Source organism: Anas acuta, chromosome 1, assembly GCF_963932015.1.
Source record: "Anas acuta chromosome 1, bAnaAcu1.1, whole genome shotgun sequence".
Lineage (NCBI taxonomy): Eukaryota > Metazoa > Chordata > Aves > Anseriformes > Anatidae > Anas > Anas acuta.
In genome coordinates, this window is record NC_088979.1 from 106539381 (window position 1) to 106683559 (window position 144179).

Consider the following 144179-nt stretch of genomic DNA (forward strand, 5'->3'; position numbering starts at 1 on the left):
AAAATTAAAGCCAACTCACTTGTCAACAGTGGGCACCTGTCATTTTTTCATGTAGCAGATAATACATGGATTCCAGCCCAGTCTGTTATAGATATTCCACGATATTCCACTTGTACATTGTCCCATAGATCTGTAAGAAGTTATCTTTTTTTTTTTTTTTTTTTTTTTTTTTTTTTTTTTACTAAAGTTATCTTCTTACTGAGAGAGACTGTACAATCTAACAAATTCAAATGATGTGAAATCTGGGTCTAAAGTCTAGCAAATCTCTCCTCTTTGATTCATGCATATATCAAGAAAAAAACAGTGCTAATCCATATGCCTCTTACCTGTGACAGAGTTTTAAGTTGATCTGTACACCAGCTAATTCTTTATATGTTATATGTTTCCCTCAGAGGCTCTTAACTCAGATGGCTGCTGTGTGCTCAGATGTCCTCATTAAGGGTTACAGAGGCACTGTGAAACCTATGCAACAACCTCCATCCAGTAATTTGAAAACAGCCATTCAATCTATTAAAAAAATAAAAAATAAAAAATCAAACTTTACCAATCATTTACTGAGGCCAAAGGGTTTTATTACAAGATTTAAGAGTTCAAAGAAAAAAAGATTTGCCTAGCCTGCAGGTTAGGGGACTGGACTGGCCTTGGAGAGACTGAAGATCCAGTCTCTATGCATAATTCAGAGAAATCTATATCAAGCCCGCTATTTTAGCTCAGTCAAGCAAGACTCAAATCTTTACTTCCCACATCCCAGAACACTGTCCTAATTATCTGTGAACATACAGAAAACAGGGTTTTGATCCAAAGTGTCATATATCAACTCCACATCTACATTTAAATTTTTTTTTTTTAAACAATAACATTACCTCAAAACAAGATTGTCATTAAATGGAATTGACCTCTGTTAAACTCATATTCTGATGGATTATTGATTTTTTGAGGTTAAAGAGCATCTGAATGTCTACAGTAGAGAGGGAATGAAGCCATAATATAAGAAATAAAACTTACTTTGTATTCCTTTTTCATCTGGCTAATCGATGAAAGCCAAATTTCACGCTAATCAGCCCAAGCAGTTAGCAGGCTATATGGAAATTTAAAATGTCTGCTGATTGAATAAGGATTTAAAAAACAAACAAACGAAAAACAATATTTGTGGTGATTACCAAAACAATATTTGTGGTGATTACTCTAGACACAAATATTGCACTAAAACATGTGCTTCATACAAATTTCAGTGATGATGACAGTAGAGATCACTGAGTTTTTGGCAACAAGAATCATTTCCCAGTGTATTCTTTGTAGAACACATTGGATACCTGCAGATGATTTTTTTCTGCTCAGGCTCTCTAGTTTTAGTCACTAGATATTATAAATGCAACAAAAATACAGAAAATACCAAGGGGGTGTGGGGGGGTGGGGGTGGGGGAGGAGGGGAAATCTAAAAATGCTAAGGTAAACAAACAAAAAATGCAAAAGATACAAAACCAACAAAAACCCAGGTGGCAACAGAATTAATCAGAGGCTATCTGAAAAATTCTATGTCTGCTTGAGAAACAATGTGCAGAAACCTCATTCCAGATAAATTTTCCGTATAGAGGAACTTAATAAAATATTCAATGATGAATTCATGTGCAGACACAAATATTTTCCTTATGTCACTAAGAAACATGCACGTGCATATATTCCTCCCCAATTAAAATAGTATTAAGAAATTACAGCCTAGATATTTTGCATATTTTTTGTAGTTACTAAAATTGGAAGTGGGCACATTTCTCAGTAGTTTTGCAGCATTTTGCTTTACAGCACTTGTTGTTATTGTCTGCTCAGTTCAGGGAAGTCCTATTATCAAGTAAACACTTCTATGAACAATGAAATAGTAGCATCACTATCTGTATCATGAGTAAATACTGTAGGGTAGGATACTTCTGCGATTACAGTATAAGGGTATGGGAATGGAGCTTAAAATTTTTTTGTAGCTACTCCCAAGTTATGCAGATAATTAGACAATACTGAGTAAATTTTGCATTCTTATCCACATGCATGCTGCAGAGTCTTTTCCTTGCTGCTATTCCTTGATGTTTTAGGTAAGTTACTTAGTAACTCTATTTCTTCAGTTAGACAGTCTCTCCTAACTTACGAATACTGATTTATGGGTACTATTGAGGTTGTTCTAAAGTTCAAGAAGAAAGCGAACAATGAACATCTGTAATGCTAACAAGTATGTTACAAGCAGATAGAGTAATATTTGTGTATGGTTTACATTATAACCTTTCCCTTTATTACAGAAAACAACCACTGAAAAAAGAATCCTGGCAAGACATGCTTTAGAGGCACAGATCAGCAAACCAATTATCAATCCATCAATTGATCAGAGCTAGTCTTGGGAGCAGTTTGCTCTTGGAAATGAGGTCTATGCAGATGGTATACATGTTCATGACTTGCAGAGCATCTGCACAGAATGGATAATTAGACATAAGTAGAAGACAAGAACAGAGCAACTAACTCAAAGAAAACTATAGCAGGTAAATGTATAAAGAATTAAATGATTTACTGTCCATGTGCTGAGGTTGTAATATTTAATTTCAAATATACTTATTTTTAATATTTGATATTAGATGAGACTTTTGACCTAGCAGAGTGATTCAAAATGTATTGAAATGATGATACAAGTTTAAGTAACACTTAGCAAAATATAGCAATTGCAATACACAGTTCAATCACAATTCCATCGTCATCCCCATTACTGGTCTCCACAATATGCTCACCATCGTGACATTGGTTGTCTCCAGTCAACTGGAAAGAATATATGGGTCGAAAACAGATCAGACCTGTTGCTCTCTTTGATATTACTTCATAAGTTGTTTAGTTTTTATACTCTGTGTTGGGCTGAGCCACATATACAATCTCAGTGAGTGGTCTGGCTAACTCAGGGAGAAACATTTATACCACCATTTGATCCACTGAACTGCGATACAGACAGTTGATCCACTCAACTGACATAGCTATTTATCTAAATCAAAGTCCACCATCTGGTCCCCTTTGTATTGATACAAAGTCAGCTTTCTTTGCAATAGCTGTGGTCAGCCAAGGCTAGCTTTATTCCCTGAGTTTTGTGGGCACATTGCCCTTGCCCATCTCCTCTGAGCTTTTTCCAGTTGTAGGGTTTTATTGGTCAGTCACAGATGTATAGTTTGCATTCATTTTACCTACAGTTTGAGAAAGTAGGAACACTTGCATCCATTGGTCAGTCTCAGGACTCAAACCAATTTTAAATCAGAACAGTAAATGAAGTGATGTACATTAGCACTAATTTAAACCAATTGGGTTTCACTCTGAGTAAAAGGCGACTCTTATATTTACTAAAGAACAATGGCTCAATTGTTCAAGTCTTTTTCATGGGGAAAGAGCATACAAAATTCAAAACTCAGATAATACAAGAAGAAAATTCAAGTTAAGGTATGAAAATAGCTAGCTGAGATGCTGACCCACCTTTTCTCTATGGTAGTTGCATGATAGAAACAATTAAACAAGGCCTAGTTGTTTGAAGGTTTATCAGCCTGCAGAGGAATATTTTATATTAAAACTTTCTCCTTAATTTTCCATATTGCTAGTCTTTTTCTACATGTTATAAATGTTGGATTTTTCTTTACAAGTGGCTTTACATCTCAGTTTAGTAGTAATGATTGTCTGTGGCATAACTGCAACGTCCTTGGTATTTAAATTCTAAAAATAACCCAATTTAACCAAATTCAGTCTGGCTATTTAATTATCTGAGTAAAAGTTGAAACCATCTACAAGCACTAAATAAGACTCTCCCGGAAGGTGGTATTTCCAGACAGATGGTATCATTCTCAAGCAAGGGCAAGATGCCACCCTCCCAGACTGTAAGCGAGATCACCTCATTCTTTGGTTTGGCAGCCTCACCCGATGCTGAGCGCACACATTGGATGCTCCCAGTTCTGGCAGGGAACAACCAACTCTGCTGTTCCCTGGGGCAGGGAAGACCTGCCCTGCAGCAGAGTGAGCCCAGCAATGGATCTGCACCTCACCACCATGCCAGGACTGCCCACATGGATGGTGCATACCTCTCCAGGGTGGTCACCAGCCTGTCAGGTTAAAGTAGCTTCTACCATCCAGCCACATTCTCAAAGTAGTGACTTCCTAAGGATCTCCATGCAATATGTAAGTGGTGCAGAAGACTCAGTGACTGACATCTCCTCATCCTGCTAAACCAGGGCAGATCATGTACCCCAAGGGGTACCAACAAGTTAAGCTAGGACCAACACCATTTTGATCTTATTTGTAATACACTTACTAGATGATGAGACATGCCTTTTTTTTTTTCTTCTTTTTTTTTTTTTTTAATCTTTTTGAGGTGATGAAAATAAAGTAATACGGAGATTTGGACAAAAAAAAAAAAAAGGAAAAAAAAAGAAAAAAAAAGAAAAAAAAAGTCTTCAAGTCCCTAGGACATGAAGATCCAGTAATGTCTGGACTCCTGCCCACTTGTTCCAGTAGCCATCAGGACCATGACAGAAGTGCTTTTTCCAGCCCTAATGAGAAGAAACCATGCAGCCAAGCACACTGTAGGAAAGGGTAGGCTGTGCAATCTATTGCTATAGGTCCCAGGCACACCATTACCTGCTCTCTGCATACAGACTCACTGCCACCATTGCAGCTGGTGCATATAAATTGGGCACATAAGTATAAGCATGGCAGAATAGAAGTGATTATTCCAGTTATCCCTGAGCTTGCAAAGGCCCAGATTTAAAAATAACAAAGGTATTGTTTTGACCCTTCCCATAGCCTATAAAAATCTTCTACAATTGCCAGTAACTTATCTTAATTAGCAAATAATGATTTTCATTGTAGTCTATTCACAAGACTTTAATTTCATCTACATAGGAAGTGCAGTGTTTGTTAATCCTTCTGGAAAATCATACAGGACAAAGGAGGGACTGACACACATGCTAGATTTCTTTAAAGATTCTAGTTTTAAATTAATTTCTACACAGACTAATTAACAGATTTACTTACAAATTGCCATAAAATTCATCACACATTCTGTGTAAGTTTTTGCATGTACATTATGATATTTCTCTTTCACAAGTGGCTGAACACTGTTCTTTGCAAAAATGCACGTAATTTATAAGCAATTGGTCCCTCCTTGATTTAAAACTCTAAAAACACTCTAAAAAAGCCCATTCACTAGCTAATTTCTTCCTATATTCACATTTTCTTCTGTAATATGACATTGAAAGTGTTTTCTGATATATATACAACATTAAAAACAAGCCAATTAAGTCTGCAACCATTCTCTAATCATGACTGTAATTTATTTTCTGCTAAATTTACCCCTTCTGGTATAGCAATTTGAAAAGATGCTTAACTCTCTTGGACATGACTGCCATTTTTATGACTTCCTAACGCCCATTTTCTAACAAAGATTATTACATGTGCTTGAGTACTTTTGAGCACTTCATTAGGCATCTAAAGGGTCGTTGGGGCCTTCACATTGTTAAAGTTAAGCACATTCATAGGTCTTTTCCAGATCAGGGCCTGAATGTGATTTATTTATTATTTTTTTTACATACCAAACATAGATCATACACAGAGCTAAAGTAGAGACAAAATTAGGCAGAATAATTTATTCAGGACTCAATTTCAGTAATTCAGTTTTAACACAGAATACACTAGATTGTGTGTTGTTATACCAGTTTGGCAGACTAGATGATACATGTATAGTAGGCATCTTGTTTTTAATAAAGGCTTCAAATTGTATTATATTTAGAACTCTAAGAAAGCTTCTCATACTGTGAATCACAATAGATTATCAGATAAGGATTCTGTACAAATTTATACTTTTTGGGGATTTGAATGCAAGTGTTTTTTTGTTTGTTTGTTTGTTTGTTTTTTAATGTTCAATAGCCTATTTTGAAAGCATATCATCTTATTGTCTTTAAAGGAGCAGTAAATAATTCATCTTCAGTGCTAGTATTCAGAAGCAAGACTGACCACTGACAATGTTCAAATAACATTCATTATTTACACATAAGTTCTGCCTCAGATGTAATTATAAATGACATACTTAATTTTTGCTATGCCTTAGCTGATTATACAAAACACTCCATGTCCATGTATAATACATATTTAATGTAATTTCAACATAAGCCTCCTACCCACAGATTGAAAAAGAAATAAACTTCACTAGCCTTTATTAAGAACATCCAAATCACCAATATTTACTTATTAATGAAAGGAAAAGTCATTGGCAAAAGGAAGGCACTGTAGGCCATAATGTAAACAAACATTACAATGAAAATATGCTGACATATCAATAAAAACATTATAAATAATGTCTTTCCTTCTGAGGGAAAGGACCAAATCAAAGAGTTCATAACATTCACCAGACATATGCAATCTGAAAAACCCCAGGTCAAGATGATTAAAAAACCATAATAATAATAATAATAATAAATAAATAAAAGTGTAACAGGGTCAGAACGGGGTCAGGTGAGAAATCTTCTCATGATGGTTGCATTTCAGAATACTTCAGAGTTTGAGGACGCCTTGTGTTTATCAGTGTAAATTACTAATAAACTAATGAAACGGCATGAAGCTGTGACAGGGAAGGTTCAGGCCAGGTGTGAGGAAAAGGGTCTTCACTGACAGGGTGGTCAGGCACTGGAAGAGGTTGCCCAGGGAAGTGGTCATGGTGTTGAGCCTGATGGAGATCAAGTAGCATTAGGACAACACTCTCAGACATACGATTTGATTTTGGGGTTGTTCTCTGTGGAGTCAGGAGTTGGACTTGATGATCCTTGTGGGTCTCTTCCAAATCAGAATATTCTATGACTCTAGCTCAGATCATCTATTCCTGAAATCACATTAACTTCTAGGAAAACAAAACACTTTATAAATGCACTGACTTTTAATAGTAATTTAGAAAGCTATACTGAGTTAGAAAAAGAGAAAAAAAGGCTGTGTGGTACTGTAATTTATGGATTCTGTTATTCTGTATACACAGCCATCAATGGAATAAATTATGCTTGCTCAAGCAATTTCAATACTGATGTTTATGAAGTCCAAGACTTAACAAATTAGTATAGCTTTGATAGGTAATTTCATTTAATTTCCATGCTCTGTTAAAAATATGGTTTTGATGCACCTTTTATTCTAGTTCATCTAAGCAAACATGTCTTGAACTGTTAATTTCCCTTCAAGCAGAAAGCATGTTCATTCAGAATGTATTTAAAAGAAAATTCAAGAGACAGGAATTACCTTTTCTTCATACTAGAAGAAGCCCTTCTTCCTACTTCATCGGCCATTATGTTAAATTCAATGCTTGATGTTAACTGATAAAAGCACCGTGGATTCTAAGGCTGCCCAGGCTGCCCTGGGATTACATTAATTTAAGCACACCAGTGGGATCATTTTCTTACTTATGGATTTCAGGCATGTTTCAGACTGTCTGCTCCTATTTGTTTGTGTGTCTTTTCTACACCATGCTCTTGCCTCTCACAGTGGATTAAAGACTAGGGAACAAAGCCTGGAGACCCTCCAACAAAGAACTGTAAAAGTGGGTGAAATACTATCCACTAGATAAATTCTACAAAAAGAAAAGAGGTATCTGAAAAGTTAGTAATAGATTTATATTTATTTTGCCAAAAGCACTGTTTGGTTCACAATGCGTTTTCTTAGGTAGTTTTTTTGATTATTACAGTCTCAGCAGCTCTAACAACTGCTTATGCTGTAGCAGGTTTTTTTTTTTTTTTTGTTTGTTTGTTTGTTTTTTTAAATGTATTAATAGCAGACAGACCATTTCTAGACACCTCATACTGAAGAAGAAAATGCATGTTCTTTCTATCCCTTTTCTCCTCCCTCTTCCCCTCATATCTCTCACACAACTCAGACTGAAAGAAAAATGTTTGTTAGACAGGAATAACCCACTAATTTCCTTTGCTATCCTACTGCAGACTACCATCACTGAGAACCTACACTGGCAAAGCTCACAACTACAGTTTAGTGAAAGAAAATATGAATGCACTTAATAGAGAACAGTATTACCTCAAGCACCCTTTTTTTAAAAACAAACAAACAAACAAACAAACGTAGTCCTCCTTGTTATCTCCTACTAACTTAGCAATCATGTAGAGGATATTAATAACAAAATTGTTCCAAAATCTAAGGTACCTAAACCAGTTACACTCATCCCTTTCCCTCTGGACTCTCCTTTACATTTTGGTCAAGCCATATTTAGACTTCTATAAAAATTCAAGTTCTCCTTCCTCTTCCAGTGCAGGATGTGAAATTCTTCACACTCCCATAAATTATATATGTGTTTTTTTAATCCCATTAAGGCTTCTCAAAGATCAGTAATGTATGTATATGAGATCAATGTATGAACCATTTCCCAGTAACATTATCAAATTTATTTATTTTGCAGCATTAGCAAAGTAGTCCTATACCAAATCACGCCTTTTCCAGGAAATGAGCTGTACATATCGCTAATGCATATGGTTCTTAATTAAGCATTCAAGAGAAAATATACACGTTACAAAGATGTTTCTTTGACAGCATGACTGTCACTAGACCTAAATGAGTAACCCCCCTGCAAAAAAAATAAAAAAAGTAAACCCACTACTTTGTCCTTCAATTTCTTCATGCATTTGCCTCAACAGAGCAACATCATGTTCATGTTTGGTTTTGCAAAACCAAAACATGAACATTTCATTTTTACTAGTGTTTCATTAGGTTTAATTGGTAATTTGAACATAGCAGAAGCAGTTGCAGTTCGACCAGGAGGTTGTATGTATGAATATTCCGTATATGTTTGTTTAATCAGAGAACATAAATGGTATGATATATTATGAAATAACCAATCAATTTTAGGTGGATATTTCTTAAGTAGGAAGGAATAGGAAGAAATAGGAAGAAAATATCAAGCAATGAGGTTTCATAAATTTTAACCAAAACATAAGAAATCCTCCTATGATAAAAAAAAAACAAAAACAAACAACCTTCAGTGATTCACTATACTATTACTATATCAAAGCATAAAAGTCCACCTGTTAAATTACCAGTTCATGGATTAAAAGATTTCCCATTGAAATGATTAAAGTACCTAAAACTCACCTAACAATGAGATATTTCTAAATTGTCCCCCTAGTTTCTCCCTCAAACAGCAGTACTATCTAGAAGTACTATAAAGTATTTTAACTTATTGAAGTTTCCTCTTCATCAGCCAGGATATAAATTACTGTGCACAAGACTTACTGCTGGAAACCAGCAAAGGCAGTGATTTCAGACAAGAACAGACAGCCGTCCCACAGCAAAGTATTTTCTCATTACAGTTGTATGCATACAAGTTAACTACTTTAATTAGTTAAGTACATGGAAATAATTGTGTGCAATTAAATACAATGGCTAATTACAGCTTGATAACTAATAACTATGACTGCATAAATGTGAAGTTTGGTATAAATACTTAGCATGAGAAAAACAAAGTTCAGTCACTCATCTCACATATGGATTGAGCCTATATCCACATATTTAAATTTTCAGAAGAATCTGACTATTAATCTTGGTTATTTTAAATACTTCTAGGTGAATAGCATCAAATGGCATACAGAGAGAGGTTTTACTGTTGAAAATAGCACTTCACAGGTAGTGAGCTGCATCTGACCAAGAATCTACCAAACCAGAAAAATGTTCCCTTTGCTCCTTTTCTGTGTTGTAGAAAACATCTAAAGTTGACCTACTTTGTCCCCACATACAACTAATTAGCATAACACCGGTTCATTTAAAAGTAAGGTGTAAGCTTGATCCTATCACACTGAAACAAATTCTAGTTTAGCCCTTTGTTGCCAACTACTTTCTTGACCATTTTCAATTTGACTGTACAGATTATTCAGTCCTAGAAAATAATTCTTAATTATCACCATTATAAAAACAGATTTGAAAAGGAATGGTGATTACATACCATCTGGAAATGTGCTCAAGCTGTCAAAAGAATCTGTGGATAGCTCCTGTATACAGTATTCACATTTCAGCAGGAAATCAGACTTGGTCAAGGGGGAAGAATTCATTCAGATTCATGAGTTTTTAAAAATGTGTTTGGCGTATCAAATAAAGTTCAAATATAAAGTAGAACGATTTCACTTTAAGGGTCATCTACAGGATGCATGCTAATTTGATGTACCACTGTACATTAATGCTCTAAGGAAAGAAATGAATCAGCGCTAAAATAGCTTTCATAAAAGGCCAGAACAGTGACAAGCAATTGCAAATGTGAAAGAATAAGGGAGGGAGAAAGTACTAAAAAAGGGAGGGAAAAAGAACTAAAACAAGAACCAAAATGTAAAACAAGCCACCTTCTCCCTTTCTCCCAATGCACAGGACATCTCTGGCTGCTCTGCACAATGGGAGGTGCAGGAGCCCCCTGACAACATCTGGACCTCACCAGCACTTTTTGAGGTACTGCTAGCATGGGTATCCTGGCAACTGGGTCTTGAGAGACACCTGGTGGGGACAAAACTGGGACTAAGCATCTTTCTTCCCATGTTTAACAACCTGGCACAGCCTCTATTAGCTTGGATAAAAATGCAATTAAGCACATTTGCTTGCTGACTAATGTACAGCAAGGAATGAGGAAATGAGGTTCATTTGTGCTGCTGGTATTCAGGGTATGCAAAGTGTAAATAATGGGCAATCACATAACCGCTGTCCTGGAAAACAAAATAAAAATAAAAGTTCTGCTCAAGTGTGTAATAAGAAGAGCATGTTGTGTAAAGAAGTGTTTTGGTGGCAAAAGATGCAAGTATGATAGAAGATGTTATTTCTAAAGATAAGCAACTCTAGAGAAGCAGCCACCTAATTCATTGCTTGTTCTGCCTTAAAAAAAAAAAAAATAGTTTAACTCAAATAAGAAAAAATAATGAAGCAAATAATAGATGGAAGGACATAAAATATTCCCAGTGTCCTCAAACAAAAAGGTCATTACTGTTAATATGTTGCTACAACCTTAGAACGTTAAGCCATTTTCAAGAAACCTAGGCAAAGTTTTGTTAGTTTCTTCAGCTCATTCATAAAGTTGGATGAAAGTTGAAATAGCAGAAATATTCTGAATCTCCTTAAAATTTCCATGCTGAACTCTCCTATTTCCAGCCATGTGAACAAAGTATAGTAAAGTTTTATGTTTAAAAGTAAAAATTTATTTATTTTTTCGTTAAAGTTTTGAATCTTTCCTTCCCCTTTCTCTCTCTCCTCACAACCCCCCCTTTTTTAAAAAAAAAAACAAAAAACTTTCTTTGTCACACTTCCCACCATTTTCCTATTTCTTCTATCTGCCTTTCATTGGGAAATTATCTCTAAATATTTCTTTCTTGGCAACACTTTTTCTTCTTGAACAAGATTTCCCAAGGCCTATCCAATTAAACAGATATCCAGAAAACCCACAGACTCATCAAGCTTTAAAAGTAAACCCCTCTGCAAGTAACAAAAACTGAGACTCAGAGTATTTAAGCCATGGCTCAGAAAGCACACACACAAACCCCACTTCATACTGTCTCAGGAGGCCCCAACAGGAAATTGGAACAGATGCTTAAAATATATATATTTATTCTGCTTCGTTTTTGTAAGGCAACGTGGAGGAGAGCGCACTGTTTTAAATTCAGAGCACAGCCATAGCATGCCAATGAGTATGTAGCCTGAGTGGTAGAGCACCCTTGGGGTCCACACTGTGCTGCCTGGTCCAGCCTTAGCTCAGTTGATACAACACAGCCATCAGATCACTGCATGGAAAAGCACTGTGCACCAGCTGGGAGGCGGCAGAAGATGCATGCTCCTTTCATGATGCCTCCCTAATAGCTTGAACCCTCCTTCCAATCCAGCTAATCTTATGCAATTTGAGAAAAGGATTTAAATAATGTAAAATATTTTTTTTCTTCTTCTTAAAAAAAATAAATCATTTTCACATTAAAATATAATTTTCACTTTGCAATATAAAATGAAAATAAATTTAAGTTCCTTGAGAATTTTGAATCACCTTCAGAGATAGCTTTCAAGTCTGTTTCAAATAATTTTCACTGTTTGTGTTAAACATGTTGCTATAGTCAAAAACGTACATTAGGAATTAAAATATATTGCAAGATATGAACTTTCAGCATCCATTACGATACACGATTTCAATAGACTTTGGATCCACTCTTGAAAGACTAACATGTATTTTGTTTCTTTGTTTTCTATTAACTGTAAGACATATTACATTTAGAGAAAATAGATACATATTATCATAAGACTTATAGATTCATAGAAGAGCTTGGGTTTAAAGGGCCCTTAAAGATAATGTTTTTCCAACGTTTTTGCTGTGGGAAGGGATCAGGTTGCCCAGGGCCCCATCCAACCTGGTGAGTTATGTCCAATACTACTACAAAAAAGGTGGGTGGAGAATGATCTAATGAGATTAATCACAGAAAGAAATTGTGTCTTCAGACATGGCACACATTAAGGCCTTTCCGTGGAATATCATTGCTGTAACAAACTCCTTCCCCCTACCTCCAGAAATGTTTTAGTCTATTCTTATGGTCATATTATATTTTCTCAAGTGCAGATATTTCAAGATATATGCCACCTCATAATAGATTTTATCACTTATCAAAGAAATTTCAAAGAGAATGAGACCAGAAGATTTGAGAAAGAAAGCATGTTTCTTAATTAACAAACTAACACTTGTACAGATTCATCCAAGTATATATACTAAGCCTGGATGAGCAGCTATCAGTTCAGGTCCGGTAGATATCACCTACTCCTCATTACACTTCCTCCTTCAGCACTTTGTCTCTTTTTCCTCCGATACCTCCTCAGACAGAGGGCTTGTCTCCGGCGGTGCGAATTTCTTAACATACTGGGCTAAGGGAGGAATAAAACAGGTGCATCCTGGGATAAGAGACACAACCCCTCCATGAGACTATGCAACTTTCTCTAACTTTAACATCAAACAAACGAACAAAAACCAACACCCACCATCATCACCCCCCAATAAAATATTATGGGTTTCATTCTTTTCTCTGACACGAACCTGACCAGAATACACACGTATAATCTGAAAAATAATAACAACTGAAATAAATAGACTCATTCCAATTCCTACTCTCCAAATTTTGACCAGATAGAAAACACTGTAAAAGAGTCACTTAAGCCTAAATGCTTAAAGGTATTTCAGTAGGTGATTTTCACTTATTTAAATGATAGTATTTATGCATGTGAGAAAAATATGGATTTAACATGAATTTATTATTATTATTATTTTAATGCAATATGCCCACCAGAATTTTAACATTGCTCAAGTTGAAAAGGAAACAACTTAACTCAGAAAGAAAAGGCCATTAAGTGGGTTCAAAGGCAGTTATTACATCCTTTCTGGTAGACCATATTTGTAGACATTTCTCCTGATGTCTGTTAGATCCTTCTTTGCTAGTCCAGAAACAACAATACAGTATTATCAATGTAAATAAATCAATATGAAAAGTCAGAGCTGAAGTCCACCAAAGATGAAGATACCTTTCAGATTACAGTGACAACAGTACCGGCTTTACCAATGACTGTTTAAATACCTTTTCAATAACCTATATACTGATTAAAAAAAATTGTGAAGTAAGAAAGTAGTCGAGCATACACATAGTAAATGTCAATTTATAATGTCTAGAAAACTTTATTTCAGGTAAATACAGTAAATAGGATGTTTTTGATGGTCTACTCTGAACAAATACATGCTGTAAAATAGTGCAAACCTACTAGTATTACAAGCATTGCTTTTCATTCACAGGTGAAACAAGTGTGCTTTGTTCATGGTAAATGCTTTCTGAATCAAATTATTTCTAATGAATTTTATTATTATTTTTTTAACTAATTGTCATGAGATAGAGAAAAATACACACTTAGATTAAGTCATGAAAAATTGTCCCAAGAACAACTACAACCTTAACATGATCTCCAGGTCTATATCTAAATATTTCTACAGCATTTCTGGAATCAGAAAGAGGGTGTTGGGAAATTATCATTCAGTGAAAGAAGAAAGAAGACAGTAGACAACATGTAGCTGTGGAGTGACCAAAACGTAATATGGATGTTGTCGTGAATTTTGTTTGTTCTCATTATTTTGTTTGATCACCATTATTTATTAAGGAGTTAGTAAATGATTTCTCAAAGGCATCTTGTAATAGGTACTTTAAAACTGGCACAAGGATTTTCCTTGCTTCAGTAACACACTCTTTGCAGATGCTGTTAAAGTCCTTTCAAGTATTTTCAAAGTCACAAATACACAACACAATTCTTTAGAGCTCTGCAGTAATGCAATGACAGTGTTTGTATTTAGTAGGCACATAACTAGACATAAACAGGATTTAGTCTCACAATTTCTTTTATCAAAAGCATCTTTTCTTCTGGGGCCACAGGAAGCCTGCCTGTCTTGTCTGTTCTCACTGGTATTGCTGTTTAAATGGAAACTATGCAATTCTGGAATACGATGCAATACAAAACACAAAAGGGAAAAAAAGATAGGGAGAGACTACACATTCAGGGTGGAAAGAAGTGACCCTAAAGTCTACTGTGGCACATGAAATGAAAAGAGAAGACAAAAGCTGTAAAGTAAGGAGCTAAAAGTCTCTTTGGAGACAGCCTTCCCCTGACACCCAGCAAACACCTGAGACCATTTAGCAAATAGGTACTGGCACTTGTTATCCACAATGATAAAACAACGCGTACTCCACTGTCTCAGGTCATGTACATGTACTGTGTACATGTACAGTGTACATGTACTGTGCATTTAGAAAAACTAGTATTTCTGACTACCTGAGTGGTTAATAGGTACTCATATGCTACAACTCCTATGCTTCAAGTTTGTTACAGAAAGCAAGGTTCAAGGCAAGTGTTCAAAAATTAGGAAATACCAATATTTGGGTAGGTCATGCTGTTAAAATTCAAAGCTTTTATAAATACATATCATAACAGAGATTTATAGCATAGATTTTAATTACCTAATTACATGCTAATTTTAGCAGATTTTCCATTTCATTCAAAGTTCAAGATGGATGGTGCTCAAAGAATGCTATATGGCACAACAGAGCTTCTTTTCTCTCCAGCATGTCTCATCCATTACAAAAAATAAAAAGGCATGAAATGACACTTTAAAAATAATGGTAGGCACCTCAATTTACAAAGAAAAATAACAGTTGTCTTATTTGGGCCATGAAGACAAAACTAACTTCACCTAAAAAATCCTATTGTTAAACGAATTTCATTAAATATTGTGAATCATTCAGATTATGGTGATAAATGCCACAGAACTCCCATGAGGAAAATTAATAATTCTGCATAAAGTGCAAAGTTTTGATGATGTGTAAAAAGCACAACATATAGCCACCAAGTGAACATAATGAAGAATCATTTAACAGTTCCCCATTTAGCAAATGCTTTCTCCCCTGTGCAGTGATGAATGCTAAGGTTTCATAGAAACATTTACAGTAAATGATTATGTAATTAATGACCATATCAATGCATATACAAAAGGGAGACTACAAGAAAATTGAAGGGCTACTTTAATTGTGACCTTTCGCTAACTTTTGCATTTGACTTTGAAACTTAAAGGTTCTTGTTCTAGGACTTTACATGTAAATGCTTTATGAATTATTTGAATTATAATTATTATATTAATTATTTGGCCTAGCACTAAGAACAAGCTCAGACAGCACATGCATATTTTGGATTAATATACATATTTATAGAATACTTGTATTGCACTGTGTTACACAGCAGAAAGAAAATTGCTTAGAACTCAACACAAGCAAAGAGGAAAAATTACACATTAAGGGTTGTACTTACAATCATACACTTTTCAGTCAGTAAATGACCTTTAAGTGTTTTTTCCTTAAGAGAGAAATTTAAGCTGGCATAATTGTGTCTTGAATAAAAACATTTAATAGCTGTATTTCCTTCTTGTTTTATATGTCTCCACTGGGCCCAGAACTAGAGTTTGTGTAAAGATCATACACCAGCCTTTCTACTGTAAGTTATGGACTGTAAATGGGTTTCAGTTTGACAATAAAACCCACTAGTGAAAACAAACTAAGGACATGGGGATGTACCACATAAGAGTGCAGACTGTGAAAAAAAAAATAAATACACAAAGTCAAATGCCTGGGAGAGTACCTACTACTTCTGCATTCCATAAGGTACAAATGAAACTGTTATCCTAAAAGACGCGTATGTTTGGTTTTGACTTTTTGTTCCCCCCTCCTTTAAAACTCCTTGTCCCTCTGTTGATCAGGTCAGTAGATGATTCTGGAACTATTGTGATAGATATAAGACCTTTCACAGTGTTCCTACAAGTTTTATTTTGGGGTCCAGTGGGCAACTATATATAAGAAGTACAGTTATCAAAAAGCTTGCACAGACAACACGTTAGGCTATGTTAAAACAACCCATGTGCAAAAACAATTCCACAAAATCACAACACTGAGGTCACTTTAAATGACATTTCTATGACAATGACAGGTACCATTGGAGTGAAGCTGGAAACAGGCAGCCAAAGGGAATTTTGAGCAGCAAACTACATGTACACACCATGAGACTTCGGTGTGGTCACAGGTGGGGGAGGTGGGTCTTATTCACTGTATAAGCCAGAAATTAGGGTTAGGTTTGAGTAAAAGAGAGCCTTGAGGTATGGTTGCAGTTGGACTAGAAGTAGGAATCCAAAGGAAAATTGGAGTAGCAAAGAGGTCTATTCCAAGTGGATTTTTTTTTTTTCCTGAATCTTCCAGAAGGGAGAATTTTTCATGAATATTTTGTGTAACCAGTGCCTGACTTATGTAGTTCTTCTAAGGTGTGGATGATACAATAGAAGGAAGGGATGTCATCCAAAGGGACCCGGACAAGCTGGAGAAGTGGATCCACATGAAGCTAATGAGGTTCAACAACCTAAATGCAGGGTGCTGCACCTGGGCCGGGGCATTCCCAGACTGAGAGAACTCGCTGAGAGCAGCCCTGTAAAGAAGGTCTTGGGTGTTCTGGTGGACAAAAAGCTCAACATGAGCTGGCAGTTTGTGCTTGCAGCCCCAAGTCCAACTGCATCCTGGGCTGCATCAACAGAGATGTGGCCAGCAGGTCAAGGGAGGTGACTGTCCCCCTCTACTCTGCCCTTGTGAGGCCCCACCTGGAGCGCTGCATCCATGTCTGGGGCCCCCGGCACAAGAAGGACGTGGGGTTGTTAGAGCAGGTCCAGAGGAGGGCCACAAAGATGATCAAGGGGCTGGAATGCTTCCCCTATGAAGAAAGGCTGAGAGTTGGGGCTGTTCAGCCTACAGAAGAGAAGGCTCTGGGGTGACCTCCTTGCAACCTTTCAGTACTTGAAGGGGGCTTATAAAAAAAGATGGAGAGCAACTCTTTGCTCAATCAGATATGGACAGGACAAGGGGGAGTGATTTTAAATGAAAAGAGGAGAGATGTAGGTTAGAGGTTAGGAGGAAATTTTTCACTGAGAGGGTGGTGAGGCACTGAAACAGGTTGCTTGGAGAGGTTGTGGATGCCCCATCCCTGGAGGCGTTCAAGACCATGTTAGATGAGGCCCATGGCAACCTGATCTAGTGGGTAGCGTCCACTATGGCAGGGGTGTTGGAACAAGAAAATATTTGAGGACCTTCCAACCCAGGCCCTTCTATGATTCTATCATAATTATAGCAAGCCAAGAACTGAAATGCTGTAATTCAGTTTTATGTTCCAATGTTCCTTAGAGTCTCAGTTTTGCTATCCCTGCTTAGCCATGAAACGGATTGTGATGCAAAGGAGATTTTATCTATCTTGCACCAGCTATTCTCCCCTACACCCCCCCAGTGAAACAATACCTAGTTTTTCTTCATGAATTAGCACCTACAATACTGACCTGTCACTATGTAGACATTTGATTAATGCTTAACAGCTTAAGCCGTTCTGGTTTGTCAGAATTTTTTGGGTCTAAATTTAGCATTAAGATTCCTTGCCAATTTCAAACATCTCCGCAGAGTGTTAAACTTTACATGCTGTTTCACACCTGTGCTGAATATCAGGTACACTGACTTATGTGTTTTTTTTTTTTTGTTTTGTTTTGTTTTTTTCCTTCACTAATGTCACTTTCATAAAAACATTTTAGACTAACAGGCTTCATTTATTTTTTTTAATAATTTTTTTGAATCTGCACTAAAAACTTTCTTAACAAAGAAAGGGTGAATTACATGCAATCATAGAACTTCACAAGATAAAACAAAAATTATGTGAAAGAAATTCCTAGGGACAGTATCTCTATTGGTATAACAACTTTTCCATAAACTAATATTTGTATCACATATGAGAAAAATTTTAGCATTTTGATATTGTTGTCATGAAGCACTTAAAAATAGCTTAAATGGATACATTAATATGGAGAAGTAAAAAATACTGCACACTGTACAGCCACTCTTCAGTTAATAAGAGCTTTTTTTTTTCAGTTTTTACTTATGATGCACAATCCCTTTAGAAATTGTTCCAAATAAGATTTCACATCTTTGCAGCATGTAATATTAATTTCTATGTTTATACATGTATTAAAAATCCATTAAAGCATTCAATTTAAGAGAAAGATTCTAGCATTAATGAGTCACTAGAGCTTAAAAATGTCTTAAACCATGAAAGATTTATTGTCAGGATTTATTGAGAGATTTACTGTCCTTTACAGTCAAGGGCTGTAGTACACTTGAACAGTGAAAACAATGAAATATGAACCAAAATATTGAACAGAAAATACTCCAGCAGAAGAAGGACAAATTCCACCTATGGATTTGTAAATACTTAAAAAATTACTCAAACTTGGTTATTAATATAATAATAATGAGATCCATAAAATACTTTTTATTGAGAAATGTTCTTAATAAAATCTCTTTCTTGACAATATTCTCCTTGGTTTGTAGTAAAACAGAGTGGATAAGAAAAAAGAGGAACATTAATGCTTACACTTATATATAAGTTGTTAAGAAAACTGCTTTAGTGTAAATTTACTTTGCATACTATTATTCCTGTTTGCCCACCCCTCTTCCCTGTGGCAAAGGGATATTAGAATTAACAGGATATAAATTCAAAGATGTCTAGCTTGTACTTCATCAATACTTGTCACATTCTGTTTCATTTCTGTATTTAATTTTAAAAATGTTTGAAATCATGTAATTTCTCCAGATTCTCTGAGTGCATTTCTGTTTTCCAGACTATAAAACAATTATTAAATCATGTCTTGACTCAAGTTTCTCCACTTTATTTTCTACAGAGTAAAACATAATTATGGTATTAAAAATAAATAAATAAAGTCTTTGTCTCCATTTGTACCACTTTAAATGTCTGTGCTTAGAATAACTAAGCCAGGAGAAATGATAAATTAAAGATGGAAAAACTACCAGTTTCCATACAGCAACTAGGGTTTTGAGAAACCCAAACATTTAACAACTATTCAAAATAAGTTTGAATTAATATATACATCTATTAATTAAAAAATAAATTCTTATCCAGACTGAACTATTGTCAATTCTTATTTATTGCATCTGTACCTAGAGTTATTTCTCAGGAGAGAAATTTAGTGCTGGACTCTGAACACAACCAAAATGAAAGAAAAAAATGACCTAACTTTCCATGGCAAGTCAAAGAGATGAAAGGAAAATATTGAACTGCACTGGTAAATCTTAGCTTCATATGAAATGGGACCTTGACAGCCTGGAAAAATGGACTGACAGGAACCTCATGAAGTTCAACAAGGGGAAGTACAAAGTTCTGCACCACAATATGATGGAGGCTGCCCAGCTGTAAAGCAGCTTTGCAGAAAAGGACCTGGGGTTTCTGGTAGATCCCCAGGTTGAACACGAGCCAGCAAAGCGTCCTAGCTGTAAAGAAGGCTAATGGTATCCTGTGCTGCATTAGGCACATTGCCTACAGGTCAAGGGATGTGACCCCCTCTGCTCAGTACTGCAGAAGACATACCTAGAGTGCTGGGTCCAATTCTAGGCTCTCCTGTACAAGAGAGACATAGACATATCTATAGTGACATATCATAGCCCATAGTGAAGCGCTACAAAGATGATGAAGGGACAGGAGCATCTCTGCTATGAGGAGAGACTGAGAGAGCTGGTACTAGTTTAGCCTAGAGAAGAGAAGGCCCAGGGGAGACCTTATCTATGTCAATAAATAACAGAAGGGAAGGTGCAAAGAGGATGAAGCCAGGCTCTTTTCAGTGGTGCCCAATGACACGCCAAGAAAAGCAATGGGGACAGTCTAGAACACAACTTGTGCCTTGTGAACATCAGAAAACACTCTTACCTGGACTGTAAGGGTGACTGAGAACTGGCATAGGTTGCCAACAGAGACTGCAGAGAAGGAGTTTCCATTCTTGGAAATATGAAAAGCCCATCTGAACATAGTCCTGAGCAGCCTGTCACCTATTACATGGTCTTGCTTCAACATGGAGATTGGACCAGATGACTTCTCCAGAGGTCCCTTCCAACCTTAGCCATTTTGTGAAATGGATCACATGCACATGGGGGTGAATATCTAAATGAATATCATATTATATAAATATCATCATATTCAATAGGAGAGAAAAAAAAGGATTTATATTCTTTTATGGTTTTACAGAATACAACATCAAGTGGGGAAACTTGCTTTCAAATCTTTTTTCTGTTAAATATGACAGAAAACAACATACCTAGGCTCATTTTGAAGTGAATATGCTCAACTCAGAATGGCACACACACAAGTGCCTCACCTTCCTTTCTGAAATGTCTTTGCTTAGATGTCTCACAACAGTTTTAAAGAAGAAACCCTTGCTTGAAAACAAAGACAAATACATTGCAATTAGGTGAGAGGAGAAGGAAAAGTCATGAGTGTAGACAAAATAAGATGTTTTATATTTGGAGTCATTAAGCATCGACAAAATTGAAATTCCCAAAACAGGAAAGACAACAGACAGAAATAAATATGTGCTGTTGTACTGAAACATGCTTGGTCTTAAAGTAGCCTTGGCAGCTCCCCTACCCCCGCCCCAAGGGGAATTAGCTAAAGTAGTACAACCAGCATGTACTAGCGCAACATGGTGTGCAACAAGCAGGTTCAATTACTTCTCTTTGGGTGTTTAAGTAAAATAATTTTATACCTTACCTACTTGGTGGCTAGCATTTGTGTTCAACTCAGAGCTCAAAAATGACATTTATAAAATATCCTAATTTTTTACCTGACCCTACTAAATTGTCCTACAGTTTATTATTACTGATGAAATAATTGCTGTGAATATCTGCTTTGCCTCTTTTGTGCTGCACAGTGGTTGCTGTACAGCAGCTGAAACTGCAGCGCCCCTATTATCAAAGTGCCAAAACTTTAAAAAAACAAAAACTTTTTAAGTAACATCAATTTGATGATCTGCAGCAAGCATCTATGCAGGTCTTAAGACATTCATACTGTGAAAAATATTCACACAACAAAAGGTAGATGGACAAGAAGATAAGTAATTGGTTACATGCTTGGGACTGCCCACAGGGTTTTGTTTTGTTTAAAAGAAAAGCCTCTTTTTATAGTCTCTTGAATATCATTGCTGGCAGTTATGGTTTTAAATTGCAGTCTGCTCTTTCAATCCCCCTCTTGGAGAAAGGGCATACAGATACCAAGATCTTAAAATTTCTTTAATAGGTAACCGATGTGTAACTAACTCTGAAGCAGTTCTTTTCTCCCCAGAAATAAGGGCAGTGGAATTGGCATGATACATTATGATAAAGGTTTTTTTTAATGAACATTTTGTGGCATTGTCTAATCAGATTGTATAATTATTTTATTATTATTTATTTATTTATTTTGCTAGCTGCCTAACAAAGTACTTGAGATCAGCCTGTCTCAGGCTGAGCTAATCAGATCACACTGTCTCAGTCTGTGGGTCCACATATCTCAGTAATTCACCTTCAAAGAGTGACTGGTGGCAAGTGATTATAGAACTTACTAAAACAAAGGGCGTATTTAGAGGTATCCTTTCACTGATGTGAGAACAGATTCACACCAGTTTCTAGTAGTAATTAAAAGAAAACGTTGAAAAGAAACAAATAATTAAGTCCAATACAAGGTTGCACATAAAGGTATTTGTGGAGTTTCTTTGCTTATGTGGTTGCACTGACCGACTATTCTTTCCATCACTCACAAGAGAGGATTTGAGAATATTTTTGGCAAAAAAAAAACAAGGCAAGAAGAACCTCAAACCGTACAATTTCCCTTAAAGGGAAAAATCGAGTCTTTTTTTTTTTTTTTTTTTCCAGGTATTTTAGTAGCAAGTTCTCATCAGTAACAAGTAGTGGATTCAATGCTCTTAGAGCAGATCTAAGTTGGGCCCACTCAAAGCTGAAAGAACAAATGCCGGATAAGGAAAAGAGGCAGAAAAAAAAAAAAAAAAGGAGGAAAAAAAAAAAAAAGAACACAAAGAATAGTTGTTTCCGCCTGTATCTCTGGTGTCTATGCATAGAACTCTCCCCTCTCATCCAACCCTGCCTCAAGGCATAAGCACTGTTTGGACAGCTCAAAACCAACACAAATATTTGTGTGATGAATTACTAAAATACTTTGCTTCCCTTCCTCACCTTCTACATCCCTTCTTCAGCCTTCATTCCCACCCAGAAAAGCAATTAATCAAACAAACACACAAAATCCTAGCCATCTGAAACACTTCTGTATTATCACTGCTTGATATCACTGTCTTGTGGACCTTAATTGCCACAAAAAGTTTTCTTCAGCAATTGGGCATGTTAAACAGTTCCACAGCTGGTTTCTCAAGATACTCCACCATTCGACCAAAGAAAGTATTCACAGAATATGAAGCTAGGCTATAATTTTTCACTCCTGTAATCCTGCTTCTTGATCTCCAGCTTCACTACATGTATACAAATTGGGATGTGGTTACAGAATTATACTGAGACTTATGAAATACAGTTCTCTGGCAACACTCTAAGGTGACATTTCAGTGACATTGTGGCAAAGTATTACCAAAGTGGTTCTCTTTGCACATTAAAGAATTTAAAGAATTTCTAACAAACTAGTTTAATTCTAACAAATTAGTTTAAGCTCAACACTTTCTTTTCTTTTCCTTTTTTTTTTTTTTTTCCTTTTAATTCTGGAGAGAATAGGTCCACTAGTTAGTATAAAATTTTGTTCAACAGAAAGTGAGATCATCATAATAAAGTTCTTAAAGACTCAGAACCTCACTATCATTTATAACCACTGTCACTATCATTTATAACCACTATTCCCACTAAAAGCAAGCTTTCACGTACATGCAGCACCTTTTGAAGTTTATACTGGGCTTAAGGCTGTGTTATGATGGAACACAGCAAGTCTGTGTCCTCAGAAAATACATACTGTTTCACTGCATCCATCCTAATCACATTGTTTCTCCCGTCCAGATGTCTCAGCCCTCAGCCATGTGCTGCCCTATTCATGTAGCAATAAACTGAGAGGATGAAATTCTAGTCTTTCCTGAATCAATACCATAGCTGACATTCATTTAAGTTGTTAAATCAATGCTCCTATTTCATGAGATTTTCAAAGCAGAGTTATTTTAAGTATCATTAAAACTGAGGAACTATTGCAGAAAAAAATAATACACAAATTATGAGTTAACAACCTCATATGCAGCAATTGTTTGTCCCTTCTTCTTTTTTTTTTTTTTTGTTTGTTTGTTTTCAAATGAAATAGAGTCATGACAGTAATTCAAATATTTCATTTTTATATATAAACACACTACCTCTTTACAGATGCTTCATACCCATTGTTTTGAATTGACATGCTCAGCTACCTTCTAAACTAACAAGAAAAAATGAGAAATAGAGAAATGTACTCTAAATTGTGCAGATTTTCTTTAAAAGGGATTTTTATTTATTATTATTATTATTTTATTTTTAATTGTTTTCCCAGTCTAGTAGTAACAGTACTTATAGGAAAAGGCAATTAAAAACTACAGTTCTCTATTCAGAAAAGACTCATTTATTCAAGGTAGATAAAATCTTTATACAGGCTATTACATGTATCTATCTCATTGTGATTTGAGCTAGCTCAGCTTAAAACACACTGAGGTCTATGAGAAAGAGAAATCTCTTTTAGCTCCCTCCACATACTCCACATAGACAAGGTTCAGAAAACATGCTCTTACATATCAAAGCTCAAAGGAAATTTCTCCAAACTTCCCATTCCCCCTCAAGTCCCTTCCATTTTATTCTTCTCTTGGCCATGTAACTCAGTCACAGATACCATCAATGCTTCACAATACTAGGATGGCAAAAAAGAGGTAAAGAATGGAAATCTGCAATGATTTAGAATTTATACCAAAAGAATACATTAGTCAAAAGGTCTCTCATGTCATTTTATTTGTGTGATTCATTCCTTTTCCAGAAGGAAACACAAATGAAAAACACCACCAACAAAACCTCTTAGATATCAATTACTTTATTTTCATCAATCATTCAAGAAAGTTGTATGAAACTCTTACCTAATTTAAAATGTGACTTTTAAAATATACGTAGACATTATGAGTTAACAGCTTTGAATACTCTTTTGGGAGCCCTTTGGGAATTTTTGCTTCATAGAACAGGAAGCTGGTGCCACCTTCAAGGGGAAGCTGCTTTAGCTTGTAAACATAAGCAAATTCCTGTTTGCAGAAGCTAATAATAAAGTCTGTCCCTAGTACTTTTACTTTCCTGTGATATTCACTGTACAATACTATCTGTGTATAAGAATGCAGCAGAACATACAGGCAATGTTAAACATTTCCTTGCTAATGTATAACTCATCAGAAATACTAAGAAAGACTAAACAAAAATATTGGAATTAAATAGGCTTAATGAAAAGGATGTAATTCCTTCACTCAATCTTACATTTTTAGTCTTATACCATATTGGGTAATTGAGTAACGTTACTGTACATTTATTGCAAAACTACAAATACAAAAGTTCTAGTACTACAGACTGACCAGCATGGGCATCAATAATGCACAACCTTTCCAGGGTCCATGGGGCTTTGGGTAAGCTGTATGCTTTAAGTTAACCACTTGCAGAAGAAGATCGTATATGTACACTAAGCACCCATAATTAGAGTCTGAGGTTAAGGATGACTTACATTCTAATATTCCCTTCCTAACGAGTCTGTAATATATACAATAGCTGACTTGCCCTGTAGCTAACTCAGAGGTAAAAGCAAGACAGAATATTTTAACATGGCAACAGTACTAGTTACTTTTTTTTTTTACCTGTTATAAATATTTTGAAAAACCAAAATATTAGAACAATGTTAAAGAGCCATAGAGAAATAAATAAAATACTTGGCCCTTTCTTACAAGAAATTAAGAACTTGATCAAAACCTGGAAGCCAGCACTATCCTTAAAGCTTTTCGACCCACCTCTTCCATGTCCTGCTGACTGATAGCATTCCCAGCAGTAGATTAGCATAACATGGAGTGAAACAATATTGCTACAGAAGGAAGATGCCATCTAATGAATGCCCAGTGGCACATCCCTTAGCATCATGTTTGTTTTGCTTTAGGTACACCAGCCTAGATCAGATTAAGACTGTTTAGGTCATGAAGTGCAATATGCCCCAAGCTGTGCAGCTTTAGGAATGATAAATTCCCTACAGTAATGATCCATGCACTCTCCTTCTCTGAAACCCCTCTCATACCATACTCTATCATTCATGGCATGTGAATGGAACTGCAAGTAGTTCCACTTTTAGGTATGTTCCTACCAAAATCAAATAGGCAGAAGTGGCTATTTCCACGTGAAAAAGATAATTCTTAAATACTTATCAAACTTTAACAGATTCTGCCTCCTTATTTAGTATTATGGTATGGACATTTACGTAGCTGGCAGACTTATTTTGGAATCAATATTTTTTCCTGACTTTATGGAGAAAGATTTGCAAGTATATCTCAGTTACTGCACAACCAATTTGTAGAAGAGAGCAGTTTCATTGACAGCAGAAAAAATCTCTGATGAACACTGAATTTTTGTTTAATATCAATCTTTTAAACTTCTAAGCTTTTTTTCAAACCCAGAAACTTTGAATTACTATTACATGTAGCATTTATGTTTGTAGCAATAGCTACAAACAGCTAGTGGAACAACAATACCTATGCTCAATATTAGGCACATCTGGATGATGAAAAAAATTGCATTATACACATATAACAGCACATGACTTGCATCTTCAATAGTGCTGACTGAATGCATCACTGATGAAAAGTGAATTAGCTTCCATGAAGTCTGCATCAAATTTCTGTCACTAATAAGGTTTTTTTTTTGTTTTGTTTTTGGTTTTTTTTTTGAGGGGCATGGAAGGACAGACATGGAAAACAATCACTCTCATGAATTTATTTGTCTGTGCAGTGACAGACTTGGAGTAAAAGAGGGCAGACTACCTGCTCAGCACCTGAGCCACCCTGGGGAAGTACTGCACACAACAGGTCAGAATGCAGATCAACCACTTTGTCATCAACCAACAGAGAACAATAACCTCCTTTGAACAACCAACCTCCTTAAAACAGCTTTCCTGATTTTTAAAACCTCTCTCAAATTCACCTTCCATTCTGGTATTTTTGAACTATGTCCACTTACTAAGAGCATGGAGTACACAAGGAGGAAAAATGGAAGAGTGTTTATACACATATAAAATATAAATAATTTTTATTTTAAAATTATTAAGTCACTTCCAGCTGCAAACAAAGAGCACGACTAACTGACATTTTGAAGACTTAATCTGTCTGATGACTTCTCTGGAGAGATGACAGTTTATAATAGCTGAAGATCTGCACCTTAACCTTTTAGGTTTTTATTTAAAAGGCTTAGTTGGGGGCTTTGAAAGCTTAAAACACAATCTTTTAAAATAAAAATGGTAAGGTCAGAAGCAGCTGTTTTTTCCACAATATTAAACTACGAGATCAGCACTACTTCACTAAAACTCTGGAGAAACAGAATGGGAAGTGCATTTCAGCATTTCCTTGACAAGCAAAGCTCTTCCATTTTCACTGGTGCATAAACATAGCACCTCTAGTGAATTAAGAGGCAGAACATCTCTGTAACACTATATTTGTAACTATTTTATGGTATTATATGATATTATAATACTAACTCATGCTATTGCTTATAACTAGTGGTTGAATGGACAAAACCATTACACAATTATTTTTATTGTGATCATTATGTTTCCTCAACATAAGGAAGTTCTACTAACGACCATAGAATTACTTGGGTTGGAAAGGACCTCAAAGATTTTTAGTTCCAACACCCCTGCCACAGTGGACGCTACCCACTAGATCAGGTTGCCATGGGCCTCATCTAACATGGTCTTGAACGCCTCCAGGGATGGGGTATCCACAACCTCTCCGAGCAACCTGTTTCAGTGCCTCACCACCCTCTCAGTGAAAAATTTCCTCCTAACCTCTAACCTACATCTCTCCTCTTTTCATTTAAAATCACTCCCCCTTGTCCTGTCCATATCTGATTGAGCAAAGAGTTGCTCTCCATCTTTTTTTATAAGCCCCCTTCAAGTACTGAAAGGTTGCAAGGAGGTCACCCCAGAGCCTTCTCTTCTGTAGGCTGAACAGCCCCAACTCTCAGCCTTTCTTCGTAGGGGAAGTATTCCAGCCCCTTGATCATCTTTGTGGCCCTCCTCTGGACCTGCTCTAACAACCCCACGTCCTTCTTGTGCCGGGGGCCCCAGACATGGATGCAGCGCTCCAGGTGGGGCCTCACAAGGGCAGAGTAGAGGGGGACAGTCACCTCCCTTGACCTGCTGGCCACATCTCTGTTGATGCAGCCCAGGATGCAGTTGGACTTGGGGCTGCAAGCACAAACTGCCAGCTCATGTTGAACGTAGTTTAGCAAATGATCCAAGATTACATTGCTATCCACCATTTGGAAGATCATCGAAATCTACTTTAAATGTCATTTTGAGACAAATCAGACTGTTTGTAAGTTCTTAGTATTTTGTTCCTTTTAGCCTCTCTCATTTTGTATTCCTTCTGTACAAGACTATATAGTGATTGATTTCTTTTACCTTATTGTGGATCCGCTCTTCCTTCCCGCTGGGTGGGATCTCTCACTAGAGAAAGGGCTTGTTTTGTTTTGTTTGAACTCACTGAAGTTTCTCCCACTCTCATCTTCTATGTATCATAACAAATCGTCATTTTTGTAGAAAATAAGAAATTGAGCCCCCAGATTTAAATCTAGTAGGACAATTTTCACAAGGCAATTGTTTCTATTGCTATAAAAAGTCAATATAGTTTTGGGCTTGAGAGAGAATTCTTCCTCCAAAGGAAGTGTTACTTTTGCTTGAATCAAGCTGGAAAAATATTTTTTCAGAGGAAGACCGTGCATTTACTTGTAGACACTGGTGAAAGTGGTCAAGTTCACTAGCAGAATATTTCTCCTGCATAACCTAGGAGGCTCAAAATTGCTATAGTTCAGCAATAATCATAATATGGGACTTCAGTTCTGCAGGAACAGCTGAACATTGAGTACTGCCTGTTTGAAAGCAGCACAGCAAAACAGCACTTCCTCTTATCCCCCCATAAAGTGAAATTTGAAGAAAAAAAGAGAATACTATATGATAAAAAAGTGTTCTTCACATAAACTTTTCATTTTGACATACATGCATATTTAATTTAATACAGAAACCTGACTGTGATGCTTGATTTTTAAAATGTCATCGAAGCTGACATGAGGCTTATTTTGTCCTCTCTTTCACAGAGAGATGCTTGATATAAAGATTCGCACTGAACAAATGTGGGCCATGCCCCAAAGTGCTCTGCACTGGCTACACTGGGAGATAGACTGCTGCCCTGTCCAAGGTAAGTGCCCCATGTATGCAAGCTGAGCAAAAAATAGCAGACACTCGGTATCCCTACAGCAGAAAGAGTAAAGAAACAGTAACAAAAAATGCAATTCCCTTTTCCCTCAAGTTTCAGTGGAGCATCCAAGATGAACATTAGTGTAAACAGTGGGCTAGCAGACTATGTGATTTCAATCCCCTTGGTGTTACTGATAGGACATGTAATGCACACAGTATTTGTGCTGCTCAGCTGTTGGAGTACGACAACAGTGATGAGCCGAAGGGCTACACAGCCATCAGTACATAAGGGATATGTCACTGTTATTTATAGATAGATGCCCAAATACTACTTACATGTATCACTGGAATGACAGAATGGTGTAACATATTGATTTACACAACCTGCCTTAGAACTGAGAAGTTTGAATGTTGTTGTTTTCCTGGGCATTTTATTTTATTTTTTGTTAAGTATAATTTTATTTCCTGTTCTTTCTGCTAGGGCCCAGCATCATTCTTCTAAGAATTTAGAAATTTTAACACTGATCTTACTTCCATACAAATTAAATTCAGTGCCAATATATTCCTAAATTGTTACAGTAATCCATTTATAAAGGACAATTTTCATGAAATCTTTCTGTACATTTGCAGTCTGTTACCATCTTTCCTTTCCACCCTACCTACCTAGATGCTAAAGGAAAATCTTTAAGGAAATTAAAATCAGTGTAAAGACTGATTATTGCTTTTAAAGTTGTGAAGAAGAAATGACTAAAAATGACTAAAAAAAATGACTAAAAAAAATGACTAAATCAGTTTTATCATGAGGGAAAAAAAAACAAACAAACAAAAGAAACAATCCAAGTAACCCATACTCAGAGAACTTAACAGTGGAGCAAAAGGAGCAACCTTTTTCTGGACAGTAAACCAGGAATTATGGTGCTTGTAGCTTGCAGGAATTAAAACAACAACAACAAAGAAAAAAGGATAATAACAGATGTCTTGACAATAATTTAGACAGTGACAACTAAAAACTGCAAAGTAGAATTATATCATGGTTCAAAGACACAACAAGAGACCCTGTTATAAATGTCACTGCCACAGACCCCAGTCTGTTGTTTTTCTAGTTCTTGTATGCCTAAAAAATACTGTATGTAAATAGCAGAAATTTCTCTTTAAGTTTTCCCTATGTTCAGACCAATGTCAGCAAATTCTAAACATGTTTAATCTTCAAAATTCCTATTTTCAGACAGAATTTGTTCTCAATTAAATAATAACAAAAAGGAGCGCAGAAGAGAGAACGCTCAGCCAGAAGCTTTTTTTTTTTTTTTCTTTTTAAATCAATTTTGAATTCCTCTAGATATAAAGTTTACCTTATGGCAAGCTTAGCATGGAACAATGAAAAAAAAAAGTCTTTTTAACATATTTTGCCAGTTGCAGTAAGAAACAGAAAACATCAGAAGACCTTGGAAGTCAGCAATGATCCAGTTTCTTATCCTTTAAAATCATTATTTTTATTTTTTTTTAATCGCTTAAAATCAGATCAATTATCATATTATTTTTTAATCACTAACTTAAGGGAAACAAGTTCAAACACCAGAAAGTTTTGAAAATACTGTTCTTAATTGAAGAAAACTTGGGTTATAAAAGTCAATGTCAGAATTTCCAGTGTAAAGAGATTTCAATAGTAACAAAATAATGTTACACTAAAAATGAACAAAAACTGTCAGGGGGTTGGACACCTAACAGGTTATTATTATTTTTTAATTATTACTATTATTATTATTATTAAAACCTAAAAGTAGAAGTCATTCCTCAAGAATCCTTATCAAAGAGAAGGTTTCAGCCACAAGTGAAATTAATTATGCAAAACTCCTGGTAGAGCAAGGCTCTATTTAAAGTAATTACGATCCCAATTAGAAATCAAAAAGAATTAATATCAGAACTTCATTTTCATCAGGTAAATTTTATAAAGCTGTCCAGGTCTCATTACAAGCTTTAGTTTACAACGCAACATTTCAGCCCATTTATACAATATTTTTATATCAGAGAACAACAATTACCACAACCATCCACACCTGCAGAATCTAAAGGTTCTTGTTCCCACTTTTGTGTTCATTATTTGTGATTACTTCACTGCTCTTATACTCTCTATATAAAATGTGTTGGAGATGTTCCAAGGCATATGAGGTTCTGAGATCACTCCAGTCTCTGAAAGTTTCACCAGCCTGCAGTAAGGTGATTATGATGATCCCTCTGAACCCTACTGAAGGAACTACCACAAGCCTACCTAGCCTTTCTGCAGCCCTGCAAATGCTGAAGTCTGTAACAGGGATAGTACTTTCTGTGTAGCCAACCCTTCTTCCAATTCGACATCTCCAAATTATTTCTACTCTGGCATTTTGCTATCTGTAACCACCTGTTTCATCAGTATAGTAGCCAGCAGAATTTAATGCCTTGACAATAATATTGCTTTCATGTGCAGTTCACTAGCCAAATTCAAGCAGCAGACCTATTTACCTTAAAGAACTGTCAGATACTGCCTAAGTTCACCTTATGCTTTGACTTTTCTCTGCCTATGAAAAAGATTAAGATTGAGAGAGAGAGAGAGAGAATGAACTCAGGTATGGGATGTTCCTTTAGTTGATAAGATTAGCTGTTGGTAGTACCACACCACCTGCTTTCTATTATCTCTTTCCAGTACTTATGATAGAAAGAATAGTGAGATAAAAGGCCTCTGCCATTTACTGCCATTTAAGTTCTGCTCAAAGTTGTGAAAGAATATTTGTTGCTCTGCATTTGATAATTTTGATTCCTCAGTATTCTTTTTTCTTTTAGTTAATTTTCATTTTTAAATTATTTTCCAGAAATAAGTATTAGACATTCTTTGTAAAACCCCATGTTAATTTGTCTCAGAGTTCAGTCCAAATCAAAGTGTTTCTATAATGCTGCAGTCAGAATAAACAATTGTTTAATAATCACAGAATGGTTGAGGTTGGAAGGGACCTCCAGAGATCATGTAGTCTAACCCTCCTGCTCAAGCAAAGTCACCTAGAGATGTTACATGGGGTCACATCCAGTTTTGAATATCTCTAAAGAAGGAGACTCCACAAGCTCTCTGGGCAGTCTGTTCCATAATGTCCATCTCCATGTATCTAACAGCATGCTAATACAAATATGAGAAGAAGATTCACTAAGTATGGCAGCAGTTAAAGGTTAGCTAGCACTTCCCACCTAGATTCAAGCTATAATAAAAGCAAAAAAAAAAAAAAAAAAAAAAAAAAGTAATTATTTGAAGTGAAAGCCTAACATTGGTGCATATGTCAAGGCTTCCTTTTTACTGGAGAAGTTCCATGAAAGTAAGGCTCACCTGTCAGAGAACAAAGCTAGTTTTAGCAATGCAAATAATAATGAAAAAAGACATTCTACTTATTCCGGAGATTAATTATGTAAAACTATTGCTTTCCATACCCTTCAAAACTTTCACTTTGGCATAGCAATTGATTTGGAAGAGAAGCTCTACTCTTTCCCAAGCACAACAAAAATAACTTGATTGTGATTTGCACATATTGAGAAGAGTTTTTTCATGATTCTATATGCATTAACTCAAGTTCCATGTTGCCAAGCAGTAAGCATAACAGTAAGATCTTCAGAAAGTGCCGAAATTTTGTAGACATGCTGAGAAGAGGTGTGTTAGAACCTCAGTATCTTCAGCTCTTCAGCAGATACCTTGACATAGTATCTTCTCCAATGAAAGAAAGCTTCTTTTTCCCCTCATGTTGTTTGGATGCAGAAAGAATTAATTCTGGAAGTGCTTTTTTTTTTTTTTTTAAAAAAAAAAAAAAAAAAAAAAAAGGAGAAATGAGATAGAAAACCCTAACTATTTATTTATTTATTTTTAAAGAAACTCATACTTAAAATAGCGTTCACTAATTGATACAATAATTTGGAATTGTTTTTAATTAATATGCACTCTTACTGTTCTCAAATCTGTTGCCTCTACCCTTCAGATTCTTCTTAGTCTAGTACAATATGTTTAAATCATTTTCAGGAACAAGTATATCAGGAAACAGGATGCAAAAATAAAAACAACTGAGTGGCAGCAGACTGTAAAAATCTTTAACATTTATAATAATATATACCTCTTTTAAAAGTGTGAGGTTTTTTGTTTGTTTTGAGAAACAGAGCATCTTTTTCAGATGTGAAAAACAGTATATTTATTGTGCAAAAAGTGTCTTAAATAGACAAAGAAATAAATAAGTTATACTTTCATATGCACAGCACTGCTTCAATACTGTATGGAATGATTCTTTTGACAGTATCTTTCATATAGAATGGGACATGTTGCATTACCCTTTACCCCATTTGTTCTTCATAGTTAATAGGCTACCAACTAACAGTAAATTTTATTGCTACATATGGTGCCAAAGACTAACAGAAGTATTTTATTCAGAATAATGCCTTAAATCAAAGAGCTTAAAAAAAAAACAACAACAAAAAAAAAAAACAGCCTTAGAATTATATTATAGAGAAGAGAATTATGGTAAAGACCTGTCTGTAAAATAAAACTCCAGGTCATATTCTAGGTTTCTAATAACTGTATAGAATATTAAGTGACTATATTCATTTTTGTTGCCATCACTCTGGTTTCAAGATCCTATATTCATAAAGACATACCTATATGAACTGTATAAAACAAATAGACTATGCGGTTAATATAATTTTCTACTGTTTGAAATTAAAGTTCCTTTATTGCTGTTGCAATCTCCCTCTTCTGAAACAGCTTTAAGGAAATGGCATGTAATAATCCTAACCACCACCTTTCCAGTTATATGAAATACAAGAAAAAGGTTAAAGTTTGATATCGGCTCACCTAAATATTAGATTTTCCCTGTTACATACTCTAGTTTTTTAGAACAAAATCAGACCATTAGCTTTCTTTGCCTTCTAACCCATCAGGATGGGTTCAGGAGTGGGAAGCCAAAAACTGTGCTACTGCTAGCATTACTTTCTCCTTGTGGCTACAAAAGAACTGTTTTGTTGTGTGAAAGGAAATGAGTGACAATCAGTTGAAAGACAATCAAAACCCCTAAAAAGCCCATGGTTCAAAATGAACAGCCATTAGTATATACTACAGTGGACAGTCACTTTTTAAGTCTTAGCTGTCCTTTAAGAATGTGTATTCTGCTCAGGTTTAAACACTGTATTTTTATATTTTTTTTTCCTGCCTTAGTACTTCAAGTTTCCCTTTTATTATTTACCTTTTTTTTTTTTAAATATATATATATATATATCAGCTTCTCAATTGCTGCAGAGCCCTATTTATTCTGCTAGTAAGATAAAAGAGTAGTATCAGGCTTAGCTCCTTCCAGACCATTTTATTTTGACTGAATTCAGACAGGCAACCTTTTCAATAACTTTGAGGATTAACAGAGAGGAGTATAGGTGATACCCTCCAATTGCTCTAAACATTGATCTATGTCTCCATTATAAACTGACTACCTTGTTTTAAACAGATTTAACAGAAATACTCTTAATGTTTATTGTCATGGTACTTAAACTATTGTTCAGGTTTATTTATTTATTTATTAAGTAACCTAGTAATTGTTTCAGACCACATTCTAGGCATGAAAAGTAACAAGAGACATTCTTTTGGGTCAAAGTAATGTTATAATAGTCCAAAAATCCTTTCTTGACAAAATCAGAGCAGTTTGCCTTCTCTTATGGAAGAAATAGACAATTATTAGAAGATCGGAGTGATTTGGGTCCCTTAACTTTCCAGACATATTACTATTAACTGTTGTATTGTTATTCAAATGGCATTACCATTTTCTACCACGTGCCAGAAATCAAGATGTTCATGAGACATGGACAGAGAAGAAGGAGTGCCCTAATCAAATGCCTCCTTCTTTTGTCTTGGAAAATAAATTAATAAATAAAATAATTAAAAAAAAAAAAAAGAAAACAGATTGTAGATGGGTTTTATCTGAGGGATTTTCTTTTTCCCCAGTTCATCAATTCAGTCAAGAAAATCAATTATTTACACAGCCCTACAAACAGACCACCAAATAGTTCCACCAACAAAATACAAAATGTCAATATTAGAAGGTTTAAATTAAAATAAAACCTTAAACCAAAATACCCTTACTCTTTAGGAATAGTATAGGTGAGTACACTTGCACTCTACAGCTTGTTTTAGTACTCACATGGTTGTAGTGAATTGTAAGAGTTTAAAAATGTGAGATTGCATTTAAAAGTCTAAGATTTAACATGGAAATACACATTAAAAATAATCTTTTAGGATTGGAAATAGGTCTTGGCTATTCTTGTTTGTCATTTGACAACTTAGGTTATTATTCCCATGAGAGTCTTGCAAACTGGATTTGATATGTATGGTAGAACTACATCTAGCCATATTAAGTAATGTTATATATGGAGTGGTAATTTGTGTCGAGAAAATGGTTGATGGAGTTGGGAGTGTGGCCATGGGGGTTGGAAAGCCCCGTGGTTGAGATAACATTAGACTCTTAACGATGAGGCCATCAGGAATATAAAAGAGTTTCGAGGGAACAAAGAAGGGTGATTCAGGAGACTCCATGCAGTCTCCCGTTGCTTGTTCTCCAGCCATTACAGCATGGAAGTTTCTGGGTGTTTACTGTTGCTGTTATTTGCAAAGTTGTTTGACCAATGAAAAGTTGTTTTGAAAAGAACTGTTGTGGGGAGAAGGGTATAAGAGGGGAGCCTGCCATCAAGATAAGAAAAGGCAACGCGATGTAATGAAGTTATGTCATCAATGGGGAGGCAGAAAGAAGGAATGAAGAGGAGCAGGCTAGCGGAACAGAGACCAGGACGGGAGCAGGCACATTGAAGGTAGGTTCGGCCACAATCAGCAAACCGCTCAGAGAAGCTCGTACAGAAGGTCGCTGGAAATAGGCACAACGAAGCTGCGAAGAAGCTCAAGCTGAGAGAAGCGGAGCCATGTACACAGCTGCCACTCGCTGGTAAGCAGTTGCGCATTATGGGGAATCACACGTCCTTAGGAACAAAGACTGTCCTGGTAACCTTACAGCTTTTTCTCCTTTTAACAATCAGACAGTTTATGATCCTGAAACATGGGACCAAATTGAGGTCAGGGTATGGGACTCTCCAACGAAAAAGGACAAGGTTGTGGTGGGACTGCTGGGCACCTAGTGAGCAGTCTCTGAGGCCTTAAAGAGCCACGTGGGACCACAGTCAGAAATGTGTGGTTTGCCAGACAGTGAGGGAGCTGCAGGCTCCTTTACAGATCCCACTGCTATGCCATGGGCCCACCTCTACTGCTACAGCCATTGAAGGCCTTTGCTGTTACGCCCACTGCTGACCTGGATGTGCCTTTTGACCCAGTCACAATTGGCCTTGAAAAGGAGATGGATATGCTTTTCTTCAATCCAAGAAGAACGGGATACCTAAGCCCTGAAGACCGAGTTGTTTGATGACTTAAAGTGAGACATATTGTTCAAAAGGAATGGAAGATGGAGACTTGTTAGTAATCAAGAAGAGGAATGGAAAATGGAGACTGTTAAGTCATGGAACTTAGGGGATTGTTTGTTACCTTTCCTGATCGTACATACGTATAGGTGTACTCGGGTTTAGTATGTAAAGCAATGTTCTGTATATTTAGAATGTTTGATATTCGTGTGTGTGTGTTGGTGGAGTGTAGACTCCCCGCACACCCAGCGCTGTTTACTTGTCTTTTATACCTTTTATAAGTATTTCTTTTATAAATATTACTAAATTCAGATTGAGATGAGACTTCATTTATAACAGTAAGAAAATAAAAATCATGAACAACATACAATAAATGAATTCACCTTGAAGCTAATTTGTACACTCAAAACACACTGTATAGGTACATAGCAAGATAACTGGAATATTGTGGAAAAGATGCTTTGCTTTAAATTTTATTTTTCTATGTATTTTCAGTACATAATCTAAGATAAGTATTTGGGAACATTTGCTAGAGATCATCAAGATGCTGCTTTGAGTTATTTTAGGTCTGGAAGGGTGCAGTAGTAGATATTGAGGGCTAAGAAGTTTTCTTATTTTAAATTAATGGATGTCTAGCTGTACTGATAAGACTTTTTATTTTTTAATTACTAGTAGATTTATGGATTGAAAGAGCTGGTTCTAACACTTATCACATACAAGTTTTAGGGGAACTTATTTCAAACTATCTATTGTTTGGTCCCATTGTCAGAGCACTCATCAGTAGTTAGAGCTCCATTAGGCGCCTGCCTGAAACTCATCTACTATGCTGTAATCTGGAATGAATCACATCAGAAGTGAAAACCAGGAAATGATTTGCTTTAAAAGCACATGGTTCATCTGTACAAACAGACCAGGGAGAGAGGTGACTAAGATATGGTATGACTTCCATACAAGAAATGATACCCTAGACCTAGGGGTGCTTCTACTGAAAATTCACAGTTGCAGGTTCAAAGAAAAAAAGACAGTAAGCGAGGCACTTCTTGACAGAGTGCACTTAGGCTCACAGGATCACGCAAGGCTAAAAAAATATAACAATAACCATTGAAACAATACTGATGTGGGTTGGTAAAAGGGATTTGTGCGGGTAACATGAAATATACTACATGAATAGGATTAACAGATGATTTAGAAAACAGACGTGAGAAGTAAGGAACTACAGAAATACTATAAGTGGATGAGTCTTCCGTGTTTTCCCCAAACGAGCTACTTTGATTTGATTTGAATGTGAAGAAGGAAATATCTGTTTCATTTCTTGCCCTGACAAACTTGTCTTTTTCTTGTTTCTTTAGTGTAACTGCACAGATGACTAGTCTCAGTCTACATGTACTCAACAAGAAACTAGTATGGAAATAAAACTTTTATAGCTGAGAAGGTCTAGAGATATAAGCAAGACTTTTAATGAGACCAAATGATATCAAAAAAAAAAAAAAAAAAAGATGTGAGCTTCCAATGTAGAACTTCATGGTTTTCTTTCTTTTTTTTTTAATATATATAAATATATATTTTTATATATTTAATATATATAAATATATATATATATATATTTATATTTATATATGTATATAAAAATCTCATTACCTGAAGAAAGCGTTAGGTGCTGACAAGTACAGTGTCATTAAAGTCAAACGTATTGTTATTATAAGAACTCAAGTTCCCCCCACTCCCCAAGATATATGTTCATCCAACAATGGCATTTCTGAAACATTTTCCTCTACAGCTATATTTGTGTCAATGTAGGTAATTTAAAATTAAACTTATCAAGTATTATGTAAGTAAGAAAATCAGTTATGTTGGTTATGGCTAAAACTAGGGCTGTCCTATTTTTATGTCAATTATGAAGACTAGATTTAGAATTCTGTACATATTTAATAATTAAACCCAAGGACTGGAAATAATAGAAAAGGTGGCAATGAGTACAGACAAACTCATGGCAAACACAGAAGACAGTTCACCACTCTGACTTACCAAATTCAGTTTTGCAAGACATTAGTGTTGCAAGTCACCACAAGTGCTAGTCAAATTTGAAAGTAACATTTTAAAATAAATTTAACTTGGTCTGCATATTTTTCTCCCATATTACACTTAGCATGAAAATATTAAGCATTTTTTGTTACTTTCTAGTTAAACCACTAAGCAAAATCACTATCAAAATTAATTTTCTGTGTGATATTCTATTAAAAAAAAGGGAAGTAGTAAATTTTTATTTTTTTATTCCAACAAGCTTGGCTTAGAGCAGAGACTTCAATCACATGATTATTCAACATTAAAAAAAAAATAAATCAACATAACAGCCACATCTTTTAAAATCCAGGCAAAATGAAAATCCTGCAGCCCTGTTCATACGCCCAGTCTTAAAAATTCACTGATCCTATTCATCCAACTAGGGTTTTGACCCTGAGTGGGTTAAGTAGCAGAATATCATTAAGGGAAGATAGCAAAACAGGTACCTAGAAGCAGCTTAAAGGCATCTGTAACAGGAAAGACTTATCTTGTGAATACCACAAAGATAAAACTCACCAAGATTAAAGAAGGAAGATGCAAGGTTCAGTCATAGCAGAAACAGGCTTGCATTGTAATGCAAGCTGGAAATATGGCAGCTAATTATATTCTTCACGCTATAGTGTTACCTGCTTTTGTTTGGTACATTTACTATTAAAACAAGTAGTGATTCATTCACTAAAATACACATCTGGAAGATCTCTAATGCATTTATAAAAATAATTGAAGAAATATAATTGAACTTCTTCTCTCATCCATGATTAATAGAGATAATATAACTTATACATGGGGTTCATTCTCTGTAGCCCACTAAATTTTCTTAGCATCACTTGGCTATTTGTTCCGTAATTCTTGCAGTAGGTAGTTTAATCTGAGTTTGCATTTAACCACCAACAGCTGTCAGATTAGTTATAATTTCATTATCTATTTCTGCATGAGATAAACAAGGCTTTGAAGCATTTTCTTTTTTTTTTTTTTTTTTTTTTTTTGGCACAATTTTTTGGACAAAATAATGTCAGAGAGTAAAGTGCGCCTCATATTTTATGTGACACTTCATGGGCCCTATTCTTCATTTGGGTAATATATTCCCTTAACTTTTAATATCAGTATACATTAACTGAAAACATGGGACATGTTCTACTTAAGTGTTTACATAGACCCTCCCTAGCTGATGTGTTTGTTTCTACAATTAAGTAAAGGTGAAAAATTCCACTCATGTAATTTCTGCATAAATTGCAGGTGCAAAAAGTCCTGTTTAAGGCCAGGTGTTAAATACAAACTCTAAATTACCGTTACTAAAAAAGCCAAGCAGAAAGTTTAATCATGTGTTCGTGAACACCATCAAAATTCAGATCAAAATTTCCCCTTGAACTCTTGATTTTACTTTAAGGTAATTGCAATAAGGTTAGAAGTGACTAATTCAAACACATCTTATTTTATATATAAAATCTATGTATTCTTCGTGTTCCTCAATGAACACATAACAGCAAGCATATCTTGTTTTCTTTTTTACCCCTTATTTGTAAAGCTTAAGAATACTTGTATCTGTACAGAGAAAAATAAGTAAAGCTGGCTTTTTTTTTTTTTCAAGTTAATTTAGCAGTAGAAGTCTGCTAGAGATTTGCACATATATATATATTTGTTTGTTTGTTTGTTTAATTTATTTTAGACGAAAACTCCTCCAAAACTTCAAAGATCTCAGGAAAGGAGGAAAGGAACACAGTCCTGATCATGAAGGAATGTACTTAGGAAGAAAGAAGTTATGTCCAAAGCTAGAAATATATAAAGTTCATTTTATGCACCTACCTTTCTGAAGTACTTCTAAAAATCCTACCCTGAGTATTTATTGAAAAATAAAGTATTAAATAAAAGTTTTGTTTTAAATAAATACTATGACATACAGATCTTTGCTTTATACTCCCCTTTCTATATCTTTAGTAATATATACAATGCAAGGATTCATGGTCACTATCAGAAAGCTTTCATTTATGGTACATTTTCTAGCTCTATAAAGATTAACTACAAGGCTGTCAGCTACAGGAAACCATTTTAATAACACCATGAAAAGTAATGCACACAGTGCACTGAGGAGCTGTACCTTTAACAGAACTGAAAACCTTGCTGTGACAGCATTTAAAATCCATCTTGGCATAGAGGAAAAAAAAAAGTATGATTTTTTAATGGGATAACCTTGTATCTATATTGTGTGTATGTGTATATACTGCCTTATAAGAAGAGCAACAATAATCTGTACTTAATTTTGATAAACTGTTCCCAACTGGCCACCAAGGCAAAGTCCTCATCCAAGCAACAGACACACCCCCAAACTCAAAACCCAGCCAAAAAGAAAGATTACTGAACTGATCACAAAGGAAACTGGGATGCACATAACATAGGCATATCATACTTCATACAACAGATAAAACTGCAGGAAGGAAGCTTTAATGAACTGATACCACAGAAACTGAATCCAGAGATTGTGAATGAGCACTAGCAATTATACACTAGAGCTTTCCTCCGATTTCTCTCAAAGTAAAAGGTAAAAAGGTAACCAAAGCGTTAGTCTTAGGGATGCAACGTGCTTATTAAGATGACCACACATGCTTTAAGCTCTCAATGCTGATTTCATCAGAGGAGCCTGATATTCTGCTGTATTTCAGTCTTCCAAAATCACTGCATTTAGCTGTTTTCACCCTCCTACAGGATACCCCATCTAATCTACATCAAAGTTTCTCATTTCAGTCATTTAGTAATCTCGTTCAGCATGGTGGCTTACTTCCATTTCTTTTCACAAAATTTTACAGCCCCCTTCTTCTTGTCATCATATTAAACTAATTCTTTCCATCCATTACATGCTGACTGCTTGACTTCTGCTTCTATTGTTCAAATTTTGTATCTTTGGTCTTTTTATGACCGTTCATCCAATACTTTATTACTTTATTTTAACCTTCCCAACATATGGATTTAATTCAACCACTCCATTTCTAACATCTCTCTCCTGCCAATAAATCTCAGTTTGCTCAATTTCAGACTGAATTTAACTGTTTTGGTATGTTCTTCTTTCTCCCCTTAAATTAAAGCTGCAAAAACAGGAATAGAGTGGGGCAAACAGATCAATCAGGGTGGATAAAAACAGATAGAAGTTAAAACTACTTCTCATTTTCTTCACTAAGCTCAAACAAAAATCTTGTTAGGATATTGAAAACTTTTTTCTTCCTTTTTTTTTTTTTTTTGGCTTCATCTTACCCTTTGGGTTGACACAAAGCCCCTGACAAGTGATATCCAAGGAGGACAGCACTCCCAAGAGAACAGAAGTAGAGGAAAGACTGTTTATCAGAGGAGGCTCAGCTGACTGCTCTATATTTGCAGACAGCAAACACTTTATATCTCTTACAGAGTATGCAATTTTCCTCAACATATTGAATTATATGGTGGCTTTTTGTGTCCCATCTTCTTGGCCTTGCACGCTTTTTCTATGAGTATGGAGAACTATGGAGTTCTGAGAAAGTCTATAATGGTTCACAGATCCTGTTCTCCTTTAATTTTGAGCTCCACTGCTACTTGCTTGGCACTAGAATTATGATAGGAGTTAGCCATCAGGTTGCATTCATTGACACACCCACTACAAATAAAATTTCCTCTTCTTATACTTCAGTTTTCTATAGAAGGTCTTCATGATTAATCAGGTACCTGCCACATGTGTCCCCCTCCACTGAGCACTGAGGTCAGCCTTCATACTTAGTGCTTTACAGCATCTACTGTGTTCAGTTGCTGTTCCCACCAGGCAGAACAGCTTTTGACAAAACAGTCAGACTGGGATGCTTCTTAGAGGTAAGTGATTTTACAAACAAAACTTACCTCTGTTAAGACATGTGGAAGAAGGAATAAAGTCTGATTCCATAGCTGCTATTCTTTCCCTTAAGTAAATATTTGGTTAGAGATTGATGGTGGAAACAGCCAAACATCTTCAGTTTCTGAAGAACCCACCCAAATAGGCCACTACCACCGTCATCATAAGAAAATTCTTATGCAGTATGTCTGCCAACCTCAAGCATAGCAGAGCTCTCTGCAGCTGTACACTGCACTCCTGCAAATATGAAGAAAATGCCGACTTTAAGATTTATTTATTTTACTTGAGAGCACAGCTTAAGGAGATGTAAATAGCAGCTCTAAGCCACATCCTTATTAATTATTATTTGTCACAGAGGACGAGCGCATATGTCTGTGTGCATGCATGCTTGCATGTGTGCGCTCCATTTCCTTCATTTGCTAGCCTTGAGAAGCCTTCTTAGGTTGACACTTTCTTAGACAAAGTTATTCCGTAATGTTTCCAAGTCCTGGTCAGCTCATCTCAGAAGAACTTCTGACTATCTGAAACCTAGACAGAGATCAAGATTTTGCTCTCAACATTCCTACCAAATTTGCCAAGCAATGAAACTCACAGTAGTTATTTAAGGAATTATTCAGAATTCCAGTTGTGTAATTCAGTAGTATAACTTCATAAAAATTAAAAGAAACATTGAACTGCCCTGTAGGATAAGAAATAGAAGGTCTTATTTAAAGTGTTTTAGAATTCAATTCAACAGCATACTACTTTAAACAAATGTTCTCTCCCTTATCCAAAAGGAAAGCAATGGAATAAAATAAAGGTAAAAATGTTGACAGTTCCCCATAAATCCCTTAAAGCACAGTTCAAGAGTCTTAGCATCCCCCCCGCCAAAAAAAAAAAGAAAAATGAAACTCAACCGCAAGCAACCCTAATTTAAAATAGCTTCATAATTTCTTTAATCATTAGTTTCTTCAATTTAATGATTCAATTAATTTTTCAACTTTAATCATCAGTTTCTTTAATCATTAGAAGGAGCACATAAGTAAACATAAAGAATAAATAAAAGATTAATGTATAAAAAAAAAGTGTCAGATTTGTATGACTACCTAGATATAGTTAGCTTCAAGAATTCTTCTTGAGAAGGTTTGGAAATTGAATAAAAGTAAGTATCTTTTATTTCACTGAGTTCAGTGTATCTTCTTTTCCCGCTTTCCTTTAAACTGCTCCTTCCTTCATGGGGGGAGAGGCTCTTTGTTCTGTGGAGGTTTGAAGGAGTTCTTATTTGTGGAGCTATGAAAGATTGGGGTGTGTACTGAGAATGAAAGAGATGAGGAAACTTATCTGGGGAGCTTGTTAGGGCATACTTCATAGCAGAATTTACCTAATACTTTTAAAAGCTCTTCAAACTTCAATGGAAATCTATTTACACAGCATGGTGCAACACAAGAATTGGTCTAGGAAAACCCTCAAGCCCAGCAAGATTATCTGAGTACTGAGATAGGTGAATATGGTGCTAGGTGAATAAGCAACAGTTAAAAATATTTTTTTTAATAAAAATCTATGGATATTTGCAGTCTAGTTTGCAATTAAGGTGCTTGTACAACTTTGTGTTTGCTTGTTTAAAGACACAGGAATGTTCCAGATGTGAAAGAATACATATACAAATACTTCAGTGTTTAAGATGGTTATTTGCTCCTGGACCTTTGAATTCTGTTTGATAATAAGTAGTTAAAATCACACAGAAGTGATTTTTAAAAAAAATATTAGTTCAAATTATGTGCACTGACAGAAATAGTATTAGAGGTCAGTTTGTATCTACATCCTTCTACCAAACCTGATAATGCCTTGAAGTTGCTCTGAATTATCACAAAAGACCCACCCAGAACAGGGAAGAGTTGCCCAGCTTTGACTGTGATGTTCTTTTATTACAGTGTCCTTACTACCTAAACAAATGCTTCACAAAATAATGATTGTAACACTAAAATCAACTTACCCAATTTTAGTGGTGGTGCTCTAGACATCGTTATATAAATTCTACCCTAAATGTATTTGATATTGTGAAAGGTAGCTTTTAAGCCCAGCAAAAAAGAATTTTGAGATGTCATTCAAAATTGCGTGGGGGGTAAGGGGGAAGAATGAGTTCTTAAACACAGTAACTGAACAGTCCTTCCACTAGGATAAGATGCAAGCATATCAACAAGCTTCACTGTTGTTTTCTTTCACTCCCTTTCAAAAGTAACTGAACAGAGCATTGAGAGAATTACACCCCCAGCTTTAAAAAATAAAGTGGCTATAACCCCTTTTGTCAGTTTTAACCATCATTTTCAAACTATGCTTTGTCTGAACTAAGAAAAATCATTCTCTGCAGACTCTACATGGTCAGTATTAATTATAGAAATTTGGGGTTGTTTAAAATACACTAGTCATAAACCATTGCCCAAGGGTTACATTTGTTATTGAGATGTACTGTAGTTTTGCAATTCAGAGATGATAATTAATATTCCCATTTACATAAAAGCTAAGCAACTCTATTAATTGCATCATAAGTGTGCCTTGGATAGCTCACACAGGTACACCGTGGTACTAATACCAGACGGCAACAAGTGAAAGTGCAGTTTAGTTTTCATTCTCTCTTGCTAAGAAGGCCTCTCAAAAAATAAGTTTTCTTAAAAAACAGAACCCCCAAACCTGAAGTCTCCCCCCTCTGCATTTTGTGTTTCTGGTACTTCTATTCTGCTTTCATGTGTAATAGTCTTCCAGAAGACATGCCTCACCTGCTGTTCACCAGTAACAGAGGAATGCTGACACACACAAGTATGATCAGATATATTACTGAGGTTACTCATGCTCAAGTGTACACAAACTGTTTGTCCTAAAGCAGTTAAAAAAAAAATAAAAAAGAATGCACCAAAATCCATCTGCCTAAGAAAGCCTTTTAGTCTGAAGCATATCCAACTAGTTGTAATACGATTATTCCACTCTGCGTTTATCTCTAGACCAGACCTGTCACTGCCACAGCCAACACCAGGCTGCAGACATCTGATCAAGTACTCTCCACACTTGTAGCAGATGAGCATTTCCTGCTCTGCTCTTGAGAAACTATGATTTTACTTCTGGCTACATTAGACAGTACCTCAGTTTTAGGCTGATGAAAAACACTCACAGGACAGAATCACTTTCTATATATATGAGAAGGTTAAAAAAAAATTTAAATCAAATTTAAATTTTACATGTCATTAAATGGAAATAATATAAAGAATGTGTCTCCTAATCAGTGCAACAGAAAAAAAAAAAAAAAAAATCCTGTTTGCAGGGGAAAGTTGTCCTTATCCCAGATATCATCTTTGTGACATTTTATCTGAGACAGGATGCAACAGACTCAAGAAACACTTACCTCTGAATTTTGTGAAAGTTGTTAATAGCACGGGTTCCAAATTTTTTTTTTTTTGTTTTTGTTTTTAAGTAAAGCAAAAAAAATACTGCAGTTACAAGAACTGGGTTACTTCTAAGGTGTTATCATTTCTTGTTGAAGCCTGCAAGCTGTGTTGTCTTAAATACAGTTAAAGAGCCTTTACAAATATGAGAATATCTATATAGCACAACATATTGTGGTGTAGAGGGCTACACCACTTGATTTCTCAGTTGCACCTCAGTGCAGCACCTTGTTGGGAGCAGTTGTCCTATTATATTTGCATAGCCCAGGTTTTCCTACGCTGCTATGTTATCTACTTGCATCTACAAGCACACAGCTCTGGAGATCAACAATATTCAGCTAGATGTATTACTACACTGCACCACAGGAGGTGAGGTTGCTGTGGGGAAGCACCTAAGACAGAACAGGAAAGCTCAGCGAAAGTCAGCTTCCAAATAACAGTCCATCATAGGAGTGCAGTAGTTTAACATCAAAATAACCCAGAAATGTTTACTTTGCATTTCCACAGAGATGAACTTAACTGACAAGCCAACTAGCAGAACTCATGTCTTGTAAATAGCTTCTTTTGAGCAAACACACTATTCTTCCATTGATAAATATTTTTGTTAGGCATTGGAATGGACTGCCCAGGGAAGTAGTTGAGTCACCATCCCTGGAGGTCTTTAAAAGACATTTAGATGTAGAGCTTAGTGATATGGTTTAGTGGAGGACTTGTTAGTGTTAGGTCAGAGGTTGGACTCCATGATCTTGGAGGTCTCTTCCAACCTAAATGATTCTGTGATTAATACCACAATAACCACTTTCAGACACCAGTGACAAAAGAAAACACTTCAGAGTTATCCACTCGAGCTACCTCTTATTTTGACTGCAATAATGAAGTGCTCAAAAGCAATTTTTGGTGGTTATGGATTATATTCAACAAAAAGATTTATAAATTAAGTTCTAAGTACAGCGTATGTACATTTCCTCATCTTAACTAGATTAAGTGTTACTTCCATATGTTCCCTAGCAGCTAGTGACAGTGTTGCTCATGCAGTATCTGAGACCTCAAATCTGTGAGTTACTTTTTATCAAATAGGCCTGTGACACAAAGTCATCTTATTTCATTACAAGTCTACACAAGTTTAGTGAGTGGCACAACTGTGGATGAAAATGAACACATTTCAAAACAGATTACAATAAAACAAAAGATCTAGAGAATAATCAGAATTAGATGCTGACAAGAGGAAACCACCGGATCATTACCAGAATTCTCTTCATTATTGCATAGTTCATTTTCCTTTAAATTGCTATGTGATTAAAATTGCTTGTCAATACATTTAATTGTAGAGAATTCCCTCATGCAAACAGGTTGAGAAAAACGTGGTGCCGGCTATATACATTGACCTCCTTACTACAAAGTTCTCCCCCAGAAAATCCAACTCTTTGCAGAAAGCCAATGCAATCAAAAACTGACATCTGTGCTTCTCACCCACAGCCCTAGCATAATTAGAAGAATTTAGTTGAAAATTATTTATTATAGCTGAGCAATGCATAATAAAATCTGTTCTCCACCCAGTTCATTTTATATGGATAATGGACATGGAAGAACTGAGACTACATCATTGAACTGTTCTTACTCTTCATACATTCCAAGAACAAAGTGGAAATATTCCCCATCCCCACCCCATGACTGGGAGCAAGGATGAAAGACAAGAGGAAATCCCTGTAAAACTTAAGCCATCAATTACAACACCTTGTAGAACATGATTATCAGGACTCTTGTTAATGTTCTAGAGGCATATACTGAAAGTAGTGCAAACTACCTGTACTTCTGTTTTGATCAGTTTCCAACTCCAAAGCTTTATTTGTGCTTTACTTCTGGAATTCAGCCTCAGAGTTTCTTTTTAAAAAAAAAAAAAAAAGATATATATATATATATATATAAATGCATCTCCCTTTTAGGTTTTAGGTTTCTGTCCCAACTGGGAGACCCAACAGATGTAGAATTTTGCTTTTTAGTACATTCTCTAATGACTCATTTTTAAAGTGAGTGAAACACTATCTCTAATTATAGCTGCAATATGTTCCTCAGTGAATTTCACATCCTGTCTAAGCATCACATTATGTTCTTCCAATAATTATAGCCTTTCTTCCATCCTTTTTGCCTTTATTTCAAGACAGTCAAAACTTAAATTCAGTCTTTAACTTCATTACATAAAGCTTCTCCCCCATAATAGATGTTCCTTGGATGTTTAGAAGTAGTTGCTCTTTAAGACCACCTTGCAAACATTTCAGCACACCAATTCTTTCCCTTGTGGCTACACACTGCACTCCAGTCTGAGCTTTCAGAACGAAAGTTTAAACTTGATACTAAAAGCTGTGATCATGATGAATCTAGTTTATATACACAATAGTGGAAAGGTACATTTAAAAAATTACAAATAGGTAGAAAAATCTTTTATAATCCTTTGGTGTGAATATCTTCATTTGGTGTAAATATCTTCATTGGGGATTTAGTCAAGACAGAGATTGCTGCCAGCAATTAAAGATGTTCTAATAAATAAGTTGTTATTAATAGCAGATAACTACTCACACAGTGCATTCATTCACAAACATACACTCACACATGCCTGTTACTCTGATGGAGCAAAAGTTGGGATGCCAACCTCAGCTATTTATTCAGAAGTGGCATAACATACGAATTCATCAATGCCAGGTTAGAACGTCTCTCAAGTGGAGTAGAGGGGCAGGCACTAATCTCTTCTCTCTGGTGATGATGACATGACCCTGGGGAACGGCGTGGAACTGGGACAGGGGAGAGTCAGGATGGGTGTTAGGAAAAGGCTCTTCACCAAGAGGGTGGTTGGGCACTGGGACAGGCTCCCCAGGGCAGTACTCATGGCACTTAGCCTGACAGAGTTCTTGGTCACAGCAACAAGCCTGCTGGAGTTCATTAAACATTTGGACACCACTCTCAGACATAGGGGCTGATTTTTGGACAGTCCTCTGTGGAGCTAGGAGTTGGACTCTATAATCCTTATGGGTCCCTTGTAACTCTGAATATTCTTTGATTCATTTCCACAGACATGTAGCTACACTTGTTCGCTTTGTCTGCATACTCTCCATGTCCTAAGTTTATCAATTCCTGTGGATCCAATAGACCCACTGGTCCCCAGTGCTGGAGACCTTCATATGTTATCTCAGCACACATTTTTTTTCCTCTTTGGCCTGTTGTTTTATGGCAGATGTTTGTCTGCCCACATAGATAGGTACCAGTAAGAGACAACCCCACCAACTGGCACAGAGGGGAGTTTCACCCTATTTTCCTTAAGAGGATCTCAAAGCTATTAGGATTTCTACATCCTATTTTGATATATTATTTCACTGTGCTAGGAGTTCATATAAGGACTTATTTAAAATGATGATGTACTGAAACTATGCAAGTATGTAAGTGGGCATATCTTGTAGATGATACACTCATTCTCTCCAAAGCATTATGTCCTTTCCACCATATTTTAAAGAAACAATTTATCTTTAATATTTCCCAGTTCCTTATTTCCTTTTTATTCTTATAGTAGATGTGTTGGGTGGATACAGAAAACCTGCACTGTTACAATGCTGGAATTGTTCTCACTTCCTAACCTAACAGTCAAGAGGAGCACCTTCCTTGATTGCTTGCTTAAGCATTCACTAAATCAGAAAAATAAGTTGCAGAAGAACAAAATTTTTGATCTTCTTCAGAGAAGAGCAGAAATGCATCTCCCTTGCAGCATGGTCAGGTTTGTTCCAAGATGTCTATAACAATCACAGTTTTGACAAGCTGCACTTGTTGGTCACTGGCACAGCACTTGTCTGTCTGCCACACTCTTCCTGCCAACACTACCAAAGGATATCTGTAGCTCTGCAAGCAAGCTGTTGTGCAAGCATGGCCTGCCAAAACAGAGCAACAGAGCAAAAGAACCAGTAGCAGGCAGTCCTGGACTGACACTTGCCCTAGTGTCAGGTCTCTCAGCACATGTTCTCCTACCTCCCAGTTTCTGGAGATAAGCAACCACATCACTAGGTGGAGTGAGAACTCACTGCTCTCTGGAGGCATCTCATTGCTGTGGGTGTACTCAAAGAAAGAGGGATCAGGGATACCAATACTTAAGATCAATAGAAATAATTCTAATTCAGTTGTCTGCACCCCCAAATACCAGTTTACCTATTAATCTCAAAGATCCTAAGTTCCTTCCAGTCATAAGCTTTGTTTTTCATTCTAGTTCAGAAGTTTTCAGGGTGTACACAGATATGTTGTTGCACTTCTGAATTCATTTACACACATTTTAATGCAGCTGCTTCAGGGCAAGAGCAATACTGTAGTTACTAGATTTCAGACCAGGCTCAAACTAATTCAGCCAAAAAGAAGTGCATCCTATTCCTTAAGCATATGTGCATACGTGTGTGTATACATTACATATAAAAATAAAGACAAGCTGGTCTCAGATACATCTGCTTGTCCCTGTCTTGGATGACTGAGCTGCTGATCTTCCAGTTCCTTGGTAGCTATTTATCCAGGCTGTTACAACTGACTTCGTTTTTATGATAGTATGTCATATGCCAGTTTCTGGAAGGATGTCATGCTGATTTAGTGCAACATCATGCATTCTCTTGCTAGACATCCTTTAATAAGAGCTAGTTAAAAGGTGTCCAATAAATGTGATAATTAATTCTCAAGTTGTAAAGTCACAATGAAAAATAAGAGTGGAATCAATTAAGTGAGCTAACAGTTTAAATGGACTTATCCAGTTTATCAGGAGAAACTTTACAGTGCTCATAAAGATGGCATAAAAGTGTGACAGCCAGACTGAAAGTGCCAGAAGGAAAATATTTCCATCTACAAAAGCAGCTTGCAGCTACCAGGTCTTGTGACAGCTGCCATCCCCCATTAGCAGCAGTGAGGACCATGAAAAGGAGAAGAGAGATTTTGGAAAGAGGAGCTAGTATGGTAAAATAAAGCTTCAATTGCAGAACTGAGGACACTTGGAACATACACCAGAATTCATCACAGATCCCCCAACTGCAGTCATCATATAGGCCCTGTAGAGAACCTGTCCTGGCACAACAACACTTATTTTAAGTCTCAGGGCTCTATCTCCAGTGCAGTGATGCTCTATGCCAAGGGGATGCAATTCAGATTAGCTCAGAGAGCTCTTCCCATGAATATGTTCTTTTTTTTTTTTTTTTTTTTTTCCTATTTTAAATTAAGGATAAAGGCTAGCTTTCTGAATGACAAGGATTCAGGGTTTGTATCTCAGTCCTACACTTCAGCAGTTTATTTTGGCTTGGAATTTGTATTAGGGAAATACTCAGTTCTGAAGTAAATACTTAATATTAAAAGTAAGTTCTGAAATGCCTCTCCAAAAGAGACCAGAAGTATTCTAATACATTTATTACAGGTAGAATTTAAAGAAAGTTGTTTCCAGTTACAGGCATGATTTAAATGTTCGCACACATTTGTGTATAGCCTGTTCAGCTTTTGTACACTTCCCTAAGGACATATTTATATATAGTATAAATAATATATAACTTTTTTTTATATATAAAATAGTTATCACCATATTGATAAAAATTCTTTAGCACCACTTTGATGACATGTGTAAGAACAGTAGTCAACCTGTTAGTACCTCAGCACTTCTATTCCCAACCAACATAAAATACTAAAAAACAAACAAACAAACAAACAAGCCACAAGACTTTGCTGCCAGCCTGGCTGGTGTTTAATACTGCTACTGCATCAGATTTGGAGAGATCTATAGTGAATGTGTTTAGTATTATTGAAGGAGACTGGATGGCTTGGTTAATGGTAGTAGATACTATGCCTATGATGTCATACCAGATGTTAGTAAAAATGAACAGGAAGTGACATACACCAGCATCAGTGAGAAATGTTTTTGACTAATGCACGTAACAAGCCGTAACACTTTTAAGTTCCAGCTTAGTAGAGTCAACAAGATTTTAAGAAATATTTGCCATACTTTCAAACCTTTGCGGTCCATAATGTTAGAAGGGCAAGCAGAAAACCTGCATCAGATAGAGGGCTATCCTTTATTAGCAGATCTTTTCACTCCAAAGTAGACAGCAGTGTTTATAGTGCCATTCCCTGCAGAGCCCTCAAGTAGCATAGTGTACATGACTAAAGCATTAGTGTTTTATGCATGTATATATATATATATATATTTTTTTTTACACAGAATATGTGTATATCAAACAAGGAGACCTATGGTTCTTTATTCTGCTCCTAAGCATGTACATAATGAGAACTACAGTACTGACAATTTAAAACAGGGCTTTAAAAAAAATAATCATATAGCCATTCATTCAATCAGTTAGGTTTCTTCATTGCTCTGATTTTGTTTCATTTTCTTAAGAACAGCAAGGTTCGTTCACATTCAGGCACAGTAATAACATGTTGTTCACTAGAATAGTGATTTGCATCAGATAAATACCTTGAGTAAGAAACGTAGAAGCCAAATTGCAATGATCTTTGAATGACTAAATTATTATTCATCTCCACAGGATGAAGAGAACAGTGACATGGAGGAAACAACTTCCAATAAGTCAGGAGAGAAAGAAGTAGCATTACAAAAATGAAGAGGTATGATTGCAATACCTTACAAAGACTCTAAAGGAATAACAGACACAAGTTTTAAAAGTGCTTAAACACAACTCCTTTTCAGTACAGTAATAACAACATCAGAATTAGAGTAATAATACCATTGAATTGATTCCATCTGGATTACATATTCCTAAACTGGCCATTCCTTGCTTTGACTTCAGCCCCAACCCACCATTTTTTGAAGAGACATCTGTGGCAATCCAACCAGGCAGAATTACATGGAGAAGAAAAAAGATTTAGGGCAGGCCACACTAGGTAAAAAGAAGTACATCTTATATCTTGTCATTTATATGATGCACCAGTGTTAGGCAGTAGATAGGATACTATTGTCAGAAGTATTCCCTACCAAATCATAAACCCCAAATTCCTACTATGTCATACCTCCTCTATTATTCTTTATATCTGCTTGACTAGTTCTGACATGCTTGAAATATTAAGTGCTTTTATTATCCATGGATTTTTGTGGAATTAAAGGAACTGTTAAAGCTCAGAATTTTTTAAGATTTAGTGGCCATAAAGATTCCAGCTGGAAAAAAAAAAAAAAAAAAAAAAAAGCCTTGGATGCTACTGGATACTTGAAGATAACAATAACTAAAGATATAAGAAGAGCCAAAGGTTTGAAATACAGCTATGAGGTACTAAGAAGGATAAGCAAGAAGAAACAAGCCAGACAAAAAATATAAGCAAGTTTTTTATTAGTAATGATCTATAAGATTCTTTCCTAAGACTCGTAAGGAAGCCTACAACTACATTTGACTTCTCATTTCCCTTGCAGGGGTCTTGTTGCCATTACAAGTGTGTGTATGCACATGCACACACACATGCATGAAGACGTGTGCATGTGCAGGCACACATGCCTGTGTGAACTACCAGAGGATGCATTAGAAGACACTATAGGTACTGTAGAGGTAAATACAATGCAAATTACAAAATAAGAAAATGAACAGAACATTATTTTCTATTTCCTTTTGCAAACGTTGACAAGGAACATCTTAATCTGAAACAATCTAATTATAAAGGGCAAGATGACTATGCTAGACCACACATCCAAGAAAAAGATAACTTTGCCTTCTGAATACCCTCACTGGCACATCAATGTTACTTAAAAAAAAAAAAAAAAAAAAAGGCATCTTTTCATGTACACACCCTAGTAGAAGTTGAGGGTATTCAGTGCATAGGAGATTAAAAACCAAAACAAGACATTAAAAAGAACACAAACTTTTTCAAAGGCTAATTGATTTGATTTTGTCCCATCAGAAAGACTTTTTAATGTTCAAAACAAAACAAAAAAAAAAAGCAACAGCAGGATCTCAGAAGGGAAATTGCAGTACTTAAGTCTCTTCATACCAGTCAATTTGACAGAATTGCAGAAGACACACTAATGTTATTGAGTGATGATTGTGCCATTAAACAAAGACTAAAAAACATTGAGAATGAATCAGAGGGAGCTCAGAGTGAGATGGCAATATTAAAAGAGGAAAACGAGACACTTAAAACAAGAACAGAAGATAAACAGGGCAGAAAATGGAATAACTTATCAAAATGATTATTCAATAATGGCAATTATACTTTCAGTGAGATGAGACCATGCCACTAAATTAGGATCATAGCAACAGTTAATAAATTCCAAACTGTGTGCTGCCCAAGTAGCTATTTGGTACATTTCTCTGCAATAGCAATTAGAGTTACTGCAGCTTACAGCATAATTAAAAAAAGACAGAGGTCCCAAGCTTGTACATGATCAGGTACAAGCTTGGTACATCAACCTTAAGTTTCAGCAGGTAGAACCCACACAGTCTAGGTGCCATAAGGCTAGATCTTCAGCTGACTTCAGAGAAATACAGTGCCATGTAAGTTAGTGTCACACTAGGGGACTGCTGGCCAAGTGGGAAGAGAGATCAGACCTAAAAAGAGCCATGGGCTGTGTCCCCAGTCAGCTACCAACATGTTGGAAAAACAGCTATGCCAGTGTGTGCAGAAGTGAAGAGTACTACCTCTACAGCCCACCTGTAAACCTGACCCTGTTGTCAACTACTGGTTTGAGACAGACTTCTTAAAACATTGAGACACTTCAAACTAGACTGCTTTAACATGTGCCATTTCCTTCTTTTAAGGAAGAGAGTCCCCAGAGTAATGGCTTTTGCCATTCTATTTACTAAGAGGTATGGAGTTTATTTCACTTGATTCAGTTTATTCCCACTCCTGCTAATCAGAAAACCATGCTTAGATTGTGTCTGATCAGATACTGTTCATAAGTTTCAACAGAAAAAGAAAAAAGAGGGTCAAGATACAATATACCCAGAATCATGAGATCTCTAAAACATCAGGAACTAAATGAAATCTGAATGATCTTAGTAGAGGTCAGTGTGTCAGCTTTCAAATCTGAAAGCCAGAAACAATGGCTAGTTTAATAAAACACTTATGATAAAATATGCTTATTGTAACAGATTTAAACAGAAATTCTGACAAAGTTTTTCACATGGAAAAGTGTTAATTTTTTAAAAAATCAAAAATGACAACCCTTCATATGAAAACGTTGATTTGTAGGAGAGAGACAATCCTAAACTAAACTACAACAAAGAGGAAATTTCACTGAAACTGGAGATGCATATACTGTTTGTGAAAACAAACTGTCTCATGGCTTTTATAACTGCCTTCATAACTAGATTCCACCCACCAGAAATTACATCCTGCACACCTTCCAACCAACCAGGCAAATTCTCAGAGTACTTCTAGTAGTTACTGCTCTCTCTCCTACTGCAGATTGTTATTAGCTAGTCAGTCCTGGTCTTGTTCCCTTTTCCTGCCCAACCCCACTTAAAAGTGAAAGACCACTGTGGTTGATTTATGTTGATCAAGAACTAGAAAATACACTTTTTACAGAAGACTGGACATGCATTTTCATATAGCATTTCCGGCAGAAAGCTATAGAAATAACATATACAATAATAAAATATATAATATTTTTTTTTTTTTTTCCAGGAAGTTTTTTATGGTAAAGAGTTGAACTTCAGATGGATGTTGAACAGCAAGACCTCCATAGTTACATGTGAATTACAGGCACCTCCTCCTGGTTCTGCCTCTATGACTGCAAATACAAGTTAACTTCTATGCTGCTTGATGACTGAGTTATGCTGCTTGATGACTGAGTTTTCTAAGCAGACCAATATTATTTTTAGCTACTTATATCAGTAGATGAGTTAGGGAAACAGGACACACTGCAGCTCATGAGCTGCATCCAAGTGCAAATGCACTATTGTAAAGTAGCATCAATGCCTCTTTTAATGCATTAGCTCTGTAAAACAGACTACATGCAAACAAACAACCTCACATGCTTGTATGTATTTTATCAGAAACACTGTATGGCACTATTCAGTAATGATCAAAATATGTTTGCTATCGAAGCATGAAAGTAAACAGAAAATTACAAGTACAATCTGTAATGCATGTGCTGATTAATGTCTTATTTATGATAAGACATCATGTCTTACGTCCCTCATGTCTCTACTTTCATACCTTAAACATAACCAAGAAAATATACATGTTAATATGCTTAATAATAGTAACTTATATGAGGTCAGTTCTCTAAATAGCATTTTACTATCTGTCTCCTACATCATGTGCTTTGAAAAGTCAGTGGTAACTCCTAAATTTAACAAACTGTTAAAGGTCAAAGAAAAATGCTTTAACAACATTGTGGAAAAATTCATCTGCACCTTCAACAAACTCCTCAAGTTTATTTTTTTTTTTAAATATTATTTATTATTATTTTTTTAAATCGCAATACTGTCAATGACAGAAATGGTGATCTTAGAGGTTTATTTTTTCTCTAAAATGTCTTTAACTTATTTTATCTAATCTAAAATTAGATAAAATCTTAAATTAATCACTTTTAGCCAGATTTGGGCATGGAGGGGATGATTAGAACAGTCATAGGTCTTCATTCTTCCTACAGATTTCTCGTCTAGATGTTTTGAATTGTCTCTGTACCAAAAATGAGAAACTACACTTACTGACACTCACTGGCAATTTCCTCTCTTTTAGAAAAGACAGGCTTTGCAGAAAATGGAGGTGCAACAAGTACTTTCTTGTTTGTAACTCTTGTTGCAGGAATCTTTACAGAAAGGGTAGTGCTATAGTAGCTACTTTAATTAGAATAAATATTTGTGAAACTGGAAATTGATTCTGAAGACCTTGATTCTGTTCCTAGGTAGCAAGTTCAAACATGGGTTAGGGTGACATCACTTTGTTTAGCACTTCACTGTGTCTCTAAAAAAAGAGTGCGCATGGAAGGGTACTTTCAGATGTCACACAGTACCCAGAAAATCCACACACATGCATGAACCTTGATTACCTGAAGTTTTAACTTCACCTACAGAGTTCTCATAACCAACTGCTAACAACATGCAACATTTTCTTGTGCCATGAAATCTTAGTTACCTGATGGCTTGCCAAGCAAACCACTGCAGCCTGCACCTTTAGTTTCAGCAGTCTGCAGCCTTGGGACAGTGCATCATCTGTCTTTAAAGAAAAGTAAACTACTAGATTAGGCTGAGTGATACCAACCAGCTTCTGTAAGTTTAGTTCTACATATTGTTCAAGATAAGTTAATTTGCTTCTCTGGCACTTCTCTATATCCTACATGTAACATGAATCCTCACTGCATATTCATATGCTACAACTGGACACTTCTGATATATAGAAGTTTAAGGCTTTTAGACTATAGATTTGTGAAGAATATAGTATTCTAGTTCACTAACAATTTTTTAATACATGGTATCTCATGCCGTAGTGGCCGGTAAGACATACCTCACTTTATTTTGTGATAGCACTGTTTAACGCAGGAAGGAAAATAACAACACAGGAGCTGGAGAGGAAATTGAAGTGTTTTTGTAAATTTGTTTGCCATTTATTAAACTCTGCAATGAACCCCTGAGAAATAGAAGTTGTGTTCCCATTTACCAGATGAAGGGGCTAGAGCGTAATGGTTGCTCCTAATACCACAACACAACTACACAGATGTCCTATAGAACTCAGCCACTGCTTTTAGTGAGCAAATGTTAACCTGGCTCAGAGAAGTCCATGTGGTATTTTGATGTTTTGAATTCTTGCAACAATAGCAGTGCCAGCTAAATCAAATACAGAACATTATATTTTTATACAAGCCCTTATTCTATTTAAATCTGTTTCTCCTCTTGTTAAAGTGACTAAACAAGGAGTGTCAGTGTATCTTCTCCATAGATGGATAACTTTCAGAGTAGGTACTCTCTCCAAATAGCATAAATATTTTTACGACTGCACTTCAGTAGACTGAAATACAGCAAGTTCAATATTATCCTCATCAAGCTCCACAAAATAAAAACAAAAAACACCCCAAACCAAAAACTGTATTTCATATCTCTACTGTGGGATATATATTACAAAACTCAATTTGCTGAAATAACTGTTCTTTCTCACATGTGGCATCACATTTGGCATCTACATCTGAAAACAGTAATCACCCGGGACTTCTATTTTTTTTTTTCGTGTAAATACTTGACCTCAGGTAATCTACAACATTGTGCAATTTTCAGTCAAAACCTGTGTAGTATCAATCATGATCTCACCCTGTTCCTTTTATTGTTAACCCACCATCTCTTTTTCCTACCTCATGATAATTTTCTAAGTGGTTGCTGCTGTGACAGTTTTTCTAGAACACTAGTTACTTTCCATATAGGAAATCCCTAGGGCAATGTCACCTTACACTACAATTAACCTGTCTGATAGCAGATTCTGAACTTCAAACCTCTCTCCAAATCCTTGCTCCTAGCTTTAACAGTTTATTTCCTTTACATACCATGTTGCACAAGTAACTTGGCTGCTTTTTAGAAAGGTTGTTACTTGTAAAGCTAGCAGGAAAAAACATCAGAAAGAAAAACACAACACCAAAACAAGTAAAAAAAAACAAACAACAAAACAAACACAAACATTGCCCTAAGGTTGACTGCAAATACTGCTATCCTCTTTACCTCTCTGAAGAAGAAGATATGAGAATTACAGTAAGTATACTAGTTCTTAGAACAGAGATACTCGGGTACATATTTTCCAGTTTTATTCTCTTGTTTAGCATCAATCTAGAAATTGTACCCTCATTTAACTTAACGTTACACTAAATAAGAACACTTCAACTATGTTAGTAATGTTATCCCAGATTAGAAAATCCTTTAACTTGTACGTGGTTTAAGATGGATGAACAACAAGCTATCAACACATTTGGTATTTGTGCGCACAATGACATTTCCTACAGGTCCTCCGCTAGACAATCAAAAGGTTTAATACAAACAGATCCTTATGGTGATGTACTTTTTAAATTAACAGAAACCTACAAACAAATGGAATTAAATTTTGCTTAGGAGGAATGAACATTAGGCTTACAGGTTAACACAAAATTAAAAGAAATAAATGACAAGCTTGTGCACCTTATAATTCTTTCAGGTGTTAAAATACATAAAGAGGCTATTAGAATTAGACATCTGTAGGATGCATAAACACCACACATGGAACTATCTTAAAGGGCTCGCAGTGCTGCATAGCTCTGCCTTCTTCATTACATTCAAAGGTGAATTTCCTCAACTTGACCTCAAATGACTTTAAGGGTGAGAAAATTAGTAAACATTTTACTTATTTTCATCTCTGTAATTTCCTCTTTTCTCTCTTCTTTAAAGCTGCTTCCTAGCTATTCAGAATTCCCCTCCCCGATAATAAGAAACGTCACAATTGTTAAATGTGCTACCATTTCATTTCCTCCTGGATTTGACCACGGTCTTTCCTATTTCATAAACTAATTTTATGAGCTCCCTCTCTATGACTACGTTTGCTGACTCTAGTGAATGAGATGTTCCTAGAAAACAGATCCAGTATCTCCAAAATTTTTTCTTCAGACCATGAAGCTTAACCTGCTCAACATTTTTTTCTGAATATGTAAATAGTAGTGAACAGATGTCTTTAATAGAAAAAACAGTTCAGGCAGTTAGATGTCAATCGTTTCATTTAGACTTTACATACTGTTTAAAAGTAATAATTGCACACTCCTAATGAAAATAATACTTTGAGATGGAAGTTAACCTCCTGATCAAGAACTTGAGATGCTGTCTCACCTAATGGTAACTTCATTGCAAGTAGTGATATACATTACATACCATATTCTGGGGACAGCAAGGATGATTGCATAGTTTTGGCAGTAAATATGTGCTGAAGTGAGGGAGCTCATTACAGATTCCTGTAAACTAGTACAATATCTGGTTTTGTAGATAAACTGATGCACAGTGAGGCAAGGGTTCCAAGGTGCAGAAGCACATTGAAACAACAAAGCATATTGTTAACTTGCCATATGGTACCTGCATAGATCTCCATGTATCTCAGTGCTAACTAAATGGAAAAGGACAAAAATCAATAGCAAGAGAAATTGCATTTTCAGGTTTCAAAGTGCTGCTGGTAATGCAGAAGAAGGAAATGTTGAAAGTAAAGCAACCACCAGTGTCCTTTCCACACAGAACTTACTTTTGTTTACCATTTGCATTGGTGATTTATATTGATGTGGCTATGGCTCAAAGTAATGGACTGATCTGGAATACTGATGAAAACTACCAACTAATAACAAGAACTAGATATATTATGATAATCTCCCTGTCTGCAAAAAACCTAATAGATAATTATGAATAATTTAGGGGGAGAAGTATTTTAACAAGTAGTAATGACCGCATAACTCAGTGCTGGAGAAGAGGCAGTGATTTTTTTAATTAGTGTTTTTCTTCACGTTCCTACTAGATTCAGAAAACAACAGGGAACCTCCTGTGAAGCTACTTAACATCCAAGTTCTGATATATTGCATTAGTAATCATGACTTTGTTATTTGAAATGAATGGAAACATCATTGACACCTTATACTGTATTACAGATTTCTGTTTTTCTTCCTACAGTTTGCTCAGTACTTTACTGTCAGTATCAGATAAGCAGTTACAATTTTTTTTTTGGAGGTGTGTGTGTGTGTGTGGGGGGGGGGGGGTTGAAAGACTATTTAGAAAGCATTTAATGGAAGAGTTTAAAATCATCCAAAAATTTAACATAGAAATGAAGCAATGTGTCAAACTAAGGAAGATATATGTTTCTTTTCTTGTGGGCCTACAAGGTGAGCTTTGTTTTTACTACTAGCTTATTTGATTTTCCATCACTATTATATAGAGCAAAACACACTTCTAAAAAATATATCTAAAACAAGAAAACAAAAATAATACTCCAACATCCACAAGCAGTTAGGTGTATTTTACATGCAGAAGCTATTTCAGGCCAGTAAGATAACCTACACAAAGTCATAGCAGAAAGCAAAGCATCCTAGCATGAACACACAAGGATTTGTAACAGGACATGACCATTCATACAACACACTGCCATTGTCCTAATATCTTCTAGCCACATTATGTAATAACTTCATGTATTCAAGATGTATTAAATACAAAATGCTGTTCAACACCAACTCTTCAGCAGATTCATTCCAAACTTGTCTTTATATATAGTTGTGTTTCAAGTATTATGAAACAAACAACAAAACCATCACTTGAACAAAGTTCAAATAAGATAATCTTATTCAAAAACAAACAAAACCCCTACTATGTCTCCATTTCTTCACAGAGCCCCCAGCTTTACAAAGCAATCAAATCATCCGTGTGATATAATGAAAGCAGTCCTTACTGTTTTGAGACTTAATGCTGGCTCTACTATAAAGTTTATGTTAAAGTATTTCTATGCTGCAGTATTACTTTTCCCAACCAGATTCCACTCCCCCCTCCCCCCACGAGTAATAGTAGTATCCTCTGAGATTTTTATTCCACCGTCTACAAAACATTTCAGTTGAAAGTGAGAAAGATCAATCCTACATTTTCCTCAGTAGGTTTGAGAGCATACCTACACCAACTGTGAAGGAAATCATCTCAAACACATCTTGTTTGCAATCATATGTATGTATTATATAAAACTAGCCTAGTACAGTACAGAAATAAAGATATGTTGGAAGTCCTTTGTTCACTCTGTGGGGAGTTTCAAATATGCCTTCTTGTTTCTGTGATTTACAAATGAAATACAACCAAGAAGTCTCTAGTGGTGGATATTATTTGTCACTCAAAGTGACAAATAGGTTTGTGCTGTCATCACCCAGTGTAGTGAAAAATAAGTTCCTGAAAAAACCTTCGAGACAACTGAAGTGCTAGAGAATACCACTGATACTTTTGTGGTCAAGAACAATCCTTATGTTCACCTCTGCCAGAGGCAGCTAATATTTCACAATAATACTAATAGTATTTCATAGTTGAGTTCTTACCTGAAAAGTACAGTTTGAGGATTTTAAGATAGTTCTGAATTATCCTCTACTTTCTTTTCTCAGATGGTTCTTTGACATCTTGCTTTGTTGAAGACAGATTGATCAAATACACATGTCCATTGTAAAAACCTTTTTAGGACACCTCCCTCTCCTTTGGTTACACTACAGAAAAAAAAAAAAAAAAAAGCTCTGCAAACAGAAGCAAAAGCAAATTCACATTTCATTTAGAATAACAATTTGTCTGCAGAGCATCGCAATACTTTCAATTAAAAGATTTTCCAGAAAAATGGAGATGTGGATCTTCTTCAGAAAAAGTTAAAAAAAAAAAAAAGCATTAACGTATAAACCCTACAGGGGAAAAAAGTATTTTTTTTTCCCCAATATGAACTACCAGCACCATCTCCATGGAAAAATTTCAGACATCACAACTCCATGGAAAAACATATCTTACATTGTTCTTCCACAAACACAGGAGTATTTAATTGTTTCTACTTCAGAGAAAAACTAAACATCTTTTGCTTCCAAAGTATAAATCTACTTCAAGAGAAAAAAAATACACTAGTAGACTAACTATTTTATACCCAATTGTAATGCAACACAAAGTTCCCTGTAAGTATCTTTATTCTTTTAATAAGCAGTTAAAGACAATGTTTGCTTATCTGATAGTGTTATTAGTGTTATTTTCTAATAGATGAGAAGTTATTAAAATACAAGGTTGCTTAATTATTCAAGTGAATGAAATGATGTATATTTGGTTTGCTTCAAAAGACAAAGTTGCACAGTGATACAGCTTACTTTGAACAACCACAACAGGTTACCCTCCAGGTCTATCCAAAGAGCATACTCACAACTAGTGACAGGACTAGAGGGAATGGCCTCGAGTTGTGCTAGGGGAGGCTCAGGTTGGAAATTAGAACGCATTTCTTCACAGAAAGAGTAGTCAGCCATTGGAACAGGTTGTCCAAGGAAGTGGTGGAGTCACCATCCCTGAGGGTGTTCAAAGAAAGGTTGGACTTGGTGCTTAGGGACATGGTTTAAGGGGTGACATTGGTAGTAGGGGAATGGTTGGACCAGATGATCTTGGAGTTCTTTTCCAACCTTTATGACTCTAAGTTGAACACACTCATAAGCCTGCCTACAGCTAAGAAGTTGCACCAGCTAAACTAATGGAATAATCTACTTTTACTTGCAAGTTAAAGTTTTGGTATTTTGCATTAATTTTAGTCTGAATTACAACAGTTTGTCTCAGCACTTTGGTGTTAGCTAGGAAAGCTTGCTTCTAGGCCATATTTAAGCGTTCCCTCTGCCTGCTCAATTCTGCAATGAAACTGCAACATCCTACAGAACAGTAAGATACACAGGTTCAAGAAGAAGGGGATAACTCAAACAAGACTACTCTGTTTATATTAAAAGGGAAGACTAATAGCATTCAGAAGTCTAAAAAAGAGTTTTGTTGGCATTGTTTTTCTGTTCAATTGTTAATCACATTAGACTTCCTGGTTTACCACTTTAGCAGCTCATTTTCTCTTGGAAACTATTTTACCTCTTTCTGAAGCCTATGTATGCCAGGCAGGATGTGGTACTGACAATAAGCTCTACCTCAAAGAAATCCTGAAATAGAGATATGTTCTCTATCACTTCACCCAAACCCAGGGCAGTACCTCAATTCCCATCTTCTCCAGTACAGCAGACACCAAGAATTAAGAACATTTGTGTTACAGACAGGTAATGCTGAAACAAGAGAAGACTGTTCACTTTCCAACCCCCGTACATGACAGTATGCAGCCGGGTCTGCTAATCATGAAAAGCAAGACAGAGTCCCAGTCAAGAGGAATTACCATGCAGTTATGAGACAACCACTGTTATTTAGTGTCACTAGGCTCAATATAGAAGCAATTATTTTTCTCACCTTAATCCCTTTCTTAGTTATTAGTTTTCCCTTAAACACTAAAAACTTTCATTAGACATGGGATTTGCCACCACAAGGTGAGAGCAAAGTCAAGTGTTAAGAGGTTATCACTAATATCTCCAGGACTTTAACAAACTAATTTGTTAATCTATTCATCAACACTGCTCAGTCCATTTATCTTTCTTTGTCAACAGTGGGTTCTTTCACCCCGTTTTTTTTTAATTTATTTTTTTTTATTTCTGATGTTGACACTCTCAGAAATAAAAACAGCATTGGGTAATAAAATATAAATTAAAATACCAAAATACAATAACTACTTACTTTTCACCTCCTGTTTTTGAGACTTAGAACAGACACGTTCAAGAGATGGGAAGTTCCACACAATTTTTTTTTTTTTTTTTGACATACTTGGTCATTCTGGCTAACTATATTTAGTTTGTGTAGTATAGTCATTTGGATCAAAAAACATTCTGTTGCCCATATTTTAATATATTACTTCAAAAATAATGTAGTATACATTACACTGATTTTAATTACATCTTTAAGATGTCAGAGAGATTTCTATTTTATGTTGCCTTCTTTACCTGAGTAGTACTAAGGTAAAATATTATCATGTTTCGTTTATTAAGAAAAAAATGTTACTGAAACATAGAACCTTGACGCACTTTCAAATCAACTGAGACAAAACTTATTAGAAAAATGATTTCTACAAAGCAACTTGGAAAGTCTTTCTAGTTCCTGCTTTTCTCCTCCAGACCCTCCCCCCCCCAAAAAAAGCTTATATGTTTATGATAGTACAGCATGTTAACTGAATAGTGGCTTAAAATATATACATGTATACACACACACAGGCTACCTGCACATGCTTGAGCAAGTTGTTTATATGATCATCTCAGTTCACCTACCTCAGAAGGAAACCCCTGCAATGACCATAACAAAGAACTTTGTTCTTTAAAGCCTCCTTCGTGTCATGCCACCAGGACATTTTTTTCCCCTCCAAGAATAACATAAAGCAGATTAACCAAAAGTACTAAACAAACTCTACTTTAATAGTGCCTTTTTTCCACATCATATTTAGTGGTGCTTTTTTGTCTGAGCTAGTTAAAGTGCCTTGAGGCACTTAAAAAGCTCATAAACACTGAATTCATGCTTAACATGAATTCCTAATCCAAATCCTAAACAATGCCTGAGTAAGTACTGAAGTTTTGGTCACGATCACAAACTTATTAGCCAGTCCCATTCTCCTTTCTGCTTGCATGAGCCCTGTGCAGTCTCCCTTTGTGTGATCACCTAGAATACCCATTGGAAAAGTCAAGTCAGAGACTACAGGAGAGATCATAGAATAGCTTGGGTTGGAAGGGACCTCAAAGATCATCTAGTTCCAATCCCCTGCAGGGATGCTGCCCACTCTATCAGGTTGCCTCATCTAACATGGTCTTGAACACCTTCACGGATGGGGCATCCATGACCTCTGTGGTCAACCTGTTTCAGTGCCTCACCACCCTCTGAGCAAAAAATTTATTTTTAACCTCTAATCTATATCTCCCCTCTTTTAATTTAAAACCATTTCTCCTTTTCCGGTCCATATATGATTGAGCAAAGAGTTGCTCTCCTTTTTTTTTATTTTTTAAAAGCCCCCTTCAAGTACTGGAAAAGTTGCATATACATGCAACAATAACATGTACAGCAGAAAGATATATGACCAGAGAATATGAAAGATAGAGGTTGGACAGAAAGTGGACAGCAGAACCTATACTTGAGTGCGTAAGTACATTTTGAATGAAGTTTAAAGCTGTATTTTCAATCCATATCATCCCCTACAAAACAGTATTAGAAAGGATGTGTTTTGAATTTTTTTTTACCCAATTGGACTATGATGTGGAGTTCAATATTTACCCCTTTTCCAAGTCAGCTAAAGCAAACTATGATTTTAACTCATAACAGATTAAGACAATGTTAGCATTCTAGACTAAAATCTCTACTCCTTGAATAAAACGTTATTAATCTTGGTACAAAAAAAAAAAAAAAAAGACATAAACCCCTTTCTAGTTTAGTTCTAATTTAGAATAACTGTGCATAGAAGTACAAAAGGATATTCTTAATACACAATACACATAATGTGTCTCAGCAGAATAACTTTGCAATATTTGAAGTAGAAAAAAGTAGTTATTTAATACTTTTAAATACGTAAAAGTATATAGTACCTTTAAAGCAGTTATATAATAATTTTTCTTACCTCATACAAATGCAAAAGGAGTCCAGGCAACAAATTAACATTTTAAATTCATAAAAGCAAAAGCTGTTTAAGGTGCTTTTAGTGTACATATGTTCTAAATAGAAGTGGAAAAATCCTTAAAACTTCACAACTATGCAAAAACTAGATAGCTATTTTAAATAGTATGCCTAGGAAGTTCAAAGGATATATATATTTTTTTAATTTAAATTAATAAAAAAATACTGTAATATAAATCATCTACAAGCTGCTCAAAAAGAAAGTACACTGCTGTACTATGTAAAAGGTATTACTACAGGGTGTTTTTTGTTTGTTTTTTTTGACTTAAAGGTTGAGTTGCCCTTTCTTTCTTAGGAAGAGATGAGAGATCTTCCATTCTCCCCTAACAATAGATTTCATCACATTGATCTGCCTCATAATTATTTCTACTTGACCAAGTTATAGGTGTGCTAATGAACATACAATCAGTTCAACAGATACTCTTGCTTATCACAGAATTGTCTAGGTTGGAAGAGACCTCTAGATCATCGAGTCCAACCTCTGACCTAACACTAACAAGTCCTCCACTATACCATATCACTAAGCTCTACATCTAAATGTCTTTTAAAGACCTCCAGGGATGGTGACTCCACCACTTCCCTGGGCAGCCTGTTCCAATGCCTCACAACCTCTCAGTAAAGAGGTTCTTCCTAACATCCAACATAAAACACCCCTGGCACAACTTTAGCCCGTTCCCTCTAGTCCTGTCACCAGGCACATGGGAGAATAGACCAACCCCCACCTCGCTACAGCCTCCTTTAATATACTTACAAAGAGCAATAAGGTCACCCCTGAGCCTCCTTTTCTCCAGGCTGAACACACCCAGCTTCCTCAGCCGCTCCTCGTAGGACTTGTTCTCCAGGCCCCTCACCAGCTTCGCTGCCCTTCTCTGGACTCTTTTGAGCACCTCAATGTCCTTCTTGTAGCGAGGGGCTCAAAACTGAACACAGTACTTGAGGTGCGGCCTTACCAGAGCCGAGTACAGCGGGACAATCACTTCCCTAGACCTGCTGGCCACACTGCTTCTTATACAAGCCAGGATGCTGTTGGCCTTCTTGGCCACCTGAGCACACTGCTGGCTCATATTCAGCTGACTATCCACCAATACTCCCAGGTCCTTCTCTGCCAGGCAGTTTTCCAACCACTCATCTCCCAGCTTGTAGCTCTGCTTGGGGTTATTGCGCCCCAGGTGCAGGACCCAGCACTTGGCCTTGTTGAACTTCATGCAGTTGACCTCAGCCCATCGGTCCAGCCTATCCAGATCCTCCTGCAGAGCCTTCCTACCCTCGAGCAGATCGAGGCACGCACCTAACATGGTGTCATCTGTGAACTTACTGAGGGTGCACTTGATCCCCTCATCCAGATCATCGATGAAGATAGTAAGGAGGACCAGCCCCAGCACCGAGCCCTGGGGAATGCCACTAGTGACCGGCCTCCAATGGTATTTGACTCCATTCACCATGACTCTTTTGGCCTGGCTATCCAGACAATTCTTAACCCAATGAAGTGTACGCCAGTCCAAGCCATGAGCAGACAGCTTCTTGAGGAGAATGCTGTGGGGTACGGTGTCAAAAGCCTTGCTGAAGTCAAGGTAGACCACATCCACAGCCTTTCCCTCATCCACCAAGCGTGTCACTTTGTCATAGAAAGAGATCAGGTTCATCAAGCAGGACCTGCCTTTCATAAACCCATGCTGACTGGGCCTGATCACCTGGTTGCCCTGTAAGTACCACGTGATGACACTCAGGATAATTTGCTACTTGAGTTTCCCTGGCACTGAGGTCAAACTGAAAGGCCTATAGTTTCCTGGGTCTACCCTCCGGCCCTTCTTGTAGATGGGCATCACATTTGCTAGCCACCAGTCTACTGGGACCTCCCCTGATAGCCAGGACTGTTGATAAATGATGGAAAGTGGCTTGGCCAGCTCCTCTGCCAGTTCTCTCAGAACCCTTGGGTGGATCCCATCCGGCCCCATTGTCTTGCATACATCCAAGTGCCATTGCCAACCAGTTCTTCGTGGATAGTGAGGGCCACATCCTGTTCCCCATCCCCTTCCACCAGCTCAGGGTACTGGGTATCCAGAGAACAACCAGTATTGCCGCTAAAGACTGAAGCGAAGAAGACATTAAGCACCTCTGCCTTCTCCTCATCTTTTGTAACTAAGTTCCCCCTCACATTCAATAAAGGCTGGAGATTCTCCTTAGTCCTCTGTTTTGCATCAATATACTTGTGAAAACATTTTTTGTTGTCTTTGACAGCAGTAGCCAGATTGAGCTCCAGATGAGCTTTGGCTTTTCTAATTTTGTACCTGCACTGCCTCACAACATCCTTATAGTCCTCCCAAGTGGCCCGCCCTCTTTTCCAAAGATTGTAAACCCTCTTTTTCCTCCTAAACTCAAGCCACAATTCTCTGTTCAGCCAGGTCGGTCTTCTTCCACGCCGGCTCGTCTTTGGGCACGTGGGGACAGACCGCTCCTGCACCATTAAGATTTCCTTCTTGAAGAGTGCCCAGCCTTCCCGGACTCCTCTACCCTTCAGAACAACCTCCCAAGGGACTCTGCCAACCAGTGACCTGAACAGTTCAAAGTCAGCCCTCCAGAAGTCCAATACAGCGGTTTTACTGGTCCCCTTCCTGGCTTCTCTGAGAATGGAGAACTCTACCATTTCATGGTCACTCTGCCCATGACAGTTTCCAACCACCACATCTTCCACCAGTCCTTCTCTGTTTGTGAAGAGAAGGTCTAGTGGGACACCTCCCCTGGTAGGCTCGCTGACCAGCTGCATCAGGAAGCTATCTTCCACGCTCTGCAGAAACCTCCTAGACTGCTTTCTCTGGGCTGTGTTTTGCTTCCAGGATATATCTGGGAAGTTGAAGTCCCCCACGAGAACAAGTGCTGACGATTTTGCAACTTTTGTCAGCTGCCTGTAGAACTCCTCATCAGTCTCTTCATCCTGGTTTGGCGGTCTATAACAGACCCCCACGAGGATGCTTGCCTTGTTGGCCTTCCCGCTGATCCTAACCCATAGGGACTCAACCTTATCATTCCCAGCCTCAGGTTCCACAACATCAAAACTCTCTCTGATATAGAGAGCTACATCACCACCCCTTCCGTGCTGCCTGTTCCTTCTGAAGAGCCTGTAGCCAGACATTGTAGCACTCCAGTCATAAGAGTGGTCCCACCATGTTTCTGTGATGGCCACAAAGTCGTAGCCTGCCTGCTGCATGATGGCTTCCAGCTCCTCCTGTTTGTTACCCATGCTGCGTGCATTAGTGTAGATGCACTTCAGTTGGGCCATTGCCTTCTCTCCCAGCCTTGCCATTGTTACCTCTGGCACAGCTCTAACAAGCCTTGTTTCAGCCCTGTCCCCCTTCTCACCTAGTTTAAAGCCCTCTCAATGAGCCCCGCCAGCTACTGGCCTAGGATCCGTTTTCCCCTTAGAGATAGGGACCCATCTGTGGCCATCAGGCTGGGTGCCGAGTAAAGCACCCCATGGGCAAAAACCACAATATTTCTGTGTTGGCACCAGCCTCTGAACCACATGTTTATCAGGTGGGCTTTCCGTGTCCTCTCTGTACCTCTTCCTGCCACCGTAGGGATGGACGAAAACACCACCTGTACTCCTGCTCCATCCACTAATCGTCCCAGTCCCCTAAAGTCCTGTTTGATGGACTTCAGGCTTCTCTCTTCAATGTCATCACTGACAGCCTGGACTATTAAAAGAGGATAATAGTCAGAGGGGCAAGCCAGGTTGGGAAGCTTTCTTGCAGCGTCCCTGACCCTGGCCCCAGGGAGGCAGCAGACTTTCTTACGGCTAGGGTCAGGCTGACAAATAGGTCCCTCTGTTCCCCTGAGAAGGGAGTCGCCCACAACAATCACCCTTCTTTCTGTCCCGAGGCGTGGAGTTGACTTCCTTGAGCTAGGCATCCTCCTGGGCAGACTTTCTACCTCTTCCTCAGCTACCAGTCTCTCAAACTCCAGGGCCTCAAACCTGTTGCATAAGGGCACATAGGAAGATGGGGACGGTGGGGAAGGGCATTGCCTGCAATATCAAGCAGGGACCTGTCTCCATTCCTCCTCAACTCCTAGGTCCCCTCCCTCCACCCGACAGCAACAGGGCAGCGGGTCCACCCCCATTTAGGGTGTCTCATCCCAGGGCCTGTCCTTCAGGCCACGCAGGGAGTCGCTCCGCAAGTCTATCTCACACTCACACTCCCTGATATCCCTCAACCTCTCTACCTCCTCCTTGAGTTCTGCCACGAGGCAGACCAGGTTGTCCACCTGCTCATACCTCACGCACACAGTCTCTTTCCCCCCTCAGGTGGCAGCAACAGGCTCAGGCACTCCCTGCACCCGGAGACCTGAACTGCCGCAGTTTTGAGTGGGCAGTCGGTCTGGGTGTGTACAGACTTCCTGGAGAGAGCGCACTGTGCCTGATGTACACCATTGCAGCTGAGCTAGCGGTAGACCACCGTTAGAGGAGGTGTTCGTATGGGCAGGGAGGAACGCTCTGCCCTGCCCGCAGGAACTGCTGCACCACTCCCTTCTGATGCGCCATGCCCTGTTTGCCTGTCCTGGTTGCTCACGCTCCCTAGGGGCAGCTTTTGAACAGCCAGGGAGGGGGTGATGCTGGCTCCGCCTATGTCTCGTTCTCACCTCGTTCACCTCCCTCGTGAGGGCTGCCAGGTCCTGGTGGCTCCCTCAAGTGGGCTCAGTGCCAGAAAAATTAGCCCTGCCTGTCTGATCCCCCGCTCTGCTGCAGAACACATCTGCCCCAGAGCCGATCGCCTCTGTCTACATGCATGTAGCATAATGCCACATGTCTGCTACATATTAAGCCACATGTCTGTTAAAGAAAGAACAGACTAATGCTGGCCACACTAGGGCCAGAGCTCCATTCAACATAAATCAGAAAGGTAGTGCCATATTGCATTTAAACTGACATCACAGTATTGTCAATATAGTCATTTGAAAAATAAGATTGCAAGCAACATCCCTTTCTTGCTTTCAAACACTGATACAATAAAGTAACATATAAGACACAAGTAAAAGTCATGAAGAGCAAGAAGAACAAGAACTCACCAGAAGAAAATCAGTCACCACGGGTACCATGTACCACTCCTACATGGATCCCAAGGTTCTTTAATGGCCTATTCCCCTTCTAATGTCTGAATTCCCTCCTTTCCTCCCTCCTCCCATGGATTTTCTTGTCATAATATTGATTTATTTGATCCAATGGGTCATTAGCCATCTATGACACAAGGGAGCCTCAGGTACTGGGAGCTTGGACCTGATTAAAGAAGTAGTAACGCGTTGTGTTCATTTCTTCATTCTCGGAGAACTGAAAGCTCATATAGCTGAATGGTTCCTTTGGACCAGGCTTAAACCATGCAATGAAGTCATAATCCATCATACTATCTGATGGTTTGAACTCACAAGTGTCCCTACCTACAGGGCCAGAAGTCCATTTTGTGAGAAAGCTTTTTCTAAGGAACTTTATTGCTCTATTTCTTTGATTTCTTGCAGCAAGACCATTGACTTATAAATTGTCCATACTTTTCTGAAGACTGATGCATACATGAAGAGGGTCCTAAGCTAATTTAAAGAGTATAAGATTAGTTGTGAATGTCATGTCTCATACATTCAATATAGAATAAGGAAAAAAAATAACGTGGCAACATTTTCACTGAGAACTGATTTGAAATCATCAATATGTACCTGAAATATGAGATGACAACTTTTAATCACCTAGCTTTTCACATAGCTTGAAGTATGTTGATCTTTGCTGCTAAATTAGCTTTTTTTTTTTTTTTAAATGGCATTCTTAGACTGACTGTTCCCCATCAGGATAAAAATTCAGCTCCTTTCTATCCTTCCTACACACATTTTCTTGCAGTTCAGCTGACATAACAGGATGGAGAAAATAAAGTTTGGGTTTATTCAAGCCTTTTTTTTTTTTTTTTGGCAATAGCATAGAGCCAATATGTGATACATAATTTACCTAAAACTGATGATCCAAAATATAAACGGTTGGTTGCCTTTATGTAACATAATTTTGATTTTTTGATTATGCAAGAACACTTTCATATTGTTATATCGGGTTTTATTTTTCAGTTTTACTTTGTACAATTCTCCAGATATACATCACTGTAACCATGTTGTTTTCATAGAAACACCATAGATCTCAACAATCTATCTTGGATCTGACTAACTACAACTGCTTACTTGCCAACTATTTATTTTGATGGCACATAAAACTGCTAAACAACTATTATTTTAGATGTATAAACTAGTTTATGGGTTAGGTATATAATTTAAGAGCATAGTAATGCACAGTATTCAGTATCATTTAGCATTATTATTTTTAACTTACCAATACAAATACAAGCAGGATTTGCTATCTGTGGGTGGATGGTAAGTTTCGACCCAAGACTTCTGTTAACTTGAAAAATGGGTAAATACCAAATCTAGCGTAGTCCAAGTGAATTCAAACCCCATTCTCCATCCTAGGAACACACTATCCTTATATGTGCAGTCTCTCTGTTTTCATTATAAAAAAGGGTTTTCACTTACTTTGGATGTTCCATTCTTCTTAAAGGCATAAATGAAATAAGACTAAAAAACAGAGTAATATTTTCATGGCTCCGTTCTATTGTTAGAATGAGACTCAGGACTCCCTGACACAAATCAAATTAAAATCATGTTAAGTTGTTTGAGATTGCTTAGCTAACGTTTGTGAAACTTCACCCTGCAAGAGGGGTGCTGATGACTGACTGATTGAGAAGATGCCAAGGTCTAGGACTAATCATGTAGTCAGGTTAGAGGTGTATATACACCGTTGTTGTTTTAAATACAAGTCCTTATCTGGAAGAAAGAAGTATGATTCCGCTAGTTTGAAGGTAGCCCTGGATGTTGTCACCAGATCCATTCCAAAAAGTTGGAAGAGTATGAGATCACACTAAAGGGACCTAAAATCTGCTTTGCAATAATAAATATTAGTTACTGCTTGCTCACCCTATGAGAAAAGTAGATGAATCTATCTACCAGTAGTTATGCATTTAACTCGGTTCCCTTTTCTCCTCAAGAATTCTCATTCAGCCCAAGAGATATCATTCACATTTGAATTCTGCCTCCTCTGAAAGCGTGCATTTTATTTCATAAAGAACCCCCCCCACACACAAAAATTGTAATATTAAAGGTGTTAAAGTGCCCAGAAACTTAAAATATAAAGCCCTTAAACAGACTATTAGAAAAGCTTTTAATATAATTGTTACATGAATTACAGCAAAAACATTCTGGGTATTAGTATTGCAATGATGGACAGCCTAAGTCCAAGGTATCCCTTAAACTTCATTGAACAGACACTGAAATTACATTGACTCCCAGCTCAGTCCTTCAAACTGACTCAGCTTAGTCCTTCAAATTCTTAAGAAGAGTTTGCCATGGTAAGTATGAACTGGGGTACTATGATGCTTCAATAGTATTATTTTAATAATAGTATTATTAAAATACTATTATTATTTAAAAATAATAATGAAGAAGAACAAAATCTCTAAAGTTTCTAATAAGACAGAATTGAACAACTGGTTAATGAGGTATGCTGAGGTTTTCCAAATTGTCTCTAAGACAATAGAATAACCCACAGCGATACACCACACAGAACTCTCACATTTATATTCTTTGAAGTTATAGAAATTAAGAGTGGGAATTTTATAGGATACGATCCTATGGGCACAGGAAAAGTAAAGATGAGATACTAGCTTTCACCAGCCTATCATCTAATACTCCCTATTCTATGAGCTTTGGATCAGAAAAATGTTAGATTCCTAGGTGCACTCATATAGACAGAACGTGGTTGTCTTTTTTCCCCCCTTCCTGTATAGGTATACAATTTTTAAACAGTTTGTTTACTGTTTGTTTTTTTAAACAAATACTTCTTAATATTTCTTTATACTCATTATGGAAAGAAACCATACCACCAACTTAAGCACAGCAATTTTCTTAGAGTATTTCACAATAACAGACCTCTAAAAAAAACTATAATAAAAAAACTCACAGCTTGAGTAGTACTTCCATATAATTTATGTAGGTTTTCACTAATGGACAGAATGAGGAATTGGTAATTAATTTTTAAAGACTGAACAGAGTGAGGGAAATTTAATGAAATAATTCAGTGCTCATCATTGTAATACTGTGTCTCTCAACTACGAAGCAGAAATAATGTATGCAATTTCAAGGGGTTGCCTGATGGGATGTGTTTTATTAATCATTGTTTTTGTTTCACTACTAGGTGGCCACATTAATGTTTTTTGTTTGGAGTCCTTGAAGTTCCCGTCTGCTTAAACGATAAGAAATAAAATATAGGCTAGATTGGTCAGCATTGAAGAGGTGTATGTTCATTGATATTAGAGGCAAATTTAGAGAAGCCCAAGAACACTGTGACTGGACATTTGTAACACAAATGGCACCACCATAGGACCATGAAGACAGCAGCTGTCTGGTGTAGAGACAAATTATTTTCATTGCAAAGATTTGGCTAGGTTGCAATTACTCAGTTACTGTGAGTGGAAAAAAATCTGACTGGTGTTTCATCTTTGCTGCTCTCCTTTTGTCTCTTAAGCTTCACAACTTTTAAGTTTTCTCCTCGTATCCAAGCTGTCAGCAATATGTTTTAAAATGAGTAATTTGAAGTGTTTGGCTACCTGGGGCTATAAACCCAGCAGGTCAACAACAGATACTGTTGAGGGACTTTCTGTGTTTTCTGCTGGAATTAAAACAAAACAATCAGGAGGAAAACATCATGGGTATGGTGATAACTTATTAGTTCTAACACACATATCCCTGCAGATCACAGCAACCTCAATCTGCTTAAAAAATGGCTTCCTTGGGCAAGCCAATCTTTCTATTAAATAGGTCGGCCTTCCCTGGAGCCAAGATCTGCTTCCTCCTGCATGGATCATTATAACAGCACAGGCAGTATTTTGTGCTCTGACAATTTCCAAATAAAAATCAGTCCTACAAAGGCTGAGATAGTTTATTTTTCCTTAGGGCATTCAGTTGTTCTGATTAGGGACAGAGAAGAAGAAAACATGGATATTAAAACAGCAAAGCTGTTATGAATCTGAGATGTTATTTTTAGTTTAATTAATAATAAGGAACACCCATACATGAAAACAAGTCATACAGCACTTAAGATATGCAGACAAGGATACACTCGTGTATCATATGTGACCTGCCAGGCAAGGTCTCTGGAACAAAGATACAGAGGTAGTATTTCTGCTACTAATGGAACATCCTTTACTACTCCACAGTACTAAAATGGGAAGTGGTATATTACAGTTTATGACACTGTTATCCAATTTACTAATTGTGAAAGATTATTCAAATGAGATATTCTAAGATATTCTTAGTTAACTGATCAGTTACTAGAAAAAGTGATACTCTGTGAAACTCCTCGTTTTCCATAATTAGAGAAACACTAAAAATTAATGAATGTATTAAAGAAAATACAAATACATCTAGTATGTTTCACCCTTACCTTTTCCCTCCAAGCTTCAAGGCAGTAGAAAGAAGAACTTAGATTACTTACGTGTTCCACATTTTTGTGAACAAACATGAAGAAAATTCTCTTTCCAGCTCATCACAGGTGCTGGAGCTAACAAGCTCATACCATATCACTCAAAGGTCATAGTAAATTTTGTGTCAATCTACAATAATTAAAGGAAAAATACCACATTTCTTTCCCAAAACTTGACTAGCCTTATAGCTGTGTTTACACAACCTTCATCTTAAAACCTTATTTCTACCACATGAGGCTCCAGTTCCCTTTATTGAAGCCTCACAGGAGTCAACAACAGCACCTGTTTCTATGACTCAGTAATAATTACCTCGTTTCTTTATTCAGAGTTCCAGCATCTGATATCAGAATGACTCTAGAGAGGAGTTCCGTGTCCTTGTACTGGGTTTTCAAGCCTGCCCTGTTTTTTTTTTTTTTTTTTTTTTTTTTTTTTTTTTTTTTTTGTTTGTTTTTTTTTTTTAAAAAAAAAGTTTTCTCTTAGATCCCAATCTGAGGCTAGAATAGGTAAATGTCAGAATGTTATTCTAATGTTCATGAGTCATTAAGAATATCTCATGCTAAAGATATTATTGGCATCACAGTGACCTGATAATAGTTTAAACTTTGAAAGACTGTAAGTGAATTTACCTCTATCTGGATGAGTATTGCTGTGATTTCTGTAAATATCACCATTCACATTTCATGGAAGTGTTATGTACTACCAACAGCAATCAAGCCTGCTTTGTACTGGTAGTGTGCAAGAAACTTTACATGAATTACTAAACTCTGATTTTTAGAAATGATTAATCAAAGCTCTTCCTAAGAAATATGCATTACCAGAAGTAATATCTAATCTCAGCCAGTTTCTAATTCTGGCTCAAGTCCTTACTGTTATCTTTTCCATTATGATTATGCTACTTTCTTTCTTACAGATATATATATATATATATATATATATATATATATTTATATATATATATATAAATATATATATATATATATTTAATTTATGAACATACAGAGCTGCATTTTATACATATGTTTGCCATTATGCATGATTTTATGCAAGGCTTCAATATGTAGACAGGAACCAATTGAAAGCTTTCAAATACTTCACATTTGCTAATCCATAGCACTGTTCATAATTGCTGTGACTAATCCCAGATAGTGACCTAGGACTGTTTCTCCTTTCTAACACAGTGAATCATGAGTATTGAAAGAATATTCTCAACTCATTGGATATTAATATTAGTAAAATTGTTTAGCTTGATACAGATTCACAAACTCAGAGAAATTTTCTGTTTCTAATACTTCAGAAACCAAGCTTTAGATGATACTAACAGCTGTGCTTAAAAGTGTAATTGTTGGAGGGGAAAGCAAAATAGAAAGAAGGGAGGCTGTGCTTTTTATGACCCCATGCATCAGAACCCCAAGACAGCCCCACAATAGTAGAAACTAAGTATCTTTTCAACCTCATAACAGAAAAATTCAGGTATGGGGAGAGAGGACAGGTGGAAAAGTTTAAGTTACATAGGAACAAAAAAGTAACCCTCGATACTTAGTTAAAGGCTCTTTTCCCAGAAGAAATATAGTAAAACCAGTCCAGAACTCAGTAACAGTTTAAGAAGACCAACTTTAAATTACACCTATTAGTAAAGTAACAACAGCCAGAACATTTCCAGACAGCTGTATGTAGTGGTAAAACAAACAACTATAAAATTAACTGGCAGCTGTCACCTCAGCTATTGTCAAGTACTAGCCAATAGGCCACTATAAAACAAAGCACTGTAGGTGTCTTTCTTTCTTTCTTTCTTTCTTTCTTTCTTTCTTTCTTTCTTTCTTTCTTTCTTTCTTTCTTTCTTTCTTTCTTTCTTTCTTTCTTTCTTTCTTTCTTTCTTTCTTTCTTCTTTCCTTCTTTCCTTCTTTCCTTCTTTCTTTCCTTCTTTCCTTCTTTCCTTCTTTCCTTCTCTCTTTCTCTCTTTCTCTCTTTCTTCTCTCTTTTTCTCTCTTTCTTTCTTTCTTCTCTTTCTTTCTCTTTCTTTCTTCTCTCTTTCTTTCTCTCTTTCTCTCTTTCTTTCTTTCTTTCTTTCTTTCTTTCTTTCTTTCTTTCTTTCTTTCTTTCTTTCTTTCTTTCTTCTTTCTTTCTCTCTTTCTCTCTTTCTCTCTTTCTTTCTTCTCTCTTTCTCTCTCTCTTTCTCTCTCTCTTTCTTTCTTTCTTTCTTTCTTTCTTTCTTTCTTTCTTTCTTTCTTTCTTTCTTTCTTTCTTTCTTTCTTTCTTTCTTTCTTTCTTTCTTTCTTTCTTTCTTTCTTTCTTTCTTTCTTTCTTTCTTTCCTGTGTGTGTTTTAATAGACTTTCTTTTCCATTATTAGTTGCAGCTAACTGGCTGAAACACTACAACAATCTATCAAGCTAAGAAACAAAATAAAGATTAATAGACCAGCCTGTCCCTCTTATTGCCTTAGCCACTTCTCACATTTCAGAAATATTTATTTCTGGAGGATTAAATCAATTCCAGTTATTCTTAGAAATAACGGAATTCTCACATAATGTTTTCATGTTTTGAAAAATAATTTAAATAAACTATCAAATAAAACTTCTACAAACCAACAGCAACCCTACAAAAATAATTTAAAGCCACAGCTATAACAACAAAAACTGCTGAAGATGCTGCACATTCTGTTTAAATAAGTTTGCATCTGTAATTCCAGTAGAGACATGACTGCTACTGTTACTGGAATGCTTTCTGGATTGCTTTTTTATTTTATGTATTTATATGAATTCCAGCATTTAGCAAAAGGAAGAAAATAATCTCACATTAAAAAAAAAAAAAAAAAAGGTATAAAAATGAACATTACTAATAGTAAATAAAAAACAATAGCTTGAAATTTTGAAGAGAAACCTTACAAGCTTCAATTTGGTCCAAAGTGTTTGTTATTATTTAGGCAGGAAATGAGAAGAGAGAGAAATACAGAGTGACTACTATGAGTCATCTTTACTGTGGTTCAGACTATGCCATGCATCTGGCAGGCAAGGAAGAAAGGAATTTTATGAGGGCAGCAGAATAATACAAAGCAATATGAAGCCAATAGACAGATCATTTAATAAACTCATATTATGAAACAATTGAAAACTGTTTTGCACCTCGGATTCTCATTCAGTGTATTGCTCCTACACCACATTTTCACTGCAGAAGAGGAGCTCACGGACAGCTGCATACACTGCAGGAATGTCTTCATTCCTGATGGTTACCACAGCACGTGTATTTTCAGTAAAGACAGTCCATTCATGTACACACAGTATCAACTGGTGTGGATAGATCCACAGCACTTACTGAACCACAAAAGGGAGTAAGAGCCCCTCTTAACCTCCAGAGTAGCACAGCAAAGAAGCAAGGACAGTGGAAGATGTGGCTGTCATCCTAATAGAGCTCTTCAGCAGAAAAAGAGTGTGGGGGAAGTGAAACAAAGATAAGTTATGGGTGATAACCTGCCTCCATCATTAGATGGTGCCAGATGCTTTGGAGGAAGGAACACAGTTATTAAAGAGAAAAATGTATTTGAAACAACCTGCACAAATAAGAAGCTCATAAGGATTGTTCCACATCCCAGAAAAAGGTTCAATTTTGTGTCTGTAGAAGGGAACAATAACTTCCTAGTAATTTTTTCAATACACAGTCATGAATCCAAAAGAGGAAAGGACTGACCTACCAGACCTTTTTTTTCTATGAGAAATGAAACAGGAAGATATTGCTACATTTCTTTAAGGACAGTGATTGATTTTACACCTGTTACATCCCAAATTTAATATTGGTTGGCTTAGTTATTACAGTGACAGTGAACAACATTTGCTCAGTGCAGCTTTTAATATGTGGCAGAGAATATACAAGATAAATCAAGCACTCCAGCTTGATAAAAGAACAAGATAAAACACAGAAAACTGTGGCACCTACTTTGTACACAAATACACAAGAAAAAAATAATCTATGAACATGAGGAATATTTAGCATGTGAAGAGAGCAAACCCACTCAAAATGAACCTGATGAACATTTTATATTTAGGTCCAATCTAAAATATCTCAAAAGTTTAGATGAGTGTTGGCAAATTAAGATTATTCTTCTAACACTAGCCATAGGTAGCTGCCTGAACAATGCTAACCCTACCTCTCCAGGACATATCACAGGAAAATTTACCTGTCTACAAGAGAAACTTCTCTGTTGCAATCTGTATGCCACTTTGCTTATCTGACTGGACTGCCTTCTAACCTGCATACAGCCAGACAGCATCATGTCCAACATGGCTTTTTTGAGCTACTGCTCCATCAGTTTCTAACTACTTCTGCATGTAAGCTATGAAAGCACACGGAAGGACATTGGAAGATATCTGAGACACAATTTAAAAAGTATCTGACAAAATTAATGTACACAGTAAAAAGCTGAGGCCTCCCCAGTTAGATAAAAATTATTAGCTGTGGTAGGAACAGCAGTCATACGTGTAGCCAACAGTGGAAAGATAAACAGAGTGTTCACCAGCAAATGCTTAAGTTACAACACTAGAGACGGACAAGTGGAGATCATGGTGCTTTTTTTTTGTTTTGTTTTGTTTTGTTTTGTTTTTTTTGAAGAGTGACATAGAAAGCATGTGTGTCGTATTATTATTGAAACACTAAAATTGGAAGACACGCCTATTTCAAAAGCAGAATGATTTTGCCACACAATTGTCAACTACAACATCCGTCTCATTTGTCTACTTCCCAAAACTGGACTGAACAACTAATACATGGTATAAAGCGTGCTGAGGAATTCAAGTGAAATAAAAAGTATCTAGGGCCTCAACACCCAGCCTTTAATGCCAGCTTGAGTTATTACTTCTCTTATCACCAAGTGTAGGAAGTGCAGTCCTGCTGTCTGCTGAACCAGAGGAAGAACACTTTCCCCTCACGTGGGACTTTGACACGGATGTGGCCAGGAGGCTGAGCCCTGCCTTCCAGTGGCATCTCCTTAGGTCACTGGCCAGGACCATGGCTACAGTTTTAACTAGGGACAAGTGGGAGATTTCATATTCATGTTCAGCCTCTGCATTTGGACCCAAGGTGGAGAGAAGCCACCATTGTCTTAGAATACAGATGAGGTCTATCGAGCAGCTTGGAGCAGGAGATGGGCACTGAATGTGGGGGCAAAAGGTCTTCTAACCTCCCTCTACCAGCTGTAGAGTTTTACAGAATAAACACATTGAGGCACAAACTTTAGGAGGGCAGTTCTTAAGCTAAAGTTAAAAGCATTAGGTGCAGATGTTTGCCTCAGGGTTTCTACAGCATTCAGCCTACGCCATCTTTTGCCTGGACCTGGCAAAACAGTACAGCATGTGAACTATCCTACCAAAATATCTCAGCTGCAAGTGCTGAAAACTAATCTCTTGGCTAAGTACCTCACCAGGTCCAGGTTTATTGTAACTATTAGTATTGTGATTAAAAGATATTGTACATGAACATAAAACAAATACATATGATGGTGTGTAGAGTTTGGTTTCATGAAAATGTAAATGTTCAATGCACAGATAATATGATTAAAAATGGAAAAGACAGCCTAAGCATAAATATATATATAGTAGATACACAGCAGTGACTGACAGTAGTGTATCTATTTTACAGATCATTTAAATCAGAAAAATCCAAGATACAATATTTAAATGAGTCTTTATCATAAAACATATCTTGAAAGTTCTGTGGAAGAATAATATCAGCTAGAATATACTTTAAAGATTGTAATTGGACTTTATCCCAGAAAAGGATAAATAAATTGAAATATGTTTTATATCATTATGCATATACTTTTGTGATAAAAATAGCTTTATATTTCACAGAAGTTCAAAAAACTGTACAACAGGGGAATAATAATAAAGGAAAAGAAGCAATCAAAATAAGAAAGGGAGGAGATTTCTTGTATTCCTCTGCAAAAGAAGTAATAAGTGACTTCAGTGAATAATTTCAAAGACTTAAATAAGCTGCATGTATCTCCCAGATGACTCTTGGAAAAATTAAACAAGTGTCTCAAACACTTGTAGAAAGCATATAAGACAATTCTCAAGATTTTTAACGTCAAACATTAACATATGTGAACTATAATATTTACTGAACACAGTATTATCAGATAGCCCTCTATGAAAATCCGATAGTAGCATAATATCAGAAGTTTGTAGTCCATGAAATTTCTTCAGTAAACTGAAGATTCTCCCCAACATGTTGATTCTTTCATATAGTGCTCAGTAAAGAAATGTTCTTAACAAATTTTCAAGGATTTTGGACAGGACAGGATTAAATACCTTTAAAACAGGTGTAACACACCTTTTTTGATCCCAAAATCACTTACAGAAAGGATAAATTTCATTACTGTAAGAGAATGGAACTATGTCTTCCATGGCAGCAAAAAATCATTTTTCACAGATTGAACATACACAAGCAAATGAAGAACATAATTTCAAAAGTGTTTAAAATAATATTTTCTACAAGTTTTTAACTCGAGCATTTAGAACTCAAAAGGAGAAGTAAACAAACAAAAAAAAGCATGTATTTTGATGACATTTTACAGACATACATCTAGATGTTTTATAAACATTTAGAAGTGCTTTATAAAACATCTGTAAGTATGTTTTATATGTACACATGCACAGACAAAGCATCTTCCACATCTTCTTTTACTGTTTTGTTTTTCTTTTTCTTTTGGGGAGAGGTAAAAGCTTTTTAATTTCCCTGTCATATTTTGCACTGAAGAATTATTTCAGCACAGAAAACAGTCTTCTCAAAGGCCAGTGCAGCAGGATTTCCGTCTTCAATCTGGAATAGAAGTCAATTCTAAAACTGTTTCTGAGCAGATGATCAGTCCAAGCAGAAGGCAGAATGCTATAAATTATTCTAGGATGAGACCAGAGCTGACATTTAAGGACTTGCAATCTTTATTAGGCATGGAGGTGGTTGTTTTTAAATGTGGTGCAAAGAATCTGGGTCACCTGTGGGCAGGAGAGTGCAGAAAGGAACAAGAGTCCAGGCAGCAGTCGTGGGAAGGCACTGGGAGGGGGAAGCAGAACAGTTTTGGTGTGGTGGTAGAGTTTGAATCCAGCAGCAGCTATTCTTGTTATGCTGGCAGTTTACAAAACTGGCCTTCTGTCTTTACTTGTATTCTGTCTTTAGGATGTAAAATCAAGTATCTGCATCACAAGCATTTCTTAAATTATAGGTAAGCAGCACAACCCTGCTTTGCTATGTGCCTTTTCTCTCTTCTTTCCTTTTCTTCCTCAAAACACAAACACAACAAAACAAAGCAGACACAGATGTACTCGGATATTCACTCATTACTCATACTGCCTCGTGTTTTCTCACCTCAGTTGGCAACATAATAGTTATCTAGAAAGAACCTCTTCACAGTAAGGGTGACAGAGCACTGGAACAGGCTGCCCGGGGAGGTTGTGGAGTCTCCTTCTCTGGAGATATTTAAAGCCTGCCTGGACACCTACCTGGGCAGCCTGCTCTAAGGAACTTTCTTTGGCAAGGGATTGGACCTGATGATCTTTCGAGGTCCCTTCCAACACCTTCAATTCTGTGATTCTGTGATAGCAGCCTGTACTGTCTCTCTCTATCCACTTCCTATGTATGCACCCATACATGAAGGAATGACATAGCTGCTGATTGTATGCTTTTCCATTGTATACCGCTATAAATAAAAAGTTGTGCTGTATAAATTGCTAAGTGCTATTCCCATGAGGACACATTTTTAAGTTATCATGATCTTGAACCTTTCCACACCAGCATGATAGTGAAAAATAGTGTTTCTCATGGGAAAGCCACAAATTTTCTTTTTTTTTTTTTTTTAATGTCCATTTTTATAGGACATACTACATGATATTAGGTTACTCAAGGGGTTAATAAACCTCAGAATCACTTCTCTCATCTACAGTGAAGTGGCATAATGACTTCACTGTTGAGTTTTTTTCCTGAAAGGGGGTACATTAGAAAGCACACAGGGGAGATATGAATGCATACCCGTTGCCCCTAACCAGCACTTTCAATGCCTTTATAGCATACCTGAGAGCATATTAGGAAAATAAATAAGAATCTTCAATTTACTGGCTTAAAACGATCTTTTTCCCTTTTCTCCATTGACTTTAAGAATGAATATTGAGAACTTTGGATTTTATTTTATATGCAAGGCTTAAAAACTAATTTACCATACTCCTATCAGCAAACAAATAAAGTCTATAGCTCAGTCATAGATAACAGTTTCCAAGGGGGATACCTATGCCCAAAGCTTTCCAAAGGTATAACATGGAGGATACAATAGTGGAGGTGATATACATCAGGCTCGTTGTCCCCAGACCATTTCCTTTCAGCCTCAGGGCAGCTATGTATCTGATGAATCTGAAATTCTGTCATGCCCCTGCAAGTGTCATATACACTAACATATATGGATAGCTGCAGCTCGCTTTCTGTGCCAGTGCTGCAGTTATCTCAGTTTGGGGACTCTGAAAGAATCACAGAGGAAACAGACAACTATATTTAAGCCTTAGGGATTGCCATCTTTGTCAGAGGTAGCCTCACTTTCCCATCAGAGATAAAAGGGACATGACAACCTGTTCTGAGACAAGCAAAACTGCGAGGACCAGAAGGTGAAAGCAAAGCTGGAATATAAAAAAAAAAAAAAAAAAAAAAAAGAACAGAGATGTGTTATAAAAGCACAAAAGTGTTGAGAGCCCTGATAAATCCCTAAAGCTGGCAACCCTGTTTCAATGGAGCCATGCCAGCTTACTCCAGCTGAGCATCAGGCCTGTGTTCTTTCCAAACAGAAAGAGTTTATTAAATCAAACCATTTTTTTTTTTTTGCTGTGCTGTTACATCTAAGAACTTTTCTCAGTGGGCAACACCCTGCTAATGCTGAGTACACAGTTTTAGAGACACACTGCCTAGGTACTTTTTGCCTGAGAGTTGAATCTTCTCTTTCTGTTTACTTGTCAGTCCAAGCACCTGCTGCTGTGGCAGCAAACACATGATGCTGCATATTTCTGTGCTTCTTGATGTGTAATTTTTTTAACCATCACTCCATTGTGAGCATCTGCCTTGCCTGTTTTTGTAACAGTAAACAATCAAGGAGTTTGGCCATTTTTAATAGTACAATTCCTGTTTCTGTCTTTTGAGTAGCAGCACACCAGCAAATGAAAGCTAAAAAGTGTAAGGCCAGTCAAGTTGGCCATCCTCCTTCTGAAATCAGTATTCCAGCCCATACACAATCTGTCATGCTTTGATCCTTCACAAAAAGTATGACAGCATGACAAGGTATTCCACTGCATCTCAACTTTAATTGCTTGGAATTTTGTTTAATCAGGAAATCTTCAGTACCTGCCAGGCCAAAGTCAGGGCAGGATGCTGTATCAGGTGACAAGGGTCATCTGTTTCTCTCCGACTGCTTGATATTAACACAGGAGACAGTTTCATATTGCTAGATGTACTGCATTGGCAAAGAGATAACAAAGTGTGCTATAGACTCCAGAATTCCCTTTGGGTTTCAGGCTTGCCAAAAGCAGTTCACCTTATTTTTAAATATTTTATAGCTGCATAAAAAGTGCCAGATGCTGTTTAGAAACTGGACTTAGAGCTAACCACTCAATCAGAAGAAAAAAAAATAAATAAAAAAAGAAATTGAAATGGCTTTTATTTAGCAGCTGCCAATATAAAGGAAAAACTCCAAACAAAACAGCTATGCACATGATATAATTTGGCTGTAGTGCCACTGTTGAAGTGACACACTCAGAACATTTTCCATTCAATTTGTGATGGCAGGTATTGTATTTTACATACAAGAGACCTATTTTCTAGTCAAGACAGCTTTTTCCTTGTGTCAGTGGAATAGATGTTTGACCACCTGTTCTCAAAATTGAAATGTTTCATTAAAGAAACATGCTCATTAACTATCATGCACAAGATACTCCAAACTAGATGCAAACTTTGAAGAGGAAGTGAGTGTAAAGAGAGGCAGTGAAATAATTAATGACAAAGCAAAGGCAGTAAATGTAATACTTCTGAACTGCACTAAACATTTGATATAGTGCCTTGCAAAAACAAAAATCTGAAAAAATAGCTCTAATAAGAGCACTGTCACATGACGAGAGCTAGCTAAATTTTACTAAAATGTGTATTTATAAATGAAAATCTATTGATTAATCTGGAGAACAGGTATTGTCTGGGTAGTATAGGCTATGGTGTTTACTTCCATACACTGATAAGGTATACTAATAATTTCACCTTCTCTTGAGAAAGATACTACCTTGCAACATCAGCATTACAGGAGAAACATGCCAAGACACAACATGTTTAAACATATGGTTGAAAGACAGGTAAAATTTGATTCCAAAAAATGTGTGAGAGTATTTGATAAACAATGATCTTAAATGCAGCAGTTTTTTAGATGATAGCATACAGAGAATAATTTAACATAAATCTAGAGTTGGTATAACTACACAACAGCAAAGTGCCAGTCGGATGTAGCATGAAAGGGCATATGGTTTTTTGATCCACATTTATTTTTGAGCTCCTCAGTTCCAAACTAAAAGAATTCTGAGTCAGTAATTTCTGTATGAGGTTTAATGTGCCAAAACCTAAAAATATGGGAGAAAAAAAAAAAAAAAAGGAAAAAAAGAAAAGAAAAAAAAAAAAAGGATATCCATCTATAGGAGCTTAAGGCATCATAAATTTAATAGAAATTAATTTTTAGTTTAAACTATTCTAAAAATATTGAAAAAGAAATACTTAGGTAATTCCTGCTTTTTCATATCTCACAATAAGATGCACTACTTTGTCAAAAAAGGGTGATCAAAGCTTTTCACTAACAAATTCATATTGTGGGTGAGCACACATGTATACTTAAATCACAGAAACCAGCTATCCTGGAACTCTATCCAATAGATAAGGAACATTGCAGTATTGTTTTTGTTCCTAAAGGTCAACTAGGGAGAAGCAGGGAGAAACTCCGTTTTTTTAAGAATCCACAAAAAATAAAAAGAACAAACTGCAATAGCTTCTGTAGTTTATTTGAAACTCACGAAGATCATATAACTGTTGAATAACAGTCTAAAATACTTTTATGATACCAGCTATCTGAAATGGAGAAGGATCTTCAAAAATATCAGACTATTTAGATGTACAGAAATTTGATATGAATGAGCTGTAAAGCCTGGCTCAAGCAGTGACTGACACCCCGCATTTTGAAGATGGGTTGTGGATATGTTCTTAATTTTACTGCCTGTCTTTCTGTGAAACAAGCATCATCTGAAATATGAATACATATATTAAAATGCAATCAATCTTAACTATTAAAAGTATTTAAAGTTATTTATAAAAATTATTTATAGTTAAAACTATTGTGATCAATTTAACTGGCAGAGTGGCCCAGCTTAACCAATGCTAAAACTGGTCAAATGGAAGTGTATATATATAAAATATATTTACTACAAAAAATCCTGTGGCAAGGGCACAACAGAAATCCAAACCTGTGTTTAAAAAATTCAAGTACACAGGGCTTTTTACAGCCAGTATGTATATGCTTTAGGTTGTAATCATTGCCTAAATGTTCACACAACTGAGGAATATTTCCATATCAAATGTAACATCAAAATGAGGCAAAATCAAGACTGTATCATTCGAACGTCCAGATATAAAGCTATTTGCCTGTTTGTTAATATTGACAACATGGCTGGAAATCATTCCTACTTTCTGATTTTTACATTCAGCCAGGAAGAATGAACTTGTTTAATTCCAAGCTTATCACGACTCACCTTCCCAAAAGGATTTTTAAGGACATCTATCTGCAGATAAGGGATATACATGCAGCTGCAGACCAGCCCTTATTCCCTAGCCTTCCAATGTATATTCTGATGAACAGTTAACTTCCAATGAAGATCACAGACCTGTCAAGTTCACAAGGATAGTTGAAGACTCTGTGATTGTCTCCAGAAACTATACATTCAGAAAGGTCATGAGTGATAAATGAAAGCTTTCAGGAATTATCTTTCACAGAAGTATTAAATTCCATGAATTTTTCATCTTTTATTATCATTTAGGTGACTGTCTATGGGCATGAAGAGCCAAAACCTGAGCTAAACCACTTCATCTTTGAACATCTTAGTCAAAATTAGGTGTACTGTCAGCCATACCATTGTCAACACAAATGCAAAGGCAAAATGCAAATCTCAAAGGGATTTAAAAATTACTAACAAAATGAAATTGTGATTATTATTTTTTTAACTATCCATTCATTTCCACTTGTCACCTGGATTTGCTTGTTGCTTCACATGTACATGCATGTCAGAACCTGCAGTGGTATGTTCACATGAATATCTGAGGCCTGAGAACAAATTTTGTTTATTTCAATTTGGAAATTAACAAAGAATCTTTCTGTAATCTTTACTCTCAAGAAGATAACCCAGCAGAGATCTAATGTCAGTATGCTAGGGTAACTTTGCAGTGATATTATTTAAGAAAAGAGATCAAAAGCTAACAACCTTCCTAGCTTGGTAAGAGCTTCCAAATGACTGCCTTCTAGACAATTTATCCAGAGAACTGCTGATACATTGTCCTGATGGAGAAGAAACCAGCAGTTGATCTTTGCAGGAAGAAAAGCCTTTTAAGCTTCTACTAGCAATCTTGTACAGAAGAAATGATTAAGGAAAAGCCACCTCCAGGCATGAAAAAAATCCTTACAATGAAACAGATGGGATAAAATTAGAATCTGTTATCAAGTCTGAAAAGCTCAGACTAATGCTGTAATTGCAGCACAGAGGAGTACCATAGAAAGAATTAATAAAGCTGCTTTGAATTAAAAATGGACAAGGAGTATACCATTTGGAAATGAAAGGGTTTAAGATAATCAGTTCTTCCACAGAGGTAACAGGCTTTAGCATTTCAACTGATCTAATAAGCAACTCATCTAACATATATTCATATTAAACTAATAAAATTAAAAGCAAGTCCCAGGAAGATTGAAACAGTGGCTCCATCACTGCTTCAACATTTGCCTTGTAGCAGTTTTGGGACTATATCATACTTTTCAAACTACATGTTTCTTAGGCAAAACCAGCACTATAACATGATCATTGCCAGAGTTTAAAGTGATAAATAAAAAATTATACATACATTACACAGACAGAGCGGGGTGCGGTAGTCAAGTTTTCATAGATAGTAGCAAAAAGAAGCAAGAACACAGTGACTATAAGGGCCTCCTGCATGCCTTTGGGCAGGAGGTGGATTCAAGACCCTTCTGTCATGAGCTTGATACATGGACTTTTGAGTTTATGATGCTCAGTGGTTTAATTCTGAAGGGCTTAGTGCAACCATTCTCAAGACCCAGAATTTCAATGCACCGTGAATGTGCTCCACTGAAAATACAACTCTAAGAAGAGAGATCTCCTTTGGATGTTTCACTAAGGTCAGACATTATCAAATAATGCAGTGAGTAAGCCATTTTAAATAGATTTAAAATTGCTCTGAGATCTTGTGAACTTGAGCTATCTTTCAACAAATTTAATCCATGTTCAACTTGTAATACAATCTGCAACGTAGTCAATTTTCAGATAGCCACACAGGTTTTGTTTGTTAGCTTGGTTTATTTGGTTTATTGGTTTTGTCTTTTTTTTTTTTTTTTTTTTTTTCCTTCTGGATTGCCCTGTAGGGTTTGGTTTTCTTTTTTCTTTATTGTATAGTTTATTCAGACTTGAAAATGGTAATTTGATAGAAAGATACTTTGGCTGACATTACTCCAAGTTGTACTCTGCTTCCATCAATAGTATTTAATAGGGCATGACCAGGCCCTATGGTTCTAGTCCATCAAAAAAGAAATTATTTACATTATTTAAAAAGAAAAGGTCAGTTGTTTTGCAGCAGATTTTGAGGCTGAGAAGAAAAAAATATTCTTGCAAAGATCAATAAGCTATGAAATGTCTATAGAGACAGGTATTTTTCTCTTCAATATGACACGAGTATAGTCATTATCGTCTATATCCCACTATTTATTTTTTCATGTATCAATGCAGCTTGTGACTTACATATTTTCAAAGTTAGTAGAAGAGAAAAAAATTCAGTGGTCTGAAAGACACAGGTCTTGGCTGAAGCCACAGATCCAAAAACAAAAACAGAAATAAAATCAAGAATGCTACTTACAGGATGGAGGTGACCTGAGTCTCATGCCTAAAGATACCTGCTTAATCTTTTAGAACATCCCTTGGAAAAGATCAATTTTCAATCGACAGGAACATTCACTGTTACAAACTTCCCTGCTGGGATACAAAACAGAGGTCATTTATTAAAAAGAATGTAATGAATGGCAGGGCTGATCCTTTTAGTTATTACGGACACATACCAAAAAAAATCTATTTAATCAAAGACTGCAAATTAACAGTATGTTAAAACAGGCTGGTTTTGTGTATCTGTGGTTACTGACAAGTCACCAGATGTTCAAGATCAATAGATGTTTTGAATATTTTAATTATTCTTCTGGGTGTAGATCTTAATTACTCTTATGAACTTCAGATAGTTTTGGCAGACATAGTTTACCTTGAAGCTGTGAGGTTTACTGTTGTTTCATCAGCTAAAACAAGGTGCCAGCATGCTGATGTATAGTCATGTTTTCATTTCCAGTGGCTCCTTTGAATACTAGAAGCTGATTCCATAGAGTCCAGCGTGCCACCCCCACCACAAAGACATGTTCAATTGGCTTGCAACTAGGGGAAAGCAGAGAAGGTTTCTCTTTTTTTTTTAATTCTACATTAATTTACAGGAACAATACTTCCAATCTTGTGGACACTGACAGGGCCTACAAAGAAAAGTTAGAGAAAACATTAAATGTCAAAGAAAATAAACAAACAAGCAAGCAAGCAAACAAACATACAGAAACAACTCACATCACCTGTACTTGAATTCAGGGAAGGATTAGATTGTAGGGACTACAGAAGAAAGAACAGTGTCTGCTTTCCAGCTAAAGAAAGTGCTTAATTAATGGGTTCCAGGTTAATCTTTCAGGTTGCAGGCAGACAGTTACACAGGTGTGAGACACTGCTGGGGCAGCTGCTAGCAGGTTTGTCCTCACAGCCACCTGCCTGGGTGCTGAAACTGCCTGCTCACACAGCTTCAAAAAGAAGCTGGCAGATATGAAGTAAGTCTCACTGCAAGGCCTCAACTGGGAGCTTGAGACCAGCCCACAGCCACCGTCTCCCCCAGCCCTGGGTTCCTCATGCTTGACCTTGTTCTGCCTTCTTCTACTCTGATTCTTTTCCCCAAACTACAAGTTTTGCCCTGCTCCAGTCCTGCCTTCTCTAAATATTTTGCAGTCAAAGGAGTAGAATATCTATTACCTTGATACTGAGTGAACAAAGAAAATCTTTCTACTATTTTGTGCTTTTAATGTCTGATACTAGACTAAGTCACATGGTGGCATGAAATACAGGTTACCAGCAGCTAAAAAGAAACCAAAACGTACTCATTAGAAAACAAAACTTACTCATATGTGAAAATTCTTTTCATAATTATATTACACTATAAATATGGGAAATAAAGATTTAGAATAGGGAGAAAAATTGCTAGAGGAAATAAATCAGATCAAAATTGGCAAGAAGGAAAAGCATGCAAAAAGTCATAGCAAGTGAGGGTTTAAAGTATTTTTATACATCTGTGCCTTTCCTAGTAAATCCTTTAAGATGATTGATGGGTATGGACATTATATTGACATCTAAAATACTGAAAATTTGTAATAAATTAATCAATCCAGAATTTGAACAGGACTCATGGGGTATCATCATAACTGTTTTTTCCCTGTTCTCTAGAAATTTATCTACCTTAAGTCCTAATTACGCATTTTTGCATACTATGAATGTTCATTTTACATTCCATATTGTTAGTTGTGCCTAATTGCTGCTGCAGCCAGCAGTCTTCCTCAGCTGAAATGTGGCATCAGGTTTTGACTAGGTGGATTACCATTTCAGAGCACTTTTTGTCAGGAACTTTTACTGTTAATGGATGACAAAAACTTCTGTATGTCCTAATTTTTCAAAATTACTTTTTGAAGCATTCTCTTTACTCTTGGGCTTGCTGTCATCATCATGCTTAGACTGAACTGAACATCTGATGCACTTTATCATTTTTTTATACCCAGAGTTGAAGACAACAGTAATTCAAACAAAAAGAGTATGCCTTCACCTCTTATTTTTCCATCCATCCTGCATTGGCTAAGTCATTGACCTTAAATGTATTTGACAAAAGCACAACTTTTCTCCTGACTCCATGGAGTTCCAGGTCCAGAAGAAGAAACAAGCCCCCAGCTGCTGCATCTTCTGCCAGTTCTGTGGCTCGGCATGCCAGGCACATCTGCCCAGTCACCTTTATGTCACGCTGGTGGCCCTGAGATCCAGCATCTGCCCCTGAGCAAGCTGGAATGACATGAGAAGAGCAAAACATGGGATCAGATGTTAAATTTCATGCACAACGCTGACTCAGAGATGCAAGTCCGAAGTCCAGTTCAAAGATATCCTCCCCCTTCCCCCCACCTTCATCTGCGCAGGGGCCTCATGACGATGAACTCTTTCGGGCCTGGGACAGACCTGGATGAGCTTCCAGACATAATGGCTCCAAAGTCAATAGCTTGGGACAGGTGGGCCAAATTCACAAATGTGCTGAGACATCAGAAGATGAAGCTGGGCTTGCCATGGGATTTACACAAATGCTTAACCAGACATTGGCTAACTGCCAGTCTTCACATATGCCAGTCTTCAAAAAATAGTTGAAAACAGAAAAAAAAAAAAAAAAAAAAAGAAAAAAGTCTTGCCTGCCCATGTGCTTCCCTTAAGCCTGCTATGTGTTTTTCTGCCTTTTGGAACAGTTCAAATACTTTGTTATTCTGGTCCCAGGTTATTACTTAATGAAACAGTACTTTGATATATATCACAAATTAATTTACATTAAGTATATAGAGCCAGTAGGGCTATTTCTGTGTTTCTTGTTTTTAGTAGTGATTACTAACTAATAGCTTTAGCATTCCTATAGCTGTGCCATCTGATGACTGCAAAAAGCCCTCAAAATATTAATTAACTGAGACACACAATGCACCTGTGAACGAGGTTTTTATCATTCATTGGCAGATGGGGAAACAAAGACACAGAAAGGTTGAATGACTTACAGAGGAGCCCAGAGGAGGCATTTAGCGGAGCTGGAAACAGAACAATTAGAACCCAGAGTTGCTAACATTTGGTGCTGCATATTGTAACTCTGCATTACATTTCAGATCTTCTTTTCAAGTTTCAGACCACCACACCTTAGTAACTTGAAAATCTTCCACTAATAATCATCTTCCTAAAAGCCCTTTCATTGTCTTATCTCTTTGGACAGCACTCCGTCATGCAGCTGTGAGTGATATTTTTGACTCTCTAGATGCTCATGTTCTGCTGCAAACTTGCAGACATTTCTTTACAAGGTATCTAAGACACAGCTTTCCTATCTTGCCTTCACAGATAAAGTGCTTGTCTAAAGTCTCATCATATATCAACTGCAACCCTTTCCTTTTGGCCTTGACAAATGCAATCTCACACAATCAATATTCCTCCAGAAAACATTGCTGAAGAGATCATTTCTGTTAGCCTTTTGCTTTGTCTTTGTCATCTCTCTACTGGTTTCCCTTCATTTTATTTTACAAACATAAGCTCTTGTCTTTATTTTTTAAGTCTCATGAAACCTGCTCCACATAATCTGCATTGGTCATTCAGAATAAAGAGGTTAAGTCCAACCACTGATGAGCCCCTGTAAAGATGGTGGGATGGCAAGAAGACTGGGAAAGAAAAAAAGATGGGGCCATTATTTTGAACAGAAGACAGTTTCATTTTGAGATTAGACGAGTGTTAACAAGTACCTGTCAGAATAACTAATATCAGCAAGAAATAAATAAGTTAGTATGAAGATTTCTGGTTAATATCCAACAAATTAAATGTTAGCTGGTGACACTGCCAAATGTAAATACTTGACTTTAAAACTCCTATAGATGTAGAAGATTTCAAGGCCACAAAATCCTCTTGCTTGCTTGCTGTCTGTCTATCTAGCTACGTACTGCATAGAAAGTAGATAAAACTAATGTTATCATCAGGGAAAGAGAGAATAGGAAGAAAGAACTCTGCTCCTCTACATCAAATCACTCACAGATTCAGTGAAAAATATTTCTGTTGAAAAGACAAGCTTCCACACTGAATCCAGCAGAAATGTAGTATGCAACCAATAGGAGAAAGTGCTCTTTGGTTGGCAATATTCAGATGAATATAGATATTTTAATGCATTGCAAAAGGCCCTCCCAGAGAAAAGTAACAAAAGACTATGCAGGAAGGTCTTTCAGTCTTTCCAAAGTTGGAAATTCATCGCACAAACCAAATAAGAAAGATAACATTCGTTCCTCCCTTTTTCATGCTAGAGACAATCACCAATTTCAATACACTTGTCAATTTAGGATGTTGTGAATCTGATGGTGGTGTGACAAAAACTGACACTTCAGATGAGATGAGAATGGGAGGATGGGTACAGTGATGAAAATGTATCCACATCAAAGATGACAACCAGAAGCAAAGAAATTTTGACATCCTTGCCCTAGGTTCTCATAAAGAAAAAAAATGCACAAAATTATTCAAGGATTTATCTGGCAAATGAATGAGTTAATTGGTCATTGCTTTACAGAAGACAAAAAGGAATGTCGGTCAAAAAGAAATATTTTTAAAAGTTCAACTTGAAAAAACATATTCCTTCACCAATTTTCCATTGATGATAATATACAGGTAAGATGTTTCTTTTCCACATGTAATGAGAAAGGCTATGAAAAAGATACAGCCTCCTGGCATAATAAATGTAAGGATGAATGATTTGCAAACAAGAATCCATTGCAGAATATCTACAAACACAATCATATGTTTAGAAGAATTTTTTCTGTCCATCAGCTTTGTTAGTAACTCTAGTAGACAGATATCTACTTGCACTCCTAGACTGAAGTTGAGATCAGGGACAGGACAGTGAGACAGTGCTGTTAAATGTGACAGTGAGACAGTGCTGTCATGGAGTAGGTTTCCCCTGTGGGACAACCTTCACAAGTACTTACTATTCTAATGTTATTAAATGGTATTTATACAAGAAATTCCAGGCTGTTCATTAGGTACACTTATCAGTCTCATAACACTACAGATAAAAAATTGTGTAGAAAGCAGAACTCTTACGTATTTTGCATCCTGCCCCTCTTCTCTCTGTATTGTTTTTTAAGGTGTCTCAATACATGTATTAACATAAAGTCATTTAATCAACTGTTATAATGGCAGGGAAGATCTATTCTTTCACTTTATTTACAAAAGGGCTAAACAAAATAAGGATGGGATGAACCTAGGAAATAAATCCTATTTGGGTGGGAGGATTTGAGCAGAAGAACTGAGTCTTTATATTTTAACCCTTTTTTTTTGAACAAAAGCTTTGTAGGTATGGAAGTAGATTTGACCAGTCAAGAAAACAAGCTACTAGAACTGAACTAGATATGGCACCAGTAGCATCTGTGTGGAGCAGAGGTAAAAGAGATAGAAATTAGCCTCATGCATGAACAGGGTCTGAAAGTAACTGGGGACTGTAGAGTAAAAAAATATTTGAGTTGATGGGATGATGGTGAGAGCAGAGCAAATGGTGTGAAAAGGCTGGAAACAGCCAGTGAATGAGAATGTGGTCATCCTGTGGAAGGAGACACCCTTAATAGTGGGTGGGGATGGACTGCAGTGGAGATTCAGGAGAACTTGTGTATTGGGAGTTGGTACTAAGGATGATTTAAAGCTGGAAGAGTTGGAGCATCAGATTCACTTTTTGCTGAGGAACTTCAGACTGGTGTGTTTAGAGAAAAAATGGGATGGTTAGAGAAATACAAAAACATGCACAAAATCTTTTCAGAAATAGAGAAGACATAGGTAAAGTTGATATAACAGGGTAAATACAAATGGTAGTCAACACTCTGTAACAGGCACAACGCTTAACTGAAGGCAATATAATGCGAGGGAAGAGCGATGGACAGAGATAAGCCATGGAATAATATCTTAATACCAGCTTTTTACAGTCTCCTGAGAAAGCAGAATCTAATTGAAGAAGTTAAAAAAGAATGAGCTGCAATAATCAAAGTCCTAAAAGCATATGACATCAGGAGATGTTAAAAGTTTTAATGTCCTAACAGTATTTCTTATTTAGTAATTAAAGGGATGAACACTGTTATTAACAGAAAATTTTTATCACAAAAATTGGTCTATTAAAGCCCTTTAGTATTCTTGGTCATATTGGATCAGATCATTGCCAAAGAGCTAAAAAGTTAGGGCAGATTTTAATAAATTCACACTTTTTTTTTTTTTTTTTTGTATTAAAACCCATTCATTATTAATAACTTATGTGGCTTACATATTTGCACTTTTGCTGAACCATTGAGGTAAATATTATGAACGTTTAACAGCAATAACATATCTTTAAAGCCTTAGCATTTGCTGCCAGAAAAAAAAATAAAAAAAAAATCATAAAACTATCAGAGATGACAGCTGTTGATCCAAGAGCTTTATGTAGCCTAATACTTATTTTGAGCAGGAACAAACAATTTTGTTTTTAAAGACCCAGCCATTATCAGAACAAACAAGAGCCAAACGAAAAAAAGATCCCATGGCATTTACCTGTCTGAGATGTGTCAAAAAACCTTGTCATCAAAAGCGTCACAAGCTAATGACAGGTGTAATAGAAAACAATGCTAAAAGCAAACTATTGCAGAGACCCTTGGCAGACCTTCCTCATGGGGAAAGTGACTAATGGGATTGAAGTCAAAGAGACATTTTCTGTCCTACTGTGAACAATGTAAGATGACTGCCACAGACTTACTGCTGGATCTGTTCCAACTTGACCCTCACGTAAAATAGAGTATTTTTAATAATGAAACAGCAAGCTTTCCAGATCCTTTTAAGAATAGTATCTCTCTTTTCATGAGGTGACTCTTTCTGAAGAACATATCAAGTAAGCTCAATTGTGAGATAGTACGTTCATTAATAGGTTCTACCTTAACTTCTGTAGAATGAGAATCACTGACCTGTTCACTGGCAGGGAATTTTCTTTAAGTCAGATGGACAATTATTTTGCTTCATCAGATAAAAAGGATCTACCTTACACTGAAGACACCAGAATAATGAAACCTTCCTTCCCAGTAGTTTTTAAGGAGCTCTTGTATTATTAAAATTAAATACATGGAGACAGAGCTATATAACCTGTGGGCAGAAACTGAAGAAAACTAAAGTACAATTTATGTTACTTTAGAACTGGAAGTGGAAAGAGTTCTTAGGCAAAATAAACTGAGTTGGACTTCCTACAGAAGATGAAGAAAAGTTCCTCCTCTGAAATGACAAAATATAAATACCTTAATGGATGTGTTTAACCATAAAGCATTTAGTCTAGGAAATTGCTAAACAATTCTTCATGAAAGAGATATCAGGAAAAAAAAAAGTCATTATAACACCACACATATATTGGAAAACAGGGTAAATCTCAATTTTCCCCAGAAGCTGCTACATTATCTCCAGAGAACAGCATGAGTAAAAGAAGTGAGGGGAGAGGCCGACATCTTTGAGCCCAAGAAAATGCTTGTTAAATATTTTGAATAATTTGTATAGAGTTGACAAAAAGACAAACCACCTTTCAAGGCTTTAGGATCTACATTTATTTCATATTGGAACAAACATACTTTTAAATGGAATTGGGCCAAATTCTTATTTTTAAACACAGGGTGACAGAGTAATGTTTTTCACTTTCTTGGTAGCCAGGTGATTACCCAGTATGTGAGAAATCCCCATTAATCAGTCATCAGACCTGTAATACAGACAAGCTCATCTGTTTCTCGAAACAGTAATTACAAACCATGACTACTGGTGGTTGCTGCAAACATTCTCTGCTTCAGGGTTACACAGTAATGACATATTATGTGATACATATTAATTTATAGAGTTAACTGCTATCATACAATTTTGCAGTTAAGCTGCCTTTTTTTTTTTTTTTTTTTTATAAAACCCTAAAATAGAGTATATGTCTTTATATTAGTCCGTGTTTCTGTAACTAAGAGAAAAAGGGAAGTGGTTACAAGAAAATAATTGGAAGGAAGGAGTTTTAAAAGAAAGAGATTATGCATTATTTTTCCCTTCTTGTTTTTCTCTACACCTTGTACTTAACAGAGATATTTGAAAACCAATCAGCTTTCTACCTGTTGATTCCTTTAGCTATTTACATTTTTTATCTAGTGCAGTGAGAACATATTTGTTCTTTTCTTTTTTTTTTTTTTTTATTTCCAACCATGAGCAACTCAGTGGAAATCAGAGATTAGCATTAGGGGCATAAAATGGTCAGTAAAGTACTTTAAAATTATTTGTAAGGAGATAAAAGTTCTAGTTACAGTGCACAGTCTGTTAGACAACAAATTACTAAATTATGCTAAGACTGAATGAAGTTTGAGATCAGAGACAGTTTGCATTAGCTGAGTCTGCAACCAAAGCAGAAACAATGACCTACATGCAACTTACATAAACATTTTGGTTCCTTTCCAGAGAAAATGAATTGGACAACTTAAGTACAGTTAATTGAGACTTGATGTCTAATTAATTTTAAGTGATATACAGGATGCAGTAATCTTTTAGCTACTACATGTATATCAAGATTTTTTACATTTAAAGACATGAAATAAGAAAATTGCCAAAGGGAAAATGTTTTTCAATTTCAAAATATACAAGATGCAATCAGGAAGGAAAATATTAATAAATTAGTACTACAGGGACTGATCTTCCAAATTGGTGAAGATCCTCAGATGATTTTTACTCTTTTTTTACTTTTTTACATCAGTTCAGTGTTGCATCAACAGAGGTGCTCACAGCTGACAGGAACGGGAAAATTTTTAATGAAAAAATAATTCGTCAAAATTTTGAAAAAAATAGCATTTTTGATTCCCATTCAGTCTGGTATTATTTATGTGTGGAGAATAAAACCTTCCTTTTAAAATAGGGATTTAAACTATTTTTTTCAAGTTTATTTAGAACATTCAGTTGATTTGACTTTTATCCCACACACTCCCCTCCATAATTGTTGTAAAGTTTGGTGCCTCTGTTCACACTCTACCCTCCTTGGGTTTACAATACAGAAACATGATAAGATATTCAGAGAATGACTAACTAAAGCATATCAAGTCCATGGAGATCTAAGCTTTGGCTTTATTATGTAGAGACTCTCATTGCATATGCAAACACTATTAAAATCAAGAGTTCTGTTTCTGTTTATTAGAAAAAAAAAAAAGCATTATATGTTCAGTAAAATGGTTCAATGTTCTATATCCGTGGTGGAGGGGAAAGAGGATCTTAAGTTTCTCATGTTTACTGTCCATGTATTGCACAATTAGAATAGCTTTACAGAACAATAGACGAAGATCACCTACCCAAACACAGAGCATAATTCTTCAATGTTCAAAGTTAACCTGTATTAGTAAGTCCTCCTTCTGTGACATCTGTACTCTCACGGATGATGTTTCAGTGGGAAAAACACACTCTAAATAAATTTTACCAAAGTTTGAGAGGGGACAGGCTTGGGTGAAAGAAGCTGTCATCCTTAAAAAAGGCTACACAGTTCACGGGAAATTAAAAACTGTTCTTCAGTGAGCCTTTGCATTCTTCATTAAGTTTACATCATTTCCTCTACCACTCCCAGGAGACCTCTGAAAATTAACAAATTAAAACAGAATTTTCATATTTCTGTTTCAGCTCCAAATACACTTTCTGTAAATGAAGAATATCAAGAAATAGTCTACCTATTTTTGTTACACCTTCATGGAGACCCTCAAAAAGGGTCTTTGTCTACTCTGATCAGATACTAGCCTTCCAGCACTATACAGAAAATCTACTATATGGAAACTATACTATATAAAACCTATAGAACCTATAGAAGCATTTTCATAGATTTAAGCTATTGATGACCTCCCTTATTCTGACCAACTTGTTGGAGATCCTCCAGATGATTCAATTTTCCCTTTGAACCTCCAGGCCTGGAAAACAGACTGACAGGGATCTGTGTAAACATTTCTGTGGACAGCAGGAACTGTTTTAGTAGCTTCCTCCTTTTTCTCCCATACCCACAAAAAGTTAAAATAATTCAAAAGGATTTCTCTCCAGAAGAATTTGAGCTCTGTATCCTTCATACTTGTGTATCAAATTTACAGGTTCTTCAAGGAAGGAAGGTAAACAGAGAAGGTAAGCAAACATGCAGTGAGTACAGCAGTCTGACAGTGTAAAGACATGAAACAAATCTGCAGAGTAGCAAAGACAGTTAGCATTTTCCAGTGATCAAGAAATAACATAATACAGCTTTGTCCTGTAACTGGCAGTGGCATGAGACACTGCAAAGGAGCTCTGCTACTCAGCAGTACAGAGAGACTCAGCTTTCTGCAAGTCTTTAAATGCCATTTCAGATGAAAGAGAGACTTTCCTTTTTTTTTTAAAGAAATGTGCAGTTCTATCAAGCAAATTGGCACACCTTAAAATGGAGCATATTAACAAGATAACTCCCCTAAAGGGAGATACTACTTTCACGTAGAAACAAGAGATATATCTAACAACTTATTCCATATATATATATATATATATATATATATGAATGAAGCATAGAGGGTTCTTTTTATATCAGGGCAAAGGAAATAGAGGAAATTATCAGTGCCTTACAAGCTAAATCATGTCCTATCTGTCTAAAACCAATAAAACAACAGCGAAGAAAACTTCAGTTTAAAAACAACTGGAGAAAAAAATTATGCAGGTATAAAGTTGGAACCTACAACTTTTCTCTTCCCTGACAGTGAGTGTAGTTGTTGCATCTGATACCCTGATACTGGAACCTACTGGGCACCCCAGTTCCGTTGACAGGATTCAGAACAGAGAGGATGAGAGAAAAGTAAGAGTTTCTAAGGTTTTCTCTGATTCAAGATAGTTACAGAGAAAATAAACACAGAGCATGCAGACATCATGCCAGTGGCAGTAGGACAGTTAGGACTTTGTTGCACAGCTCTATTGCCTGTGTTTTAGATCTCTTCATATACAGATTATTATTATTTTTTAACCGAATTAAGCTGTATCCCACAGTATGAGAAAGTATGTTGAAGACGAGGAACAGAAAAGCAAAACTGAACCACTGGCTTCCTATGAGCTGGAGTAAATGACAGGTTCCTCTTTGTATGGCTATTCATAGCTATATTTGGATGCAAGAATAAAGAATGGAAGCTTGGAAGAATAAGCATTTGCATTCACATTAAGTCACAGCATCAATACATCACACTAGGTGTATGGAGTAGTAAAGCTGAGAGGCATGTCTTGCCATTCAAATCATTTTAAGTTGATATAATATCAAGAAAACAGATTGTACAACTAATGATTTTCTGGATCTTCATCCTTGATGTTAGTTTGGATATATACCCAATATAATAAAATAATTAGCATAGTTACTTCTCAGAAAGTTGGACTGCAGTTCCTCCAAGATGGAAGTGCCGAGCCAGTACGCTCAAAGAAACCCGTGTCTTGACAATACTCAGGTAAGGTATATTTCCTAGCCAAAAACCTCATAAAGCACATTAATCATGAATGATCACTGATATGAATAGAGGTTTCAGGCTGATATATGCCAATCTGCTGAACCACAGATTGCAGAAAACTCATGACATCCCATAATCCAGGAAATCAGATAAATTAATCGGGATTTAATATCAATTAGTAATATTCAATGAAAATATACATAAGTTGGAGCCCAGACAGTCTCTTTTCTGAAAAGCTGAGCAAGTTTCTCAATTTTTCTTTTTCTTGGCTTACTGTTACGCCCTTGTGTCTCTAGATGTTCTCATTCTTCAGTTATTGGAGAATTAAGAACATATCTGACAGTGTGAACGGACTTGGGAGCAGTAAAAGCAGAAATATAGATACTTGAGGAGGAAGAACTGCTAAAATTATAAGCTCCCAATTTGCCTGTTTCTGTCCTCTGCTAGAAAATAGAATGACTCTGTCAACACACCTCTCTTGCTTATCTCCAGAGCAGGATGTGTAAGGAGGAGGCTAGCTGGATGAAAAGAAGCTATCTGGGAGCACAGATTTGTCCACTGAAACATAGCAGCTTAGACTGAGTGGAGATACATGCAGATCATAACTTTTGAGTGGAAGAGGCCAGAATTCAAGCACCAATAATATTAATCTTTAAAAGTTACAAACTTGTCACTGACTGTACAAAAGCAGCATAGAACTTGTCTCAGCTTGATCAATGACAGATACAGATGTACTTAAAAAATTGCTTCTGAACAAGATAAGTACCTAGCATGGTCACCATTTTCAAATATTAGAAGTTAAAGTCAAGCAACTAAAGGTAACTCATTCATTCACTGTATCATCTTAAGGGTCAGGAAAATAAATAATGAGGAAATAAGCTGTTTATCATTTTAAAAGTCTTCAGGATATAAAATGAAAAAAGTGGCTTAGCTGTTTTCAAGTAAGGAAGACCCTGTTATCACCCAAAAGTGATATGAAGACTCTATAGGATGCAGAGGAAGGTTTCTTTAAATACCTTGCCATTTTCTGTATTATGAGAAGTTACAAAACGTTAAGAACAAATAGTGACCTGTCTATGCATAGTTCAGTTATGCCCTACAGTGTTCATCATTATATATGTAGAGAGTTTTCCTGAACTCATAAAAGAGAGAAAGAAATCAAAAAATCTATTCTCTAGGCCTTCATAACGATAAAAATAAAATCTCAGCTCTGCATTCATTTTTAGATGTTCCTGTCATATGAATTCTATGCCCCATGCAAAAGTTTTATTTTAAGATGTATAGCTTAAAATCCTCATTATGGTATAGTCTCTATTTAATTTCCTTTGCTAACTTGCTACATAACTTGGTGTCCTAAAGCAAGAGCACACAGTCCTAGTAGCCAGTAGGCTGCCTTGGTCCTTTCCACCTATATTGTCTTCTTTGAAGACCTTTAATTTGAGTTAAAGTTTCAGAGGAAAGACCTTACAAGTTAAGGATCAGACCTTAGGAACTAAACCAAAGTTTACAGAAACCAGGAGAAATGTGTCCAAGCTGCTTTGTGGAGAAGGGACCTCAGGGTGTACAAAAAGAGATTGATCAAGTCCACATATATTTACCCCTTAGTCATTCAATTCCTTTGAAATCATGGAATCATATAAACACAGAAATTGTAAACAACCTTCAAGATCATCAAATCCAACAATCAATGTGGCCTAACAAATTCCATCACTAAACCATGCCCCTTAGTGCCATGTCCACATGTCTCTTAAATACCTCCACAACTTCCCTGGGCAGCCAGTTCTAATGCTTGACCACCCTGTTTGTGAAGAAATTCTCCCTAAAGTCCAATCTAAACCACCCATGGCATGACCTAGGACCATTTCTTCATGTTCTATCACTTGTCACATGAGAAAAGACACTGACATCCTCCTCATTGTAACCTCTTTTCAGGTAGTTGTAGAGAACAATGAGGTCTCCCCTCAGACTCCTCTTCTCCAGACTAATCATCCCCAGTTCCCTCAGTCATTTCTCTTAGTTATTGCTTTTTAATCCCTTCACCAACTTCATTGCTCCTCTCTGTATATGCTCTGCTTGAGCAACTCTAATATCCTTCTTGTAGCAAGGGGCCAAAAATTAAACTCAATATTTGAAGTGCAGCCTCACTAGAGCTGAGCTCTACAATCACTTCCACAACCCTGCAGCCTCATAACCACTTCCATAACCCTGCTGGCCACACCATTTCTTAGGCAGGCCAGGATGCCATTGGCCTTCTTGGCCTTTTTCTGCTAACTTGCAACCAGCACCTCCAGGTCCTTTTCTGCTGGGCAACTTTCCAGCCACTTTATCCGAAACCTATACAGCTGCATCAGATTTTTATGAACCAAGGGCAGGACCTGGCACTTAACCTCACTGACTGTCATGACTGGATTTGATGCATCAATATAGCCTATCCAGATCCCTATGCAGACTTCCTATCCTCAAAGCAGATCAACAGTCCTGCTCAAGTTGGTATTTGCAAATTCACTGAGGGTCCACTTGATCCCCTCATCCAGATCACTGATAAAAACATTAAACAAAGCCAGCCACAGTACTGAGCCCTGGGAGATACCCCTGGTGACCAGCCACCAACTGGATTGAACTCTTCAATATGACTCTTTGAGACTGGCCAGCCAGACAGTTCTTCACCAAGTTAAATGTATGCTTGTCCAAGCTATAAGCAGCCAGTTTCTCCAAGAGAATGCCATGGGAAACAGTATCAGATGCTTTCCTAATCAACATCCACAGCCTTTCCTTCATCTGCTAAGTGGGACATCTTGTCATAGGAGATCAGGTTAGTCAGGCAGGATGGACCTTTCATAAATGCATGCTGACTGCTTCTGATCATTCATTTGTTCTGAATGTACTGTGTGATGGCACTCAGGATTGTCTACTAAACCTTCCCCGGCACTGAGGTCAGACAGGCCTGTAATTTCTGGCTCCTCCTTCCTGTCCTTCCTGTAGATTAGAGTCACATTTCCTAACCTCCAGTCAACTGGAACATCCCCAGTTAGTCAGGAGGGCTGGTAAATTATAGAAAGTGGCTTGGTGAGCACTTCTGCCAGCTCATTCAGTATTCTTGGATTAATCCCATCTGGCCCATGGATTTATGAATATCCAGAATTTTATGAATATCCAGATGATGTGCTAGTTCACTTACCTACTACAGGTTTCCCATTGGATTTCATGTTGCTCCCTGTCACCATCTCCCAACCAAGGGAGCTGGGTACCCTGAGAACAACTGGCCTTACTCTCAAAGTGCATGTTCTCACCGACAGGTAAAAATGCACAGACTTTGCAAAATTAAGTGCAAGAAATGATGAGAAAAATAGATCTGGAAATACAAATCTAATCTGGAAATATCTAAAATTCACCTGAAGCTTCAAAAATTGTTACTTTAATAGTCTTAAAATAACATATTTCTTAGCAGTTGCCTAGTAACCCCACCACATTGGAATCCACGGACTATTACGTACTTCAGCTTTACAGGTTTTAATGCATCTACTAACATAGCCTAGTAAAACCTCACTGTAGATAAGATATACACTATTATATTCTGGCATGACAGTACGTTTTTTAACAAAAATGTATTATTTTCCTTACTATGCATGTAATTGTTGTAAGGTGATTAAATCCCTTCAAATATACAGGATGCGTCCACTAGGAAATTTGTTTTCTAGTATTTCCTAACTTCAGAAGGCATTTATGAGCATGTCTTCAAATTCTGTTTACTATGAATGTGCCCTCACACTTCGATTGCTATGAAAACTAATAGCTCTGCTATTCCATTTAAAAAACTGAGATGAGAAAAAGATGACAGCCAAAGAGTTAAAAATTGAAGATGTTGAGGGGAGGGAGACCAGGGAAACAGAGCAAAGAAGATTTCACACCTACCATGAAATTACCAGAGAATTTACAGTTTAAAAATGTTCTACCATATACTGGGAGAAATTTTTTGTACTCAAGGTTTTTCCTGCAGTTTTATCACAGGTGAAAAGCAATTGTTAGTGAAATACATGAAGCTGCTATAGCAGTGATTGAGAGAATCATTTTCATCATACAGTCTATACACTAGCGAAGACATGAAAAAGTACTTTAAAAATACTTCATTGATTTATTTCCTTTTTAGATATGGATGCAAAGGAAATATAAGATATCACTATTATAACATGCTCTGCAAACCTTTATCAGTCTAATACATTCCCACTTAGTTTACAAACACCAAGGATAGCAAGAAACAGCCCCATCTAATTTTAATTTCCTTTTAAATATTGATGGAAGATACATTAAACATTTCAACTTTATATTTATATTCATTTTTGATGAAGACATAGTGCTTCAAGCCTAAGGCTTTCCTTCTGCATGTACAAAAATAGAAATATCCATACAGCATAAAGAACCTTGAATCAATATATAATTTAAGTTCAATAGGATCAAGTTTATGATAATGGCACATCAGCAAATGACTAAGCATATTTCTAACTGCGGACTGGTGTCATACAGAACAGCAATATTCAAATAGCTGTGAAAGTTACAAGTGCTTTGACATATTCCAAACCAATCAACAATAAAATATTAAAAGAGTAACTACATTTCTTATGTTTAATTATTTGTTTTAGTTATTGGAAAGGGAGAGGTAGGAAATGCTTGGATTTATTTTTAACTTGTCATTATTTTACTAGTTTCTTGTTCCAGAATCAAATAATCTTCCCTGTTGCTGATACCTCATATGACTATTTATCAAAGGGCAATTTGTTTTGTTTATTTTTTATACATCAGATTTGTTTTACTAGTTTCTTATTTTTTTTTTTCATGAATCTCAAACTTTTCAGTCATGTCAGACTAGCCCAAACAATAGTATTCATTATCTGAATGCATGTCTTCCCTATTTCCTCTCTAAAGATAGTTGGCTGACCAATATTTGAGGAGAAATAACAGAGCATGGACATAGCTCTAATACTTGCTTTAAAAAATCTGGTAAGAACGTTCCATTTTAGAGTCCCAAAAGCTTCTGCTTTTGTCTGCATGGACTGTTGTAGACAGTTGCATATTTATTTTGCTGCACTCCAAGCAAACTAGATGTGAGCCACACACTAAAGATTTATACTTCAAGAATCAAAGACCATTGCCCATTGACTCACAATGTAATAGATGGTATCACTCTTAAATTAGCATATAATAAAATATGTATTCTCCAATATGAAGCAAGTCTATACTTAATATTTTAGGAGCAGAAAAACACAATAATTTAAAAACTCAGATGAATCTCAACCTGATCCCCACAGATTACAGATACAAATACATGGTAGTCATGGCATAAAAGAAAAACATTATAATGTGACTAACTGGATAAAGAAAAATAATCCACATTGGGAAATAATCATTGGGAAGAGCTGAGAAATCTGAAGGTGAAGGGAACAGGAGAAAAGCTTTTTTATCCACAGCTCTTAACCAGTATCTAATATGAACATAGTTTAAATGCACACTGAAGTGTTTGGCTTCTTGGAATCCTAGAATGATTCCCATTGCTTTGTGTTACCAAAAAAACAAAAAAAAAAAAAAAAAAAAAAAAGAAAGGAAGGCACCAGAGAGACAAATCTAGTCCATAACTTACACTGATAGCAATCATCATCACTTGAACAAGAAAAGGATCAGTAAGAACCCAACGAGAACTCTCACTTGAGAACCTGTTTCATTTTTGAGGAGTTCACTGTCTTTTGATCAAAAAGGCATCACCAATGCAATCTGCTGTTTACAGGAAAAAAGTATTAGCAAATGAAAGGTGTATATACACACAGAAACATCTGTGCTAAGAAGCCACTTGAAAAATAACCGTGCAATAACATTGGAAAGAAACATCTGTTTAGTGTCTAGCAGACTCTTAGAAATAGAAAAAGCAATAATGCTAGAAAACATATGTAAGTATTTTATAATTTATCACGGTGTGTTTCCATGTACTGCTAAACTTCTACTAACCTTTCTCATTAAAAAAAAAAAAAAAAAAAAAAGTTAAGCAATTTATATATAAATATCTTGAGAGAACCTGAGAACAGTGATTAACTTTTCCCAAGCTTAGTTTTAGCCATTAGAATACATGTAGCACCATATTGTAAAACTGCTAAAAAAAAAATAAATATATCAATATATTGCACTAAATACATTTTAAATATTTTAAATGGTGTTTTAATACTATTTAGATAAATAGTTTTAAATATTTACTTCTTCAAAATATAAACTATACAATTTTAAAAAATTAAATAGTTTTAAAAACTATATTAAAACATAGTTACTGGTTATAAAATAATAAACGTTAATTGTGCTTTCTTCCTTTTAATAGTCAAAATCATTTAATCAATAGTATATGCTCAGTACAGTCTGATAATTATTTTTAAACTACATTCACTTCCCAGTACTTATAAAATCACAGTAGTTATAAAATTCACTTCCCAGTACTTATAAATCACAAGCCTTTTAAAAACAAAGCCTGCAGTTAATAGGCAAGTACATAATAAACGTATAATAACATTTGCTTATTTTACTGTGATTCACATTTAATTAATATGCTGTTAAGAGATTAGTATGTTTAGAAAATAGTACTGTGGCTAGTTATTGAAAAATATATTAAAAATAGAGTTTGGAAAAAAAAAAAACTCATCAGATGAATTAGATTTGACTTGGGTTGTGATGCAGGAATCTGGATTTTTAAAGATGACACAGAATATGCACTTAACTTCAGATAACCCAAGTCCTCCCTCTGCCTCTGCTAAGTGCAGTTTGAACATGCTAATGGCAGTCTATTACAAAGAGAATTAAAACTTCTGTCACTGAGCAAATTTGGAAAAGTCCTTTGAAAGGCAACACTTCCAGCTGAAAGCTATATTCCATACCTGAGAATGTCTAGTCTAGTCTCAACTATTTTTCAAGCCAGGACTTCAGCCTTGGGAACAACTTCAGTGGCAGGAACGCCAGTCCCCCCCAAAAGAGGTGGCAGAGATGAAGAGGAACATACTAACCATATCGAAGTCCTCCTCCAAAGCTATCTAGTGGGTAGTAATTATGGGAAGCTGCTCTTCTCAAACAAGAAGTTCTCATTTGTGTGCATGCTCGAGATCTTGTTGTTTTTAAAGAAATGGCCTGCATTGTCACATCTGGAAGGGAAATTCATACTTCATTCATACTTCCACAGAAGACACTCTACACACACCAGCATCTTAACGTCTATTTATTTTCATCTAAATATCATGAAATTCCGTGCCTTGAGATCAGGTACCTAAAAAAATGAACATAAACCAACCGAACACCTTTCAGCCTGGAAATCAGCAGACACAGTGGCTTGCATATACTTTAGTGAAAAAGCACTCCAATTTGCACTGTAATTTTTGCATGCATGACCTTAAAATTGGAATAACCCTCTAGTAGTAGAGCAAGGCCATCTTTTCTTATCTTGCATTTTTAAAACATATGCTTTTAACCACTGAAAATCTTTTGTGATTTTCTAAATGACATGGAGATCTTTTTCTGTGCAAGAGCAACACTTGTGCAAATAAAAACATTAAAATTCTTTATGTGTTTTTTTTTTTTTTTTCATTCTCCTAGAATAGCAGCAAGTACATCAATATCACTTTTAAACCCTGAATTTCATGTAACAACAAAATCACACCTCAATGCAAGGTCACTGAGTGTAATCAACGCTAAACGGGAATGGCAATTTCTTCTTTTCTTGTGGTCTTGATAGGTCAGAGCTAATTAACTACTGTAACTTAAGTGAGTAACTATTTCACAGCTATGTTAGGAACAACAACAACAACAACAAAATGAAGTATTTATTATTTTGAAGTCCTTGCAGTCTTTTTTTTTTCCTTGTCAAAAACTCTTCAAGCAGCTTGATGTGTTTTTCAAGTCTGTCAATACTATTACTGTTCCTAATGCAAGAAAACCCAGCCTCTTCTTTATTTTTTCTCTAGCAAAATGCAAATATGTATTTGTCTTGAGTTTACATCAGTATCACAGCAAACACATTCCCATAGACTAAGCTTTCATACTAAGCTTCCACCTTTATTTATATCATTTACCACACTGTTCTCAGTCACCCTTTTACAGCTCCTGTGGGTTATTGTGGGTCACCTCACTCGACATCTCTGCTCTGGTCTGGTAGAGGCAGCTCTGCCAGCCCACCCCAAGCCTGGCTCTAACTAAATGAGGGCATGCCTGACTCCAGCTACAGAAAGAGCCTGGTTAGCTGGTGCTGGAAAACAAAATGAATGTCCTGGAAGGCAGAGTGGGATCACAGATAATTTACAGAGCAGATGAAAAAAACAAGCAACTATTCATAGGGCACACTTGGGAAGTGTGGTAAAGAAAAACCCAAACCACAGACCACAGTTCATATAAACAAAAGGAGTAAGGCTTGCCACAGTTAAGGCTTGTGAAATATAAACTTTATAACTAAAACCCACTTCCATAGTCACCCACAATAAAGTGGGAGAAGAAAGGAAAAAGCCATACTTGAGAGGGGGGTGATCCCCTTCAGTTGGCCATAGCCACGTAACCTCAAGGAGCTGCACCAAGGCTAAACATCACAGTTTACAGCATTGTGGGGTGATGCCTTAACCATCCCTTGTCAAACACTGGACTGGCTGTATCCCTTATACAGAATAAACTAAATAGTACAGAAAACAGACTTATTCTTGCAGTATAATTCAAACACTTGAAGAAACTGCCATCTCACTCCTCTGGGGTAACTGGCTGAATGAAGGAATGAATGAACGAACATATGAATACTCATCATTTTAGGTGGGAGCATACAATAAAATGAAACTGCTTTCCAGAGGATTTTAAGATTACGTTTTCTCTTTCACAGAAGTGGATCAGGCATCATTAGTCAAAGCAACAATGTCCAAGCGTGGTAACAGAATCTAAGAAGCAGTAATGTCTTAAGCCTCTCAAGTGCAAGACCACAAGAGTTTTTGTGATTACGTCTGCAATGCTACATCATGAATGTTTTGAGGTTGGAAAACTTTGTTCTGCTTAAGATCCTGTATTCCAATTGGCTTCAAACACATTAATAGCAATGCTTTGCTTTTATTTAAATCTTCATGCTTTTAACAAATTAATCCTCTTAACATCCCTGTTGGGTAGATAGGCAAAAACCTTTCTTGTCTGTAAAACTGAGATAAGAAGTGCCTCGCCCAAGGACTTGCAGTTAGGACTGGGCCAAACAGGGTTAAAATTTGGTAAACACTGGCTCTCATTTGTGCTCCAACAACTACACTTCACTGTTTAGTTTGTGCCAATAATTAACCTGAAATACACATTATTATTTTTTATTAGGAGCATAAATGTTCTTAACAATTCTAGAGATAAAACTCTTTATAAAGTATGTATTTCCTGTCGATTGCTTTGCAGGGAAAATAATCATTTTGAGACCCTCCCAAAACAAACAAACAAACAAACAAAAACAAAGAAACAACAACAAAAAAAACACACAGAGTTTCTGAATAATATTAGACACCTATTTAAAATGATGCAAACAAAGGCATACAGGAGAAATGTAAAAAATATAAGCAAAACCATGTCATGAAACTAATTATGTATGGTTTTTTTTTTTCATGAAATGTTAGATGTGATTTGTAATGTGAACATTTGTTGCCCTCTATTTTCATAAATCTGTGACATGTAATCATTGCAAACTATGTTAGCTTTAATCACACTTAAAACATATATTTACTTTTTAAAAATAATTTATTTTAGCAACTAAATATTGCTTATCTACAGAATACTTACAGTCTCTGTCCAGTTAAGAAAATATAACTTGAGCCAGGGAACCAGTACCTTGTACCAGACCAGTCTGAACATTTTGTCTGTATAACTGTTTTTTGTTTGTTTGTTTGTTTTGTTTTGTTTTGTTGTCATTGTTTGTTTTTGTTTTTGTTAGTTTTGTTTTTTTTAATAGCCATTTGTTTTTTGACCATTCTGAAATATCAGAAAATCTCATATGGGTCCAATGGTATCCTCATAATTATTGGAGTAAAATTACAAATTATGAGTAAAGTTTATAAGATACCCTTCTAGACCTTGAAATAGCAATTGCAGGACAGAATTTATTATACTATGTTAGCCTGTCAAAGCTATAAGGTAAATTATGTAAGATAATAAGTAAAATTAATAAAAAATTAAATAAGGAAATTATGTAAGAAAGTCTCAAGCCATTGTGAATAAAGAGAGTGCTTTATTAAACACTTTCTGATACAATTTCCATTTCCTTTTACTCCCTAAAGACATCTAAAAAGGACCCTCCCTCCCTTCCCCTTCTCCCCCCCCACCAAAATAGAAAATTTCCTATGCAGTTTTTCTGTATCATAATATACCATGCTACAAGATTCTCCATTTGCGCAAACTTGCAGTCAAAGTGAATGGAGTGTTGCACTTTATATCCACAGTCTTTCTTCTTAAAAAAATAAAAAAATACTATCCAGACATAGCAAATTTTCCAGATATAATTTCAGGAGAAGACTCCATTTTTGGACAGAGAGCAGGAAATGATTCTTTTAACAGATTACTTGAATAAAATACCAACATCTCATTTATTTAAAGATCTATGCTTTGCAACTCAGATTACCAAAAAACTTTTCTAAATAATGAATTTATATTTTCTACATAATGACTTGAGCAGACATTAAGATGGACACCTAGCAGGATGCTCACATTTCTAACATGGATTTTCTGGATAGCAAGGCAAAATCATCCACTACTACTGTGCACAAGCAGAACAAGTCCCTGAGCATGCAGAGAAAGCAAGATGAATCTAGGACATGCCAGAAATACTGCACATGTGCTGTGGAGGCCATTTGTGCAGACAAGCATCTGAGAGTTGCATCAGGTGACCAAGGTAGTCTTTTCCTGTTTAGAAGAAAACTTACTAGGAAGAAGAAAGAAGAACATGCATGGGGAAACCCAAGCATATAGTAGCCCTAATAACTATTTACAATTGTAAACGGTTATGGTGCTTATCACATGGCTATCACTTCCAAAGAAGCGTGTGTCTAAGTATGTATCATGCTAGATTCCTTTATGGTATAGTACACCAAACATAAATAACTTAAATAGCTCCTCAAGTAACTGCACTTGTTAAGCAGGCAATCTAGCAGCATATTCAGTGTTTTCTGTAAGTGGCTTAGCAGAAATTTCCAGATATTAAATCATATGTTTATAATTGCTCTACATTTATTGTTTCTTTAAAATACTTTTAAATATTAAATTATACTCATTTTTCTACCTAATTTCCTAAATGTCAGTTAATTCTTTACAAATATCTTTGAAATACTGTTTTCATATTTTTATTAAGCTTATTATTGCATTCTCTGTGTTCCACTAGATTAGTAGGATTACCTTCACATACATTATTGTCATAAAATACAATGACACCTAGTAACACCTAGTATAAAACCTTGGAAATAACTTTTTTTTTTCCCCCTCTCAGAAAATCCACCTTTTGACTTTCAGCATGAATATGAAAAAAATTCAATATGGTATTGCAATAGACTTTTTTAGTGCTGTCCTTATAAGCTACCAAACCATAGAGTCACAGTTCTTCTTAGGAAAAGCTACAAAAGGGAGAGAGAATCCACACAAGGAATCAAAATGTGGTCATTTTCAAATGTCCTTTATGGATCATAGTTTAATTGTAGAACTGATACGGCTGGAAGATAATCCACGCAGGGCACTCTCCATTTGGGACTAAACAATAAAAGAAGATAACTTAGAAGTTTTCTGGATTGAGAAAAGAAATGGAGATTGGATATACTGTTTTGGATAGATCTGCCTGTTTTTTGTCTTTAGGCTTGCTTAAAAAAACAAACAAACAAACAAACAAACAAACATTCATAATGCTAACAAACAGTACATCAAATTTAGTGTTAGATCTGTAACTGAAGTTTTGTGTTGTAACACTAATAATTGCAATGTCCAATTTTTGGTGTCTCAGTCCTGGTGAGAAAACCCACCTCCCAAATAGGTGTCAGAAGGGGGTCCACAGGTGCCAAAGGGAAGGATGTTGCTGCTGGAAGAGCCTGTGTTCCAATGAATTATTTTTGGAACAAGTGACCTAGAGTAACATCCTAACTGCTAGGCTACAGAGTCAGTAACATACTTGTCCTTGATTTCTGGTTTAGATTTCTAGAATAATTATCTGCAAAACTGCTGATATTTTGGGAACATTTTTCCCCAAATAACTTTGTGATTACATATAATTAGTCTACCCTGTTCAGATAAAGGTGGGAAAGGAAAGGAAAATCACATGGCAGATAAAATCTACAAACCTATTCTGGGAATTACAGGCTGGAGAAATGGGCTGACAGGAACCTTATGAAATTCAACAATGGGAACCTGGCTAGTGAGAGGCAAAGAGGCCTTGGTTACAGATTGAAGTGCAGGACATGCCATCTGAACACCAGGAAGCTCAGGGGCGACCTTATTGCTCTTTACAGATACCTTAAAGGAGGCTGTAGAGAGGTGGGGGTTGGTCTGTTCTCCCAAATGCCTGGTGACAGGATGAGGGGGAATGGGCTTAAGTTGTGCCAGGGGAGTTTTAGGTTGGATGTTAGGAAGAACTTCTTTACCGAAAGGGTTGTTAGACATTGGAAGAGGCTGCCCAGGGAAGTGGTTGAGTCACCATCCCTGGAAGTCCTTAAAAGACGTTTAGATGTAGAGCTTAGGGATATGGTTTAGTGGGAACTGTTAGCGTTAGGTCAGAGATTGGACTCAATGATCTTGAGGTCTCTTCCAACCTAGAAATTCTGTGATTCTGTGATTCTGTGAAAACATGTATTTTACTGTGTGGGTGTCTGAGCACTGGTTCAGACAGGCTGTGGAATTTCCTTCCTTGGAGGTATTCAAAAGCTGTCTGGACATGGTCCTGGGAAAGCATCTCTAGATGGCCCTGTTTGACCAGGGGTATTGGACCACATAACCTACAAAGGTCCCTTCCAACCTCAGCTATTCCATGATTATGGAAATTCATTTCATTCTTCACTCCCTTAATGTCTGAACATTACTGGGTCTGAACCCTGTAAACGAAAGACAAGAATTCAATATGGGCTGAATCTTTGACTACGGTCTCAATTATGAAGATTAACATATAAAAGTGTATAGTCACATGTACCTTACTGAGTAAAAGGTGCTCTGCTTAAGCTGACTCCCAGTCAGCTGGTTGCATGGTCAACTTATTAAGAATATTGCTGCCAGATGAAATTCTCAGAGAAGATAACTAGTTGAACACATGCTCTGAGTATCTAACTGGGTCCATAACAATGCAAACGGTTCTTGTGCTCTTGGGCCCTGCAATTATAATTTTTCTGACACCTTTCTGAAATATTTCTGTGAAAAAACAGTAAATCTCCTCAGAACCCTACTGAGACACCCTTCACTCTTTGAAGCAAAAAGACAGCTGTAGGTGCCTAAAAATCTTCTGATTCTGTCTCACTCCACCTGGAGACCTATTTTTACTGTCTTTGCACTTCTTCAATTAATTTGGACAAATGCTGTATCACAGTATAAAACTACGAAGGTAAGAAATCCATTTGTCAGCTGTGGGATTTTTTTTTCTTATACTTGGTCAATTTTTGAGTTCAGAGGCAGAAAGTACTCTAAAAAGGTTTGCAAGAAGTACTTCCTTCTTCAAGTACTTAACTGTGAAATCACTTAATATCTGAGAAGGATGTGCTTGTAATATAATGCAGTAAATGAAAAAGCAACTGCAGATGTAAGCAGATTAGAAGAGCAGATTAATTTCACAATTTCATAGAGTCAGTTTCCAGCAGAAAAGTCAGAAAACTCTCCTTTGAAATTACTGGTATTGATTGATAAAGAAACCACACTAAAATAGAGGACGGATTACATTGTTGTATGTAACATCTTGTGAATACAAAGCTGTCCCCTTCATAAATCTACAATAACATACAGATTACATCATTTTGCAGTGTTAGCAAAGAAAGTAAATTTCATCCTTTCTAATTAGAGGGTATTTTAGAAAGGGTCAGGTTGAAGTAGGAAAAGAAAGACAAATATCACTGCAGAGAAAATTTAGGAACCTAATTTGGGTTCCTAAATTTTACTTCCATTTTACCATTCCATTTTACTTCCTTTTTCTCACTGATTGCTGAATTAAAAGCTTTTTCTCTATTAAAACAAACAAACAAAGAAAAAGCAACAACAACAAAGACACCATTGTGAAGATGGGGAGAAAATATATATTTGAAAGCCTGCTCATTCATAGGAAAAAAAAAATAAAATAAAATTAATTTTAAAGCTCATATGGAAAATAAATCCTATACAAATGATGATGATGCCTGCAGAAAGAAAGAAAAGGAAATATTATTCCTACACTTCCTGCTCCATAGAATGTGACTCCAAACACATGAAAAAATACAATTAACCTCAGGCACTTACAAACATCACTGGAATTAAAGAAAGATATTTACTATTTGTCAGCTCTCTATATAATGTTTTTGGTCTAAAATATTTTTCTAAGTACTTTCCTGTAAAGTGATGAAGTTAGAAATTTCCTTGAAATACTGTGTATGTCCCAGCTCTTCATCAGTGAATTTTTCTTCTGATTAAATAGTTATTCTTTAAAGCAGACCTGACATCTCCCAAGCTAGGAAGCCTCAGAAGGTCACAGATTCTGTCTCTATAGGAGGCCAAGCTGTTTAGCACAAAGTATGACCTACTGTGGAAAGCAATGACCTAGTAAAAAAATAAACAGTACAGTGATGTAAAGTGGTGGAGCCAACTGAGAAATAGAGAGCTCAGTAATGAACTGCCTTCCTCCTACAGAGATGAAATCATGTTAAGTGATGCTATTAAAATAAATCACCTTTAAAAGTCTTTACCTGAGACACTAATCACTTAAATAAGTAAACTACAAAAATATCTATTTTACTCTTCAACCTATATGAACACATTTATTCTTCACAGCAGACTGAAGTCCAAACACTCAGATCAACACCCCCTCAGGAAAACACTTAAAATATAAGCTAAAGGAACTTAAGAACAAGTTTCAATGCTTTTGTATATAAATGAAAATATGGAGAATTATCGGTTGATTTCAATGAACTCTGAAACATGCAACTTGCAAACATTCATTCAATAATTCCTCACATTTCTTTTTAACACGTTCTAATAGGAAGAACTTCTTTACCAAAAGGACTGTTAGGCATTGGAACGGGCTGCCCAGGAAAGTGGTTGAGTCACCATCCTTGGAGGTCTTTAAAAGATATTTAGATGTAGAGCTTAGTGCTATGGTTTAGTGGAGGACTTGTTAGTGTTAGGTCAGAGGTTGGACTCCATGATCTGGAGGTCTCTTCCAACCTAGAAATTCTGTGATTCTGTGATACACCTTCTGACAGATCATGTATCCCAAGCATTTCTAGTCACATGTACCACAAAAAAAAAAAAAAAAAGTGTTCACTGGAACAGGCTGCCCAGGGAAGTGGTGGAGTCACCATCCCTGGAAGTCCTTAAAAGACGTTTAGATGTAGAGCTTAGGGATATGGTTTAGTGGGGACTGTTAGTGTTAGGTCAGAGGTTGGACTCCATGATCTTGAGGTCTCTTCCAACCTAGAAATTCTGTGATTCTGTAATGGTAAATAATTGTGTCACACCACGAAAGTACTCAGGTAGTGTTCTCCTGAAAGGCTACCATCTGAGATAGTGTTCTGGCTATTTTACTCTGTTTTGTTTCAAAGTAGCATCACAGATCTGGAATTCAAACTGTCTGTTAAACCCTGTGTCTTCCAAGCAGAGGAATTTTTGTATTTTGTTACTGATATTACAAGAAAAATCTTTATAAGGGTTTGTGTGTGAAATAGGTATTTTCTGGCCAGGTATTTGATTTGTGGCCACACAATCTAATCTGCCTCTGACTTGAGCTAATGTCATTTTCCTAACCAAAATAAAGAATTACAGTCATGTGGACAAGCAAGGCCTGCTAGCAATCACATAAACCATCTCTTTGCCAAACAAATGAGCTACATGCAGACATGATGCAACATGGTCCAAGCTGAGTTCGGCACCTCTACTTAATGTCTCTGATGCATAATAAGTACGCATAACATTCCAAAGGACGTGAAGACCAGGCTCCTGCATTGCTTACTTTCAATCTGTGAGCTAAGCATAGTACACTCTCTCCAAATTAATGCAAAATCTACAACAGGAGAGAAAAGAAAAGAAAAAAAAACAAACAACAAAAACCAACCAACCAAACAAAAAACACAAGATAGTATAGAAAATATCCAAATGTTTCTTGGCTCATTTCTAGCTGGGGATTAGATTATTTAATAACAAATGTGCTTTCTCATTACAGAAAAACTCCTTGTTAGGTCACCTATCACATAAACTTAGAAAGGCAACAAAGAAAAATCAAGAAATCAATTTCTAGTCCCTGTAGTGACATATTCTACACATTAACTTTGTTATGCCTGGGGAGTGCTCATAGAAAATTTCTGGCTTGTCTTAGCTTTTTGAAATGTCTTTTTAGTTCACATTGTTTTTTGTTTTTTTTTCCTGAGAATATGCCTTACTATGAAAATACCTTGCTCCCACTTGTATTACCAAATATGAAATCCATCTTTCACACAGAAAATTATTATTATAAGTGCTTACAGAAGCAGATGAAAGTCCAGAAAGTTCGAAAGGGTGGAAAAATTCCCTTACCTTTTCCTTCAACAACTCATTTAAAGTTTAAAAAGTAGCAAAGGTCTGTGAACTATCAATTTTTTATTATAACTAAAGAAGAATTCCAAATACACAATTTTAAGTGTTCAATACTTGCAATACTACTGTTCTATCTTACAACTTTTGGAAATCAATGTAGGAACAAATTAAGATTACATGAGAAATATTAGATCAGCCTCTGTCTAAATATTGTACAACATAAAGAAAGAGGAAGCAAGAGGAAGGAAGCAATCATGCTCTTGTATTTCTCTGTGTGTCATATACTATTGATTTACTTCCTTGAGGACTACCAAATAAACAAACCAAGTCAACAAATATGAAGAAACAAACTCTCTCTCTCTATGTATGTACACATACATAATAAATATTATAATATACACTGTGCTTAAGCATAGCCTTCATAGGTAGAGATCAATAATCCACTTAAACATTAAGTACCAGTAGTGACAACATGCTAGATGATAGATGACATTCACAGCTGCCATAAAAGAGAAGGATTTTTGCCAGAGCTGTCAGTCAGCTGCAAAGTTAGTCAGTTTGCCACTCTAGTGTGAGAGATATTAGGGAAAGTGTTTGACAAGCCCACAATCAGCCACAAAGGAAGAACAAACAGCTCCCATAAGTTAGAGAATATATAGCATCGTCTATAAATCATCCACAGATTAAGAACCTTTGAGTAAAAGGAACTATAGTCAGCACGTAACATTGCTATCAATGTTTGCTCTTAGATTAGAAAAAAAAAAAAAAACAACAAATAATAAAAACAAACAAACGATCAAACCACCAAAGCAAGCAAAACTCCCTCAATATTTATTCTCATTTGAGCAGTTAGTTTTCTCCAAGTCATGTCTTTTCTGTAAACAAAAAGAGGTAACACAGGTGAAAAACAGCAGACTATTTAAATACTTGAGATATTTGTACCAAGAGATGTCATAGTTGCAAGATGAACAAGGAAACCACAGGTTGATGGTAAGCTCACAGACACAGTTATTTCTGCTTCCAGTTTTTGAAGCGGAGAAACTTGAAGAATATATGACAAAAATGTCTTCAGTTGTTTCCAAGTAACAGAAACAGTTCAGACAGGTTAGGATATAAGAAAATTATATCCTTATATTATATTATATTATATTATATTATATTATATTATATTATATTATATTATATTATATTATATTATATTAGAAAATATTGTATATATAGATTCAATTTCAACAAGTCGCGAAACTTAAAAATCGTGACCATATCTGGAAGGAGAGCAGAGCAGAGCAGAGCAGAGCAGAGCAGAGAAGAGAAGAGAGAAGAGAATTAAAAATCTTTATAGTATTTGAGTTCATAGCCTGTTGGTATTACCATTTTCACTGATTTCTGTATAATTTTGCTCTTTGAAAATATTCTTTTTAATGAAAACTGATACTCATATATGCTCATTTAATGTAAGAATCTACCAGAAAAACAAACAAACAAAACCTTAATTTATCATGAGATTAGAAGAAAAATCATGAAAGAAATGACTAACATAATTTTTTAATAAATGAAATAATAAATAATCTTCTGTCTACTGTGTCATCTTGTCTAAAATAGCCTCATGTCTCTGAGGTTTTAAACCATACTCCGATCTGCTACCACAAATCTAAATGTCTATGTGAACTGTAACATTCGTATGACTAATTAGGTGCAATCCTTCTGCAGACCAGATAGAAATAATGAGAATGAGAAGGTCATGGAGAGAATTGGTATAACTTATGTTGACTCCACATAGTCATGGCCACTAGAGACTTTAGGCCTGACACGCCAGTCTAACACAACAAATATGCCAGAGCCATTGAAAAGGAACAAGATTTCTGTCACTTTGATTCTTCCCCATTCCCAGTGTATTAGTTTTTGGACTTGCAGAAAAGTTGTAAAGTTTATCATCTCCTACCAGGGTTGTAAAATCAAAGCCAAAAGAATTCAGAAGACTCTACAAGTGTAGAAGATTTCTACAGAACTGGCACCTGTGTTCATGTCAGTATTGTGGGTTTAAATTTATAAGACAATTGCCTAGGTTTGGTACGGTAAAATTGTGAGACACTAATTAATGAACAAATTGAAGAGAAAACAGTGTTTGGCTGCTACAAATCATTCAGAAGGCCTAGATTTTATTTTTCATGGTTGGAAATGCCCAATGTCAATATACATCACACCTATACCCTCCTCTGAGTCTCACAACTTTTATTTGTAAAATGGAGGTTGCAGCTTCCTAAATCCCAAAGGAATTCCTGTTTTAGCTTAGTAAATACCCAGGAATCATCAAAAAGAAGATATTGCAACTCAGAAATGTTATAGTAGAAAAGAAACAAACAAAAAAAAATCAAATAAAAAAATTAAAAAGGTAAGTAATAATGAAATTCTAATGTCTGAAGTAATTCATGGGACTGCACATATTAACTTCCTGCCCTACTTAATATGTTAGAAACACCTTATGGTTTAACAGTTGAGAGTCTGTTTAGATAAACTGTTAATTGAGATCAAAAACATATTTCAAAATTATTCCCAAGTCCTCAGCTTCACATGTTTCTCATTATCTACAGTTGAGTTAACAGTCCTTTCAGAGTTACTTTATCCCAAGGGCTTGGGCTATCAATTATACTCATCACAAAGAGACTTAAGCCTGCTTAGCAAGGAACACCAGGGTAGTTTATTCTGGATAATAACAAATTGCAAGCATGATTTGCAAATAAAACTTGTAAGGATTATTGATGAGAACCAAACAAGGGTACTGTCACTAGTTGTGCTGCTGAAAGAGAAGGGCAGCAATTAGGATGTGCACCAGGAACTGGAACTAGTACTGTGCCTGTAAAGTACAGGCAAAACCAGGAATCGCATAGGCCGGAAACTATGGTACATCTACAACAAAACCATGAAAATGTGAGGCTGATTTTATTTCTTAAAGCTAAAAGAGCCTCAATCCTTAAAAGAACAGACAAACAAACAAAATGCCACCTCTGTACCTAGCAGTGTTTTCATACATGAGAAACAACTGCTGGATCTATTTCTAGCTGTCACACCCTGTGGTTTCAAGCAAACATATAAAACAAGCAAACCAAAAAGCAGAAAACAAAGCAATAAACATTGTAGATATGCTCGTAAGAAATTATTACCTTAAAAAGTTAGACAGTTTCTCTTTATTCCAAAATGGCAATTACTGTGATGGAGTATCTAGAGCTAACAGTGCTTAACAGTGCTTAGTATTAACCCTGCGGTTTTGAGAAATTCAAGGGATACTCAGGTTGAAGTTTCTACTCTGAATCACACCAGACACAGAAAATATGTCTCTTTTGCTGCTGTGGCATATAGTCTCAGTTTCTGGATATATTGTTATGAAACCCCTCCCTATACAAGTATGACGGTTTGTTAGAAATAACCAACTATTCCTCAAAGCAACATCATGAAAGAGAGATCTAAGAGAAATGCATCAACCTCCAGACAAATTCATCCTGGATCAAAGAAATACTCTGAAAATATTTTTAATTCACAAGAGTTTACTCCCACAAAGCTTCATTTACTGTAAAATAAATCTCTTCAAAATGAACACATATATATGTATATATATATAAATTCCTTACTGTTAATCAACAAGAGGAAAGAGATATCAGTAAATCAGCCATTAGAATAATCACACAAACAATATATTAAAGAAGCGTATCACTTCCTTTATGGTAGTTTGATCATTACCTATTACTTTTTATACAGCACTAAATGTGACATCCTCCAATTTGATTATTTAGAGATATCTGCAAAGCTAATTATATATTTTGATTATTAATCTGGCTTCTCTACATGATTATTTATTTTCTGAGACATTTATACACTAGAACACTGTCAAGCACCTGCGAAAAGTATGGTATATTGTTTTTCAGAAATTTCCAGTGCAATGGCTATTTCCTGCTGACATATATGACATATAGTAGCACTAAGAGAGAATATCTAGTTAGAAGCTTGGTGTACAACCCTGATTGTGAAGACAAAGAAGTCAAAAAGATTTCATTATTATTATAATTATATTATTTTGTTATTTATTTTATTATTTAATAATAATAAGGTCCTAAAAATATTTTGATTGTTCTTTAGCTTTAACTCCAGTGTCTAAATTCAAACTTAATTAGCATTCATATTTTTTAACTACTTCACTGAACTGCAATGCATTCACTCTGTCTAAGAGACAGAGAAAGAATGGAAACAAGATCATTGTTATCGTTTGTAGGATTTAACATGATTTTCCTCCCTAATATCCTTAAGATCTCCTACTTAAAAATAAGAAAACATGATGAAAACAGGAAAAGTAGCTTCACTGAGTTCTACAATGTAGGACGTATTTTATGGTTAGGTCCTCATCTAACAGATGAGAAACTCAACATAGCTTCAGTTGTGTAGTGACCTCTGAGTAGTTACTACAAAAAACTTTTTCACATCTAATAGGTAGGAAATTTGAGTTTTTTTGTTTGTTTGTTTTTCCCTGGGAGATTTCTGTTACACTCACATATATAAACATTTGAACCCAGTATTTTGTTTGCAATCTTGATTGGATTGCACCTAAGTAAAACAAAGCGTTGTGTGTTCATTTAAAATCACTATTTAAAAATGCCCTCCCTAAGCCTAGGCTATCAGATGTTTTATCTAAAATGACAGTTTGAAAACAAGCAAAATATTGAATAATTCTAATAACCAGAGCATGGAAAAATGTTAGTGGAATGCTCTTTAGCAAGAATGGCAGATAGCCACCACCTACTGCCAAAAAGAATTAATTTCCACCCCTTCTGGAAAAAAATATTGGAGGAATCAAAGCAACTCACCATATGAACAGTAGTCAGTGAACGTGAACCCTCTCAAAACAAACTGCAAAACAAAAGACTCCTCACAGATAATCTCTTGCCATGTTTTCTCATATACCACTGATATTTACTTTGGCTATACAGCCCACGTGAAATGTTTCAAACTCAGATCTCTATTAACATTGACTCAAAATTAAAGAGCCATCAATGGAACTAAACAGTGACATAATAGACACAACTCATAAAATCCAGTAATGTATGAGTGGGATGGTCTTCACACACTTAATTTATATGGTGATGACTAGGGTCTGTAGGCTGTAAGCAAAATAAAAGGTCAGTGCTATCTCCTTTTTTACAGTCTTCTTTGTGCACAAACAATTTTACGGATGAAAGATTTTTTTGAGTGCACCTACAGTATGTCCTCCAAGCTACAAAAGGAGCACTTATCTGAACAAGTCTTTTTAAATAGCACAAATATCTCACACTAGCTGTGGTATTTTTCAGAGGAGTTTCTCAAAGCACACTGTGAATTTTGTATTAAACTATTCCATATGTTCACCTCCCATGTGCAGCTAATTTAAAAACTCTTAGTTTTCTTAGCACCTTCTCCTCTGTTATGATCCTCTCAGAAAGGAGTGGAGGAAAATCATGGAGTTCAGAAATCTGCATTTCAGTTAATGTCCTGGATTTTATGAACTGTAAGGCAGTCTCAGAGTCTCACTCTTTCTCTTTTGTCATTTCTAGCAGCAATGAAAATATGAGATCATCAGGTCCAAGAATAATTCCATTACTACCTTATAGCCTTCTGTGTGTATTGAATGACAAACATTCTCCTGAAACTGTATTTAACTTGAAAATAAATAAATTAATAAGGTATATTTTCAAAAAGTTCTATTGGACATTACTCATCATATAAAAAGTATGCTCTTTGTATTACATGTCTTGTCAACGCATTCCATAAATATTCTGAAGTGTTAATCTCAGATAGACTTCTATTTTTTAGCTTATATTGCCTCCCAAATTTTTACTTACATCCATGAATACACTAACAGTATTACCATTTAAGAATGCTCTTTATCAAACCATCATTAAAGGCTGTATAATGCTCTGTTACTACTGGCATGTCACAATAATTGATTAATTAAATAGTGATGGCACTAATGATTTTATAAAAGTTATTGAGAATGGAATTTCCTTTTACTGACATTGTTTTTATCTCAAAACATCTTTTATTTGGTGGTGTTAAGAAAATGGAATTCTAATGGTTTGAGTAAAAATAGTAAGAAAAGATAAAAAGTACCATTCCAACATCATTTTTTTTCCACAAAAATATTTTAAATATTTTTAGTTTTTTTTTTGAAAACATAATATGCATTATTATTGTTGTTGTTGTTATTTAATAACACGTTTTGGAAAATATTAGTTTATAATTCAGAACAAAGTAGAATTTTGAAATATTCCCACAAAATTCCCACAAGTTTCAGAAGGACTTACGACTTCTCTGTTGGAATTACAGAGCACACAATGGGAGCTGAATGCAGCATTGGCTATGATCCTTCTAAGGGGAAGTGACAATAGAAATGTGCAATAATTCATTCTACTCCAACCCCCTCCTATCCTGACAAATTAAAACCTGACAAATTAGAAGCCTAGACTTTCCATTGAAAAGGTAATGATGGCTATATGGGGATGAGAAATTATTATCATACATTCATTTTTCCCTTAAACTGTCATCTTTAATGGATTTCTCCTCCTGGGCATCCCAGTGTCATCTAATCTGTAGTTTTAACAGTTTAAATAAACAACTATTAATATTAACAATCATTTTCAGTATTTGTAATATAGCAATATGACTAGGGATAAATGAAATGAGTGCTCAGCATCTAGATGCTAAATCTAAGTAATTTAGAAAATACGTCATGAATTAGTTTAGAGAGGTGTTAAAGTTTAAAGAAATCCAGATGCAAGTGGAATAAATGTCTTTTAATTATGCTATAGCGTATCCTGCTTTCTGGACGTGTTCAGGGTTACTCCAGCATTCAGTGAGAAGTATGTATATTTCATTTGTATTTTTACTGCACATACTATGATCATTTAAAATAAACATTTTTTTTGGCATGCAGGAATTTGTAACATTTTTTATCTACTTGATTAATAAATGCTATTCTGGAACTATCATTCCAATTCAGGTATCCTTATGCTTAATTGAGAACTGAGAGTCAAAACAGACCAGAAAACAATACTAACTCTCTTTACATAAAAAACAAATAAGTGATCGGCAGCACTTTCATCTAATCACCCCAAAGTGTCTTCCATTAAGAAAACACACTGATTTTACAACTTTCATCAGAAAAGTCCAGCTTTCCCAGATCACACCAACACTGAACAAGTCTTACAGGACAAGATAATCATTTTCAACTGAAAGTAGGTGGTTAAACATAGAACATATATTTTGATTGTTCATATTGAATTTATACTCATTTACGTTTGTATCAATTTCATATTTGAGTAAATTACTCAACTATGTAAAATAATACAACTGTGTCCAAATACAATGTCAGAGAAGCCCTAATTAAATCTGCTAACCAAAACACATAATGTATACATTAAAATTACATTTGGACAGACTAAAATTATTTTTCTGTGACTAAGTAATCATTTAGATAGTTGTATAGCTAACTCATCTTTCAAACCTATAAAGATATAAAAATAAAATTGATCGTATAAACGCACATTGCAATGTTTCAACCTTAGAGCATTACAGCAGGTACATATTTGCAACAAATTTAGTTCTCTTTAACTTCTCTTTTTTTTTTTTTTTGTTTTTTTTTTTTCCTTGTAGAACTTAAGTTAAAACCAGCACTTCCAACTCTTTCAACTGTACTTAAGGAAGCCAAGTTTGTGTCACATCTTGAGTGCTTGAAATACACAAATAATCACCATTCATAGATGTTATAAGTTCAGGCAGGTAAAAGTGAAGAATGAACAATTCTTGAACTAAAGGCATGATGTTCATAGAGTAATTGTTGTTCAGTTTTATAGTCTCATAGTGCCACTGCTTTTTTTTAAAATTGTATTTAAATATATTTAAATATGCAAATGCCTAAACACAATTTGCCATACAGTGACTAAATTTGCTTTACATTTTTCAGTACCTTCATCAAAATAAAAATAACTTAATTGTCTCCCCTCCTCCCCCCCTTTTCCTCCCCTTTCCTTTCCTTTCCTTTCCTTTCCTTTCCTTTCCTTTCCTTTCCTTTCCTTTCCTTTCCTTTCCTTTCCTTTCCTTTCCTTTCCTTTCCTTTCCTTTCCTTTCCTTTCCTTTCCTTTCCTTTCCTTTCCTTTCCTTTCCTTTCCTTTCCTTTCCTTTCCTTTCCTTTCCTTTCCCAGTATTCATCATAAATATTCCATAAATAATGGCATGGAGTCATGGCAGGGTATTTGAACACCTGTTTCATTTACCACTCATATGATGAAACCCATTCATAACCATAACAAGCACACAGTGTGATTCCTGTATTCCAAAATTAAAATACTCAAATTCTTTTACATATCATGAATGCCTAGCAAAGTGTAGTCTGATAAACTAGTCATCCGGAAGTGTCTGCTCATTCTGACCACAACATGAAGTTCATGTCTTGCATCCTGTGGTCAGTCACTCAGATATTCCTTAAAGTTCAGGAGCCTGACATCAGTTTTGCTACCTCCAAAGGCTGCCTGAAGCTGTTGTGCCTGCTTCCTTCTCCTTTCCCCTTTCCAAAGGACACAGCAGCCTCCCATCTGAGGAATTACAACAAATGAAGCAGCTGTTCTTAATGTTGTGTCCTCCTTTTCTTTACACTATGGAGAAGGTGAAAAACCGGATGTGGCATAAGCCAAGCAGCCCTCCTTCCCATCTGCTTGAAAATAAATTCCTAGGGATATATATTCACTGGTAATGTCAAACTTCACTCTTAAGCTTGCAAAAGCAGTGTTTGTTTCTTCCCTTAGTATTTTACACTGCTTTGAAGACCCTGTCTTTGAGCTGGCCCTAACATCAGGGAAGCACTGTTTCCATCCGTTTTATCTGTAGTAATGTTACCTACATAATGCATGAAGAAGGTTGCTGCACTGATTTTTTTTTTTATTTTTTTTGGGTGTGTGTAAGCAACAAGAACTTTCTCAAGAAAGGAAAGTACAAAGCAAAGCTTTTCATAGATTCCAGTTTGTTTGTTTGTTTTGTTATCTTTGAGAAGGATGTAAACATATCCCTTTTCCAAATAAATCAATCCTTCTGTTATAATGAAACAGATAACATTTTCTTAGGTTTTGTGTATGCAGCTCCTTTGTTCAACACCTAGCACAACACTGAACTGGATCTTTTTCTATTTTGCAGAATACTTGAATATTGTGCGAAAAGAAAAATAATTGTGTTCAGTTTAGCACAATTTCCAGTCTTTGGCACAAAATCAATCATTACCTGAACAAAATGAGAGATATTCTGAATATACAACAAATGAAAACTGAATTACATCTTCAGGGAGTATCTGCAGGTACACAAACAAATTACTGCCTAACCCCTCATTTTAGTTTGATAACTTTTATTCTTTCAATAATGTTTAGTAAAGTGCTCCAAGCTGATGTTTGTATACCACTTAAGCAAAGTTTAGAATTTTTCTGTTCCTCCTGATTTTAGACAGATTAGGAAGGACAAGTGGATACTGGCAAATGCAACTCTGCTCAAGCCAATTCTGGTTCACATGGCAGGTAGCCATGCTACATTGATACTGAATTTGACCTAAGATCAGCATTTCAGTTAGCATGAACTGTGCATACAAAGATGCTGTACCAAAGCATCCTCACATCCTTGCAGTCAGACAGTAGGTAAAATAGCTTGCTGTGTCAAGTAGGCATGCCTCCTGCCTCACTGCCTGATTCTTTTTTTCCTTTTTTTGGTCCTTCCGATGTTTTTCCCCAGACATTCATCACCAAATCCACTTGTACATTTATACTTCTTACTGTCATTTCCTTCCTTACTCAACTGTGCTATACAAAGGGCTAATTATGTACCAATTTCTGCTATTGTAATGTAGGAAATGTAGCACTTGCAATATCTTGATGACTGTACTATGCGAATTTTGGAGTTGCATCCAGTATTTATTATCACACAATGATGTCAACTGTATTAAAAATGAACCTGATGAGACGTTGGATAGCTCAGAAATGGCAATGGGTTACAGAAATATGTATATATAATTAAGTAGTTTAACTACACCAAAACATAGTACTGACTGAAGCTAACAATCATGTGAAGCTTAAAGATAAAGCTGGGATAAAGTTAGTTATCCCAGCTTGATTTCGACTGGACAGAGGTATAAACCATAGAAATGAAAACAATAACAAATTACTAATTTGCAGATTTCTTCATTCCATGGTCCTAAGGGCAAGTGAGGCACAGAGTGCTCACATACACAGCAGCCTTCCTGCCCCAAAACCAGCTCCCTCATCCCAGCTGGGAGCTGTAACCACTGCATTCTGGGTGCAGGACTGTCAGAGACAAGAAGAGCTGGCACAGGCTGCAGCCATTCCTGTGGCTCTGCTAACAGCTCTGTGCAGTCATGCATTGGTGCACAATTCCATTGCCTCTTTAGCTGGCTAGGACAAATGTCACCATGGAGGTCAACGACGGAAAGAAGTTTAAGCACACCTTGTGCAGCTAGGCCAAATGATTAGTCAATAAAACCTCATCCCTCTACTTAAAGCTATCTGCCCACATTTGACTATTTCTCTTCACTCATACTTGCCCCATGTACACATACTTATGACCAGATTCCATCCTGAACTATTTATTTCTGTCTTGTAGGCAGGGGACAGGTCATTTTTTGGAAGGCTGAAAGAGACTTGTTGCTGATGAAGATGTCTGCTGCTTGCCCTGCAACAAATTAGAGGGTGCTAATGGGAGGTGAGAAAGTATATACCCCAAAATGCTCAATATAGAAGGTATTTCCAGAGAAACCACTATAAGAGTTTTCAGTCCAAGGCTCACAGAACACCTATTGCCCCAGTGTCACCCCATGTTGAAATGTCAGCATTGACCCGACAAGAACAGTGACCTGACAAGTTTTCCATAGTAAATTACTAAGTACTGATGTCACTGAGGGAGTAATGACAAAGCTACATCGCCACAGCAAGGCAATACACTAGACTGGGCTTAGGATAAGGTGTCCCTGTAACAATCCTGGGTTTGGAATCTGTAAATCCTTCTTTCCATAAGTTTAACACACTAATGACCAGAAGTGAAATATTTCTAGACCTTGACCCACAAATGAAAAGGGAATAAGCATTTGAAAATTTGAATTCTGGATAGTTTCTTACTAAGTCACGCTAATAAAAACTTATTATTTACACCTTGTTTACTGCCCGTTCACAAAATGGACTTGGACAGTACTGGTATGATGAAGCAAAGTTTTGCATTACAGATCTCTTCATTGTATCTTTCTTGCAGATGAACAAAGGACCTCAGTTTTCGAAACTATCATTTTAGTTTCTTTCACAAGCAGCAGGTTAATTAGAATTGCTTTTAACAATGCTTATTTGTGTTCCAAAATCAGGCATTTATTACTTCCTGCAAATCACGCTGAATCAGCCATTCTGCAGCATTTTCTCTTTCTATAACACATTCATTTTTTAAGGAGAGAGGGACATTCAAATCTTATTTTAGAAAACCCAGCCATGTACTGTAAACCTCCTTACAAACTAAAATTGTTAAAGGGAAAAGTTGAAGGTCAGCTCTCTGTAATTGTTTAGGGAAAGATTAGTGTCATGTTAAAAAGCCTAGTTTGCTGTTTTCCTACAAATGCTGATTGCAGCTCCAGGCATCATTTTGAATGAACTGTCTTGTCTTTGGCATAGAAGATAATTATCTCAGTCCCACCCGAAGAACTGAGCTTTAGCCAGCAGGGACAGCTGAACTAAAAATGAAACAAATGCCGTGTAGAAACTGAAGATATTGTACCATATTTCCAGTAAAATCTTATTCAGTTTTCTGCCTTTTAAAAAGTTATAAAGGGTGTTGTGTGCCAATGACCTATAAGCAGTGTTTGAGAGGATAATACTGGATGCTATTAGCCAGTTAGCAGTATAAACAAGACTTTTACAGAAGTCTCATTCAAAGAGGCTAAGTTCAATGTACTACACTGTATACCTCTAATCAATATCCTCCATACCTACAGAGCTTGTCATGCCTGCAGATTATCTAGATAATGTTTGAGAAATAGCATGGTCAAGAGGAAAAAGTGATATTTATAAAATACAACAACAAACAAAAATAACAACCAGTTTAAAAGTAACTATATCACTATGTAACTTGCTTCTTATGAAGAACTTTTTTCTAGCCTAATGCAATATAATTTAAGAGATAAATGTGTGCAGAAAGATGAGCAAACCAGTGTGTCAACCTCAAATGAGTGCTTAGACCAATCCCTTTTCTATAAAAAGTGATATTTGGAGGATTCTGTTTTAAAGCCAATTTGTTGCCAAGATAACAACCTTGATTAAAGAATCATTTAAAACGGAATCATTGTGAAGTTTAATTTAGAAACTCATCAAAAACCAAGTCTGAACATGAAAACTAGATTCACACATCCAACGCATAGCATTTGCAGAGATAGCTTCTTTTATTTTCAAATAAAGTTATTTCTATGCAATAAGTCTTTTCAAATTAAAAAAAAAAAAGGAAAAAAAAAAACACACACCAAAAAAACCTCACACCAAAAAAACTATTAAGCCCAGTCATCAACATGCCTTCAAAACTTATCTTTTAGACAGTAAACTGTAGACAACCACCACATGACTATGTCAAACAAATTCAAAAAGGGTCTGTAAACTCCCAGAATGCTGAATATTCTAGAAGACAAGCAAATCTTTTCCTTTGATGTTGGCTAAGGTTCCTAGAAAACAACACCAAATCTAAAGTATACCACTGCTGTGCAGAGATCATGGTGAACATGAATATTAAATTTTTAACATGTCAGCTCAGAGAGGCTGCAAGTGATAACTGCAATAGATATGGAAAACCAAGTGGATTTGGCAAATATTGTATTAGACATGAGACTAAAATCAAACTATTAGACAAGCTAAATGATTGCTTTATTAAGATCTTAGTTAGGTAATGAAGGAGTAAACTAACTAGGTCCAGACTGTTAGTAAGGTGTGGCTCAAAGATTATATCTGAAGAGCTGTCCTTCATAAAAGTAAATAAAGCAGTCAAAAGGTGCTGAGGCTGTACACCCATACAGGAAAAAACAGATTCATAAATTCTACTATTGCTTAGTAGTACAAAATATGAAAAGGAGAATTACAAAAGAAGAGGAAGATCTTGAAAAATGAATTGTGAAAGTCAAAAGAATAAATTCTTGCAGTAGGCTCAAAGCTATTTAAATTAGTATTAGAGTATTAGAGGTCCAGGTTATATGCATACCCCTTCTAGTTTGTTGTTTTTGTTGTTGTTTTTTAAACTTGAGAAAAAGCTGGATAAATATCAAGTTAGGAGAAGTTATTAAAATTGAAAGTTAGCCTTTAAATAGTGAAGATTTCTGCAAATGAGGAAAATAGAAGACTTATAAGAAGGTTTACATAAAACCTTTATCAGGTTATATGTAAAAGACAGGCCAAATATGAGCTTGCAGAACAACTTTCTGAAGACCTAAAACCAGATGATAAATACTCAAACATTTTCAAATTTTCAAAACCATCAAAAGAAAGGAGCCATTCAAAAAGACCACAGAAAAACTAGAACTCTGAGTATAGGAGGAGTATGCAGAGTAGGTAAGGCCAAGGAGATTTTTACTTTATTTATGTATTTATCATGGAGATACATTTAAGCACTTACCGTGAAAATAAATAAATAAATTAAAAAAGTTTACGTGTAAAATTATCACTGATCGTTTTCAAGTTTAAATACTGGTACCAAGATGTTATAGTTTAAATTGATAAAATAAGAGTTTTCTAGACAATCATTAGCATTCAGAGGGAAAGCAAGTATGGAACAGCTAAACTGTTTGTAAAAAGTAACCAAACTAGTGAACAGCTGAATCAAATACATTGGGAAGGTTAAATATGTCTCTTGTAAGTAGAAATCTAAACTTCCAAGGGTTATTCTGAATGAATGAAAAGTATGGAGATGGAGCAGATTTGGATATCATCCACTCAGAACATCAAAATGTGTCTCTTAAAATCACAGAGCAAATGCTTTTAACTAACATAGGCATGGGAAGGTCCTTACATGGTTGGAAAACATGCATGAGTGGCCAGTTTTCACAGTCAGAGATTTTAAATGGAGAATCAAAAGCAACTGTGGTGATATCTCAGCTTATTCATAAGTGATGTGGAGAAGTGGATGAACAAATAAGTGCTTCAGTGTGTTGATGATACTAACTTATTCACAGTAGCAAAGAGGAGGGCTGATTTCAAAGAACAGAACAATGTCAGAAGAGTCAGTGATGAACACGAATTTCATCATAGAAAAATGTAAAGCAGACCATGTATAGAATAAACAATTGTAACTCAACATGTGCACTGAGAGGGTTTGGACCAGGAAGATCAATTTAACAACTGACAGAAGTCAAAACAAATACACATTTAGGAATAATGAAGAAATACAAAATAAAACTGAAATTATCATTATGATTATGTGGAAAACTATGCTGTACCTTCTTTTTAAATGCTACTTGTTCCAATCTTCCCATGTCAAAAAGAGTACAGTGAAAAGTGTAACATTTTAGAGAAGAATAACAAAGATTATCAAGGCAATATTGTACAAGAAGTGACTAAGCAGACTAGGACCCTTCAACTTGGAAAAGAGGTGACAGGGAGAAGAGCACATGGCATAAATGCATACAATCAAGAGTCTAACATGGAGAGTAGATAATGACCTTGCTCAGTCCCCATAAAGAGCAAGAGTACATTACAACTGGTATCCATTTTAAGGAAAATTCTTTGTCCTTTGAAGGTTATAAAATGTGAAGCATTATTCCTGTCTAGAAAAACACCTGAAAAAATGCTATGTGATGTTGAAATAGTAGTCCAGGAAATGTCATTACATTTTTGCCATGTTCTGGACATCCACTGCTGGCCTTTGTCAGACATAAGGCTGTCAGAAATGGTCTGACCTGATTTGTTTTTTTCCTATGTTCTTTGTGTAACACTGAGACAATCCACTGCTGCCACACTGAATGCAATACTGTGCGTGTAGTCTCCACAGATTTCTTCCTTCTTATATAAAATATATTAATAAAAATGACAGAACTAGATATAGTACCAGTATATTTGACTAAATACATGAGAAAAGGCTGGAATATTTCATGTTAAGTTTAAACATTTAATAATAATCTCTTTCTGTAGATTTTTTTTCTTTCTAATCATGCAGGTATTGCCCAATCACTTCAAAAGAGCTGATAACATCAGACAGATTTCCAGCTGTGAAACCAGGAAATAATGTGTAAGCTTGCTCATGGAGTAATGAGCAAGCAATTAACAGAATCAGGACATATTCCAAGTATCTCCCCCCTCCTCCTCTGTACAAAGCTCCCCAAGTGCTAATAGTGGACTTAAAAAAAATTGTAGACATTTTTGTCTACCCTCCAGTCTCTTCAGAGCTGGCTTTAGTGCACCTTATATTATATCACTACTTTAACTTTGAACAGATTAACATTGTTTTACCTAACAGGCAGGGAGTCACAGGATGAAGCCAACAAAACTGAGTTTCCTTCCCCTGGTACGTACGTAATTTGGGGTTTTGTTTGAGCCTAGGAAGTTCTTCCAGAGTAACCTGTAGATGAAAAACAGTTAGTTTGGTTTCCTGGAGTAAATACTCCACCATACTTCAGGTTCCAAGATGCCTGAAGAACCAGCCACTGGTTCAGAATCTCTACCAGGGGCTGGAGCACCTGGTGCTCACCCGGAGCACAGCTCCTAACTTTGTTTCTTCCAAAGTAGACTTCTCTAATGAATACCAAATCTATGCAAGTCAAACAAATGCACAAAGAATAAGAATACTCAGGTGATCCACTCTGTCACCACTCTATGCTATGAGCCAAAACTCTAATGCAGATGCTTCCTTATTTGTTAATGCCTCTGCAGATGTAGGCTACATGTAAGCGGTAGCATCACTTATAAAGGGGATTGTAATGCTTTAAGTTGTAAGAAAAATGCAAAATATATCTTTTAATAGAGGCACTTATGGTACTCTTCAATTTAACAGCTCAAAAAAATCCTCCTTCCTAACACCATTTTATTTCCACTTTTTCAGGTTTTAAAAATATTCGGTAATTTTCATAGAATATTGCTAAACATAACTGAAGGAATGCATTAAAAAGTAATTATTTTAATTATTATACAAATATATTTCTACAGCTAGAAAAGGTAACCTACAAATAATGAACAAAACACACAGCCTTGGGAACTCAGCTGTCAGTAATTTAGAAGTTAACTTTACCATTTCTGATTTCTCCTCTTCCTCTTGATCAAACTGCTTATAAGTCTTCCAGAAGAAAGAAAACAGATCAAAAATAGATACTTAAAGCTCTGGTCCTTTCCTAGAAACTTCAGACTTCAAACTTTATTTTTAGTATGATATACAGGGCAGGTAAGGAAGAAAATAACTAATTTAGCTATGAGATTGTATCACTTACTTGAGGGTAACTGCTGATTCTGGATTCTGGGTCTTTCCATGTGATTTAGTAGATGTGCCAGAGTTCTCACAGAAGTAGGAAAAACAAACAAAAATACAGAATTACTGTATGATATAATTATAAAAACATATTTTTTTTCTATGATATCCTCTTAGCTCACTTTCTATTGCTGCTGTATATTATGCTTTCACAATATTTTGCTTTATTTGACCCTTTTGATACATACCACATTGTAATAAAAAGCGATGCATTTCTTGGCGAGGAAATGACAAACCGTGGCAGCTTTATATACCAGTTGTTAAAACATAGTTGATGAAACATTCTGTTTGTTGTTTGGTAGCTTAGCTACTTCATCAAGCATTCTGCTTATTTCCCCTCATTACTGGAATTATGCCTTTCAGCTATGGAGACCAAAAACATTAATATATGATTTAGGAAACAAGAATATTAAAAGTGTGTGTGAATGAAATACTGACTAGGCTAAAAAGAAAGTGGGGAATTAGACTTTTAAAACGGAGTGTTTTCATTCCCCTGTACCATCACACAGTTCTTATACATGGTTTTTAGGGGTATGTTTTCAAAACAAAGAATTAGGCACATACTTCTATGCCAGTAGAAGCTGTACATTACCTTTCCAGATGTAAAACAAAAAATGGGAAATCTGAATTCTTCAGTCCCTTGAACAATACAAAGAATTAAATTTTACAATTTTTTAAAATTATTATTTTTTTTCCCCAGAATATCCTTGGTTGTTATTTTGAATTATAAACTAGTTTAAACACTACAATTATTTTTGCTGACAGACTGAAGGCATCCTTTTGTCTTGGTGAACCCCATAATCCTGCTGTGTTTAATCCCAATGAACTCCATAACGGTGTTGAACTAGATCCTGGAAAACGAACAAACAAGCTAACAAAACAAAAAACAACGAACAACAACCCCTACCTCAAAGCCATGAACACTTAAACTGAAGAGCATCTGGGAGAAATGTTCTGTAATGAGCTCAAAGACCATATGTCTGCATATACAGGTATGCATTTGAAAATTATTTATATATGACTGAAATTGCGAGAACAAGAAAAATTAAGAAAAAAAAAACAAAAAAAACTGCAACTGAGTCAAAACACCCCCTCTATCACAAAACAAAAACAAACAAGAAGACAAACTAAAAATCAGTGATTGAGTTTCATTAAAAGAAAGTCAAAGCATTTTTTTTTTAACTTTGAAATAGATATTTTTAACTTTACTGATTTTTTTTTTTTCCTAAAAGATAAATAGTAAATTCAGTGATCTCTGTTGAGTTTTAGCTTGGATATGAGGAAGAACTTTACTGAAAGGGTTGTGAGGCAATATTGGAATGTGCTGCCCAGGGAAGTGGTGGAGTCACCATCCCTGGAGGTCTTTAAAAGACATTTAGATGTTGAACTTAGTGATACGGTTTAGTGGAGGACTTGTTAGTGTTAGGTCAGAGGTTGGACTCAATGATCTTGAGGTCTCTTCCAACCTAGACAATTCTGTGATTCTGTGAATTGGCATTTGCATTTTGTGTTAACCATTCCTAGGATGATAAATTGTTCTCAAAAGTGACTTAAAAGAAATTCCTAAGCATTCCAATTTTCAAAGCCTGGATTAGTAAAATGATTCAGTATTAGCCATCACTGCTCTTCCTGAAGGTAGTGGTAAACAAAACTCCCACTATCCTTACTGAGAAAAAGATTAGGCCAACGCTGAGGACTCCTACACTCACAAAGCCAAAATGTAAGAACAATCATATCTGACAGTCATAAATCCAAAAAGCAAATAAAAGGAACTTATTATATTTTTTGTGGTATGTTCAGGCATACATACCACAAGCAAACCAGCTGGGATAGGAAAAAATACCACTTTTTTTCAGCAGCACAGAGAAACTGTGGAATGATTGTGCTCTAAGGACCTGAGGAAAGCACAGATCCTCTTGTCATTCCTGTCTGGACTCTGCTGAAAGAATAGCATACAGGTCTAGCAAAATGAAAAATTACACAGAACACAGAGATTTTTTTTTTTCTTCTCTTATTCCTTGTGTGCAGCTATGATTAAATATATGAATGGAGAGAATACTGCTAAAACATGGTGAATAGAGATGAGCTTAAATTTGAGTTAGAAAATGAAGATTGCCTGGCAAGCAGACGATAGAACATTATTACAACTACACCAATTTAATAACTTATTAGATTTTTGTTGCAGCCGGTAGACTCTTCTTGACCTAAACAGTGCTCTCTAATAAATATATGCAGGAGTATGCATATGTGTATTTGTGCTTGTATGTGTAAATTATTTCCTTTATTTCCTTCTAAATAATAATACTGTGCTGCCCATTGACTCTAGGCTCTGTTAACTTTGAATTTCTTACAGATATCATGGTAGAAGTGTGTCTGGAAAGCAGATACAGGAAATAGAAAGTTTGAAGTGTAACATCTGCTACACAAACAGAACGAAGAAAGTTGTCATAGAGATGGACAGACAGCAAATAGTGTTTCAGTAACAGAGAGAAAACTGTGGAGGAGGAAAAAGAGAGGGAAAAGCCAGAGGCAGGGAGTATCACAACTTTGGTGGACCTTAAAAATACAGAAAAGCAATCTGAATTTGAATTGGTATGAAATTGGGAGCCAGAGGATGGATTCAAGGAATGCAAGTGATACTACTGAAGAGAAATAAATGTGATTAGTACTGAATCTTTGCAGGTGTTAAAGGAAACAAACAAACAAACAAACAAACAAAAAACAGGAATGGATGGACAGGACAAATGAAGTTGTGTCACTATATTGTTTTTGATTGACAGGTAAGGATGGCACTATTCCTGTCACTGTGAGGAAAAATATGGGCAGACGAAAGGTAAAAGAGAAAAACAAATTCTAGATGGATAGTCAGACTTCAGGAAACAACATTCTATAAAAGCTCTTTAAAAAAGTGACTGAAAGGATTAAGACATATTGGATCTGGAAATACACTTTTCCAATTATTAGGTAGTTCCCAAATGTATCTAGGAATCAGACTTAGTGTTATGTAGATAGATACATTTCTTAAACAAGGCTTACTGCATTGTCCCTGCTTTGTTTGGGGAACAATTATTCTAGAATAAATATCCTTTTTTCAAATTGAACTTGGATTTCCTAAGAAACAAAGATCATGCAGGGATGCTGCCTATCTTCCCTCCTAAAAACTTGTTAATAGATCATCTAATTCCAGCCATGTCTAATAGAAGTATAGTTGCATCAGAAACTTTAAACCCAAGAAAATCAGAGTAGAAAAAAGATCAAATTTGTATGCAGATTAGTAAAATGCTGCAGAATGAGCAACAGTTGAAGTTCTCATTAATTAGCTGGTCAATCAAAAAGCATACATATTCTTTTCAATGAATTAACTCAGTAGTAGCTTGAAAGCAGTCATGAAGTATACTTTTTTATCCATCCAGGAATATGGAGGCCTGAAAAGGTCAAGGTACCACAGAAGAGTATAAGGCAGTAACTACAGCTGTAAGTAATTGCTGTTGGGGTTGAGGAAGGAGGGAAAGTTTGGAGACAAACTTAGGAACCCAGCATCATGCACTCCAGTGTTCACAGAACAAGTTCTTCCATTAGAAGATTCTCCCTCTGAAGTATGCATACAAGTGAAAACAAAGAAAAATATCTGCTAGATTCTTTATGAACCATTTTTCATTTCCCAATGACAGCTACTTAGGTCTATTACAGACACATCAGAGTGGGTTCAAGATAGCTCATTCTATATCCAGCACATTCATAGTGCTACAGTATTACTGCTAAGCACCCTTGCCCAAAACGTTTAATGTACTACTACATGAGATGATCACCACTGTACTATTCCATTCTAGACATTTCACGTACACATAGCCTGAAACTTATGGTCCTTTTATGTTCACTCCGAGGACCTGTAAAGAAGTCAGGTCCATACCTACTGTCCTCATTCTACCCACAGCACCCTGACACTCTTTTGTCACCTAGTAAAATATCTATCATCAGATATAAGAAAAATCCTAAAAGTTAAGGAAAGTGTCATTCTATGAGGTGGAGTGGCAGTGCCAAAATACCAAGATGTGCTGATTCAGCTCTTCTGTAAAAGACCCCTATGAAGTCTAATCTATCTGACCAGTTATAGATATTTTGACAAAATATTACTTTAAATTGCCCAGAGACTGAAGCAGTTTCAAGCTTCCATCTGAAGTAAAGGAATGGCAAAATCCATACAACTGTACCTAACCTTTTTTTTTTTTTTTTTTTTTTTGATTATAAAGAAGTCTTTGCATAAAATTTAGTTTTAGTTTGCTTGCAGCATTCACTGATGTTACAAGGTTTTGCGAGCAAAATCCAGTGCAGAGTAATGAATTAGCAATCCAAACATAAAGAATCAATGTAGTTAAAATGACTGAACATATGCTTAATGACATTCTCATGACCCAGTATCTGGAGAAAGAGAAAAATCCTATAAAATTATTCATAAATCTTAACATATTTACAAATCAATAAATGATGGACACACTTCCATCCCAGCTAAATAGGTACTTGTTTCCAGTTAGAAACAACAATTGTATAATTTAATGGAATTAACGTTATTTTAGAACAACTGCATATTTACATTAAAACAAGAACACTACACCCTTACAGTTTTTTATTAGATTTGCAAATTAAGCTTTGAATTATATTTATATTCTAATGATTTATATTGTCATGTGTGCATTGTTATGGCAGAAAAGTGTAATACCATCCCTCTGTGTTCCCCAAATTCTCTTTGACACCATGCACCAATATGGCACTCAACCTGCTCTTTTTGAGGCCTTCCTTTGTAATGGGGAAATTATTTGGATGTGGAAGAAGGTGGAAGAAGGATAGTAAAGGTAAGGCTGGAACTCTTCTAGCCTTCTTGTCTTATGCATTTTTGGAGGTGTTAGGGAGGAGAAAAGATCAGCATTCACATCACTGCAGGTCTCAGGATTCAAATAACATCCTCAATGGTTTTGTGACCCCTCTTAGCACTCACAGCTGTAACTTGGCATTTCTATGCAGATGTGTCCTATGTCAATCTTGAAGAAATAAATCAAGAATTTAAGACGTGGAGGTGGCAGTAAGGGACATGGTTTAGTGATGGGACTTGGTAGGTCAGGTTGATGGTTGGACTTGATGATCTTGAAGGTCTTTTCCAAGCTAGATCATTCTATGATTCTACTGTACAATTAATTCTATGACACGAGCTAAGTAAGATTTAGCTAGTGTCAGATATAGCTGATAGTAATAATGTGCTTGCTAGCACTTCTGGGCAAAACATGGTGCCTTGACATCGAAACCTTTAGAATTATTTAAAGGTAGTACCAAACTAATACGTAGTGCTTCTTTCCCTTCTCTGTTACACTTTATTCTCTTCCTGCATAAGATGTATGTCTCACCTCCTTTCACTGTCTTCCTGTACTAGCAAGAACACTGAGTAAATAGGGCTAACAATTTTGATGGCAGGTAGTCAAATTTGGAGACTCAGAGTCTAATGCAACTCAATCTTTGCTCCTGGAGATCAGCTTGTATCTGACAGACCTTCATCTTGTCCAAGGAGTGCACAGGTTGGCAAAATAAGTTTAATTCATAAAACATTTTAATTGCAACCCAGAATGTTGGTATTTCACTACTGTATTAAAACCAAATTGATGATATGCAATGTTTAATTCGTTTCTCATTAGGTATATTATGGCCAGTAATTCACACATATTTAAAACTTTGATGCACCACATGGCTGTCTACGTTCTTACCCAAAATGCAGAATTTTGCTACTAACAAAACCAGAATTTTCTCTTTTATTTTTAGAATTTGTTAGAAACAATATATTGTAATTTTCTGAGGAATGAAGGTCTCCTTGGGTACTATAATCAGGCTAATGTATACAGTGTTATACAAATACTTAATTCACGCAGTTAGTCCCCAGTTATCCAGTATTTCAATTTCAAGATTCTGATTATAGTAGAATCTTGAAATCCAAGGCATTACAGCTTGGACCCTTCTCTATTAGTAATTTTTATTTGTGTTCACCTCTTCATATGCTTCATATATTTAATGTAAGATTTCTCTGTTATGACCAACTGTCTGAGTATTAGCCTTTTGGGGGTAAAGAAACTAGTATAAATTCTTCACTCTGATAAGAGAATTGAACTGCAAGGATTCATTGGTGTTACAGAGGGAAGCCAAGAGAAGGACTTGTCCTTTTGCCTAAGAACTTTTAAAAGATGGAACTCTTTGTGATTTTAATCAGAGAACATAAGTATTACCTTGGGTTTTGTGTCTTAGGTATTTGAAACTACAAAAACTCCACTGAAATTAAAGTACTCTAAAAAAGCATGAGAAAAAAGCCTTCTTTATGCTTCTCTTCCCCCTGCCCTCTACCGCCCAATCCCCCCCCCCCCCCCCCCCAAAAAAAAAAAAAAGTGTCTACTGATTAAAACATCTTTCTAAATGTTTATTATTTTAATCTTGGATTTTTGGGGGAAATTAACAATAGACTCCAAGGCTCAATTTCTACATTCGGTGATAGCAGTTCACCCCAACTTAAGTCAGTGATTGTTCATAACTAATCTGAAACTAAAGAGAAGTTAGAGTCATACAGGATGTTGAAAGAATGGATAGAATATACAAAGCATGGAGGACAGGTTTTAGGATGCAATAAAATAATTAGTAGAGAACTAATCAGTGGAGAACCACTGTAAAATCCCCCTTATTTTTTCGTGGTGTTTTCAACATCTAAGTTCTATGCTGGCCTGATAAACTCTACCCTGTGAAAGGACCCTGACAAGACTAATTTTGTTCTAATTTTGTTAAAAAACAAAACCAAAATGTTTTCATGTACAACACAAGAGTTTTCATGTTAGTAATCAGATATAATCTATCATTTAATTCCTTTTAAAAAAACTAGTGGTAGCCATCTTACGCCCCTTGCTTCAAAAGTAAGCGGAATTCCAGAAGCAAAAATTTTTTTTCCCCTCATTCTTTCCTTTTTGTGTTTAGTAAGGTAATGACAGATACACATAAGGATGATGTGTAATTAAATTAAATTCAGCAACAAAAACTGTGTAAAATGCATTTATTCCAAAACAATAAACAAGTACGTGATTAATTGCTTGCAATATGCCTACCTTTGATGTGTGAAAATAAAGATGATGCAGCAGCTGAGTACCTTTGAATCAATTCAGAACCCACCTGGTAGAAAAGATCATCGTTTACTGCAGCCTTAGACAGGTTCTATGAAATAATTTTCAAGATCTCTGGCAGAAATTCATCACAGCAGAAAAATTTTATATCCATTTAATTCTTCCTCTCCTACTACCATGATTTAGACCAATTCCCAGAGCAATAAATTCCCCCAAATACCTATAAAACTATGTGGTAGGGGAAAAATTAGAAAACAATTACATATTTTTAGACACCCTGATAAAGTAATATTTGCAAATTAAGTTGATTTTTTTTGTCATAATTTGTCATAATTTTCTATGAATCTAGAGATTATACTTATGTAAGCTAGAAAGAAATAAAATCTAGAAGAGTCCTTTAGTAGTGACACATATTTCCACTAATAGTCACTATGTTTTGAAGCCCTGAGCATTATGCTGTACTTCACTGTAATGCAGTAATACTTATTAAATATACAAATACAGTGAATGTACAAGTAGATATACAAGGAAAATAAAGAGGAAGAGATGTGGTAATAACAATGACCATTCCTCCTGTGTGCAGAACTCTATTTTTCTACCTGGACTTTCAACTGTGTAAGAGAGTTCAACCTACTTACTGTTTTTCAGCAGGTATATATTTCAAGATGCATGCTGGATTGCTGCTTGTTTCCTTCGTCTTACTGGAGAAGCATTTCATTTTCAGCAATGAGTAAGGATAATTCAGTCTAGATGAAGGCTTGTTTAAGGTTAATTCTTTATGGTTCTCATCTAAAATGTGTTTCTGTCAAAGCAATAGTTTACGCTGGATTTCAGTGGATACCCAAATCAAAATCTACACTAGATGGGTTCAGGAAAATCCTTTATTTCCCCTCAAATCTTTTAAAGAGATCTAAAATGTCTGCAAGTTCAGATTTTGAGATGTGAACAACTCAGATTGAAGAAATATAAAAGTTTTATCATCTGCAAGTTGGATAAACAAGGATTTGTAGTAGTGCTATAATATTTATCTACACACATCTTCACTCTCTTACAACATCTCACACTCCAGAGATATTGCACCCTCTTTTAAGTGGATGTAGTGAATAAAGAAGAAGAGGAGAAAGCCAAGTTACTAACTCCTAATTTTGTTTTCTTCTAATACCTGTAGTTTATTAATTTAATAGCAAAAAGTGTTCTGAATCTGCTTATAATAGGATGGCACCTGCAATCCTGCCTAATGTCACATGATATAGGAGAATTACTTGCATTTGTAGTTATTTATTATAAACACAGTCCCATAAATTCACAGAAAAGCACATTTATATAAATAGACCTACTAAAAAAAAAAAAAAAAAAAAAAAAAAAAAGCACCATTTTACTAGATATGAAAATACTTAAGAGATAAAGACTAACAAAAGCAGCAATCCTTTTACTCCTAAACAAAACATGAGAAACTCAGTCAAATGTGAGGAGATAAATAATACTATGACTACAAGCTACTGGTGTTGCTAATATGTGCTTTAGCTCCTTGGAGATTGGTTGCATTCATTTCCTATCAGATGACCACTTGAGTTTCACAGTGTGCTCTACAGCTCATTTTACAATAGGGAGCATTCTTCCCAAGCTCTGGCAAGTTGTCATTGATTGTTTCAAATGTTCTGTATTCATCTATTCAAAGAATGATTCCCTGGCTTTTCAAACTGTAAGCAAGCCTAGTGTGTCAAATATGCTTCTGAAGATAAAGGCATTTGTAAATGTAAAGGCATCTTTAAATTCAAAAGGTGCTTAACTATGTATGCAGCCTTTACACAGCACAGGCAGCAAGTGTGAGACTGTTCCTGGTGAGAAAGAAAATAACTAAGCAACGTTTTTCCTCCTTCTGAATTCAGATTTCAAAATGAAGATTTAGTAGACTCAGACGTAATGAAGTTAAGAATTTTAGCAATGTGTCAGTTTTGGCACCACTAATTCTCTATTTTCTGCACCATAGAAATGTTAGCACTGTCTCCCAAAGAACTATGATCCCATTCCAGTATGCACAGTATATAAATACAAGGGTTGGGAGGCCTCATTGGGAAAACCTACTGGCAACAAAACAATAAACACGCTGGCATATATTTATGGACACAAAGTCCTAGCATATATTTGCATACATTTACTCAGAAAAAAAAAAAGAGAGAGAGAACGAAAGGTCTAAGAGGAGGAAAAAAGACAGTAAGACCCTAACATTTCAGTATTTAATTACTCCCTAAATCTTCCCTCCAACCATGATTCTGTTATATTCCCACTTCTTCTTCGTATTTCAAAATCACCTTCCCACAACTCTGTTCCTTTTATAAATAGAGAAACAATACCAAAATTTTCAATTCTCTTTAGGCTTGGAGACACAGCATTGAGATCAACAGCTAAAGATTTTCATTTTTCCCAATCCTGGTGAGCAGAAATGGATTAGCAACAGCTTTGCTGTAGGTGAACTCTGCTGTAGGCAAGAAGAAACATTCTAGCCTAGATACTTTTTCTTTGCTTGATTTGGGTTTTTAGGGTAGGGATTTGGGCAGGGTGGGGATTGGAGGGTTGTGGTGAGTGGGGGTGAGAGTTAAGAAGGAACAAGCTACTTCATGTATTGAGGGAGCAAACTGTCTGCCATAATGAAGGCCAGCTCATTCTTGTAACTGTGGGAGAACACAGAAAACCAGACAATCAAACAAGGTGAAGGCC

The 144179-nt window shown here is 36.1% G+C and overlaps 2 long non-coding RNA genes across 2 annotated transcripts; both read right to left on the reverse strand.

Annotated features, from left to right (window-relative positions):
* Positions 1-332: 332 nt before the first annotated feature.
* LOC137850216 (uncharacterized) lies at positions 333-75658 on the reverse strand. Its single transcript, XR_011092372.1, has 3 exons — positions 75433-75658; positions 61664-61825; positions 333-507 (listed from the first exon to the last, which is right to left on the reverse strand). It is a non-coding gene; the product is annotated as an uncharacterized lncRNA (long non-coding RNA).
* Positions 75659-86471: 10813 nt separating this feature from the next.
* On the reverse strand, positions 86472-135525 carry LOC137850217 (uncharacterized). Its single transcript, XR_011092373.1, has 3 exons — positions 134285-135525; positions 133314-133422; positions 86472-91855 (listed from the first exon to the last, which is right to left on the reverse strand). It is a non-coding gene; the product is annotated as an uncharacterized lncRNA (long non-coding RNA).
* Positions 135526-144179: the final 8654 nt, after the last annotated feature.